This window comes from Drosophila takahashii, chromosome X (genome assembly GCF_030179915.1).
Source record: "Drosophila takahashii strain IR98-3 E-12201 chromosome X, DtakHiC1v2, whole genome shotgun sequence".
Classification (NCBI taxonomy): Eukaryota; Metazoa; Arthropoda; class Insecta; order Diptera; family Drosophilidae; genus Drosophila; species Drosophila takahashii.
Window position 1 is genome coordinate 1,322,675 of NC_091683.1, and position 144,179 is coordinate 1,466,853.

The following is a 144,179-nucleotide window of genomic DNA, read 5'->3' on the forward strand; positions in this document are numbered from 1 at the left end:
TGTCTAAGTATTCAAACTAAGCGAACTTTAATAAAAGATAAAATGGTTCCCGATAGTTCAAAATTAGATTTAAGACTAAACAATTTTAATTTATTTAAAAAGAATTGTATCCTAAGTTCGCTTAAATTTAAGTGCTTAGAATTCTAATCCGATGTCTACTAATAATACCCAGTTTAAAGGGAATATTACGTAGTCGCAATATCGAATGTTTTGAAATGTCCTGTTCTGTTTTTTTTTTTTAGCTCTGTTTGCTTTTTGTCTCTGTGGCCTGTGGACACGAAGAAGTTTTGTTTATCTGCCCGACACCGTCCTTTGTATTCCCCCCCACTTGCGCCTTAAAACAAATGGCAGCCCCGCCCCCCATTTTCCATTTTTCGCCCTTTTCTAACCGCTTAGTCCTGCGAGAGATGATATTCTCGGCTGGCTTCAACGCTTCCCTTTTGTTTCGCCGCCTTTTTTTCGATTTCCGTTTTGTGTTTGGCTGCCACAGAGCGAGAATCTCAGGGGGGCTTGGACATCCACCTAACCACCACCCACTTCCCCCTTTTCTCACCGGGGAGTCCCCCCTTTTTGCTGTCTCCAGGTACTTGGCAAACAAAGAATAGTGGGTGATCATCCTAAATCTTAAATCTCTTAAATTTTGACAAATCGAGGCCCACAGCTTTTTAAGGTAAAAAATCAAAATCTTGATTTTTGGTAAAAATTTGATTTTTTTATCGAGTTTTTGCTGTAATTTGGACAAAAATGGTCCCAAATCAAAAAGGCGCACTGTTTTGAGCAGCTTACAACCTTATAATTAATATAAGTGCACTTTGCGACTGATTTGAGAAGATTAATTTTTGACCCAATTTTCGCTTTTTTGATAAGGGGTACCATCATGATTTTTTGCAAAAAATGGCCAAAATTAAAAATTTCCAGGTTGAAATGTCAATCGATTGGGAAATTAATTACGAGCTTAACGAGGTATGACATTCTATATTTGGGGTATTATTTCCTTTGTTTTGGCAAAAAACTGATATTTTAGGGTGGAAAATATGGATTCGAATTTTAGACAAAACATTACCTTTTTTCAGCTTTTCAGTCGTATATATATATATAGAAAGGTGCTTATTTATTTTTCTGTAAAAAAAACTTGGGTTGTTTATGAACAATAGAGGTTCTTCTGTATCACTTGCTTTTTTTTAAATCGTTCTGCTCTGGCCTCTTTCAAGTTATGGTCTCTCCGAAAGTTATCATGATTTTCTTGTTTTCCTCTGACTAGTTTTTCCGCTTGCCACTTCTCGACATCCCCTGGCATCCGTTTTCCCTGCAGCAGCAGCCCCTTTTCTTTTTTTTCAGTTTCAGCATTCCTTTTTCAATTTCTCAGTGTGGTTTGTGGTTTCCTTTCGCTCGTTTCAGTCCATCCTGCTGGGACTCCTTTCTCGCCTTTTGTGACTCGGACTCCCTTTTCTTTTCTCTTCTTTTCCCTTCCCACCCCCCGCTGTGTTGTTGCCTATGCATAATTCTTTTATCTCAACCAGGCCGCTCGCTGAGCTTTCTCCGCAGCCCGTTCTCCGTTCTCCCTTGTCCTTTCTGCTGCACTTTTGCTGCTATTGATGGCTTGTTTACATTGTACCGCGCTCGCAACTCCCAGGCCATTTGTCTATAATTGACTAATCGACAGGGCAGGCGGGAAAAGGCGGGAAAAGGGCGGAAAAAGGCGGGAAGAGAAGCTCGGGATCCGCTGGGGATCCTAGTGGGAAGGATGCTAGTGTGAATGGCAAATGGTAAATGGTAGATGGCCAAAAGCAGTCGATGGAACTGCCCAAGGAACTGTGTCACTGGTTTAGTTGGAGTTTATGTGGTTACCACAGAGTACTTTAAGTTTAAGTTCCATCTATGTATATGTGGCTTTAAAAGGCACAAACCATTTCTGTATGTTTTATTTAATGCATTGGAAAAATTTGAGAAAATATCAGGTATTCATATCATTTTGACATGCATAAAGATTAAATATATCGTATCATTAAAGACGATTGTTTGCGAAATCAACTGGTTTTTCTGCACAACTACTGGCATTAGGTTAAATGCATTTAAAGCCGAAAAGCTACACGAGGCGGCTGCTTAGCTGGCCAAAAGTCAGGGCCGGTGGCAAAACTGAAACCAGCAGCAGCAAACCTGGCCAAAATTGTAGGACGGTGAAAGCGAATTGAATTAGCGCTGAATTCCGTTCTCAATTAAGCGTATAATTTCCATTGTGTGTGTATGCTTGTTTCGGCTGTGTGTGTGGCCATTTTGATATGACCAGTTGGCGCAAATATTGGCCAGGTGAATGTGAGGGTGTGGCTGTATGTGTGGCTGTGTGTGTGGCTGCATTTGTGTGGGTGAACTGGTCTCGCTGTGCGGTTAATTAGATTGCGAGCAATAATATTGCATGAGCCGGCAATCGGGCGACTTTGCTTCCCGTGGGCGCAAAGGGGGCGTGGCCGAAGAAAGGGGGAGTGGGAGTGGAGGGTAGAGTAGAAGTGCCCACCCACACACACAACACTCATACGCTGTGTACACTTACATGTAATTAGCATTTCCTGTTTGGTTTGCCAATCTTGCACGCACACAAGCACACACACATGCACACAGTTGCAACAAGGTAGCGAAAGGTGAAAGGGGCGTGGTCGGAGGGAGACGCACATAATTAGGCTGGCCAAAAATCAAACGCCATCTGCATTCAAATTCAAATTGAGATTGCTGCGCAAATTCGGTTGCATTCAGCGTTACAGCTACACTGTGCAAAAACCTATACGTTTAAGAATGTGGACAAAAGCGTTAAGTTTGTTTTTTTCTCGAAAATATTTATTCCTAGTTATACCCTTGTAGAGGGTATTATAATTTCAGTCAGATGTTTGCAACGCAGTGAAGGAGACGTTTCCGACCACATAAAGTATATATATTCTTGATCAGCATCACTAGACGAGTCGATCTAGCCATGTCCGTCTGTCCGTCTGTCCGTCTGTCCGACGGTCCGTCTGTCCGTCTGTCCGTTTCTATGCGAACTAGTCTCTCAGTTTTAAAGATATCGCGATGAAACTTTCCCGAAAGTCTTCTTTCTATTGCAGGTAGTACATATGTCGGAGCGAGCCGAATCGGACCACTATATCTTAAGGCTCCCATAGGAATATTCAAAGATATATAAGAAAATGCATTGTTACTTTGTAGGAAGTAGGCGTTTTAATTCTTGACTCTTTAAAAACAAAATTCAAAAATAGAAACGCTGAATCTGGAATCCCTGGAACTGCACCGAGTGAGCATTACTTTATCTGCAAGGGTATATAAGCTTCGGCTGGCCGAAGGTAGCTTCCTATCTTGTTTTTTTATGATAAAACTTTAAAATTCCTTTTTTGGTACTTCACCTGCCGTTTATTTAACTCGTTGTCTATTATTTGTAGCATATTTTTTTGCGAATTTTTCTTACAAAGAATTTTAATATTTGTATATTCTTTTTTTTCCCGCAGAAGGTCTCGCTGGACTTCACCTGGACTGAAAAGAGGATTCTCCATAGAAGCTAAAATGCTTTAATATATTTATAATTGTATAGATATGTAAGCAATAAAGCGAACATAAAATAATGAATTTGTAAATTACAGTTTTAGAGTCACTGGGAGCGCTTGCTTAAAATATTTAGTTTTAGAGTCACTGGGAACTCAATTGTAAAATATACAGTTTTAGAGCCACCAAGAAGCCGAATATTTACAGTTTTAGAGCGACTGAGAAACCGACCGCAATATTTACAGTTTCAGAGCCACTGGGAGCGCGAACCTGAAATTTTTACAGTTTTAGAGCCACTGAGGGACCGGCCGTAATATTTACAGTTTTAGAGCCACTGGGAGCGCGAGCACGAATTTTTACAGTTTGAGAGCCACTGACTACAGTTTTAGAGCTACTGAGGGGACGAGCAGAGGCACCGACTACAGTTTTAGAGCCACTGGCGCGGCAGGCATAATATTTACAGTTTTAGAGCCACTGGAACCAGGAACGCAATTTTTACAGTTTGAGAGCCACTGACTACAGTTTTAGAGCCACTGGGAGCAGTGTATATGCGAATACAGTTTTAGAGGCACTGCCATTACCAATGGCTTTAAAACTGTACCAACGTAGGTCGTCGCCAGTGGCTCTCAAACTGTATCCCGGCAAGACCCAGTGACTCTAAAACTGTGCCCGTATGAGTTCGTTCCCAGTGACTCTAAAACTGCACTCTATAATCCGCGTTCCAGTGGCTCTAAAACTGTACTCCGGCCCAAAAGTATGCAACCCTTTTCGTCAGCCCAAAAGTATGCTACCCTTTTCGTCAGCCCAAAAGTATGCTACAAAAATGGAAAAATTAAAAACGCCATTTTTTTAGTTACAAATTTATATGGATTCCAAAATTATTTTTTACAAAATTGGGACCAGTGAGGTTACGTTTTTCCCAGTGCAGTGCCGCTGCCGCACAATTGCTTTCCGTTTGAGTTATGAGTCAGGAGTCAGCTGCGGTGTATTTCGACCGGATTCCGCGGCCAAAAGATCGGAAGTGGAGTGGACAGGTCCGTAGGCACACCAGAGAGGCAAGAAATAACCTAAAAAACCTAAATAAAACCGAAAACGAAATAGAAAGCAACCGACAAATCAACCCAGCCGACGACTGACCGACCGCAGGAGCATGCATTTTATGCGGTTTTCGAGTTCCAACCATCAACCATCATCACCTGGGGCTCTCCTGTAATTGCAGATTTTAATTTTTAAGCCGCGCTCTTTATTCCCGGATTTATGCGCATGCATTATGCATGCAATGCATACGCCACGGAATGGCTTTGGGAATAGAGAATTTTAATTAGTTTGCCGCATTTCGCATTCGCATATTTCCACCTTTTTGCTGCGCATTTTCAATCAAAAGTGTTGAAAACCGCCTCATAACCATCGTCAGCATCATCATCATCGTCCTGCGTAGTCCATAAACGCCCACTTTCCGCCTCGTGTGTGCCATATAAATAAACATAATCGTGAGGAAGCGAGGCAAGGCCAAGAAAAGGGCGCTGGTAGGCAACTTAAATGCTGCGGAATTTTAATAGTTCACGTAAATGGTTTTTGTGGCGTTGGTAATGTTTATTAACCAACTTGGACGCCCGGGAACTTCGGCTTCGGGTGCCTTTCTCCGTTCTCCTTTCTCCGCTTCTGGTCCTCCAGTGGAGCGTGTTTAATGCTCACTTAAGTTGCGTTTATACAAATTTCCTCGCCTCTTCCCCAGGACTCCACTCCTTTTGTTCTTGGTCCGGTCCTTCCTGGTTATCCTTCGGCTCTTTCGGGCAGAAAGTTTTGTGTGGAGTGGCTTAAGGTATCCTTGGAGGAGAACTTGCCTTGCTCCTGCGTAAAGTGGATTCATTTGGCCCGGCTCTAAATGCTTTGTTGTTTACATTCCTGGAAGTTTTGAGTCTCACGTCTTTGGCACGGCGCTTCCCACTTCCGTTTCACCAGCTTTCATTCAGCTGGAAGGCGACTTCTTAAAGATGGAATCAGTTCAGCTTGTCCCCTAGAAGAAAGAGGTGTTTTTAGTGAACTGATTGAAGACAAAGTATCATTTCTTTTCAATAATAACTCTGTTGTTTTTTTTTTGGAAATTTTATTCTTCAATCACTTTGTTCTCATATCAATTGTGGTTTATTAGCTACGCAAAAAAAAACTAGGAAAGAAAATGGGGTTTCCTTCCCACGGGTTGTTGTTGTTGTTCTCCTTATCAGCTAGCAACTAACATTAATACACTGAAGTATGTATCTATATCTGTATCTGTATATGTTTTATGTATATGTATTTGTGTTTTTTTTATGCATAGTCGTACGCCTATCGAATAGTTTTAGTTTTAGGGCATAGAATGCCCAAACTGTACACGACTCTCCTTACTTTCCTTTCCTTAACTCCAACAACAATTTGACTAAGCTGCTATAAAAAATTAAAATGTAAAATAAAATAAAATAAAATAGAATACATAAGGAAATGTGTGCGTGGTGTATTTGTGTGCTTGTGTGTGTGACGTGTTTGTGTGTAGGTGTATGTACAAGTTAAAAATCATATTGAGTAATGGTTTATAGGTTTTTAGGGTTAAACACCATAAAAATATTGGGTTGAGCAGCTTCTCCTTTCTCCTTTCAATATCCCGCTAGTTTATCCGATTTTAATCGGCCTAATCCGCATATAGTTAGCTTTACTTTATCCTTAGGGCCTCGTCTTTTCTTCTTCTTCGTTAACAATTTTCCTATTTACAGTTTACAACTCAAACTTGTTCAATTTGCTTTGTTTTCTAGTTTAAGGTTTAGTTTTCTTTGCTTAGCATTAGTGATATTTTTCGCTTTCTTCGATTTTCCATTTTAGGGGGCCTTTTTAACTTGCCTATACAACAACAATAATATCGATTCTATCCAAAAAAAAATGTGAAAACAAAAATTCGCTTGAAATTCCCTCTTTCGATTTTTTCGTAATTCTTAATAAACATCATCAGTCTTGAACTTAGTTTAGGTTTCCTTTGCTTCGCTTTGCTACATGATTTCCCCCTCTTCTGTTGTGGGTCTCGTGTTTTTTGAAAAGTTGTGACCTTGTGTCTTTTTTTTCTTCCTTTGTGAATGGAAATACATAATTGGGATGTGGGATATGGGGGTTTGGGGACTTTGGGACTACTATCCAGGTTCGAAGGCACAATTTCAAAAGTGTTCTCTCCCCGACTCCGCGACTAACTAACACGCCTCTTCTATACACTAACCACACTCCAAGTAGACCCCGTTTCTGTCTTTGATTTCTTGGGAAATCTCTAAGTAATATCAGAGATATTACAAATCTTATAAAAAAGCATTATCAACTCATATACTCAAGTGAGTAGTTTTCTAAAACAATCAATCAAAAACAGCGCCTCCTTTTCGCATGGATTTTGGATGGGAACTCTGGACATACTAACTAAACTCAGAGAAACTTGGAATCAGAGGACGGGTTTTGGGTTCGGATTTGGATTCAGATTCGGCTTTAGGAGTCAGTTTCAGATTCACACAAAGAACTCCTCGTTGCCGAGGCTGCTGCCGGATGCTTCAACCAATTGCCAGGGCCAGGACCATCCGCCTCCTCCTCCTCCGCCCCCGAGGAGTGCGAATCACCGCTCCGTGGAGTGCGTGGTGGCCCCGCCGCCACTACTGCTGCCGCCCGATCCCGAACCCGAGTTGAGGCCCTGGCGACGGAAGAAGCCCAGGGTGTCCAGCGCCTTGATGGTGCGTCGGATCAGCTCGTCCTTGTACTTCCAGATGGTCTTGTCCTCCACCGAGTGCTCGCGGTACTCCTCGCAGCTCTTCTTCAGCGTCTTCACACAGTCCGCGCGGTAGTGCTGCAGCTGGGCGTCCTGCGTGTCCACCGGATAGGACTTGCAGACGCCGCCGAGGCAGCTCAGCGGGAAGTGATTGTGCAGGGTGAGCACGCGCTCAGGGTCGTGGAAGCACTTCACATACTGATTCGGCTTGGTGTAGTTCTTGGCCCGGTGGACGTGCTGCAGCATGTGCATGTACTTGGGGATGTCCTTGTGCCAGCCGTGCTCGTGCTGCTGGTCGTCCAGGAAGTACACGTTGCGGAAGTTGTAGCTGTGGAAGCCGTCGGGCTTGATCTTTCGCGACTCCGGCCGCACCTTGTCCATCAGCTCGGACCAGAGCACCGATCCGCCCTTGGGCATGATCACCTCGTCGATGTCGAGCAGGGCGATGTAGTCGTACAGGTAGAGATTCTTGTACAGGCAGTCGTTGTAGGGGATCACCTCGTTCTGCCGCTTGTGGTTCGTCTTCTTGGTCAGGTAGAGGTGCTGGAAGCCGGGCACATTCGGCTGACCGCCGGGCAGGGTCAGAGGGATCACTTGGACTTTGCCCTCTTGCTCGTAGTGATTGAGCACCTTGGTGATGTTGGGGTGGACCTATGAAGAGAAGAGAAGAGAAGAGTATTCGTTTATTAATCACTTGTTGGGGAAATCAATTTAAATTAGATCTTGAAAAATATCGACATTTCGATATTTGCGATATTTTTAAACATTAATCGTTTATCGGAAACATCGATCTTTTTTAACGTTTTATTATAAACAGAATTATAATAATTTGTTTAGATTTTACTTTGATTTTTCTTAAAAACATATTGTAAATATATCGAAAATATCGATATTTTTCAAGCTCTATTTTATTCAGGGAACGTAAATAACAGTTATTTGTGATTTTTATTTTAAAAAGACTACTGTGATATTTGGTTTTAAACGTCAAAAATAACGTTCTTTTTACTCTTGTCCACAAAGTATATGCATTTCAACAAATCTGGAAAGCAAATTAATTGTTATTTGTTCATGTCTATAAAGTGCATAAAAACCAGTTAAATTGTTGATTAAAACTTGTACAAATCTCAGTAGGCCTTTTAAAATAAAAATCACAAATAACTGTTATTTACGGTCCCTGATTTTATTTGTTATTTAAATGCGCGTTTAAGTATTAATTTGAATTTAATATTCATTTAATATATTAATTAATATAAATATATATTTATATAATATTTAATAATATTTGTATCTCACCTGCAGATTATAAAAGTAGATCTTGTCGGCCCCCAGGATGTTGAGCATCTCGATCCACTCGATAAGGCGCACACTCAGGTCGTCGTACAGAAAGTCCAGTCCCTTCACGCAGACGGCGAAGCCCTTCTTCTGGTCGTCGGGCGGTCGGTTGTAGATCACCCGCAGATTGTTCGTGGCCGTGTCGCACTCCTTCTCCACCATCGACACAGAGCTGGGCACCACTCCATGGAAGGGCTTGGGGATCTGGCAGGCAATCAGATACGGCTGGTAGATGCCCTGCTTGTAGTTGCCCCACTTGTTGTACCAGATGTACTTGTACTCGAACGTCTTCACGATGAACGGCTCCTTCTGGCCGTCGAACCAGAACTGGCAGTAGGTCTTCACCTTCGGCTCGATGCGGTCGATCATGCCCAGGATTCGCACAGTGGGCCCGAGGAGCGAGGTGCGCCGGATGTCGTAGTAGGCGCCGAACAGCTGGAACGTTCCGTTCGAGGTGCGCAGCGTCTGCCAGTAGATGTTGTTGAACTCCAGCTCGAAAATGGACGGGTACTTGGCGCAGGTGGAGGACTTTTGCTGCAGGAAGTTCTTGTTCTTGCTCCAGTAGGCGATCGGCAGCGAGGGAATGCGGGACTCCACGTCGCGGACCAACTGGTCATCGTCCATGGCTGAATAGTTAAAGGGGATTGAATAGTTATTATTAAATAAATATAATACTGGGATAGTCAAATTATGGTTTCAAGTTGGCCCCTCAATCTTTATTAAATAGTTTCGTCAGTTATACGATTGAATGATATGCCTTCTTCGAGCACATATTTAAGTAAAATGCTAGTGTAAATAAATAAAATACTGGTATAAAATAAATAAATAAAATGCGGATTTAAATAAATAAATAAAATGCTAATAAAAATGAAATAAATTAATTGAATAAATAAATAAAATGCGAAAAAAAATGCGGAAAAAAAATAAAATGCAATCCAATCAATTTATTTTCCTTTACTAAAAATACCAACTCACCTGTTCGATTGTCCACCAGTATCTCGCTGGGATCGAAGTGATCCGTGGTCGTGGACGTGGTCTCCGCGTACCGCATGTCCTTCTGCAGCAGGATGCGTCCATTTAAAGGCACCTGCTGGTACTCCTGCGGCACCAGGTTCGTGCCGTGCATCTTGAACAGCCCGATGATGACGAAGGACCAGACGCACAGCGAGAACAGGATCTTCAGGATCACCTTCGAGTGGGCCATGATGATGCGACTGTGGACTGTGTGTGACTTACTCTTTATGGCTGGGCTATTGCTATTTCTATTTCCTTTTGTTTAGCCAGAGGCGCTGCAATGAGAAATGAGAGATGGTGGGTGGTCGTTAGAAGGCGTTGCTCTTTGTCATCCCGCCCTTCCCATAATCATTCATTTTTAAATATGGCGGTCAGCCGGTCGGTCTGCTTCCGTTTTCCATTCCCTTTCCCCGCCCCTCGTTTTCCACTTTGGTCAGGCGCAAAATGTCAAGTTGAAAACTGCGTGTAATATTTTCTAGCCAGGGGCAAGAAATACCCTTCGGGGGGAGACCAGAGGGGGCTGCGGCGGTAGGTGAAGGGCCTTAGCCTAATGGAAAACAATCTAAAAGCGCCACAGCCACAGCACAACAGCTCAGATACAGTATACAGTGGGCATGAATGGAGGAAAAGTGCTTAAAATTAAGGAAATTCTTAAGAATATACTCGATATACCAAATATACTAGACATACTGGATACCGAATAATATAAAGTCTGTACTCTGTAGTATTAATTTCATACCACTTTCATTTAAAAATTATAAAGTTTACACTTTGTAGTTTCGAAAGTATTAATTTGATAATAATTTTTTTACGATAATTTTAAAAATCGATATTTTAGAATTAATGTACAAATAGTTTAGTTTCTATAATCACTTTTTTTCGACGTTTGAATATTTTTTTTGCCAGTTTTGCCACAACAATCGAATTGGCCAGTATTTTATATTTATTTTTAATCGAAACATCGACAGCAGCTCATTTCCTGTTGCAACCACTGTTTTCTTTGGTACAGAACAGCACAGCACAGCACAGTACAGTGACCACCCCCAGAAGGCGACACTGCAGGCGACAATCTGTTTGCCTATCTGCGCTTTGTATCTTTGCAATTGCGAGTTGTGCGTGCGACAAACGACAAAGGACAGGCGACTGGACATTCACCATTCGCCATTCAGCATTCAGCAGTTGGAACATTGTGTCTGGCCTTCTGGCAAGGCCTTCTAATATTTATGACATTGCATCTAGCTTCTTGCCACTCGAAATCCCTTTGGGTCAGAGAACCACACACACACACAAACACATCCATAAACTGTGTGTCTTCGCCTCGGGAGTGGGAGGATGTGGTCCACCCTAATTCCCCTACCGATTTAGATGCCCTTTGTTTTTGGCGTCGCTTTCAATTGCCTGTTTTTGTTCTATATACTTAATGCATTCACTACTCACTGTCTTGGGATTTTCCTAAACTTAAACTCGTTAATAAAATCAAAAACAACAGCTTTTCTTCCCACCTTTAGTAGCACTTACACAAAAAAAAATTCATATGGAATAGGGTCAATTCTACCTTCTTTCATATCATTATGATGTTTGATGATTTAAGCCATATAAAATACCAATTTTAGTATTTTTTAAACAAATAATGTAAAAGAGAATAAACATAATCTTTATTCATATAAAAATGATATTAAAAAACTAACAATCTGATCTTTTGACAATTTTTTTTCTGTGTACTCCTAAAGTAGTAGAATATTCACATCGTTTTTTCGGTATTTGTTCAAGTCTGCAGCACCGAGAGTCCCAAAAACTTGGTGCAACATTTTTGCAGCACTGGAAATCAGCTGCAGGGGTGTTTCATTCAAAAAAGATGCGAGTGGCAGAAAGAAGAGGCAGCATCAAGTTTTTACTCAAATGTTTTCCATTTCATTTGCATGCGCCGCAAACTTTTTGCAAACACCACACACACAGCCGAGTTACCGGGATACCGAGAGATACTATATACAAAGATGGAGGGAAACCAAATATGTTGCAACAAGCTTTCAACAAGCTGCCCCAAAGGCAAAGGGGGGCGAAAGGGGGGATGATGATGCTGCAGGGCCTGCGAAGAATGCTAAATCACCTGTGTTCCCTTCATCCTTTTGATTTTGGTTTTCCTCTTGCTTTTGCGCTTTAATCCCCAAAGTTTCGGGAATTCGGTCTGGAATTTTCAACTAGATTGAATAGTTCTTTATGGCTTCCAATCAGAGATCCCGAGTTCAAGGCCCTCTCTTCTCAGAGATGCAGAGGTATATTATGGAGTTTAGCCCCGGGGATCCATCATTTATCATTTAGCAAAGACGACGCTTTCACGTACCCATAAATCTCGGCAAAGTCTGAAAAACGATTTGGGTCAATTTGCCATTAAATACGCGTCATGCTTATGCGATTATTCCAAAAGGCAAGACTCAACATACAAAATACGAAGTACAAAATAGAACCCCACAAGTTGTTCTTGGATTTTTTTCTCGTTTGTGCCATGTAATTTGCTAGGCAAAACAGGTTCGATCTCTGGACAAGAATGTGTGTCGCACCCAGAGCGGGAATAAAGAATAAAGAACACAGCCATCGGCCACACAGAAAACAAATTTGATCAAAATAGGTTCATTTCTACCTTATTGAATATTTAATATCAATAAAAAGACGACTAATGTCAAATTTATGATTTATCACATCAACTTGATATTTTATCATTTCACAAAAGAAATAAATATACTTTTTTAAATATCAAATTTAGTATTTTTTTTAATTTTAAAAGATTAGATTAGCTTAAATAATCTTTATTCATATCAAAGTGATTATGAATAACTTGATCTTTCAAAAATGTTAAAGTAACCTGCACATATCAATCTGATCTTTTGTACATTTTCTTTCTGTGCATGGATAAATAAAGGCAACTGAAACTCGCTTCGAGCGTTAGAAATTTTAATGATGCCTCTAACTATTCGTATTTCGTGTTCGTATTCGGTATTCGGTATTCTGTATTCGGCTACCAAAATGGGTCAATGAGCCTCGATGACTCTGGCGATTGCCCAGAACCCATGGTTGCCTCTGTTGGATTGGATTGGATGGGATGGGATGGCATGGGATTGGATTGGCCTTAGACAGCGAGCATTGATCTCTGGTTCATTGATCCGTGTGATCCATGATCCGCGATCCGTAATCCCGAGTGGAACGAACGAACGGAAATGTGGCCAAGATTAAGAGTCTCTGTCTCTGGCAAAGAGCCAATTAATCTGTTCAAACTCAAGAGGCCGAAGATAGAGATCCTTTTATCCGTAATATATGAGCAACACACTTTGTCAAAGTGGGGAAAGATTTTTAGAGTTATAAAATAGAAATAAAGATGATTATCTAAATACTTATAGGTGTATATTTTGGGTGTAGAAAGAAATAAAGATGCTTATCTTAAAAGTATTTACCATCTATAAGAAACGATTAGAGAACCTCAGAGCTCCAAGGACATCCAGATAATAAACAATAAGCCTTTAAAAAATAATCCCCACCCCACAGATATTTCTTTCTGCAATTAGCAGGTTATAAATAATAAGCTACAACTCAGAACGACTTAGCTTGGTGCTTATGGAGGGGCTCTAGTAAAGTGAATCTCCCTCCCGACGCTGAAAAAAAAAACATCATAAACGTGGATCATATCTCATAGTGGATAGCCACTACTCTCCTGGAGTTGAGGAAACCTTCACGGGCACACGTAATATCTATAAATGCGCTGTCACATTCCAGTTACGATCGTTCATAACTCGTTTCGATTTTCGATTTGCGTTGGGCCCACTGATTTGATTGATTTATGCATGCGACGAAGACAAACTTAAACTTATGAGTTGCTCATTAGCATGCTATTTATAGGTGCGATGTGATGTGATGCCAGGTGCAAAGTCATGAATGAATCATCATCATCAGCATCATCATTATTGGCATTAAATGCAAAACGGGGGAATCAATGAACCCCCAGAAGCACTAAACTATTTATGTATCCGCTGTTAATGGGGTAATGGCATCAAGAAAAAAATCAAATAAAATGTGGAGTAGAGTGAAGTGGAATGAAGTGGAGTAGAAAGAATCTAAATGAAAGGCCAGGTCAAGTGGCACATTTGTATCTTTTTGCTGTTGGAGAAACAAAACTGTGAACCCAAAACTGAAAACTGAAAACTCGCACCCAAAAGTCGAAACACGAACGCATTTAAAATGCAGAAGGCAGACGCAAAGTGGCGCAAATGAACTTAAGTATCTTGCGTGAAGTGTTGAGCATCGAGCATTGAGTATCTCGCAGATACGCCGCAGCATATGTATCTTGGCATCGGTGCGAGTATCTCGTTTCCGCATCTTTAGCTGTATCCCACTACACTGATAGAAAGAAAGCGTAGTAATTTACTTAAAATATTTTCACGATGATTTTACTTTATTTAAAATGTGGAAACTTTAAATTTGAGAATTGTAATCTATCAAATGAGAATGATATCATATATTTTGTATTTAATTTAAATATATTATGATTTTATATTTTATACGAAATAAAATGGTTTTAATTCAATATGCAGAGTTTTGTTTTTACTTTTGGATTTTCTTATTTAATTTACCCATATTTTTAATTCAAAATGGAAATTATCTATTATTCTTCTCTGCGTATTTGTGGCTTTGGCTTCTGTTTCTGTGTGCCAGCGATTTTAATTCGCCTCACATCCTTTTATTTGCGTACGTGTGCGGCAACTTCTGTTGCCTCAGTCTCAGAGTCTCAGTGTCTCTGCCCCCGTGACTTCCTTGGTTTTCCCTGGATTTTCCTCCTTGCTTTTCCCCCACTTTTCCCCACCACGATTGATAGCAAAATGATTTCTCAATATGTCGCCTAAGTTGATTTTCCGTTTTTTGATGCCAAATGAAATTTGTTTTAGCTGAACAGCACATCCCCTGCATCTGAATCTGTATCTGTATCTGTGTATCCGTATCTGCCGGATACATTTCGCTCTTGGCGCTCAGAAAAAAAATTCAGCTTAAATAGAATTACAAATATTATATCGCACAGAACACAACCGGTGGTAAAAGTGTTTTAGATTTGCCAGCAACGTTTTTTGGCAATTATCGTTTGCCCAAAAGCCCAAAAGCTTCCACGTGCCTCGAATGCCATTAAAAATTCGGTAAATGAACATTTAATTTCAATTAACAGCGGCGGCAGGGCAACGAAAACAGTTGAAAAAGCAGATAGTAAATGTTTTAAACTAAATTTCGGCCATTGGGTTTGGGTTTCATTAACCCGTGTCGTCTGATTATTCGGATTATTTTTGGACCCACCATATAGACCATATATTTATGGCCATAAGTGCAACTTGGCAACTCGGCAAATGTATCTCATAAATTCAGCAACAACAAACCGCAAAGCAACAATAACAAATAACAAACAACAAGCACCATAATAACAATCATCGTCAACACAACAACTGCAGCAACAACAACAACGACGATAACTGCCTGCTGCAATTGTTGTCAGTGATTTAAAATTTATAACAATTAACAACAAACAATGCGGCAAATTGTCAAAAGACATGAAACAGGCGATGACCAATATGCAAATGGAAAATGGCCGAAAACGGGAAATGGAAAATGGGAAATGGCCTCGTGAAGAGTGCTGCAACATGGCGCAACATCACATCCCATCCAAAGTGGGCGGTTGCCACGCCCCCACCGTCCATCGCGAACAATCCGGAATGTTAATAATGCCAGCAAGAAGTTTTCATTACTTTTAGCACCTCAGTGGGTTAAATAAACAAAAGGGAAAACTAACCATGATTGATTTTAGCCAGCCACAATATATGATAATTATGGCCCTATGACACTGGCTCAGATTTCGATAGGATTTAATTTATAAAGGAAAAAACAAGACAAGCACCTCGACTGCTTGCACTGCTTGCATTCACTCACCATTATTTGCTCATAACTTTTAAATGAATGGTTCGTTTTAAGATTTTCTTCCAATAGGTATTATAATATACACAACAAACTGACATTACATTTTTTAAAAAATATGTATTTTAAAGAATTTTATATGATATATCAATCCAATCAATTTTTAGACAGTGTCATATGGCCATAGGCATTGACTTTGTGCATTTTGTAAATTATTTATTAATAATGCCTAAATAATTTGCTTTTAAAATCGCTTCCTCTTTTTTCTATTGAAGCTTAATTGAATAAATGAAGCTATGTTAGCTATGCTAATTACAAAATGAATTTAAAGCCATGTAAGTATATACATATTTAATCGTGAAATCACATAAATATTAAATACGTTATAATTTTATGTTTTCTTCTCGACCTTTAGTATTATCCCTGGTATCCATCTTAATTTGCTACTAAACTTTAACAGCGTCTGGAAGAACATTAAGCTGTCCAATCCATTTGGTGTTGGTACTGAGAAACTGATTGATGTCTTTAAGTACTCGCCAATGAGTTAAAATGGTGAATAATTATTGCAAATATATTAGGAGTTATTATCCACTTTAGCCAGATGATTTTATTACGTCGTTTGGTAAGAATTATTTGCCATGTTTAAACAGGAAATTGCAGGAGACGACTCAACTCATCATTCTTTTTGTTTTTTTCTCCACTTTAAACAATACTTGTCACGAGCGAGCGTCCCACCAATTTTATTTATATTCTACAGATAGCATATACCATATACAATATACAATAGTTGGTGACTTACGCGACTGACTGCCTGGTTTCGCAATCCGCTTACGTCATCCCAAGATAAAGACGGAGATAAAGACCGAGTGGAGTGTAGCATAGTGTAGAGGAGTCTAGTGTAGTGTAGTGCAGTGCAGTGTATTGGAGTGGAGTGCACGACAATGCCTTGACCCACAGCAACCCCGAGCTATCTGCATCTCGAACTCGTATCGGTTGTATCATCTCTATCTTCTTCTTTTTAGCGGGCACCTATTATGGCAATCGTAGGGGGTTATAGGGGGTCATAGCACCCCCCGCCCCCTCTCAAAAACATGGCCATGTGTGACAGGGCCAACGCAATTGAGAAACAATTTCGCAGAGGAGCAAATCAACGTTTAACCAGATGCGACAGACGACAGACACACAAAAAAAACTTTGACTGCACGTTGTCTATATAAATGCGACACGAAATGTTTAGCCCGAGCTTCAGTTGTTCAGTTGTTCGATGTTGCTGCCGTAGTTGCAATGATTGCTGCTGCTGCCGCTGCTCCATGCCACTGAAATCAGTGCTGCATGCTGCATGCTACATGCTACATGCACAGGGAACCCACTGCAAACCGTGTCCGAGCATCGCTTCGGGAGTCTCAGCCTCTCAGTCTCAGTGTTTAAATTTTAGTTTCTGTTTGTGTTGGCGTGTGCACTCCACTCCGTTTATCTGAAGGCAGTCACCAAATTGCACAGAGAGAAAATTGAGCAGGTTATGGTTCTTTAAAAAAAAATTAAAGAAAATCACTAACCACTAACCACACCATCGATATATTCGATATTTTGACAATATCAATTCGATAATACCGATTTTCCGTAAGGAAAACACAAATTAAATATTGATAAATAGCAAACTGTCGATATTTTTTCAAGCTCTAACTCTAATTACATTTTCTATTAATTTATCCCGTCACACCCTTTTCTTCGAGTGTACGTCAGCCGCTGTGGATTTTTGCGTGTTTGATTTTCTTGTCACGTTCCAGCTAACAACATAAGGAAGCAGTCAAATGCTAGGCAGTCTCTGTGCCTGTGCCCATCTTCCCTTCCATCTCAGTTCCCCGAGCGACAGTCAGTCACTGTAGATAGTACATATAGTTGGACACAGACTCGTCTTCAGATTCAGATTCAGACCTTAGACTGCTGGAGAGAAGTCGCCGCCGTAACAACTCTGTGAGTTGTCAACGGGAATTTGAATGGCACATGGGGATGGTGGATGCTGGATGGATGACTGATACAAGGAGTGACGGGATGGATGGGACATCTAGAAGTTCGTCTCGCTGTCACTCAGGCCGCTGCTGACTTTGATTGCAATGCGCCAAGGATGCCTCCGAATGCGAATACGAAAGCGAATCCTGGTGCATCCGCAATCCTGTCGCTTGTCGCTTGAACTAACATTGCTGAAATTCAGTTGAATCTCCGACTCTCCGTCTTCTCCTTCTTCCCAAAAGCTAGCAACCTAATGTGGCGGCAATAAGTCAATAGATTCCGCTGCAAGGTGCTAAGCTGATAGATGGGAAGGGGTAAAGGGAAGATATATGCCAGTGACAAGGAGACGGAAGCCAGGTAACAACGCTGCAGGTATAACGTTGCCTATTGACGTGAGACAATTACGTGAGCAAATTGCAAAATATTTGCCTGGGTAAATGCGACATGTGAGACATGCGATCGATGATGGGCACAGGCGCACAGATAAGTAGTGACTTGGAGATTAAATCAATTAATTGCAAGGGGAGTAAAAATAAATATATACAGAAAAATATGCAGTTTCTCAAAATCAACGGTATAGAAGGCAAAGCTAATAAGCCATAAAATATACAGAAATTACGTTAACTACAGAAGGAAGCTAGGAACTGGGAACTCGGAACGCAATTACTCCTCGTTTCAATATAATACGACGACGTGACACAATTACGTGAGTGGGTTACGACGTAGCGACGTAGCCGGAATTTGAACCGATTCGAAAATCGCATGGAAAACAGAGAGACTGAGTGAGAGAAAAAGAGAGAAGACAGAAGCTTTCCCGGAAGGCATTACAATGGTCGTGCTATCTACGGCCGGACAACTATACGGACAAATATACGGACAACTATACGTATACGTACCTTTTTATGGCACTACGATGAGGGGATAACGGGACAACGGGACGAAACGTAAGCAAACAGTGCCGGCGAAAAGCAAACAACGGAAAGTGAGAAGTGCCACAAAAACGGCAGCAAATGGCTGCCACTCGCAGTTGCAATAGCAGCACACAGAAACAAATTTGACAAAAGATAAAATTAATATGTGCAGGTTAATTTAACATATTTTAAACATCAAAATAAAATGAATAAAGATTAAGTTTACCTTTCTTTACAACATTTGCTCAAAAAATACTACATTTGGTATTTTAAAAACGCAGTTTTATAACGTTTATGAAATGATAAAATATCAAGTTGATATGTTTGTATCATCAATTTGACAGTAATTATATCGGCTTTTTATTAATATGAAATAAGGTGGAAATTACCCTGTTTCATATCGAATTTTCTTTCTGTGCACCAACACGGGCACAAGCACACCCATGGCCAAAGCAATAGCAATGGAAATGGCAATGACAACAACGGCGGGCGACAAACAAAAGGCAACCGGCAAAAGTCGCCGAAAAAGGCAGGGGCGTTGGCAAAGGGGCGTGGCAGGAAGGGCCAGGGGGATAAATAAACGTAACAAACTTGGTGGATGGTCAAGGATACACAGTGGAATGGATGTCCTGTTTTTGAATAGGAAGTGATTTCAAAATTCTTCTTATATTTAGTCGATTACTAATATATTATCTTAATTTTTAAGAATATTACTTTTAAGGCATTACTTTTATCTTGAAATAGATCTGAATTTAAGGGTAAATTCGGTTAGAGGCAGTGGCGAATCCAGGATTTGGTTTTTGAGATGGGGATTTCAGAACAGATTTTTTGTTGCATACTTTTACTTTTTACATACTTACTGACTAAGAGATTTTTCGATTTAGATTTCATTTAATAATTAATTTTTCATTTAATTAATATGAATTTCCCAAAGTGTTGGCCCTTCTGTAGGCCATACTCTCGGTTCTCTCGGTTCCGTGAGGTTGGTTTTGGTCTCCATTTGATGGCGGCTCTTTGGTTTCGTTTGGTTTGGTTTTCTGTGTTCTGTTTTCTCCTTTTCTTGTTCTGGTCATAGGATGGTATTTTTTCTTTTCGCCCTTTTGTTGCCGCTTTGAAAGGCAAAGGCAAAGCGAACACTGGTAACCAGTAACCAGCAACCAGTAACCACCGCCTGGTGAAAACCACCTTGTGACCGAGCCAACTGCCTCAATTTGCATATGGAATTTATGCTTTTGATGGCGATGGCGCTGGCGACGCCGGCCAAAGTCAACTGCATGTTAATGAAAGCCGAATGCATAAGTAAGCCCAGCCCAGCCCCCCCTTTTCCATTTTCACCCGTTTCCATTTTCCACCCAGCATCCAAGGAAGGCCCCCAACCACCCCACATCACCCTCCTCTTATCGCGGACTTTTTCATGCCGCCGTGCATTTTTGAAAAGCGAAAAGTTCAAGGATTGCTTGCTGCTTCTGTTGCTGCTGCAGAGACGTCGTCGTGCGCTTAGATTCTGTGCAGATTTCGGTGCCCCGCAGTGGCCAGGTAACCCCAAAAGGCAACAATCAGCACAGTACAGCAGCAACATGAACACAGCAGCGGCAGCACATAAACAGCAACATGGCGCCAAAAGCTGAACTACATAAAACATAAAGCTGGGCAAAGGAACCATTGGGCTTTCGGGAACAGCGAACTATTATTCAACCACAAAAATAAGCAAAATTAATAATTATTATAACCAATCCAGGAGGAAGAATTCTTTTACAATCACATATGTTGTAAAAAATGTAATAGGCAGGTGAAAGAAACGCAATATTGGGCAATTAAGGACCTTACTTTCAGAAAATTATATTTTTGTAAATTTTTTATTACATTTTCCTCCATATATTTTTGCCAGAAATGAACAAAAAATAAAGTTGGCAGATTTAAATGCAAATCGATTGGGAATTTTATTACGAGTTCAACGATGTATCACATTTCATATGTTGACTATTATTTTCTTTGTTTCGGCCAAAATACTCATTTGTTTTAGTGAAAAATCAGGATTTGAGTTTTTTTGCCAAAACAGGATTTGCTATAATTTGGCCAAAAATTGTCCAATATCGATGATACGTACTGTTTTCAACAACTAACAATCCAATAAATAAGTCTCTTTTACTTTTTGACTGATTTAGAAAAATTATTTTGCCGACGAATTTTTTCATTTTTTGGTAAGGGGTTACATAATTATTTTTTACGAAAAATGGTCAAAAAATAAAATATACAGGTTTAAATGCAAATCGATTGGAAATTTGATAACGAGTTCAACGAGGTATGACATTTCATATTTGGATCATTACTTCTCTTGATTTGGCCAAAATACTGAGTTTTTAGGTGAAAAATCTGAATTTTGTTTTTTTGTAAATATACAAATTTTTCTTTTGCTGTAACTTGGTAAATCGAAGATGCTTACTGCAATGCGTTGTCTACTCACAAACACACCTTTAGTACAAGAGTCATGCCCATATAAGGAATACAGTTGTTAAACATTGTGTTAGGAACGCAACACAAAGAAGACCTTTATTGAAGTTTTCTCAAGGCTCATGGTTCTGCCTGAAAAATGCCAAGGAACTACTAACTTTTGCGCTGTTAATCCGCCAGAAATGCCAAAGTTGAACCCATCGATTCTTTAAACAGTCTTTAAAATGTAGAACACATTTTGAGATGACCATACTGACATTTCTTGGGATTCAATCGGGGGCTTAGGGGGTCTCTGTCCAATCGAGATCAACGTTGAGACCCACACAAAAGACTGGTAAAAAGATCAAAGACCCAAGACCTCCCCCTCAATATGTTGCCTTTCACTTGCAACCTGCAACTTTTCTTGCTTTTTTGTTTCGTTTTTTTTTTCGCAGTGTCAACTTTAAAATGTAACGGGCTCTTCTGGTGGGGAAGCCATTCGTCACTTGGCGCTCGGCGTTCGGCTCGCTGCACGACAAACATCCAATTAAGCTATAAAAATCTTAATTTAATTATTTGCCACACGAACAAAGAGCCGCAGAATGGATGATGGAGATTGGGGTTTGCAGTTGAAGAGTTGGCTTTTAGAAGATGCAATAGATGGGGGGAGTTTGCGTTCGAAAAGCCACAGCCATTGCCATTCACATCCAGCATACAGCATTCACATCCCCATTCGCATTCGCATTTGCAGTTTGGAAAACGAGTGCAGCGGCGGCGAGATGACGACAACGATTTATGGTGGCCGGTTTTTCTTCATTTGGGCGCTGCTCCGAGCACTGAGCTCTGAGCACTGAGCAAAAGCAAAAAAGCACAGAAATCAAATAGTAAAAAGCAAAAAGCAAGAGCACGAGCAGCCAAGCAAGCGAGCAAACGAGCAACAAGGCAGCATGCATTTTTCATGAATTAGTTCACATATAAAAGTCAAATGCAGACCCAGAGTTGGAAAACGGGCCAAAAACTAAGGGGGCGGGGCACCCAAAAAGGGGGCGGCGGGCGAATGGCGAACAACTGGAGTTGGCCGGAGGCGCATAAACAGATTTTGTGGCCGTTGTACACACACTTCGAGAAAAAAAGGCTACAACGCACTACACAACCCAGAACCAGTCAACATAAAAAAAATAGAGAGGGAATTGAAAGGAGTTTTTCGAAGCCGACTTACAGTAACGGACATACTAAGAATATCCTCATACAAAAAAACACAAACATTGCAGAATAAAATTTAAAGTAAATTCTAGTTTTCTTCAGATATAAAATCTCAAAATGTAGACTAGCGTAAAAATGCAATATTAGTTTGTATTTTCCAATTATTTCCGAGTTTCGGTTTTATTTTTAGATTTATATGTCAAGCCAATTCCGCTACCGCTTCAACTTCCCGTTTAAAATAGGCCTCATTTTATAGATTTATATTAAATTAGATATCCAAATTTTTCGAGTATTTTTTTAATATTTTCTAGAAAATATATTAAATGATGAATGAGTGTATCGTCAAGGACTCAAAGTCAGTGGAATTCGGCAAACTTTCAGGGCAGAGATAATGGGCAGGCGATAATGCGAATTGCCCGGGGGCGAAAAGTGTGGAGAATATTCTTTTTTTTTTTTGGATAAAAGGTCTAAGCCGTAGCGAAATCGAAATCAAAGCCAACTGCCTGAGTGACCCAAAAAACAAGAAAAAAAACAGGAAATCAACCTGGATCTCTTGTTGGGTTCCAAAAACCGAAAAGCTCAGTCAGCAGGATAAAGCGAAAACGTTTAATGTGAGCTTGTTGTTTGCCGTTGTTGGTTGTTTCTTGTTGTTGGTTGTTTGTTCGTTTGTTTTTTAGCCTGTTGTTGTTGTTGTTGGCATGCCCGTTGGCCATTTCATGGAGCCACCAGCCACTTGATACAAAAACAACAACAACAACAGAACTCTGAACTGAAAATGAGGAAAAGTGGGTAAACTGGGGTGGCTGAATTTCAGGATTTCGTTTGATTCTAGGGAAATGGAAGGGGGGAATGAGTACAAGTGCACGGTGAACGGAACATTGAGCAAGTTAAAATATAATAAATAGGCTTAAACACACCAACATATGCCTGAGTTTGCTTTACTTTTTTCATGGCAAACACAACAACCCAGCAAAAGAGGAAGCTGAAACACATTTAAATCTTCAAAATGACTGGCTACGAAATACCGAAATGTGAAATATTATTCTGAAGAGCCATTTGGGCGAAAAAAATGTACCAGTTTGAGTAAAGTTATAATAATAATTATAAATGTTTCTTTTTTTAAGTTAGGACCATTATAAAACAACTGTGCTTTATAATAATATTCGTTAAGACAACTCAGATGAGTGGGATTGTTAAAAAACCTTGGACCTATTTCATATTTATCTTGGAGTTCGGAGAACTGTGTATCTCTACTTCTTACTGATGATGATAAGATAACTACTACAAGGTTGTTCTAAGTAAATGCAACAATTTTGTCGCCTGGTCAAGTGGAATAATTTGGGGCATCTACACGATTTCTGTCAACGACACATCTTCTCGATTTTTCCTTGGGGGTTCATCCCCGTTCTCCCCGTTCTCCCCGTTCACCCAACACCCAACTCAATTTCAATTTCAGTCTGCAGTCTGCAGCCAATTGGGCCGGGAAAAGCACTCACCTGATGGACGCCTCTAAGCCACGAAGGCGGATGAATTCTGGGGCAACTGGCCGGCTGCTGTGTCGCTGCTTCTTGCTTGGCGCTCTGTTCTGTTCGTTCGTTCGGCTATTGTGGTGCTGTGGTGCTGCAAGAAACAAGAAACAAAAAGCACAATGTTCGTTGAGTGGCTCGCTGCTCGGTGGAAATTCAAAAAGGACTTAAAGGCAAGAGGAAACACTCGAAGCAAGAGCCAAAAGGTCACAGACTTGGCTTGAGGTTTACCTCTAAGCTTATTAATTCTATTTGCTCCGTGTCTCGAGTGGAGAGACCGAAAAAAAAAATAAGTGTATATGAAATTGAAAATATAGTGCCCCTTAGCAGCATCGACAATCGCATACACTTGGAAAAATTAGGAACGGAAAAATAATAAAAATCATATTCAAGAAGAAACGTTCCTAAAATCAAGATGAAATGCTTTAAAGTTAGTTTTTCAAGAAGAAGGTTCATAAAATTAAGATGAAATGCTCTCAATATACTTTTTCAAAAAGAAATATTCTTAAAATCAAGATGAAATGCTCTCAACAATATGTTTTTTAGGCGAAAGTGGTTTTTGAGAATTTGAGATTAAATTGATCTTGAATAACTTTTTAAATATAGAGAGCTTCGTACTGAGAACAGCTGTTTTCCTAGGTGTATGCGAAGGGGGAAACATAAAGGGCCAAAAGGGCAGAGGCTCAGGCGTGAAAAGTCCCCAGATATGCACACGATATATACATAAATATACACATACTATATATGCGGGAATGTGCGGTTCAAGGCTTTTCCTCCACTACCTTCTGTTGTTTGTTGGCCCACTTTCGAGGGTGGCGGCGGCAAAAGTGAAAGTGAATTATTTAAAACAATTGCAATTGGCGTTGATAAAAAGTGCACACCCGGGTCGCAGTCGCAGCGTTGCGTTATGTTGCTGTTGTGTTTTTGCTGCTGGAAAAGTGCCTTATCGCCCCAAATCCCCAGATATTGCAGGCACGCCCCTCAAGGTCGAAAGTTGGAATTTCGGTTAACTAGCAGATGGGAGCTGAAGATACCATACAATACATCTTATGGGATGGTTATTACTCCCACCTAAAACTAACCCGTTGCTTATACAACAATTATTATCGCCACCAATATTGAGACAATGAGAAATATATTACATTTTTTACTCAGAAATTAATCGATTTAATCAAAAAAGACCGATAAATTCGATTCATTTAAAAATTTGGTATTTTTAAACATGTTATCTCTGGTTATTTTGAGAGTTTAGCCAGCCCAAAAATCCCTTAAACCCATCAATTTGTGGGTTTAGCCATGGCACAACCACTGATTTATTCGGCCAGATGGAACTTAATTGAAAGATTCCTGCTGGCTGGTTGACTGGCTGCTCGGTCTCTCTCACAGTTTTCAGTCTCCCAGTTTTCAGTTCTCAGCTGGCTGTCCGCTTTGATTAATGATTGTCGACAAGTGCAACAACGGCCAGGCCACGCCCCCTCTTTTTTTTTTTGGCCCACTGTCCAGTGGCCCTGCGAAGAGAGCCAAAACAAAACAAAATGTCAGTCAGCTGGGATGTCAGCTGGGATGTCAAGAAGAAGAGCAGAAGGAGAAGAGCAGCTTAGCTGGATTGCAGATTGCTCATACGCAGCGTGGTCCCCTTGAGCCAAAATGAAGTTGCTTGCGGTGGCTGCTGCTGCTGCTGTTGCTAGTTGCCAGTAGTTTTGAACAGTTGACAGGAAGCGATGCAGAGGCAGAGGAGAGGCAGCATCATGATTTATGTCGTTTTATTTAATTTTAATTGAAAAACTTGCACACGACGAGGACAAACAGCCGAAAAAGCAACCCCAACCCAGGCAAATATAATTAAAATGGCATTTGTTCCCCCTTTTTTGGCCACCTATTTCTTTGGCAGCAGCAATCTGCAGCTACCAGTTACCAGCAACCAGAGCTCCTGGAAATGGAAATGGAAGTGGCAATGGAAATGCAAATAAATAACAAGACAAAGGCTCAAATGCAAATAGAATGACTTTATTAAATGGTCGGAGGATAGAAAGAAAGGCTCACAATTGTTTATAAACTTCACAGTTCACAGTTGGCAAATAAGAAAGGCACGAGGCAAGAATATATAGCATATTAAAACCAGTCGAGTCAGGAGGGGGGACGACTTTATAGAGGGGGTCACGACGAGAATGAAAAGCCGTGTCTAACAAGCCACGCGACCTTTTCTTTCTGATTTTTCTTCATGTTTCTTTTTTTTTGTATTTTGTATTATGACAAATGCAAATGACACACTCGAAAAAGGGGCTTGCTGGTAGAGCGGAAAATATGAACTGTGGACGAGAGTGGGCGCAGTCTATAAACAAGACATTACAACGGCAATAATACAACAACCAAACAGACACAGGAGAACCAGTCAAAAGCCGCACAGTGGCACCAAATCACAAAATAGCAAGTGACCAACTAACGAAGGAAGATAAAACAAGAGTTACTAAGCAAATCGACTGCTTGCACTGCTTGCATTCACTCACCATTATTTACTCATAACTTTTTAATGAATTACCCGATTTTAAAATGTTCTTCTACATTTCGATGGGGTTTAATAAACACAATATAATTGCATTTACACATTTACAAATTCTCCTCTGGGGAACATTTCTGGGAAATACTGGGCAAAAGAAAACTCAAGGGATTTCCTCCAGGCTGCTCGTTCTCCAGTTCTCCGCATTTCTTGGCACATTCCCCACGGTGCGGCAGTTGCAGAAAAAAAGGAAAATATATATATATATATTTATATATATTTAAGGGGCAGGGAGTTGGCAACCAGAAAAACTGCCGCCAACGCCATAAATCATGCGGCCAGCAGCAGCAACAACAAAAGCAACAACCACGACTGACAACCAGCAACAGAAATGTAACAAAAAAGTATAAACATAAAAAAAAGGGAAATTAAATAACAATAACAAGGTTATTCTGCGAGTGTTGCTGGCGTTGCTGCGATAACGCTCTTGCTTTTGCTTTTGCCTTGCTTTTGCTTTGCTTTTGCTGTTGCTTTTGGTGCTGCCAACTAAGTGCAGCCGGGCAACATGGAAAACATTTCGAGTGTGCAGCAAATTGAGTGTTTTTATTGCATTAACATAAATAAATTAGAATGCCGGGGAATGGTCTTTGGTCTTTGGCATGTTGCTGCTGACTCACAACAGCGCGTGTTTCCAGCCAGATCGGGCAGATATACGTATATATATAATATATGTATAGCACAGTATATATGGTACACCGACTTGTTGCTACTGCCTTTTTCGAGGGGTGTAATATTTCTGGCAGCAAATTCAGGTTCAGCACGTTTGCATCGCAGCCACTTATGTTGCTGCCAGAGCAAAGAGTGTCCAATGGCAACGACATCTGAATCTGAGTCTTAGTTTGGGGCTGAGGAAAGGAAAATCACGTTGCCACGTGCCACAGACAAATAAGAATTTCATAACTCTATGTGGGCAGTGAATTTTAGCAAGAAAAACATCAATGGGTTTGGTTATCGATTTTATCGAATTTTCCTCTTCAAAAAAATGAAATTAATTACTTGTTAAAATACCAAGTATAAATGCACGCATAATTTAAATTACAAACGTTAATGCACACCGAAAATCATCAAGGATTTGCTTATCGATAGTCAAATAAAAATTTCGCAGGAAAAACATGGATATTATCGATATTTTCATCATCGAACAAATCATAAGAAATTCACAATTCTATCCATGATTTAATAGACTTATCAACAGTAATGTAGTAATGACAGCTGCTGCTGTCAGGTCATTCAGTATTGCCTGATCCTTGAAAAACACACCAGCCTTGTGGCAACACTGGCCGCAAAATTGCTGGGACAGCAACATCGCAACATCCACATCCACATCCACCGCCTGCCTGTTGGCACAAATGACAAAACAAAGCTTTAAGCTGTTATTCCTTTTAGCCAGTGTCAATAAAACGAAATTAAGAACTTTAAATGGCGAGGCGAAAGACAATTTAATCAAGCCAACAACTGCAAATGAATGCCCAGAGCAGAGCAGCAGCATTTGCATTTGCATTTGCATGCAACCGCAGCAACAGGAGACGCAACAGCAGCAGCAGTAGAAACAATCAAAAAGTTTTTAAAACAAATTAAAACTTGACGACAAGAACAGGAAGGGAAAAGGAGAGGAAAGGCAAGGAAAGCATGGTTTTCTTTAAATTTATTATGCGGTCAATTGCAAGATGTCCGAAAAACGAGTGACCGAGACAGGGATAGAAAAAGCTGCAGCTTCATTAGCCGTCCGGCAAAAAACACAAAAGTTAGCACAAGAAACTTTAGCTTCGTCTTTCTAACGCTTAACTGTTTACTTAATTTGTTTCAGCTATTAATAAAACGCAAACTATTCAAGGTATTTACTGGCCAAACAAAAGTTATAGTCTTTATTTAGCAGTTACGACGGCATTTACGTAGGCTTTTACCTTAAAATAGAAGGTAAATTTATAGTTTCATATAATATAGATATTAGTTACTATTATAGATATTGAAGACTTCACAATATACTTTATGATTTATTTTGTAATTAAATTGACAGACAATGATTATTTTATTTGTGAAAAGCATTTAAAAAAGAGCAATAAATACAAATATTTAATTTAATTTTAATTAAAAATGCAATTGTTATGTGGCATAGCAATTAATCCCTGTTTTTAGCCACTTATAGCTCGAAGTTATGGTAAACTTGTGCGAGTTTTCTCAATTTAAATAAACACTTTCAATGCTCATTCAATAGTTTTTGCTCTTGGAAAATTCACAGTTCACAGTTAATCGTAAATTGCAATTGAATGGCAGACGATGGCCACGCCCCCTTCTGCCCTTCTGCCCTCAGAGAAACGCAATCAAACGCGATGAAAACTTGCAACAAACACACAAAAAGCGGCGAAAAGTTTTTGGGAAAGGGGAAGGGAAGGGAAAATGCTCTCAGCTGCAATTGCAAACAAACTTAAATCGAATTCATGACAAATGATGCGCGAATTTTTCATTCGCCTTTGAGGAACTACAACGGAAAATTCGGAAAATACTGATCAAGAGTGTGCTGAAAAAAGGGGGCGTGGCAGTTGAGATGGAAAGATGATGAGGATGATGGCCTGAGAAATCAGCATTGAAAAATCAGCACCCAAAATAATCCATGGGAAGTCAAGGTTATGTTGCCTAGGTTCAATTACCCCTCTTTTTTTTGTACCTTTCCTCACTTCTTCTCTTGTCTTCTTCTTTTCCGTTTTTTGCGTCTTGCCTTGCCTCTTTTATTATGGCCTTTTTTCACTGTCTGCTGCGCTGGTCAAAAAGGTTAAAGCCAAATTAGAAAACAAAGTCTTATGCTTGAGTGCGCAGTCAAGGGTGCTTCTTCTTTAGCTTCTTCCTCCTCTTTTTCGGCCAGACTGACCATGATGATGGCAAGTTCGCCTGCCTGGTCACACTCGAGATGTAATTAGAGTGCAGCCGAATGCATCCACTGCGAAGCAGGAAGAATGTGGGGGAAGACCACAACAAACCATTTGGTGGGCGTCTGTCAGTCAGTTTAGTAAAGCTCTAATACTTGGAATTCATACCGAAATTAAATAACTAGTAAAAGAGGGAGTTTGCGAGGGAAAATGTTAACTCAAGAGAGCTAGCAAAAGCCAAACCAAACAAATGAATGAATGGCAAATTCATGAGTTGCCCTCGACCACTGGACATTTGGATGAGATTTGTCATAAATACCAAAATCCCCATAAGCTAGAAAAAGATGAAATGGAGAAAAAGTTTACATTTATGTCGTCGTGAGTGAGTTGTGTTGTTTTCTGTTCACTTTTGGTCTTATAATCTGTCACAGTTTAGGTTGCAATTAATCAATCGATCGATGAATCGATCGATCGTGTAGCTCCGGTCGGTCATCGGTCTGAGAAAGTCTTTCGCCCTCTCTAAATCATCGATCAGCGCGGTCTTTTGTCCCGCCAACGGGTTTCTCACCGACTTTTACATTGTAAACACTCTTCATTTGGCATTTGGCGGACGGCGGACTGCGAAAGCGTTGACCAAAATTGACACCAGCATCGCAGCATTCGACGACTTTCGCCTCGAAATTCGAACCCCACAACCCGCAAATTCGCAAAGTTCAATCGCCTTTGGGCGACGCAATGATTGCAGCAGATGGCAAGGCAATCAAAAGATGGCAAAAACTAGGCTCGCATTTCACATTCCAGATTTTTGTGATGGATAAGTGCATTTCATAAGCCATAAATTGCAATTTTACTTTGACGAAACTTTGCTTTGCTTTGGGCCCCCGGGGATATTGAGGTATGAATATTTAACCGAGTTTTGAGTTTGCCTCTGCCTCCTCCCGAGAATTTGCAGCATGAGCTTATGTTTGTAGTCTCAGATGGGGTACACTGAGGATTTGCAGGATTTACATGAAAAATACTCGTTTAACCCAGCTAAGATTATAGACAGACTTCATTTATAATCAGTCGATAGAGCATGAGACTTTAAGTCTTAGGTTCATGCCCCACGTTGGGCGCCATTTCTTTAGGACACCTATGTAACATTGTTTTGGTTTTTCTTCTTTTTCTGTTTATATTTTTTTGCCCAGTGCAGGCAGCAGCAGATTATGGTTTATGTCTCCGGCAGATGTGTTGTTAACTGTGTTTCGTGCGCTTGCATTTGTAGAGCAGAGTTTCCGCAACTTTATGTTGCTTTCACCATTATTTTTTTTCCATCCCGATGAAGAATATTCTAAGGTTGCTCTCTCGCATTTCTCGGCAGGTTGGGAAATTGATCCTGCTGCAGAAGGGTAGCAGCGAGAGCGAAGCTCCTCAAGCTATTGGCCCCGGATGAGCTCTATCCAAAAAGTTGGCCCGGCAAACTTTTGGACTTCTCGGGCGGGCAAGTGTGCAAGTGTACAATGGGCATCATTTGCAGCAGGGAGGACTACGGACTACAACTACTTGCCAATCAAGTGGCCAATGTCTCGAATTCGAATGTAACCAACCACTCAACCAGGCAGTGCCAAGTTTGTCTAACGAATCACTCAAAGTTTCTCGTTGCCCAGCCCTCGTCGATTGCACTTGAAAGTTTTCCAGTGAACTCGGCGCCCTCTGAGTACCTGATACATTTGAGTATGGATGATGGTCAATCTATGTGCAGTAGCAGTAGTAGTAAAAGAATATTTACGCAGCAAGGGATTCGAACTTGGAACCTTGTTAACTGAAATATACACATTTTTTTGTTGAAAGTGTATTGCACATCTGTGATAATTTTCACTATTACTATAAAACGGAAAGCTTAAATCTAGACAAATAAAACCCGAAATTCGGAAATAATCAAATAATCAAGTTAGTCCATCGAATCATTGAAATTTCTCGTTGTCGTTGGGTAACCAACCCCCGATTTGCACTTCAATTATTCACCATGAACTCTGCGCACCTGAGACACCTGAGTAGGGTCACTACTGGATGGCCAATGGCCAATCTGTCTACTCTTTTTTTGACGGTTTGCCGGCGCGATCGGTTACCTGAAATCGCCACGCATCGCTTGACAAGTTCAAGTTTAATGGAAGCAGAGGCAGAAGCCGAAGCCAAAGCAAGAGCAACGCAGCGATTCACGCGCTGTAAAAGTCGCCAGCAAAACGCGCCGCAACGCGCCAAACGGCATTTGTTAGAAAACCACTGACTTTGGCAACGTGTCAAGCCGGTTTTCGGTTTCACATGGCCACCGGTCAGCATTTTTGCAGCACGCGTCCCACTCCAAAGCACACAGACTGAGACACAGATACAGATACAGCTACAGATACCGAGAGTATTTGAAAAAAGATACACACATGCAAAGAGTGAGAGAAAAAAGAAAAGAAAGAAAATCCGGTCCGGCCACGCTCAATAAAAATGTTAATTTCAACTGTAACAAGTTCAACAACAGCAGCAGCAGCAGCAAAAGCAACATAAACAAGAGCAACAAATTGCAATTTCACCTTGTTGCAGCGGCCAACATTCAACTAATTGAATGAGTCAAAGGAGGAGGAAGCCCAAAGCCCGAATTCCAATCCGAATTCTTTAACTCCCAGAAGAAAGTTGGAGAATCAATCAATCTCAATAGGTAATAGATGATAAATAAATAATAGCTATACCTCATTTGTCTTGGTTCATTGAACTAACACCAAAAATCCCATCTAGGAAATCTTTTAAAACTAGCGAAGAAATGGATTAAAAGACTTTAGGATAGCTCACCTATTTATCTTAATAAAACCCAAAAGCACAAACTTCAATTCGAAACCAAAAACAAGATAAGAGTTCAGTGATCGTTGTTCCTTGTAAAGATAATAGTCGAGCGATATCAGCCATGAATTTGGGTTAGTTAAACGATAAAAATATATCTTAAAATTACCTGAGTTCAATGGACGATACCTTAAATCTACCTACATTTTCTTTAAACATTTTATGGAAACTTCAAGGGGTAATTTCACATACAGCTGCCATAAATCAACACGTGAAATATCTAAGATTTAGGCTTGTTGCGAAGCAGTTGAAAGTTTATCTATCTGTGGAAACAATCTGACCCTGAGGCTCATTTTCGACTATGCAAATGGGTCATGTTATCTCAGATCAGATCGGTGGAATGGAAAATGAAAATTATGGAAAAATACGAGTTGCCTTTTTAGGTGCAGTTTGCAATTAGACGCGTCTTTTATTATTTATTTTTTCATGTGAATATTTCTATATATGGACTGCAAATCCCCAACCCGGACTCTTTCAATTATCTAGTTCAACCGGCCATTTCCGCCTCCCATTGAAACTCAAACTCCGAACTCCGAAACAGCGAGAGTAAACAATAATCATAAATAATCATAAATAATAAAAATAATAATGGTTACGGTGGTTTCTTCCTCTGTCTTCTCTATCTCTATCGAGGCATTCATCTTCTTTGCTGCGTTTTATTGAAAAAATAAATAAACATCGTAACAGTTTATGTATCATCATCATCATCATTGATTATGCTCTTTCCGTATGTGTAGCATTTTCATAATCAATCAATTGATTGGTTGGTCAAGAAGAAGAGAGAAAGAAAGAGGGGGGAATCGAAATCTCTGGCTAATCTGGGTTATAGTCTTTGGGTTACAGTTATATATGGTAGATAATGGAGAGAATAGTTCCATTCTCTTTTCTTTCGAAAAGTCTCGAAGCGGGTTTATCCCCGGTTCTATCGAACCTGAACTGCCTACGAAATTACAAACGAATCGAATCCCATTACGTATTCATCTGATATGCAGCAGAAATAAAATAAAATAAAATGAAATAAAATTCCCCAAAGTTACTCGGTGACTCAGTTTCATTTTCGATGAGGAATTTACGCTGCTCATCAGCTATATGAGCTATATATAGTATAAAGCAGCAGCCGCCTCATCCGCGGAATTAGCATATCATTAACGTTGAACCAATCTCCTCCTCCTCCTTCTTTTTTGCCCAGCAATTACCACAAATCCAAAATGTGTTAATTTATATTCGATTAATTGTTGAATTCGACAATAAAATATGTCGCACATTGATTTCGATTTGGATTTCCGCAAAACGCAAAGGTCGAGCAACTTTCACGGCGACAATTCTAAAATTGAATCGCTCGGAATGCCGTTCGCGTTGTTTATTGGCTTTATTTTCGGATTGATTATATCTTTTTTTTCAATTGGCGCGTAATTAGCTTGGGTACACGCACTGCTTTGAGGTTGAATTCCGATTGGAAGTGGAGTTGAATCGCCTTGAGACACGCCCTCCTCATGATTTATTGCCGCCGTGTGCTGGGGACACATTGAGACACCCAAGTGGCTAAAAGAGTGAGGCGTGCCCTCACAGCAGGTGCCAAAATGGCAAAATAAAACACGAAAATTCCGAGGGACACTGATTTTCCCACTCCCAAATGTCCAAATCTCCAAATCTCGAATTCCCATACCAACACCACAAACCGAAAAAACCAAATGATGATGGGATGGCCAGCCGGAAATATCCCACAGACATCAAATTTGTGGGCTTCATCATCATCGTCGTCGTCGTGTCCAGGCAACAAATTGTTGACACAACAAAAACCAAACCGAAACTCCAAAACAAACAGCAAACAACACGAAATTAAACAAAACAAAACAAATCGCCGAAAGTGAAGGTGTTGCTCACTCGACCAAACACAACTAAAAATGTATATGATAATGGCATATAATGAAGCGTTTATGCAAATCAGCGTCAGCATTTCGCATTTCACACAACATTTCAATTTCACCTCCTCTCCTCCCTCGACGTTTTGTAAAGCCTGGTTCCTCAGTGGAAATAAGACATTAAATTTATGGCCACGCAAGGTTGAATCATTGCGAAATTGAAGGGTGAATAGGTTGAATTGTTTTGGAATATAGAATATAATTTAATATTTTATTGTTCTATATTTTGACATAAAACTTTGGCTTTTAATAAAATACAAAAACGATTGAAAGACACCATTTCACAGCCATTTCCTTTCCACAAAAGAATCATTTAGAGTTGAAAGAGAATGCAAGAATCAATCATTGCAAAATTAAAGAGAGAAATGGTTGAATCGTTTTGGAATATAGAATATAATTTATTATTTTATTGTTCTATGTTTTTACATAAAACTTTGGTTTTTAGTAAAATACAAAAGCGATTGATCCAACAAAATAACCCTTAAGAGTTGAAAGAGAATGCAAAAATCAATTCAACTTGTTTAAATTAAGAAAAATTAAAAATTAATTAAAAAACAAATCCCAAAAATTGCCCAATAAAAAGAACAATCGCCTACCATAAATATTTCCAAGAAGTGAAAGAAATGTTTGAATAAAATCGCAGAAATTGGTGGCTGATGATGATGGTGATGGCTGGGAATTATTGCCCACAAAACTTGACTGTCATTCCAGGGCGATCGTTCGTTCCTCCAAGTCATCATCTTCATCTCCAGGTGTCGTCTTTCATCACCGAGTGCTCACTGTGTGTGTGCTTCCATATTATGTCACTTAAATCAGAGACAACTGCTGATTTATGCAACTAATCCAAACTGCTTGAGATTTCTGCCATTGCGTAGTATATCGAGCACTTTCAACATTGCTTCTCTGCTGTCCGCACTTCAATTTCAACTTTTGATTGCACTGCATTAAATTGATTTCTGCTGCTTTTTGATGGCATCTTCATCTTGGTCGTCGGTCGTCTTCATCATCGTATTAGGATTTTTGCTTTGTTGTTTCTATTGCTGTTGCTGTTATTAGCGCGCATGATTGGCATTTCTGCTTCTTCCGTTTGATTTCTTTCCACTGCTCATCAGTTTATTTATTTACTTTGATTACTTCACATGGAGAAAGAAAAGCAAAGCACAAATAGATGCCAACTGCAGTGTTGTCCCCGATGGAAATTGATTTGAGCCATTTGGCCAACTTCCGATTTTCAGCATTACGCAATTACCCCGTAAAAAAAAGTGACTTGCCATTAAAGTAGTTGCCAAAATCTTTTCGCTTTCGCTTGGCTTAGAAACATACATGCATTGTATATAAACATATGGCTGGGAAAATATCTCGGGAGACATTCACTTTTCTTGCCACATTTCGTGGTAAATTGAGGCAATATTTCGGCACATGCCACGGCGATCGGTGAACGAAAAATCCAAATAAAAATGGCAAAGAGCGTGGGCCGCAGATTGCCAAGCGGCAAACACACGTCGCCATTGTGTTTCAATCAACCCATTGGCTTCCCACTCAATTTCATTGTTATCCTTTCAATTGCGGCGCCTTAATTAAGGATGCTTTTTGGGGAAATTTTGTAGCCGATTTCCACTCGATTTCCAATTTGATTGCTATTAAATTTTAATGAACGTGTACAATATTTGCAGCTCAATTGCTTGGACTTATGAGCAAAAAGTGAAATGGCCGCTAGGTGGAGCCAGTAGCTTTGACAACTGCATAAATCCACCATGTTCTCATTAGAACAAATTATAAATTACATGTAAAATTATTTATAGAATAAATTACATACTTCCATCTATTCCTTTTGTTAAATAAAACTTCAAAATAAGCCTGTTCCCATCGCAACAATCAACTATATCCATCCAATTAGATTGAAATCTGAACATGGTTAATACACACGATACGATACGAAAAACGCCTTGGGGAAAATTCTGCGCTTTTCTTTTTCCCTCGATTCCAACTGAGTATTATTATCTGTTCGCTAGCCATATAATTTAACACTTTTCATTCACAGTCCGCGAGAATAAAAAAAAATAAAGGAAAATTCTTTTCATTCCCAGTTTTTTGTTTGTTTTTTTTTCAAGAGTTGTTTTTTGTTTGCCGTTTCAGGTGTTGTTGCTGTTCTTTTTTTTTTAGTTGTTGTTGGGCGGAAGTGGCTCGTTGGCAGAGGCGCGCTTTGTATTTCGCAAATGTGCGCGGCCTTTTCAATAGTATTTTTCACACTTGTGAAAATTAAAACTTAACTGAACATTTTGCTGTTGTTGTTGTTGCTGCTTTGGCCGCTGGGTATTTTGTTGTAGTTTTTGTTGCTGCTGCTGCTTCTGTTGTCGCTGGAGCTTTTTATTGTTTTAATTACACGCGTTTTTCCGCGCATTGTTTCAATGACCGTCACGCGCCACAAGCCTTTTTCCCCTTTTCCTCTCTCCTTCGTCGTTTTTCCCCTTTTCCGACCTGCACACCGCACAAATTGTTGTTGCCGCCGTTTGTTTGCAAAATGAAGTGGTCATATCTGCACCTCCTCCTCGCAATCCGACCCCCTTTGCCCCATCGGGGCATTAATGATAATTTCAAAATGACATAAACGCAACTCCCAGAGCATCTCGCCAGGGAACTAGGGATGGCCTCACGACGATCACGGGGTAATCGAATTAATCGGGAAGAATCGAAACACCATAATCGAAGCAAAGGATTAAAGCAAGAACATATAGATGATTGATAGAAGATTCCATAACTATATTTATAGAATTCTCAATGTATAGACGCCACACTTATACTTATTTTTTGTATGATGTATTTTTTAATTATTTTTAATGTTTTCTACCTTGAGTAAAATATTTTCAAATCAAATCATGTATATGTTTTATATTAAATACTATGTTTTGTATTTAATTTAAATATGTAGTATGAATTTTAAAATTAATTTTATTTTCCATCTCTGACACTCGATGTCGGCATTATAATCAATGAACTGGCGGGCCGCAGTCCAGTTTGCAGTTCGCAATCCGCGATTCACAGTTCGAGTTCGGGCAACCCCAAGATAAATGAAATAAATGAATGGCCGGCCGGCCACCCCTTTCCCTCTTCTTTCTCTTTCCCCCACCCCATTTGGTCGTGCATTTTAATGCCTTAATGAAAAATGCATTTTTAATTATTTTTTGTTCATTTACAGGCAACTTTTTCACTGGCCGCCAAGCCAACGAGTTGAATTGGCCATTGGCCGACGTTTGTTGGCTTATGCGTCGTATGCGTAATTTATTGTGCTTAATTTTCATTTCGACGTTGACAAGTTTAAGTTGGCATTTTGCAAAGCGTAATAACCAACTGTTAATGCGATCTGAAGATCTTCCCCTTCCCTTTTCCCACCACTTTTCTTCGAGTGCATGGGAGATACATAGATGCAGGTGGAAACCGTTAGTTTCAGATCAAGTTTCCCTGGCAGCAGCAGCAGCAGAAATAACAACAACTGTCCCAATGGGAAGGAAAAGCAAGCAACGTCGAGGACAAATATCGTATTTCATCATTTGTTTAAGCCCAGCCATTGATTTGCTCAGGTAGCAAAAGCAAGCATACACAGCGAGAAAAGGAGCATAAAATTATGAAATATCAATTAGTAACAATGTTTGAGTCGGCAGAGTGAGAAATGAAAGGAAATGTGGTATTCAAAGAGTATGCAACTCAACGTTTTTTCTGAAAACACCTCTCACAAATAAATCTTGGATCCGCCAGTGACTATTTCCTAATAAGAAATTACTTTTATGTACCAAATTTCGGAGACTTAACCCTACGCTTAGTTTTTTAGTGTAGCACCTAAGGCGAAAGCAAGAGCAAGGCTTGTCATTCATTAGGATAGCATGTCATTCATTAGCTCATAGCCAACCCTTTCGGATTCAGTCACTGCACCCAGTTACCTACCAGTTACAATTTAAGGGGGGAACTCTGGCGACAATGACAACAAAATACGGCGGAAGCAACGCGACGACGTGGATGTCATCGGGTTTCAGACCAATTTGCTTTTGCCTCACTTAAGACCTTAAGGTGCGAGCGAGAGGGCAAAGGGAGTAGGGAAGAAGACGGCAATAGAGAACGGAATATGCTGAATTATTATTGGCTTTGATATCGAAACGTGGGAAGAAATTTAAAGCTATAGCTGTGACATAAAAGAATTTAGTTCAATATTGCTGCAGAAAATAATAATTTAGATTCGATTTCAAGGCATTTAAGCTATTAAATCACCTTCTTGTTCTTCTTTGGTAACTATTTATTTTCCAACACTTCTATTAATTATTATAAAACTATAGGTACAACATCTTTTTGGACTGACTCTTTGCTTGTGAGTGACTGTTGCCCAATTGCAGCGTGATTGAAATTACCTCTAATGCTGAGTGCATGCAATTGTGACATTGTCGTGTCAATGAAACGTATCGAATCGAATCGAAATGATAATGATAAGTAACTTGCAACATCGCAAGTTGTTCAACCAACCAACCAACCAACCGAACGAAACTGATGTCACCAGTTTTTCATGTCGGCCAAACAAACAAACAGTGGGAGAAAATGAAAATGGAAATGAAAATGAAAGTTTCAATTACAAATTGTCCACACTACTGGGTCGTCGGCTGAATTTTGTTTTGGGGGCCACCGCAGGGAAAAGCGAAAAGCTGGCGAGACACTTAATTACTGGTTTTTCCGCTTTACCAAATGCGACATGATTTTATTTTGAAGGTGAATGACGCCGCCGATTGTGCGACTTTCAGTCAACAATTTGGAAGGCGAGACTATGGGTAGGTAGTCTCGATATTTAATACTTTTTCATTGAAAATATCGATATTATCGAAACAAAAATATCGAAAATATCGATAATTTTCAAGATCTATGGAGGGAGCTTATTTGATCCAATATTTCCAGATATAATAATGAAATCGAATTCAAATTTAGTTGACTAAGTTTCTTTACCTAAGTTCAAGTACTTGTAAATTAACTTGTAGAAAAACGAAAAAAACGAAGATGCCAAGTGGTTAATTTCGGCCTCTTGAATACATTTTTCTGATCAGAAAACTGTGGGTTTAGGCCAAGAGACTCCTCCATTCCTACCATTTCAGCGGATTGGCGGCAATTAGCCCGACTGACCAAGCCAAACAAAGGCCGTTCCGTATTCAAAGCAAACAATTTGCCCAACTCATTGTGGGAATCAATCGGCTGTTTAGATTCAAGGCCGTTTGCCTAATGGGCAGCGGCATCGCATCGGCATCGGCAGCCAAATTAAAATCGCAAAAACACACAGAGCAATGGCAATAAAGCGGGGAATAAAAACAAAACTAGTAAGTAAGCAGCTTATGGTTAACAACATTTTGTTGACATTTTCGCAGGGGGAACTTGGAACCCCGAGTTGCAAAAGGCCAAACATGACTGGCATTCGAGATGCGAATCTTGTGTCTTGTGGGTTGGTTTCCCTATTTTCGGGATTGGATTGCACTGACATTCTTTGAGACGCTAATGACAATCGCAAATGTCTTACCCCCATAACATTCCTGTCATCATCATCATTCCCATCTCCAATATTTGCCCTGAATGAGACACTAAAGTGAATTATTAGTTGTGCAAATAATTGCACAGTTGGCTTTGCACAATGTCGCTCCCTCGACAAGCAACGAGGAGGATGAGGATGGATTCTGCCGTCAGCTTGTGGCAATATTTGGTCAGCGTAATGGCAGGAGAGTGGAAACACCGGGGTAAATAGTTTGGGGGGAAATGGTTGGGATTTCTGAGGTTCCTACTAGGTTCCTCTGGGCAGCCGGATGATCCGCATGAAACTAAACAAACATCCGCATTTCCATTGGAATCATTAAAGGTGCTGCTGCTAGCAATTAAATCAAAAGATTTAGCATTGGGGTCACCAACTTGAAGGTGGTAAATTGGTTGGGGTCACTAATGCATCATGCATTCCCCATTAAGAGCTACATTGTACTTGAGTCATCGGAGTTCAAATAAAAAAAAAGAAAAAAAAGGAAAAGCATTTTGGTCACCAATTTGAAGGTGGTAAATTGGTGACCCCAACCCTGCATTTACTATAAAGTGCTACTACATTGTACTTGAATCATCGGAGTTCTAATAAAAAAGAAAAAAGGAAAAGAGGGGAGACTGCAGTGTGATGATGGTGATGATTAAGATGGCAGTGATGATTATGAGGTCGGCACATTCCAAAGCCCTGTCCAGTTCCCCCTTTTTTTACAACCCCTTTTTTTTAGCCCCCTCATGACGTTGCAGTCAGCATGGGGCTATTCTAACCAGTTCATCTGTCTATTAAAGCGAGGCATCTATTTGCATTTACTTCCCTTTTGCAGCCTATACCATACTACACCCCCTGCTTTTGCACTCTTTTTCCATTTTTCAACTCAGCGGGCGGTGGTCGAGTTGCAGACATTCATTTTGGTTTATAGGTAAAGCCCCAGCCCCCTGAAACCCACTCCCCCTCTTGAAACCCCTCCGATATCCAGACCCAACTGAGCCGGAAAGCAATTTAGTTTAGGGGGATATACCACCCACCATCCAAGCCTTTTATAAATGCATTTCACACTCTATTTTGCACTCACCATTTAAATTGTGGACATTGAATATATGGGGCCCAGTCTGCAGCTCCCGTTTTAACTGCAAAACAAAAAAAAGAAAGAAGGAGGAATGGTTAGTCAGAGTTATGGATATTGATGTGTCTATAAGTGGATGTGATGCAGTTTCTTCAAGCCAGCAAAAATGTGATGACTTCAATATATATGGCTCATAAACTTTAAGAGATAGTATAAGGTGAAGAATGGCATTATTCACTACAATAACTCAGAGGTAGAGCTGAAAATCGATTAATTTCGTTTAAATTCTGAAAAATATCGATTAAATCGCTTTTGAAATCGAATTGTTAGCAGCTCTACTCACATTTCATGTTCATGATCTACAACTTGTCACCCGATTTTCTTATAAAATAGTTGACCCGTCTTCTTTCTATTTGTATGCATATCACGTTGCTCTAACTAAAAACAGGTGCCAAAAAGCTGAGGTGGTGCCAAGAATGCGAATGAGCAGAGCATCTCCCCTTTTTGCCAGAGAATAAAACTCCAACTCATTATTTTACATTTCTTTTTTGGTTCATGACCCAGAAAAACGGAGAATGATCTTTTTTCCCGGGACAATGTATAAGTATCTTGGTCGCGGTTCCATCGCTCGTCGCTGGTCGTGAAACGTGGAAACGTGAAATGTACGTGCGGTCATCTGTCATGATTCTCAGTCGTCAGTCACTTGGCCTACAAAATCGGGGGAATCTCTATATATATATATATATATATATATCTATGGGGGCTTGGAAGAGAAGGAGGGGTTACTGCGGTTGGTTCTGTGGTCTACAGACCAACTCAAACTCCAAAACCAAAACCAAGTCCATTGTCTATGTGCGTGCGCTTTGCTTAAATGTCAATTATTTCACGCTTATTAGATTTTTGATGGCCTTCATCACGAGACGTCGACGAGATGATGGCGATGATGATGATGATGATGCGAGAAAGCAGCCGAAAAAAGGAGAGTCGCCATAGCCACAGCTCTATATATAGTATGTATACTCCACACAAACAACTGCCAACGTAAAAATAAAAGTAATGCCCAGCTCTTTTTTTTATGGTCTTTTAATGCGACCTTAACGCGTGTGTGTGACAAAGATCTGGCATCAAAAAGAGAGAGATAGAGCCAAGAGCGAGTGAAAGAGACAGCCTTTTCTATGAGAGAGACAGTTTTCTTCGCCCGTCTAGACTTTTTAAATCGGATCAAGTGGGTCAGTTGTTGATCATCATCAGCAGGTGCGTGAGAATCTGAATCTCTCTGCCAGAAATAACCGATCATCCCACAAAGGAAAGCACCAATGATCTTCAGTCAAGATCAAGATCAATATGGAATGAAGATCAAATTATGAAATATTATCATTTGTATGGTAATCCTCTCTTGTGCATTTAAATGATGTAATAAAGTTGTCAGTTAATAATAATTAAAATCGTGAGAACTCCTACCTACTTCACCCATAAAACATCGCTTTCTCAAAGACTCGGGAGCTCAGGGTGATAAAAAAGAGGTGAAGAAAGGCCACTTATTTTAACGATCGAAATGAACAATCATTAAAAATGATTCAGTTGATGGTTAGAATAAATAAGGAAATTATTTTGGGTATTTAAAAAGTATGCAACCAACCATTTATTGCCCCACAACTAATTCCTGAATCCGCCACTGGTTTCTAGCAAGGTTATTGGATATCCTCTTCGATATAGAGATGGTAAAATAAACACAGCTACCTCTTCGTCTAATTTCTTTTTCTACTGCTCAATTTCCCGCTTTCAGCTTAGACAATTTTCAAACCTTTTTCCGCAGATACAGATACAATAAAGAAATTTTCAACAATAAACTAAAACGAGCAGCTCTCTGAACGGACAGCAGCAGAGCAGGGGCTATATAACTTTGTTCCGCCAACGTAACGACATTTTGTACGACCCCATTTCCAAAGTCGTAATAATTTCATGAAAAACGCAGCAAAGTCGACTGCATTTTGGTTTTCACTTGAAGGAAAAGGGGAAGGGGGCGGGTCAAAAAAATAGAGGGGGGTAATGTGCCAGTAAAAGGTATTTTAACGCTGGAATGCCTCCTTTTCCTCCCCTTTTTCCCCCGCTGCAAATGTCGGAAAATGAGTCGGAGGAGTTTTCCTCTTCGGCTGCTTTGTCATGAAAAATAACTTCGCTTCGTTGAAATGACAGTCACGATTTTGTATTTTTCGCTCTTTTTCCTTCGTTTTTTGTGTCTTCTTTTCTTTTTTTTTTTTGGTAACTCCTCTTGGCCACGTTGTCTGGTTTTTTTTTTATGATTTCCATTCTTCATTTCTTGTTTTTTTTTCTTCTGTTTTTTGGACAGTGTAGCAGACTAAATGAAAGATGATGAATTTATTAAATTCCCCTGTCTCTGTGAAATATGAGTAAAGGTGGGGAGAAAAATTGGGTTGGAAATTACGTTGCCTAGCAAACGTTGGCCCAAAAATGTCAACGAAGTGGCAGGAGGTAAACTCTATCGAGTTCTTTTCTCTTAATTCCCTTGATTCTGATTTTGATTTTTTTTTCAAATAATATTTTTCCTTGCATTTTGTAATATTTGCGTTTAATCACGTTTTTTTCTTTAATTACTTTCATTAAATTCTACCGCACATTTTACCCTTTGGCAACATAATATATTTACATTTTGCTGCATTTAACCCGCAGTCATTATTTAATTGCATTAAAAACAGTTGAAGCATTGTTTGGTTTTATTTCCATTCAGTTTGTTTACTTGAACTTTCATTTTTGTATTTCATTTGAATTCATAAAAAGTATTTTTAATTTCATTTACAATATACGTGGTTTGTTCAATAAATTATTTATAATATTTTTTTCTTCTTATTAAATTTAAGAGGGAATTCTTGACATATTAAATGAATGTGTTCGCTTTCAGTTGGATTTTTTAAATATTTAATTAATCATTAATTATGTTTCTCCGTTTTCAAATTGTTTATATATTTTTGTGCGTGTTTCAGTTCATAAGCTTAGCATTTCTCAAACGAAATGTGACCATTTTTATGTATTTTTATTTTCTTGATCCTTACTTTCAGCCGCACACTAAACAAAGCCAAATAAGAATGGAAAACTTTGTTCCGTTTCCGTTCGTATTTCCCCTTGTTCCTTGCGCGAAAATTCTTAACAAACAATTTTTCTTTGCTTGCCCCGGGAAAGTCGGGAAAGTCGGGAAACTCTTGGTAAACTGCGGCGGCTAATAAAGAATGTAAATGGAGCAAATTGCTTGGCCGAAAGGTGAAATTTCATAAATTTCGTGAAAGGGAAACGAATGGAATGGCCGCGGGGCGGAGGAAAACAGTGTGGAAAAGCGCGGAAAAGCACGTGAAGAAAACTCATTGGGCGGCGGAACGGAACTTTATTCGAACAAAACTTGGCCAACAATCGTAAAAATTGCGCTGTCATTAATCTGAAGATTTTTTTGGGGACCTCAGTTTTGCCTGCCTACGGAGCGGTGTTATAAAAGCGTTTAGACCTAATTGTTTGACGTTACTTTTTGGTTGCTCCTTTTTATTTTTCTTTTTGGTTAGAATGACAAAATAAAATAAATGAAGACCTTTTAGGTATGCAAGTTCCTTTAAGGAGAACAATTCATCAACCCTTTCTACTTGACAAAAATTCATTTGATTTTTAAATTCAATGTAAACAAGAGAGTAATGCAGTTGTCAAAGCTACTGGCTCCATCTAGCGATCACTTCATTTTTTGGTCAAAACTTTTTAATGGATTGTCCGATTTTAACTTTTGGAAATCTCAAATTCAAGTAATATAAAATATGCCAACCCTTATGAAATCCCTAAATTCGATTAAATATAAAATATCCCACAGTATTCCCAAATTCGACCTCATTTTTCTGTTCATTTTTTGTTTGGCATCGTTAAAGGTTATTGCTTTTGTTGAAATTGCTAGGTGCAACGATTTGTTTCCATTGGTCTGAATAAGTTTTTACCTCACATTTTTTTTGGCCTAAATTCAAAATCAGACGACTTGAAACCGAAGAAACACTCGACTCGAGTCGCCGGCTGCTGCTGTGAAACGTTTTTTAATGACCGAAATATTAAAATAAAAGGTGATACCTCACCGCCATTTGCCCACCTTTTCCCTTTTTCCGCTTCGAATAATTTGAATGCCGTTCGTGCGGCGGCCTTTTGTTTATGGTCAAATATAAATTTTTCGCTGCTCCCCTTTTTATTTTTTTCCCCTGTTTTTTTAGGGGCGGTCTTATGACACTTTTCATTTGGCCCCCGGCGGCGTTTGCTTTTCTTTAATGAAAAATTAAATTAATGAACGCACATTTGTGGAGCTCCTCATTTTCTTTCCTTTTTTGCCTTTGCAAAAGTTCTGGCAGGCAAATTAATTTGGCAATTGCAATAAAACTTTTCGCAGCAGCACAAGCAGAGCAGATTTTGCCCATTATTCTCGGCTAAAAAGATGGCTCTTAGCTGGATGGCTAACTAGTATAACCGTGTCCTCCTGCTTATAACCAAAGCCATTAAGTAAATTGGTCGAAAGTTTGCTCCTCCTTCTGCGCCGCCTTTCGTTAAGGGTTAAGTTTTGGAGTGGGAGAGGTGTTGGGTTACCTAATACCCGTCTAATTGGCTGCCAGGAGATCCGATTTCCCGGATGAGAAACTTTAAGCCACTCAGCCCCTCAAGAAGAACGAAAGCGGATTGTTGCAATGGGCAATAATTGCACTTTGACACGACCCTCAGACCCCTTAAAAACTCTTCTTCTTCTGGCTGCTAAAAATCCACCCCGGGTATGAAAATGAAAAGACAATGGACAATGGTCCATCCCATCCAGGCTGCACCCCTCTTTTCCTTCACACTAATAAATCCTTGTCACAATATCCCTTTGTTTTGCCATCTTTTTTCACTTGAGCTGCGCAGGGGGAGCATCATCATCCTTTTTGAATTTACAGCGCAATAATTCAAAACACATTCGCTGACTGACAGACGGAAGGCAGAGAGATGGAAAGGGATGGCTACATGGCTAGAGAGATGATGATTAAGGTCCTGTCGGCACGCAAAATCAGCAGAGCACCACAAACAATATGCCAGATGCCCATCGTTCCTCATCGCCATTATCCTCCCATCCCATCATCATCATCCGATTCGAGCGCCATATGAGTCAGATTAATCAGAATAATCGAGGAATCAGAATAAAGGGAAAGCAAACTATTTACTGAGGATCAAGAGGGGTCTTAATTAATATTTACCGATGCGATAAATAAGGAACCACTTGAGAGAAGAGAGATCGTGAGATTAATAGTTCTGGAAAATTTTTATTTCTAACATCATAAAGCTCAAGGGTGATCAGGATTCACAGAAAGTTGTAAGCTGTAAGTTGTTCTATAAGGTATTTTAAAATGTTAACTACAAATTCCAGCAGAACTGAAAATGAAGCTTTATCAGAGAGAGCTAGCTTGCTAGCAAAAAAGAAAGAAAAGAAAATCCTGGGAGCAGGGCTAATAAATTTTAACAGTTATTTATGCTAACAAACATTGCTGAATAATTCAGAATGGAATGAGGAATGAAGAACGTAAGGCGAGGAGATGACAGTTGGAAATTTAACAATATAAACGCCACATTTCAGTCGACTTGACTTGGAATGGGAATGGGGATGCAGGATGCAAGTGAATTTCGCTCACTTGCACTCGGTTCAAAAGTGCCACTCTATCTCCTAAACGTACCCCCTTCTTTTCTACTATCCCCTTCCCTTCCCCTTTCTCATTCACAAGAACGAGCACTTTTGGGATACTTGAACTTTTTGTGTTGCTGCTCTGATTTTCCCTCATCCAGTGTGCTTGTCTCTTGTATCTTTAAGTGCACAAAAAAAAAGGATATATATTTATATATATGTAGATATATGTAGCCCTGTGAGTACTTAAGGCTTTCTGTGATGATACTTGTGTGCTTAATTCCATTTTCATTTTCATTTGCAGACAACGCAGAGGACAACAGAAGAAGCGGCAGCGAGGATGTTTTGTTTGAGTTTTCAAAGGCAGGCGGCTCGGCTTTTCTCACACAGTTGTGGCAGACATTACTCCCCATTACGATACCCAGCCATTTGCACTTTTCCGCTTTTCCACCGCGTGGCCCCGGGAAATGGGTCAATGAAATTTAATTGGCAAGAAAATAGGATGCTGCGGTGCATTACAGAGTGTGTATACTGTAAACTGCTGTGATCGCAACGTTTTCATGGCAATAGATAGGCTAAATCAAAATTGTGAGATAATTATTTCGAAAAGCGTGGGAAATATAGTTTTATCGTTGCGAAAAAACAATACCAACAATTTATAAAGACTGTGCCCATAATTAAACTAGCTTACACACTCATGTATCTTGTAGCTTTGTATTTAATATATGATTCCATGAAATTGGAATCCAATTCGATTATAATTCTTATAAATGGACTTTATTTTTCTTGAGAAATTGAATAAAAAGGGGACTACTATTAATTTCGGAATTTTCCCAGCCGTGAATAATTTTCCATATTCATTTTCCACATTCACTTTTGAGCCCAAAGTTCTGTCCCCACTTCTAGCATCATTATATCCCCCGCCCTCGTAAATCACAGCTAGGTGTGAAATTAAAAATAGTTTCTTCTGACATCTAAATGCGATTGTCAGTCATCTTCACGCCCCTTAAACTCCCCGACTTATCGCAGGCGTGGGCGCCATCGAAAATGAATTTATGACATATACACACACATCATTCAATTTGGATTCGGATTGGGGGGACTCACATTCCGATGCGTGCTTTCGGGCATTCATTAGGCGGAGTGGGGTGCCAGATGTGGGCGCAGTCCAATGGTCTTCCATATTCTTAGGTCCTTGGATATTTAAACTATTATTAAAATTAGTAAAATTATTTTTCAGATTTTCTGAAAGTCTAAATTCTATTTGGCTGTGTTTATTAATACCCATCGAAATGTAAAAGAAAAATAAAAAATCAGATGATTCATCGAAAAGTTATGAGCAAATAAAGGTGACTGAATGCAAGCAGTGCAAGCAGTCGATTTACTGCTGGCATTCCTTTAGCTTAATAACGGGTATCTTTTTATATTAAAAGATCAAATTGATATTTTCTTTAGGCACCACCGGAATCTTTCCTCTACACTGAAGCACACCTGGAAGCTGAGTATCTGTGTATCCATCAGATATATGTGAGTCATAAGTGCCGCCACTTCCGCCTGCGAGGGTTCAAGAAACTCCGAAAAAAAACCCGCCTGAGATTTGTGATTTAAGATTTGAGGTTGATGCCTGGGGCGGGGGCATTGAAAGCGCTTTAAGTTTTTTATCTCCCAGCTCCGCACTTGGGATCTTGGATTTGTACTTTACCTCCTACTTTGCTGGGGTCGCTACGATCGCTCTTTGAACTCGGATTACGTCTCTGATTGCTTCTCCCTTGGATTCTTGCCGGTGGTTTTTATGATCTGTTCTTAAGGTTTTCATGGCTTACTTTTTGTTATTTCTTGTTTACATTTCTCTTACATTTACATTACTTATAAACTTTAAATAATCCCTAAAGATTTGTGTGTGTTGTTCCCCTTCTTTTAAAACTAACTTTCAGTCATATTTTTCAAATTATTTTTGTCTTTAAATCAGGGAACGAAAATAACTGTTATTGTAAATTTTTCATACAAAAAAATCACGCACTTAGAAGGGTCCTAAAAATTTTTTAAATACACCACAATTTTTATTAGCCATTGTAGTTTACAAATCCGTAATGATTTTTATTTTTTGATTTTTATAATAAAACTCAAAAAATAACTGTTATTTTTTGATTTTTATGAATAACAGTTATTCCCTTGACATTTTTGAAAAAATGAAATAATTAAAAAAAAACAATACCCGTGCTTTTTATAACTTACTAAAAATTTGTTAAAAAAGGCAACCGCGCATATTTTATACCTATATTTTTTTAAAATTCTGTTTACCCACAAAATCGCCATAAATCAAGTTTGAGTTTTATTTTGATCACGACGAATAACTGTTATTTGTCAACTTTTATTATAAAACTCAAAAAATAACAGTTATTCTTTGAGTTTTACTTTACAAATCAGAAAATAACTGTTAAAGTGTGATTTTTAAAATAAAACTTATAACAGTTACGTTCCCTGCTTTAAATCGAAAGTTAAAATTTATATTACACTTAACTCCTTTTAACTACACATAATTTCTCAGTTTATCTATTTTTGCTTTTATTCTTTCCGAATTACACACATTTTCCCAGTGACTGTGAGCTTCGTTCCTGACCTTATATAGACATCATAGCTTGACTTGTCCAACTTCACGTTCTCGCATGATGTCACCTGTTCTGTTGCGACCTCCTCCTTCAGTTTTATAACTCTCCCCAGCTTATTCATCGATCATTCATCTATTCATCGGGGTGATGGCAAATAAAAAACTATTTACAACAAACGAATCGGGGGAATTAAAATTAAAATTGTGAACAGCAGCAACTCTCCGCGTTCGATAATTGACTTGGGCTTAACGCAATTAACAATGGCCGGGAAATAAAAAAATCAACGCTGAAAAAAGCTGACAAAATATATGTATGTACGAAAATAATGAATAATCTCCGGCAGAAACTTTGGGCTGCGTGGGGAGTTGAACTGTTGGATTGTTGGATTGCTGGATTCAATAACCGACACGGCCATAAATATAAACATGAATATAAATAGCCGGCACAAATAAATATGAGTAATCTGCGATGGTAGATGGTCGATGGCAGTTGGTAATCCTCTGAAGGTTCACTCTGGCGGAAAGCGCTCAAACTAACCATGAAAATTATCAAATAATCGGCCTGCCCGCCCACTTCCGGGTTTTTCGACCAGATGTGCTTGCTGGCTGCTCATCATCGTTATCTTTAAATATATATATTTTTAAATATATGTATGATCGCCCTGGTCGCGATCGGTCAGCAAGTGGATGGATATGGCCGCAGGTTGGCATAATCACCCAGCACATTTCGCGGATGAGCGACCCCCAGAAATTATGCACAGCAATTAGGTAAAGCGTTGGAAAAACGAACAGTTAGACCAGTTGGTACCCTTTAGTTTTATAATGGAATTATCGATAACTCTGTTAAAAATTTATATTTTTAAGGAGGATCTTTGTGATTAAAAGAGTGGTGGCCAGCAGAAACGCTGGCAGCGCAGCGGCAGGGAAATTTTTTATCCCATGGATCCTGCGTGAAGCCTCTGCTGGCCACCACTGGATTATTTATTATAATACTTGGGTATCGAATAAAACTATTGTAAGCAATATACCCTATGGAATGCAGGGTATCACAAAAGGCTTATTAATTAGCTGATGAGCACCCGCTGAGGTCGTGACTTGGCCAACAACAGCTTCAAACTGAAAACGAATCTTGTATCGTTTGTTTTCTGTTTTTTGTCCAGGTGACGTTTACGTTTTGTTTACAAATAGAATAAAATTTAAGCAGTCTTCCGAATTCTGGGTGATCGAATCACAAACTCCCCGTCCCTCGATGGCTGCCATCCTGCTGTACGGAATTTGCCTGGTCCTATCCATTCTGCTGCTGCTCGTAGGCGTTGCCTTCGGACCACTGAAGCGGCTAATCCTCCGGAGAGGCCCCGTCCAGTTGGCTTTGGTGCCGGCGGCGCCATCTAGCGGAAATGGCGGGCAAAGTGGCGTAGAAAGAAGAGCCTCCTCCTTCTACGATCCCTTGGAGCAATCGTCGTGGCACAAATCGATTCGTGAGCACATTCGCCACTTGGCCCGCTACGTCCATGTGCCACCCGATTTGGATGAGGCGGGGATGCCCGAGGAGCTGCATCGCCACATGCAGGTTTTGGCCATGCTGCAGGATCTCTTCCGGACGGGTCATTTGCAAAGGACCTCCGTCGTTTCGGTTTCCGCCTCTGCGCCGAATCTTAATCATGACCAGAGTCGTTGAGGGGGAGGGAAAGAATAATACTATTCGAGTCCATGTGATCCCCAATTAAATTCGGTGCTTAAACCCAAGTCATCAAGGAGTAATCATTTCCTTTTAGGCCTTCCTAATAGAGTTTTAATTGCTTCGAATGTTTTACTGTTTCCCCACGAAAGGAAAGGAAGTGGTAATGATTAAGGTGGGAACTTATTACAAGGATATCGCATGACAAGCCCTCATCAAGTAGAACAAAAGGATACATTTTTATTTAGTGTCGAAGAGAGATTAGAGTATCGATATTTTCGATAATTATCGAAAAAAACATTAATTAATAAATTATTAATTTTAATAGAACTTCTTTAGGCTTCAATCTTTGTACTTACAATAGGTATCGATTATAATTTTAACAGCAATTGTAAACAATAAAAATATCGATAGTATCGATTGTTTTACCAAATCAAAATCTGATAATCAGTGTTGGCTTCCTTGCCATAAAATATTCTTTGATTTCATTTGAAATGTAAACCGAAACTGGCAAAAATAACCCAAACACCCTGAAAAACAACACAAGCTAATGGGGAGGCACACCGGCAAAGTCCCCACGCCGTTCAAGGACCAAGGACTCGCCAGGGAGCGGCTGCTCAAGGACCCAGAGTCGCAAGGAGGAAACAGGAGGATTGACATGTAACTGTTTGTCACACAAAATTAGCGTCGGGCGTCGAGTGCCGAGTGTCGGCAACATCATTTATCAATGTATCAATTGTAAGGCGACAGGCGACAATAAAAACAAAGCCACTCCAGTTGGCAAAAGTAGGGGAAAAGTGATGGGTTGGGCAAAAGGGAAAAGGGCAAGGGTAAGGGTAAGGGCAAAGGGAAATTGGGAAAAGGGAAAGGGGAAAACAGAAGGCGAGCTGATAGCTGATAGCTAATAGGGAAAAAAGTCTGCCAAGACGAGGGTTGACAATTGGCAATTGGAATCGGAATCGGATTCGAAGACATGTTCCATGTTGACGTGGAATTTTCCAGATTTTCCGCAACGCGTGAGTGAGGATAATTAGCTGGGGATTTGACGGGGGTTAGATTTGAACATAGATTTAAAAGTTCTTTGATTTATAAATGCATTACTTGAATAATAATCAAAGTTAGCACAGGAAAAATACTAGAATATGTACCAAAATATATGCAACTTTTATTTTTTTTAAATGGTGCCTAGGATTCACACAATAAAATTTACAACTGAAAGTGCAGTGCTAAATGTTAAATGCTAACTGCCCACAATTCATTTGCAGAGCCCCATAAATCTGTCATAAGCAAGCAAAGTCGACCAAAGTCAAGTGATCACTCTGTCAGTCAGTTCTACCCTCAGCTCTAAGGCCATCTCGTCCACATCCACCTCATTGAACTGACATTTCAATGACATTTTATCATACTTTACTCTAGTGTTTGGTTTTTTGTTTCTTGTTTTCCAATATTACTTCTCTCGCGCACGTGGTGCTCTGCATACTTGAAGAGCTGTTCGCTGGGGTCACTATTTATATTATATATTATATATACCATCCTCCAACATAACCATCGTTAATATTATCTTCGCACAGCCATCATTATTGTTATCTTCACCCACATTGAAATGCAGTTTCGTTTCGTTTTTCGATTTTCGTTTCACGTTTTTCGACACGCTCAAAGTTTATTAAACGATGCCCTTGGCTCATTGACTGAATGACTGAATGGGTGAATGAGTGGACGAGGGGATTTCAATGTTTGGCTTTCAATTTGGCTTCGATCAAGCAGGGCTGTGAGTAAATATTTATTTATCCAGCGTTTGGCAACCGAAGGTCGTTTCTTGGCCCTGGCTCGAAATGGACTTGCCTAGCATCTAAACCCCCCAATTTGTCGCATTTCGTGCACACACTTTAATTAATATGAACATTTTCAATATAAATTTTAATCGTTTAAAATATAAATATTTTCCAACAGCTTAAATTGTTTTCATTTGGTCTGGTATGTTAGCTTTTTCAGCAGTATTGAAACTCATGCACACATCTTTAATTGAATTTCCTCTCATAAATCTGGTTTATCAATCGCACTTTCCACTTATCGATAGACAATCGATCGATAAAACAATTGTTTCGCCTCAAAATTTCAACACTCATCGATGGCGACACCCGGTTGAACGAGGCTAAACAAAAACGAAACAAATCTCGTAAAACTCCACTTGACACTTGTCTCCATCGAGTGTCGTTCTTGCCGTCTCTTTCTGTTTGCCTCGCGCCCTCTCTCTCTCTCCCCCATTCGAGTCCCATTCCCATGGTGCGTTTGACGTTTGCTGCTGACATGTCAGCAAAATTTTAACTGGCAATTTGCAGCAGAGCTCGCGAGCTCCTGTGCTGCCTCCTCCGTTACCCTCCTCCTTTTTCCTAGTTTTCCCCGACTTTTCCCCTTGTTTGGTTTCTCTCGCAGTTTCCCTCGCATTTTCCAGCCCCATTCTCGCACGTAGCAAAGTCCAGACAGACAGACAGTTGGACTTCCCCTCCCTCCTCGACACTTTTCCATGTCTGTCTCCATCTTTTCCTGCCTGCAACAAACACGGCACAATATGTTGCTATGTCGGGATGTGTGTGAATGTCTGGGTGTCTGAATGTCTGGATGTCTGGGATATGCCTATACGAGGAGTGTATAGCCCTTCTTCTATAGCCCCCACTTGAGTTTTGTCAGCTTTTGTTCATTGGGTGCGACTGTTGTTCTACACCCACCACTCCACACCCACAGCTCTTTTGGTAAGGGTGTCAAAATAATTTGGGTTGTCATTTGTTTGGCCCCTGCCTCTACTGCTGTTCCTATTTGCCGCCCCCAAGGTAAAATTGTGAGAACCTTTGGTCAGCGAAAATGGAGGGGGTTCTAGAAAATAAAAGAAGGGGTGGAAAAATATAAAAAGCTTATATGAAAAAAAGGGATCAAAAGGTCAAGGGGTCAGAGGGTTTCATAAAACAATATTAATTTTGGGTTTTTATATCCGAAATGGTTATAGCCTATAGGTAAATCAAAAATAAAGTAATGGTCCCAGGTTCAAAACCACCCACAGTATAGAATTTGTTCACATAAAAATATACGATACTATAAAAAAACATACTATAATTGCTTTTCCCCTTCTATAAATTTGGTATTCCATCCGAAACATGTATTTTTTGTGATTTCTAACTGAAAAAAATACCTTCTTGAGCTGCCTTCTACTTCCAGGAGCTAAAACAATCGTTTTGATTTATTAGATCATCACCATACCAGGCACACACGATTGTTGTGCCGCCCCAAGGGATTCGATTCAGCCTTTTTGTTTGGCTTGAATTTATTTAGCCTTGCGTTCGATAGTTCCTTCATAAATCATTGCCTTTTTCCGTACGTTCGTTCATATATGGAACAAAAACAATCTCTGATTGATGGAGAACTTTGAACAGAGAGAACAGGAGGAGCAAAACAGGAGCATGAATCGCCCAAGTGTCACTTTCCACCCACAAAAAAAGGAGGAGTTAGGGAAAATCCCTAAGCCAAAAGGCTCACTCCCTCACTAAACGCCAACAAAACCCCTCTCATCATCATCATTTCGCCTTTGTTTGTTTGCTAATAGCTTGTTAGCCATTTCAAAAACAATTTTCTTACTTACACATTCCAGCGACGGCACAATGGCATATAAACAACAACATTAGACAGCAACATGTGTAGCCCATAACTTGCCACTGCCCTGCCCCTTTTTCCTCTTTCCCCCGCCCACTGGCCCACTGACGCCCCTTTAGCATGTCCTTTTTCCTGCTCTGTCATATTTCAAGGCAAAGAACAAAAACGAAAAGCACAGAAAAACAGAAAAAGCGAGGGAGCCAGGAAAAGAATGGATGGAAAATAGTGAGGGAAAAGGAAAAGTGGGGGAAAATCGGGGACACACTCACACACACAGGCACATATCGACAGCTCCTGCCATAAATTTAACAGGTAACAAGCGACACCCCAATCCTCAGAATGAACCAAAGCCAAAACTTCTGCGGACTCCAAAAAAAAGTGCTGGCCGAATGTCATTCATACGCCATGTGGCACTGGCAACTCGGAAAAGAAAGCAGGTGAAAGAGATTTTGATCGATCGTTTACTATCCTTCCAAGATAGGATAAATTCATTAGATGATGACTGATGCAGGAAAGACAAAAAGTTATAATTTGATTATGTTTCTAAAATAACTTATTTATTATGAATGGCTTTCGCTCTGCCGCTCACGTAAAATGTAGAACCTTCTTTTTTTAAAGATCCGGCTCGAAGGATCATAACTTATGATTCATAAGGATCAACGAATTGATCTTGTGAATATATAGCTTAGATTATTTGTAAGTTTTCTCTTTTCCATTTGAATTTCGAATAAATTCTCTTTAATTTTATATTCTTAAAAGCGTTGTCCAATTAAACATTATTTATTATTATATTATTTATTCCCAGCAACGCTTTCCTGCCTGGTAAATGATACCCCTGCTCAACGCTAAACATAATCTGCCTGAAATCCCATCCCACCCAGTTCCTTTCCTTTGGCTAACTTCAATTTTTGCCAGCTTGTTGCTAATATATCATGACAAACGAAGGGTTGTTCATCCTCCTCCTTCTTCCACTTCAGATTTTGTTTTTTGTTGTTTTATTTTTTTACTTTTTGTTGCTGTTGTGGCTGGAAAAGCCAAGCCAGGCTGTTACATTTCCCCCGTCGTTTTGTTTTCTGCACAAACTTTGTCGCAAGTTGTGCCTGTGCCTTTGTCGCCTTTTGTTTCGCCTCTTTCAACCCTTTTTTTCCCCACCCGAAACACAAACACATCCGGTGCTGAAATGCTGAAATACTGAAGCACTTCCCCCCGCATGTGTTAATGGCAAATTAAAATTCACTTAAAAACATTCCACTTTAGTTTCTAATTTGAAATTTCATTCCGAGACTACTGCACTTCCCATTTGGCTGGCTAGCTGGCCCTCGTTTTTTATTCAAATGCCAAAAATCCTCGTTAAGAATTTATGATCCGAGCCACAAAAGCCGCAGACACCGCTCATGCAATTTGCATCCTGTGGGTGCTCCACCCAGAAATGGTTTAACGGGCTTTTCGGGGGGGTTGGGTGTTAAGGGGTTTTTACAGAGCGGGTTGTCAATAATAAATAAGCAATGCGGTAGGCAAAAGGCTCAAAGTCCAAGAACGCACTCTCGAATACTCTTAACATAACATATTAAATTTAAATAAGTGTTCACATAAGTTGGTAAACTTCTAGCACTGAGATCGATAATAATAAAAAATAATATTCAAATCATTATTTTTTATATTTTCGATATCTTTACAACATTGATTCAATAATAATTCAATTAAATATCGAAAAATATCAAAATATCGATATTGTTTCAAGTTCTACCTGAAATCCCAATAATTTCCACATCATGTAAAAACGGCTTTACCCATTTTTTTTCCCACCCATCGTGAGGGTATGCAAAGTAATGCAAAAAATTCCCAGAGTCCGTGTCTGGCTCTTAATATTTCCTTGTCCTCTGGGGGGCGTCTTAAAAGCTTCTGTTCTGTTTGGTTCGGTTCTGTTCAGTTCCGCCTCCACTCCGGGCACTTTCTTTTACCACCTCAGCTATCCACGTGCAGGGAAAACGAACCAAAAAGGAAAACCCCTTTAGCCCGGAGAAGGAGTCTTGCTCAATTGAAATCAATTAAAAATCAATCAACTCAAATGTAGTGAAAAACAATTTTTAATTGAAAAGCAGGAGCTGAAAGTGGACGAAGGTGGAGGTGAGTTCCGGAATCCGGGTTCCTGAATTCCGGACTGGACCTGGCGGCACCTGAGTGCTGAGTGCTCAATCCCAAAGTTCAAGTGGCTTCCACTTCCACTTTTGCAAAGAGAATAAGGACACACACACATGGACATGAAGAGCTGGAGAGCAGAGTGCATGAATATTTTATGAAGATAAATAAGGATAAAAACTTCAAACGACCACGAAAAGTGGTCGCTGCTTGAAAATGGACCAGTGGGTTGAAATGCGGACCACTGGGCGTATGAGCAATGAGCAATGGGATTTGGCATTTGGCATTCGGCATTTGCATTGCCAACCAATTGAAACAGAAATCAAACCAGCACTTTGATTGCCAATGCGCAAAACTTTTCACCATATGGCTCAAAAAATAGTGGTTAAAAGTGTGGGTGGTGGGTGCCAATGGGGCGGCAAAGTGGGTGGTGGCTTTCTTATATGTGGAGCATGGACAACCGCTAATGTTGTCTGCGGCCAAGTTGGAGCAAGAATAAGTTTTACCCGATACCCTTTTGTGGGGCGTTTGGTTTCTAGGGGTATATGTGCATCTTAGAAAATAGAAAATATTTTATATTTATTTATATGCTCTTCTCAACCGTTTATGCTTACTAATATAATAATAATAATAATAACATCAAAATAAAGGGTACTAAAGTAGTCGACTTCCTTCAATCGCGTCTCCCTTTAATGAACTTTGGACATCGGCTGCATTATGAGCCGAATGCTCCAAACAAACAAACAACAAACAAACTGCAAACGGAAAAAAGCCAAACTCATTTCAAAGCTATTAGGCGAAGTAGGAAAAACCACCGACACAAATACTACACAAAAGCACAGAAAAAGAACTATCAGAAGAAGCAGAACAAGGATTATATACGTGGAGAACTGAAATGGGAGTGGAAAATGACAGTGATGCCAGTCTAGCAAATTAAATTAAACTTTAAGTCTTTTAATCTGGATTAATCTTTATATTTTATTACCCATTTTCTTTTTCATCTTAGAGTTTGTTTTCTAATCAAAGTGAATTAAAACGATTTTATCGATTACTGCCTTACCACGATATTATCTATATGCCATCACCTATAGGTGATGAAAATGTTAATGCTATCGACATTTATCGATTAATTCGATAAGTAAGTTTTCATCACGCTGGCATCTCTATCGCTGCTGCAATGATTCCCTTTTGGCAGGCCTCGTGAAAACATTCTTTTCGTGGTTTCGACCCCCATCCCTTATCACGTCCCACTTACATTTTGTGGAAAAGGCGTTCATGCGCTGGAAAATCGCTACCCTCAACCCACGCCTCTCCTTTGTTTGACCCAAAGGCCGCCGACAGGGGGAGCCACTCAATGTAATGAAGGTCATTACAAATGTACTTTGAGCCGTACAAAAAGTGCGTAACTAAGGGCAAGAACAAAAACGTGAGGGGCAGCAGGCGCAACTCTCTCCATCGAACGCATTTTCCTAATACCCCGTCCGCCGCCTTTCCCTTTTCCCCTTCCCCTTTCTCATCCCCTTTCCATTTCCCGATTTTGTAGGCAGCTTTGGGTCATTAGGTGACGCCTGTCCATGAGCACAAAACGTAATTAGTCGACGACGACGACGACGATGACAGCGAAACACAGAAACATGTAAAGTGGAGCGCTCCACTGACCCAACGAACGATCCATGGCCCACTTTTTGGTCCCCTCTCTCCGACCATCACTTTTCTTGGCCATTGATGAGAGCCAAAGTCTTGGCAAAAAGTTGGTAATTAGGATGTTTGTGCTGATGACAGACAGCTGAAAAAGGCTAAAGGATGAGAAGGACTAGAACAGGATCTCCATCTCCGATTCCCAACGGGTTTAAGAGGGTCACGGTGACATTTTTAAATTAAGTTGACATCTTAAGTTGAACTTGTTTAATTAGATTTTATCATTATAATCAAGTCAACAGTGAGGCAACTCGAAACGGCTCCCGGCTCCCTTTGCCTTTTGCCCGGTGTCCTTGAACTCGAAACTAGAGATTTTCTCCCTCCGAAAAGGGGAAAGGCGAAAGGTGAAAGGGCGAGCCTAATTAGAATTTGCATTCGCGTTGCGTTGCAAATGCTAAACAGAATCCCCCGTTCAAAGGTCTTTTAAGCAGAGATTTAAGGGAGATATTTCTTCTTCTCCCTGGGTAATTTGATTTGATATCACAACGATGATGAGGATTCCCATCTCCCCTTCCTTTTCTCAATGGGATCTACTTTATCTCCATTGCTACGCCTTCAGAGCCAATCAATTTCTGAATGCAACAATGTGAGTTAAGCGCATTTCGTAGCCTCAGCCTCAGCTTCAAGTTGAAGTTGCACATTTGCAACAGTAAATCGCATTGATTGTGTGGCTGCCTTCTTTCCTTTTGGGCATCAGCATCAAAGTGTTAACAATGAAATCGAAGCTGAAGCTGAAGGAACGCCTTCTGCGAGAATCCTTTGCCTTGAATGAGGAAACGAGGAATAAGGACTTGGCTTTCTCCCTCTCAATGCGAAAATGTGGCAGATGCCGAAAGGAAACTCAAACGGAATCCTTTTCCAATTCCGCTGATGAAATGACATATTTTGCTCACACAAAGACGCTCGCTGCTGAACATTGTGTGTCTAGTCTAGTGATAATAATACATATTTTTAAATGAATAAATCAGAAATTAATTTGACCCAAAACAAACATTTTTACAACAATGTCTATCTAACAAAAGAGGTTTGTGGTATTTATTGTTCTTTCCAACAATTATAGTTTAATGAACTACTTGAGGTAAGATTTACATTTTTTTTATACTAATCCTTTGACTTTAAAAAAGGTTTCTTTACATTTTTATAAAAATGTCTCTTAAAAATGTGAAGCTTTTTAAGATTTAGTATTAATTAATGATATCGGTTTTTTATAATGTGAAAAAAGGGAAAATTAATTGCTCTTTCAATTTTCAGTGTAATTTTCAAAATTTCTCTTTAAAATGTTCAGATTGAGGTATTTTTAATATAATATAGATTTTTTTCTCTGTGATTTCTCTGTGCAGGCTCTCAGCATCCTGATGCGCTTCAATTACTTAAGCAGTCAATGCCACACAGCAAAGCAACATGGTAACAGCAACAGCAACATCGCAACATCGGCAGGGAACATTGAACGCTGAAGTGGCGACGACGTCGGAAAGCGACTGGTGTACTTATTTTTAAACGTATTAAGGAAGCGGCGTGCTAAGGAGTTGCCAGCAACAAAAACATTAAATGGCAACAACGAAGAGTGAAGAGTGAGGAGTTGCAGTTGCAATGGCAATTGCATTGAATTAATGATGCACGTGCAACGCAAAAAAAGGGGGGAACAAAAAGAGGGTTGCAAATGTCTGATATCGACATTCAGTTGACTGCACTGCACTGTCTGTCTGTCTGGGGTTTTCTCTTTGTTTTCATGCGGTTTTATTTGCATTTCAGGCGATTTAAACGTGCCTTAGATTTGTAACATATTTTATATCATATTATTCAAAAAGTTCTCATTACTATGCTTATGAAAAATTGAAATGAAAAATTAATTGCCTTAACTATTTTTGATATTTCTGAAGATATCGTAAATATCGAAATTATCAAAATAAAATTATAATTATGAGCCATAAATATTTAAAAAAAAAATACCTTTATCTGTATAATATTTTTGGTCGAAAGTCAACCGTTCTTAAACTTGGCAAATCTTCTAAGCTTCTTTGAAGAAGGACATTACCACACGGCCCTTTTAACTCTTTGTTGGCCATAAATTATGCAAAATTCTTCTAGTTTTTTTGCGGCTGCTTCGCGAGAAGTGTCAAAGCTTAAAATTTCCCTGAGCAGTTTAGGAAGGAGGAGATTCAAACCCCTCTTTGTCGCCACCCCTGGTGACACAATAATTTTGCAGTTCAAGTTTGGATTTCCCGCACTTCGCTTTACTTTTTGACAGCCATAAATTTTCGTCCGGCATGAGAATTCGACAGCCCAACCGAAAGAAGAAGAAAGAAGGACACCAAAATTTGCCCATTTTCGCAGTCGGACTGCAAAATGTTGGGGAATCTGTTTTAGCGGAATGAAAACTTCCCGAGGACTTGCACTTGCAGTTGCAACTTTTCGGCAAAGTCCGATCTTTTCGGGAAAACCCCCTCGCCCCCACCACCACCTGTTTGTTTTATCCCGTTATGTGTGTAGTCAAAACAAACAAAAAGTTTCCACTTGAAGTTCCCCTATTTCAAGTTCCTTCACCCTTTATTTATCCTATTTTCCCGGATTTCTCTTTCGTTTGAGGCAGCAAAGTGGTATGAAAAACAAAATGTTTTTTATTCAAGTTTTTATTTAAGTTGACATTTGAGAAGCAAAAAAAGGAGGGCTTTTCCCAAGTAGCGCATTTATGAAATCTATTTAATATTAACGACAGATTTATTTAAAATATAAATTTAAAGCCCATCATTAATTGGATTCCTCTCACTGCCTTTCCAATCAAATCGCATAAAAGAAATCGAATTTAGCTTGGCAAACGTTGAAAAGTTTACCTCCATCGCAAATCCATCAATTAACTACGTTTCCTGGAGCCCTTTATTATTCTCCCTACAGGATATGAAGAGGAAAAATCGGAAAAACAGGCTGCGCATTGTAATCAAAGGCACTGCAAACCCATCAAGACAATTTTTAATGACGCCACGAACAGACGGAACAAGATCCACGTTTGCATTTAGCCCGAAAACCCTTCCCCGCCCTCCTACTTCCCTGGAAAACATCGCCCCCCGTTGTCTGCTCCCCTGATTTTCCAAATCCCTCTGTTCCTTTAAGGGGGTGCCTGATGAATAGCACAGCCTGCATACAGAGAAAGAAAAGAAATCGAAAGAAATTTGTATACCCACAGAACAGAAATATTTTCAAAATATTTAATTCAAATAAAGTAAAATTTATATTTCTGAATATATCGAAAATATCAAAATTAAGTTGTTGAAATACTTTCAAAATATTTTATTCGCATGAGAAATTCATTGCCCTAACTAAAATTGATATTTCCGAAGACATCGAAAATATCGAAATAAAAAGTTATCAAAATATCGAAATTATCGAAATAAAATTTTAACAGATTTTTCCACGTGTACTTGTCAGGATTTTCACAACGCAACAAATGCAAATTGTTGTCATTCAGGGATATCCTCCTGAATTGAACGGGGGGTGGTAATCCTCCTTTTTCAACCAACAAGGACGCATGATTTTTGCGGTGTTTTTGTGTATATTAATGCGGCTGGCAAAGTAGCTTTTAATTAGCATGTTGTCTGCGGCTGCAATTATCCCCCCACCCCTCTTTTGCAACACGCCCCTGGATTTGTCGTAGTCCCCCACTTGTTTTTGGGGCTTCTCAATGGGTTTTCCAGGTGGCAGGAAGATAGTTTGAGGTTCGAGGCTCATCGTGAGTCAAGGGTTTTCCCCTTTTTCCCGGGAAAATGAAGGGCGGCGCTTAAAGTGGCTTAGGCTCCCGCAGAATGACTGCAAATAAGCTGCGATACACAGAGGTTGTATACGATAATACCTTCACACAGATACAGATACTTTGCCATCCTCCAAACTTTTGAGGGGATTAGGTGATTCGGTTTTGGTTTTGGGGGAAAGCAGACGAAGAGGTTCTCAATGGGGATTTGGATTTGCCCACAAAATCTCTGCGGTTTTGCTTACAAATTCCATAATGATTCAATGACGCTTGAGTAAGACGAAGGCATTAAGTGGGAAATGGCAGGCAGGAGGCATGTTACCTCTAATTACATTACATTCGAATGAAATTAAACGGAAGTCTAAGTAAACCAAAACAATGGGATTAAATTGAAATACCGCATAGATATTCAAGTAACTACAAAAGTTGACTACATTTTATACCCTTATTTATCATAAATATAATATTAGTCTCAAGGGTCCTGTTTTGTGTGTAGTACATGCTAAATCAGTCGACATAGTTTTTTCCCACTTCCATCTACATTAATGCTTCCATTCAATTATCACCAAGAACTTTTATGGCTACCGATCTCGTTGTTCTCCTATAGCATCTATAACTCTGCAGTTATTACCCCCCTACTACCATTTTTCCAGCTCTCTTCCCTTTGGTTGATTGAAGTTTGAGGTTTCACGCTAATTAGATGGCACGCAGGCGCATGACACAAAATGCTGCTGATGATGGCGGGAAAAAGAGCTGGAAAAATGGGGGGAAAAAGCAGTAAGCAAGTATGTATATATGTATGTAGTATATATACAAGGGAGCTGCAATTGCGGCTATGATTATTAGGCATAAAGTGTTGAGGTTGCTTGCTGCTTGTTTCTGTTGTTTTTGTTGACTTGGCCCAGGCCTAAGTAACACGATTTTTCTTCATTATTATTTCTTGGCACGCGATCTGACAAGTTTCAGTGCACAGAAAGAAAAAATACTAACAAAATAGTCTCTATAAAATACTACCTAAATAGTATCTAAAAAAAAATAACAAAATAGTATCTAAAACAGAATAGTATCCAAGTATAGTATCTAACCAATTACTAGAATATTAAAATATTGGTAAAACAATTTTACGATGTAGGTTTAGGAGTTATGCTTTATGCATGTTTAGAAGAATATATATTACAAATCTTCTAAAGTATTTTTCTGAATTTATAAGACATACATATTTTTTTTTTCTGTGCATCTACACAGGCATAGATGCTTTTGTTTTTGCCGGACTTTGAGACTTTGAGCTAGTCAAGCAAGCTGTCGCCATCGCCTTCGGATGTCGTGTTATGCGATTTACATCGAGTGTTGTTTTCTGGGGAGAGCTTTCCACTCGACTACCCCACCACCCAACCCACTACCCCACCTTTCGATGTATAACAATGTGTGTATATATAGATTTAGAAATTATAGTTGATGGCTTACTTGCAATTAGCGACGTATGTATGTTGCTGCCGATGTTACTGCCTGATATGCCGCCTTCGATTATACTGTCGATCTGCAAAGCAAACAAACAAATGGAGAAACAAACATTTATTGCCGGTCGAGGAGCTCAATTATCGTTAATTAATCCCCATTCATCGTAAAAAGGTCGCCATCAAGCGAAGCGATGAATCAATGTTGCACCACTTATCGATCGTATATACTACTAATACTAACCAGTAGCTGGTTTAAAGCTAATAGTTTTCTCTAAAAACTCAATGATAATCATCAGTGACTCAAACCGCAAATGGTAGGGTAAATATTACTCATAGTAATCATCATCATCGTTTGGAGAGTACATATTTGGAGATAACAGAAGCTAAATAGCGCTTTTAAACATAATAATCGGGAGATAACACCTGTGATAAGTGTAAACTTTAATGGGGCAAAGACAAACTTTAAAAATGTGACTTTCGCTTAGAACTTGAGAATATATCGACATTTCGATAGTTTTCGATATTTACTGTTCTATTAAAAACAACATGTTATCGAAACTATATAGCCAAAATATTTATAATTTTATCATCTTATAATCTTATCAGCACTCGATTATTTTCTTAGTTGATATCATACTTTGAAACAACTATTATCTATTTTATCGATTTATAATTTCTTTTTTACAAAATCTGGTAATTACCCCAAAAGGCCCATGAAGAACACCTGCGCTTTGCGATAAGACCACTTTTATAACTACCTTTAACGATGTAGCAACTTGCACTACTTATCAGGAAGCCGAGCGAGCAGCAGATATGGATTAGATTAGATATCTAAGTTAATTTCCTTATCTTCTTTTGCCTGCGACGCTTGGATTTTTCCACAAGGCTACAGGAACTAGGAACTTACGCAGATTAGATCACGTATAATAACCGAATATAACCCAAAAAATACAGCTAGTTAATTTCTAATTTTTCGGTTAGAGATTCCCACGAATTCACCCTCGATTATTTTATTTTTGGGCTAAGACAGGACAGACAAGCCCGCAATCTTATCTTTCGCCCATTTACGATTACTGGCCTTATCACGTGAAATGTGGAAAAATCGCCGAGGCAAAAAAGAAAATAAATAAATATGGGAATGGAAAAAATCAAAAATCTCAAGCGCAAAACAAAATGCGCGGCCCCAAAAAAAAATATATATATAAAAAAAGTGAAGAGGGAGGAGTGGGCAGCAGACATTACATTTTCTGCTCCAAATACGCTTTTCACAATTTTCGCACACACACACACTAGGGAGAGACTTTTCATTTTACTTTTGAAACGAGTCGTACGCGCAATGTTTGCATACGTATGTTTGTAGGTGGGTGGGTATGTATGTATGTGTAGGTTGGCCCAGTCAGTCATTCAGTCAAGTGAGCCACTGTTTTTTTTTTCGCTTATTATGTTTAAAAAAGTGAAAATTGCATTTTGCTCTTTGCTTTTTTTCATATGCTGTTTTTGTTTGCCTTTTGTGTTTCTAATGCAGCTGCAAAATTAATTCCAAAATTTTATGGCGCTGTGGGTGATAGAGGGTTAAGTTTGTGTGCTTTCACAGCTGGCAGCATTTGTCCAGGAAAATATGGAAGAAATGAGAATTTTAAAGGCCTTTCGATTTATAAATTTTAAGATTTTTTTTTGTAACTTATAGAAAACTAATTTCTAACATTCAAAACCAATCCGATTGACTTGAATTTCAAAACAAAATCGCCTTTCTAATTACTAAAACTTCAATAAAATCCATATCCACTTCCACTCCATTTCAATATCCTGCAAATTTGAAATCAGTTCCATTCCATTTAATTCGCCTATTTCCGCATCCTCATTTCATTCCATTTCAATTCCATGCAATTGAACTCATTATCATCTCTTTTAAGAGCAATACCACATCATACAGAGAGTATTTTAAAAATTCGGATACGAAAAATGAAAGTTTTGCGTTAATTTCAAATGTTTATTAACGCGATTATCCAGCATTAAATGTTCGTTTGAATTGCCCGCGTTGTTGTTGGCGGTTGATGGTTGTTGGTTTTGCGGTTGGCATTTGAAAATGTATTTTCAGTGTTGTCGATTATTTGGAAAACGGTTGAAAGCGATGACATCTAATCAATTTGCGACGTGCGTCCCCGCTTTTCCCCGTTTTCCCCCGCCTTTTCCCATGGTTCGCTGCGTTTGCTTGACGGCTGCAGTTTTAATTAAGTGTTTAATTAATGATGAGGCTCTCAAAATGGAAAATGGAAAAGGGGTGGAGGGCGGAGAAAAGGGGTGTGGGTGCCCAGGCAATTGAAACTGAACTGCAATTGCCATTAAAAGAGGCAAATGACATTGGATTGGGTAGCGAACGCAATTAAAACATGCGAGAAGTTTGTGCTTTAATTTCAAGAAAACAATGCAAAAGGGTGGTAAATTTTGTATATACACAGAAATAAAAATTCGATATGAAATAGGGTCAATTCTATCTTATTTAATTCCAATAAAAAGGCGATATGGTTTAATCATGTCATATAAAATACCAAATGTAGTAAACATATTCGTTATGCATATCAACAAGATATGAAATTGACCAGCACATATCGATTAGATATTTAGTCAATTTTTGTTCTGTGTATAAAGTACATGTTTTCTTTTGAAAAGACTTTTGCAACCTATTATATTAATGTGTAATATTAAGTTTCATATTAATTGGGCAACCATTTGGCACAGTATTACATTTTTACTGCACTACATATAGGAAATATATCATTTCATATAGCTGTTTTATAAATGTACGTATATAAATACACTCTGGTCTGCTAATTGGACATGTGTATATAATAAAACAAATCTTGGGCATAGAAATCATCATCAGTATTAGCCCCTATATTACGATTATGCTTTCCCTTTCCCGAAACTCAATAAACGGAGCCGGCAGTGAATCAGTTCACTTATGCAATTACACTTACACACGCACCCCTACGAATTTTCCCCGAGGGAAGGGTCTAGGGTCTAAAAACACAGTTTTTCGGCAGGGAAATCGACGAAAAAAAAAAGAATGAAACGCAATCGCAGGCTGTTTATCTTTAGTCCTTCCGTTATGAGGGTCGCTCGGGGAAAAACGGTGGGGGAAAGTGAGGAGGAAAATGGTCCTGACCTTGCCACGGGGTCCCCGCTGACCACCCCACCCACCCAAACATTTTCAGGCATTTTTCATTTGCATTTTCAATAATAATTCGTTGGCCATGACTTTGCAAGGGTTTTTTTTTTTGTTTTCTTTGTTAGTCCCTCTCGTCCCTCCGCTCATTGCCAAACATTTATTTATTATATAGCCTTCGTAATCGTTTACGGCAGACGCAACAAGAGCAAAGAAATTATTCAATAGTGCAAAAATTTGGGCGGTAGTCGGTGGGCGGTGGGCGTGTCCATGCAAATGGAAATGGGAATTGTTATAAATTGTCTTGGAAAAGGTTTGAGGAGGTTATTTGCTGTCGCATTTCCATTTTTCGGGTTTCTTTGCTTGGCAAAAAAGAAGAAAGACAAGTATCTTAGAGATATTGTATCGTGTAAGCGATTTGCTCGAAGGACCAAGGAAAGAAAAGACAAGACGCTACCCAAACTCATGATGTAAATGTTATGGCAAAGACGACTTAAACTTGCCTTTGGCTATTTGTAATACAGTCTTCGCCTTAGATGGGCTATAGTTTTTACCCCTCCCCATCCCGATGATTGGGGTCAAATTAGAACGGTTCCAGAGTGGGCAGCCTGGCAGCCAGTCAATCAGCTTCAGCTACAGCTTCAGGTTTTCAGTGCAAGTTTAGGGAGCCCACATCGAGAACCAGTTCGAAAAACGGAAACCCAACCTGATGGATGCCAATATATATACTCCCAAGTCCGGGAAACCAGTTTTTCCGGGGGCGTGGCGGCGCCCGCCGCAAACAAATGACCAATGCGCCAACCAAGCGATTTCCAAGGCGATTTATCATGGCCAGAACTCCAAATACAGAATCCACATTCCTCCTCCTCCTTTCCCAATTTTTGTATCGCAAATCGCAGGGAAATCTGCCAAAAGTCTCAATCTGTTAAATCCCGAGTCCCATCTGATTTCAGTCCGACGACAATCGTTGACAAAAGTGTCCAAATGCAAATTATTCATAAGCAGAGCAAATAAACAGCTTGGTTTTGCACGACAAAAAATCCGAAAATTAATGTTAAGGCGTGCCTACACTGGGAAAATCTACGTTTGATAAGATTAAACATTTTTTGAGAATCTTTAAAATTTATTTAAAATGCGTTATTTATATTTTTAGAAATAAAAAAGACAACATTTGTTCTATTCCTCTTTGATTTGCTAGTTTTTAGCCTGTCGGCATTTTGATATTTTTCAAACATTTGTGTTTTTCGGAAAAATCGATATATTTTTTTTACGAATTATTGTAAACATAATTATAATAATTTGTGGATTTTAATCCCTCTAACATATCATCGAAAAGACGATGAGCCATATTTGTTTTCTCTGCAGCAGAATTGCGTTCCAATGTCCCCTGTTGACCATAGCTAAACCAAAAGCCAAAAACCGAAAACCAAAACCAAGAGACCCAACCGCAGCAGACAGACCAATCTGAGTGGGAGTCTGAATCAGATTCAGAATCAGAATCTGAATCCGAATCCAAGTCCCAATCCCTCCACTTGACGCCTGCGGTTTAACCCCTTTTCCCCGCTGATATAAGCTGCTTAACTGTTTGTGCTGCACAAATATGTTAAGCGGCGGCGGATTGAGAGGGGGCGTGGCTATATATGAAGGGGGAAAAATCCCAGGTGAAAACGTCAGAAGTGGCAAATATGGGGGAGTGCAAAAAAAAAGGGGACTACTTTGAAAGGAGTTTTTTTGGTTAGACAGTTTACAAATAATGGGATTCCGAATACAAGTATTAGTTTACCAAGGATATGCGGGAGTACAAATATTTTTTCATAGCTACACATAGATTCAATTTAAAAAATTTCTATGGATGAATTGCAATTAAAATTTTATATTTCTTTCAATTGATTTTTTTTGTTTTCCAACTAAATCATCCAGCGAATCGAAGATCGTTTTTCCACTTTGGCGGCTTTCCCTTTTTTGGCTGGCCTCCAAAATGGAAATTGCAAACTCCAACGAAATTGCATTTGCGGGAAACCGAAGCCTTTGCCGCGACCTATCTCCGTTTTCCCCCTCAGAAAATAAAGGTGGGAGGGCTTGTCACTTTTGACATTTCTCGCCGGGCCTTTTAACGCTGAACGCTGTAAACTTCCCAAAAAAAACTAAAAACCCAACAAAAAAAAAAACTCAAAACTTGCGCCAAAATCGAGGAGAGGGATCGGTTTTGGTTTGGTTGGGCAATAAATCTGCCGTCTTTGTCTTCCAGCAGCTGTCTGTACAAAGGAGCCAAGGATAAAAAAAAATAACGGGGGTCAGAGTGGGAAAATGGGAATGGGAATAACTGCGCCTGTTGCGGTCGCAATTTTCTGTTTACATTTTGCATTTTGGCCAAAATTCAAACTGACAACTGGAGGCAGCCTCCAATTGTGACTGCAAATTAAACGTTTTCTGGGATTGGCAGCTGAAGATATTGGTGCCCCCTTCACCCACGCCACTGTTATTTGCATTGAAAAGTAAAAGTTTCTCAATATTGTTCGGTTCGCTCTTTTATGACTGCAAAACCTATATAGCAAAAGCTATCTATCATAGCGGAGCACTCGAGATGAAGATGGAAATGAAAATGAAGTTGCCTTGTGCAACTTTCCCCCTTCTAGCCCCCTAAAAAAAAAAGAAGAAAAAACAATGAGCGATATGGCGAGCAGATAAACGAAACGAAAAGAAGCGAAATGAAACGAAGTCATCGCGGCTTTCGTGCCTGAAAAATTAGAGCTCAGGCTTGAGATGAATTTCCACATATAGCCAAAAATATAATATAAATTCGTATAAATTATGGCAAATGAGTAAAAGTCGGACGACTGCAAGATACCCAGCAATCTTTGTTTGCACCGATAAGTATCGTTTGTGAAGAGATAACACCTGGCAGTTTATTAGCTGCTACCAAGAAAAAGATAACACCGCAGTAAGTGATTCTTGTTATAACCTATCTAGGATTTGCTCTTCATTACTTTCAGACTCTTCTTATTAGGGCTTAAAACTTATCGATATTTTCGATATTTTGACAATATCGATGTTTTCAAGGAAAACCCCAAATTAACTATCGCGAAATAGCAACCTGTCGATATATTTTCAAGCTATACCTCTTATACCTCCTGCTAAAAGGTTTTTAAAATTTCCATACATTCGGTTGGGGCTGGAAGATTGGTTTATGGGTCGCTGACCATTGGCCCCTGGGGCATGTACATATATACCTTTATATATAAACATGTGGCAATTAAGTCAAAGGGGCAAATAGCAAGTAAAAGCAGACTTAGGCCGCACTCTTAACTTGGCAAACGAGCAAACACATTCGGATCATGTTCGGCCAGATTTGCACATATCGGTTGGTTGACTCGGGTCAGGGCTGTCTAATTGAGCAATTGTCTATGTTTTGGTCCAACTGGAAACTGAAAACAGAAAACTATAAACTGAAAACTGAAAACCAACTGGAAACGTGCCATGCAAATTGGCGAGCGTCATGCGAGTTGCACAGCCACGGCTCAATAAGATCGATCTCGAAAGGAGATCCCACTCTGATAATGACTTTGCACTGCACTTGAGCTCATCTGATGATCTCTTCGAGTCTTTAATCTCCACAAGATGCACAACAAACGAGGAAGATTGTAAGAGTTGGATAGAGACTTGGAGATCCCCTTGGGATGATTTCAAAAACTCAAAAAGAAACTTACAAGGTTTAAGGAAATTCAAAGGATTTAGCTCTTCCATTTGATTTCGTTAGGGGGCTCAGACTAGTTCGCATAGATACGAACAAACGGACATACGGACAAACGGACATAAGGAATTTTAATTAATTAAAATAAAAAATAAAAACAAACCGGAAATTCGTAAATATCAAATTGTCAAAATTCTTACGCGTAGGAATACTACCATTTATGGATTTTCCTATTACCGATCCTCAATATTTACGGTTAAATGCGAAACTTGTTGCATAAGTCTTATGAACGAACCCACACTCAACGCCAGCGAGACGACTATGACACGACAATTTTATCGATCGTCGGATGGGAACCTCCGCTGGAATCAACTGGGATCCACCCGCAGTTTCACTTTGTTTGTTTGTTTGTTTGTAGGGGAGATAGATACGAACGAAAATCATGAAATTTTATAACCGTCCATCGATGGCAATGCAATTTTCACTGGAAGCGAAAATGCGGCGAGCAGACGACCGACCTACATGGGTGCGGTATTTGAGAAGAAGAGGGGCCTCTGTATTTTTTTTTTCTTCGTTTCTTTTTTCCAAAGAAGCTACAATCGAGCCAAAAGAAGCGAACACAAAGAGCGCTTCAAACGGTCGCGCCTCAATGCACAAAGGCCGTACCCTCACCCTCCTCCGCCACATTTTGGTTGCAGTGTAATAAGTCTACCATAGTCCTCCTCTTCGACTGCCGCGAATTTAGCTCCGCGCTTTGTCAATATAATCTGCTTTTGCTTTCGATACTCTTTTGAGCTTTTTTTCACCGCAAGGGGTGCATTTGGATTCCAACTTTGCAGTTGAAAAAAATATCAAAATCAATTTGATATTTGAAGTTTGAGCGGAATATAGTTTAGTTTAACTCTGAAATCTAAAAATAGTAAAATAAATTTAATAATATATCTGAAGTTTATAAAACATATATAAATAATATGAAAATTTTTGAAAAATCCATTGATAAATCCCCGCCAACTCGGGTGAAAAGAACAAGGAAATGTGATATTTTAAAAGTGTGCAACTGCAAATTCTATCGGTTTTTGGCGGTAATTTTCTGTCGTATTTTCACATGTAGTATTCAAAAATGTATTCTACTTCAAGTTTTACAAATTACATTAATCCTTTCGGAAAATTATAGAGTATTTCAAGTTTTGAGTTGGGAAACCTCTACTTTGGTTGCGCCCACTTCCTCTCTCAGGCTGCATTCACTATTCCCCGGGGTAAAACATGAACCAAAAGAGGAGGCATTTTCAGGCGATGACAAATTTCGAGCCAGTCGAAAACAAAGCAGAAAAAGCGAGAGCAAAAAAGTAAAGACAAAATAAGGCGGCGAAACATCAGCTTCATCGGCATATCGTCATCGTCATCGACGGAGGGGTCGACGAAAGTATGCGCAATAATCGAAAAACGTCGATGAGCTTAGTGGGTTTCCCCCTGCACCTCACCATCCCCCAAAAATTCAGAATATACAGAGGGGACAGCAGCCTCTCGCTCTCGCTGCCTGGGAAATTGAAAGCAACTATGGTCGAAAAAAGAAAAGGAGAAAAAAAAAAGAAAATATTTTGAATATTTCCACGTGCATTTGCATAAACGGGGGAAAAGCCGGGGGTGGACTTTTAAGCGTTGACAAGCCCTGGGCTCCCTGCACTTCAAGCTAAACTGAAGCCCAAAATGCAGAGATGCAGAGCTGCAGCAGCAAAAAGCTTTTTGGCAATTTGCCCTCAATTCGCCTTCTTTTTTTCGTCAAGTGGAAGCCCAGTCCCATTTTACATTTTCCGCAAGGCAGACAGCTTTAAAAGGTGCAGTATTCGCGCCCTTAGAAAAAAATAAGGAAAAGGAAGTAAAATATTAAATATAATAAGCGGGGGAATCCAAAAAAAAGGGAACTACCACTGTGGAACGAAATTAAGTAGAATGAAAATATTCAAGAATTACTAAAAAATTAAAAAGAATTTGGTCTGTAGAATTTTCTAATATTTGGTTCTTCTATTTTGTTTAGTCTTACCACCAAACACTGAAAATGTGCCACTATTTCAGTTGCAACATCGTCCTCGTTCCATTTCCACAACCACAAAACCCACTGCAGCTATGCCAGAACTAAATGGAATGGAACACGAAAAGATGCCGACACTTGGGTCAGCAGAACTCTTCACCCCCTTCGAAACCCCCTCCAAACCCCCTTCTAAACCCCTTCCCTTCCACCTCTTTCAAACCGCAGGAGCAGAGCAGCTCGTTTTTCTTATGTTTTTCAGTTTAGTCTCAGTTACCGGTTGTTCAATGTGAGAGATACAAAGGAGATGATGCTCCAAACAAACCTGCCGCGAGAGTACCAAAGTAAACCAAACCAGAGAAACGGGAAGAGACAGCAGAAGAGAGTCGAGTGCCAAAGAGATTCTTCTAGATCTGCTGGAAATCTTCTACACATATGCTCACGAAAGTTTGGGGTGTTTGTAAGGGAAGTAAGTTGTTGAGGAATACGAAATACATATAGGGAAATAAGATAAACAACTTATAAAGAAATTCTTTGAGTTACAAAAGAAACAGTTTTAAAAAAAACATCCTTTATCCTATTTTACAGGGTATTTTCCTACTACATTAGATCCTGCCTTCTTTTTCACATCACCATCGTCGTTGTGTTTTTCTCCTGCTGATGATGTGCTGCTGGCCTGGCCCATGTGGCAATGTGGCAAGAAATGTGGCATGTGGCTGGAGCCCCTTGTTTATGTGTCTACTGTATGCTGTGTATATGTACGTATGTATGGCCACATATTGCATGTTGCCAGCAGCTCTCCTCAATTGGCAACAAACACTGTTGCACTGTTTGTGTGGATGTGTTCATGTGTGCGTTAGCATGTAGCATTTCTACGGTGAAATGTCTGCGCGTGTGGCACGCATGAGAAGATTTCTTTCTGGCTCCATTTCGGGACTATCGCATGACCCTGAAATGCAATCGCATTCGCAATCGCAGCTCTCTCTTTCTATCTATCTATAATTTTATATCGCTCAGAGGATGTTTCTCCCATCAATCTTAAGATTAATTGCTTCATTTTATGACCTTAAATGCAGGTTATTAAAAATAACAAATATTACACATTTTTTGCAACGTCAGTACAAAAATATAATGTTAATATTATGTAGATATGTTGTAGATATTATGTAGATATCATGTAGATATCATGTAGATATTATGTAGATACTATGTAGATATTATTTAAATATATTTTCCTCCCCATGATCTTGTTCTTCAGAAGCTGTGACACACAAGCTCCCCGACGACTTGATGATCATCAAATGGAGACGGTTAATCATCATTGGGGGTTTTTTTTGTCTTTGTACGAAAGAAGAAACATGCGTTGCCCGTTGTTGTCGGCTCCTCCTCATCTTCCTCCTCGTCTTGAAATCCCCCCTTCCTACTCCACGCCACAGTGTTTGGCTGTAAGTTATTCCTACAACAGCAGGAATTTGTTTAAGGCATACACATAACACCAAAAGGCAACAACAACAACAAATGGCAAACAACTTGAAACCGGTTGCCTTTGCAAATTTTTTCCTCATCGCATCAACTCTTCATTTTCCTCCTTCGCATCCCCCTCCTACCCCTCCATTCTATGGCTGCCCCTTTTCCCTTATCCAGCTATTTTCAACTGTGGTTTCAACTTGAATCAATCATTGAATCGGACACTTAATCAATATTTATAAAATGGATATTGAATTCCTTTATTCCAGCTTTTCAATTCTTTTGCAGAATTGCTATTTTCAACTGTGGTTTCAACTTGATTACAGATTACTGAACACATATATGGGCTTAAAGTTGCTTCCGCCTCGAATGTGGAAAAGTGGGAGGCGAAGTTACCACGCCCACTGCGGCAAGCCACAACCTCATCGTCTTCATCTTCGCCTTCTCAAATCCGCTGGTTGACCACCTTTTGGCCTCGTGAGTTGTAATCAACTTGTTGCCAAGTGAACTTGGTTGATAGTGAGAAGAATAATAAGGAAAGGATTAGGGTTGTACAAACCGAGCTTAAAAGGATAAACTATATCATTGGATATTTCCATTACAGATTAAATACAATTTAAAACCCATAAACGCAATCTTTAATTTCTCTTAATCATCACTTAACTTGTAATAAAGTTCCACTAAGCAATGATCATAAATTCATAGTAAATTACAAGCCCGTAATATCTTTATATACCTTATGGGAGACCACCCGCTAAATTTTCCCACCCACAAAACAACGGCACACGGTGACCATCATTACCATTAGCATTATCAACATTACCGCACCTCAAATCTGAGTACGAATACGAATACGAATCCAAATCCCAGGCCATCAGTAAAATCCATTCCGAGGGTTACACGCGGTGCAATCTAAATGCCAAACAAGAAATCAAGGCAAAAACGAACAGAATGAATAAAAGCCAGCGGAAAAAACAAGAGTCAAATGCAAAGAATAAACAAAAACGGGGAAGTGTAAGGGTAACCCCCTTCATCGCCATCCTCATTCCCCGGAAAACTCGCTGGTTAAACAACAATTGCAGGGCAAAAAGCATCTGAGCACACAACACATGTGCCACCAAATTATTCACACCTCCTCCACAAGTTCTCCACCTCGAAGTTCTCTCCGCAACTCAACCACGCCCACTCGAGACGCACACCCCCTATAATTTTCCCTCCCCACCTTGGTTTTTTTTGGTCCCATCACCAACTCCAATTTCAACTCTGAACACTGAACACCGCATTATTATTTTAATTACACACAAAAAAAAAATACGAAAAAAATTTAACAACAACCACACATGCACAAACATAAAACGTCAACAGATCGGGTCAAAATACTAGGAATGCATCGTACTAGAGGTTTTAGGAAACATTTTAATCATCCGAAGAACGGAACATTGCTTAAAATTCGAGAATGCGGTTATTATCTTATCTGTAATAACTCACTGAATTAGTAAGCTAATTAAATGAATCCGAAAATATGTATTTATTATATTTAAATATTTATTTTATAAAGTGTATAACTTAAATGTTATACATTTTAATTAAATTCAATTTTGAATTTAATGTTTTTGGATTTTATAATTTTCCTTCGTAAACCTAATTTTCTCACCGCTGCTGTATATGGCAGCTATATATGTAAATATCTGTGCATGAACACGACTTTGGAGTTTTTGGACTCGGACTCTGCTGAGAGGCCAAGTTGGCAAAGTGCACTCGAGAAAAGGGCGACACAAAAGCGCCCCCAAAAACGATGGAGTTTTCAACGAGGGGATGCAAAAAAAAAAGGGGTAAAAGGGGGCTGTTACCCTTGCAAGGAGCCAAATGCAACAGCACACGTGTTGCACAGATGTGCGGCAACAACATAAGTTGCCAAGTGGCAAACAATTACTCCGCAAGTTTTTTTTTTGGTGGAAAATCGTGGGGATGATGCGTTTTAAAGTAGGGAAAACAGAGGGGGTTGTATCGTTCTCGTTCCAATGAAAACTTTTTTACAACATGACGATGGGTTTAATACCCACTTTTCCTGAAAGATTTATGAAAACACCCGAAAAATACCTTATATAAAATTGTATCAATTGGGTTAATATATATAATATTAATATAAATCTTACATTTTTAGTTATAGAGCCTCTAGACTCTCAAGACGACCAAAGACAACGTTTCAAGGTCTCCGACTTGAGCTTCGACACTAATTCCCATAGCCACAGATACAGATACAGATTCATATCCAAAGTTAAGCTGAGATACGAGTACCGAGACAAGGAGACAACGAACGAACAAATCTGGCTTGGCAACCGCAGAAAATCTCAAGATATGTGTTACCAAGATTCGAGAGATTTTGGTTGGTGGCAGAAAGAAATAAAGCATTTTCCTTTCGCTCGCTGATTTATTGTAAACTGCGCCTATTATTATACTGCCCCCTCCGCCGCTTTTCACCTCACCTCTCCGCCTTTTTTCCTCTTTTTCGGATGCTTCATTTTCATGGCATTTTATTGTCTGTACTTTACTTTTTTCAGTTTTTTCTGTCTTGCCTCAATTGTCTGGCATTGCATGGTTTTATTTCTTATTTCCCCCTTTTTAGCCCCTCGACAGCCTCTTGGCTTCAAATAATTTTATATTTAGCCGCCGTTTCTGCCTGCTTCTTCTCCGACTTCGTCAAGAAAAGCGGCAAACAAGAAGCCTAAAAAAATCAGAAACGGCGAAAATTAACCAGAGGCAAGCATTTCGTGTGGCACGATGTGAGAAGTGCCGGGGATCCGCTTCAGTTTTATATATAGAATTGCAACAATGCGAACACGGCACCTCGAACAGAAGAACCATGCGGCCAAAGAGGCGAATACTTTGAGAACTATCGACAATAGTTCAGATCGGCCGATAGTTCCGATAGCCCAGTAATTTCCTCGATAATTTTATTGGCAAAAGCATATATATTAACCAAAATCGAAGTTTTCAGCACTTAGTGCTCCCCCAATCTCCCCATTATTTCTTTTAATTTAAATGTATTGTTTATCGATAAATAAAAGAAAGGTAAGAACAAATGCAAAATTAGCCCAAAACACATAAATAAGTTGCTTTGTGATATAAATGAAACAAAAATAAAGAGACAATAGCCTAAACGCATTTATTAAAACTATTTAAACTGATGTTCAAAAAGAAAAGAACACCCATTAATCGATTACCCACTGAAACAAATAGCGATATTAACGTCTTATGGTTAAATTAACATCTGGTTAATTAGCACTTTGTTTGTGAATTTGGTGAATTGCAATATATGAACATCAAACTGCGACAAATTAAAACAATTCACGGGTTGCCCAATTAATCAAGCTGCGAGAAGATATACATTCAGATGCGGATTCCGATTCCAATTCCCTTTCATTCGGCTGAGACGTGAATGCGATTTCATTATTTCATTAGTCGAATCTGGAAACCTTAACGAGGGGAAAGTGCAAATTTCGCGATGCCCCGGGAGGAACAGTAAGTTACTTGCTCTCTCCGCTGGCAAATAAAAACATTATCCACACACGCGCCCGCCGCCGATCGACTAATTAAACAGAAAACAAAAAAACAAACTTTGATGTATTTTTGATTTGATTATTTTCCAGCCCTACGCTTCTCGATGCCAAATTTGTATTGATGTCTTTGTAAGGGCGAAAAAATTGCCAGCAGATTTATTGGATTTTTTCTTTTGATATTCAATGTGAGTTGTTAACGGCGGCAGCTGTTGTTAATGAGCTCCAAGCTCCACTGTACCCCGTGTGTACTCCACTGTAGCCCAAATTGTATTCGAACATCTCTCATTTCAGCTCCAAAAGTTCGTGACTTTTTTTTGGGCGGCAAATGGAGGGATTCATGTCATATCCGCATAATGAATTTGCATTTTAGCTACAATTTCGCAGATCCGCGTAATTTGAGGCGATTTACTTGCAACACATAGAGGAAAAAAAAGAAGGGAGTGAGTGAATTGGAAAGCGCCAAAAAAAATTGGGCTTGCACACTCATCCAATTTGATGGATTTGATAACTTTACATATCATTTGTTTGCTATTAATCAGCACGTAATTTTTTGCAACTTGAACCATATATCATATATCATAGTCAAGAGATCTGATGATCAGTATTGAAAATATAGGGAATGATATTATTTCTATAACCTCGGGTTAAGTTAAAGTTAAACTTTAAAACTAGTTTACTATCGTTATTAATGAAAGTAAATACAAATATTGAGATCATTTCAACTAATCTAATAATATTCGTAGGCAATTACGCTTGATCAAATATTTATATTAATTTACTAATACCAGTTTTAATGACAATTTTCAGTACTCAGATGCGGAAGATGTGTGTGCCGAAGAAGATGGCCAAAAACAGCAAAAAGATGGAAAACCAGTCATGGCAATGGGTAAATAAAAAATCGATTAGAGCAATGGTAATACCCCCGAAGCAAATAACACTCAAAACGAGGAAAACCAATAAACGGGGAAAACGGGGAAGCAAAGAAAAGTTAATGGAGGTGGTATGGGATCATCATCATCATCATCATAAGAGGTGTTCGACCAAAGTTCTAATCAAAATATTGTAAAATACGAAGGGGAAAAGAAACCAAAGCCAAGAAGAAGAAGATGCAGAGTGAAAGGACAGTCAAAGAGCAAAAAAAAACAAAACATAGCCAAAAAAAAGAGAAAAAAAACTAACAACTAAATTTGTGAAACCGTTATTATCATGTCGTGTTTCGCCCCATCTCCCTCTCTCTCCCCCTATCTCTATATCTGTCTCTGTCTTTTGACCAGCTCGATTATGAAAGATACATTTTGTATCTGTATTTTTGTGCTTTTTTTGGTAGCTGTGTTTTAGCCATTTGTGTTTGCATCAAAAACCATCGTTTTACCATTTTGTACTTTTTACACATTTTTTCTTGCTCTTTCTTGTTCGGCGATTCGATTCGTTTGCATTAATCCAATTTGTTGTTGCCGCTGGCGTTTTGTTGTTATTCAGTGAGTAGGTGTAAGTGTGTAGGTGTGTCTGTATCTATGTGCGGGTGCTAATTCAATTAACGGCATTAAACAAGGCGCCTCACTGCTATCGATATTTCAGCACAATTGCCTATCGAGGGATTTACTATTTCCAAAGTACCACCGAATATTTAATAGTTCTTAGGGTATTAAAAAAAGTTGAATACTAAACTATAGATTTTTTAAACATTTACGGAAATTCAACTTGAATAAGACTTCAAATTTTGTTATTAAAAGTTTTGTTATCGACATTTCATGATAATTACCTATCGAAGGCTTCACAATTTTTTATGTGCATTAATACTTAAATGAAAAACTGGTCATACTATAGGGACAAAAACATATTTGTATTGTATAACTTCTGGATCAAATCTCGCGACTTTAACTTATATTTATTATTTATTTCCCCATTAAATTAGTGCCCCTCTGCTAAGTGTTAAGTGCTCGCTGGGCAGCTAAAAAATGAAATGAATGAGTATGTAGGCCTAGTCGAGGGTTCAAAATCGCGAAACTGTAACAAACTGGCCAGAAACGAGAGCGAAAGGTAGAAGGAAAACTCGACCAACGCAAAGGTGCAATGCCAACCGCATTTTATGTGCTAGTATTTCTCATATTTTTTCCATTTCGCCCCAGGCATGTTTACAAACTTAAAGTACACAAAAAAGACTTGTGTATGCCCCACTCATTTTCCGAGCTTTTTCATCATCTCTTCCCCTTTATAGCTCATTATGTCAGCCGTTTTTATGGTCAACCCGACACCTCAACTATTGGAAATTACTTTTTCCATATTTTTTAACGAAACCTCTTCTTCTAAATCACCCAACAAATAGATCAGTGGAGCAACCAGCAGGGGAAAAGTAGAGAACTGAAGTGAAGATGACAAGAAGCTATTTTCTATGTTCTACGACTTTCGATTTTACACTTGGAAGGGTAAAACGGCAAAAAACAAAAAAAAAAGAGAGAGCAAGTGTGAAATGCGATCAGAAGTAGAGTAAATAAAGGCGTGTGTGTAGGCCAGTGTACTACATCTATAACCCTCTCAGGGGTCTGAAAATAGAGCGGAGTCATAAGAAAATTTCCCTACATCTCAATAACCGATTTACAAATTAATAAACTTATTTTTTTGTCATTTTGTTAGGAAACTTTTTTGTAAATTTTTATTGCTTGAAAGACTCATACAATTTTCTTTTAGATTTTGTGTGAATATTTTTGGATCCACAGAACATTAAATCTCTAGTTTTTGATAGCGATTAATATTTCCGATTATTTCGATAATTTGCAAAATTCCTCTCATTCGTTATTTTTTACTCTTCTTTAGAATTACTGGAAATTCCTGTCACTTGGCGGTAAAAAAAAACTATTAAACACTTGGAAAAGGTTGCGGCTGCGCCGTCTCGCTCGCACCCACGCTCCTGCGAGAGCATTTCACTCACCTTCTCCTTTTTGCCAGTTTTCCAGAGAGAGAGGGCTGCCGATGATCCTCCTCTCTTTTTCCAGTGCGTGTGCGCAACAACTACACGAATACTGGATACTGGAAGTCGAAGCCTCTTCCTTTTCTTCTCTCTTGATGCTGCTTCTTCTTTAGTTGTTGTTTCTCTCGGGGATCCGGTTTTTTTTTTGTTAATTTCTTTCAACTTGTTTTTCTTATTTCTCCTTTCTTATTTGCCTCTCATCTCCAATCTTGTTGTTGTATTTTCCAAAAATATATAAAACAGCACACTTGCACACAGGAAAAAAATGTAATAATTTTGGTAGAAAAAACGGCACTGGAATTATTCTCTTGTGGAATTTTTGGTTGTTGTTGTTGAGTTATTCGATTGATCGGCGAGATAAAAAAATAATAATACACATTCACCAACACACGCGCGCGTTTTTGAAAGAGCGAGGGAGAGAGAAAGAGCGCGCGATAGTAAACACGTGAGAAAAGAGAAGCCTTTTTATTTATTTTTTCACTATTTTTTGTCCTTTGCGTTTGACTAATTTGCCAAAAAGAAACTCTAGCATTTTCGCGGTCAACCGGTTTATCGCTCCTCCTTTTTTCGTTCTTCAAATTACAACTGTCGTTCGCTTTAAATAAACCTAAGGCATTTTAAAACTATTTTTCTCGTAATATCTTTACTTCTTTCGTTCCGAAAATGGGTTTTTGGGGAATTTGTTTACAGCAGCTCCCTGGTGCTCAGAAATTTCCAACTTTTCGCGGCGGAGCTGGAAATCCAACTGTTGTTTCGATTCGCGGCAATAGCCACGGCAAATCGCCAGAAAACCGCTTTCAAACCGCAGCATCGAACCGTAACATGTTCGACAGAACAGAAATGTAAAGATATATTTTGTTAAATTTAATTTCATATAGGTACAACAAAAAATCCATAAAAAAAAGGAAAAATATGAGCTTTAATCAATATTTTTAAATATTTTGTGATTTATGGTGCGCTTTTTAATAATCCTTTTTTATTAAACATGTATAATTTATATTCAGATGGCTAATATATTGTCTGTCAGTTCAATAGTATTCGATTTATTGTGTTGAACTTTTGTTTTCAAAAAATTCCAAAAATTTATTGATAATATTTTAATGTTAATAATTAAAAGATGTTTCTTTAAATTCACGTTACAGGTTTTCTTGCGTTGCAAGCGAGCAGTGCGCAACCATGGCCAACCCGTTCGGACAAAAACAAGTCCAATTGCCGGCGAAATGTTGCAGGGAACATGTTTGAGAAAAACACACAATGGTGTTGTTCCCGCCACATTTGGCTAGAAAATGTAGAAAATCATAATTGGAAATGTATTTTTATAAACATTTAAGCCCAATTAAAAGACTTAATTGAAGTTAACTTTTTTTACAATAAGTCGAAGTGGAATGGATATACCTGTTCAAAAATAGATTACAATTTTTTAAAAATTAGAAATAACATCTTATCCGTAATTTTAGTTTAAACGCGAATGAAAAAATAATTAATACGACTGAAGTTATTACCCAATAAACCAATAAATGCAAAATCAATGAACTATTTACAAATTTAATTCGCTTTAAAAAATGCCGTCAAATAGCTAGATGTTCGAAGGCCAAAGTGGCATCACTGGTCCCTGACCCGTTCAAGCGGTTTGTTGTTGCTCGCCCTCGCGCGATGTTCGACACAGCCTGCTGCGCATGCGCAACGGCCGCCGGTTTGAAGCGCAACAGTTTGATAATTGTTTGGTGCTTCGGATCGAACAAGTTCGCCGCTGTAGGAATCTATGTTAAGTTAACATTTACTTTTCGGCCAAATCAATTATTTATTGGCCAAAGCCAAATACACAAAATACAAATCGAAAACAAATAGTTCGCTCTAAGTGTGCATATATAAAATGAATAAATGTGTTTACCTACATATTTGTGAAAAATGGCTTGAGCAAACGGGTGTGCGAGTGGGATGGCGCATAGTTTGAGTGCGTAGTGAGCAGGTAAAAAAGTTCGATGGCATTATTTTTGCTTTTTATACACATGTACATTGTACAAAGAGTATTTAAATTATTAACAAGTTTTATTACTTTTATATTTTATGCCAGCTTTTAAAGAAAATAAGTCCATTTCCATCGGAGAATTCTAATAAAAAAAAATATTTTAACCTTAGGTTAAGGACTGATTTCTCATCAGCCTGTTAAACTAAAAGTTGGTTCTTAACGAATATTAACATTTCCATCCGATTTTTATTTTTCATGTGAGTAAGTTATATTTATTTGTTTGTACGTTTATCTTTTTTCCCATATACATATAAGTCAGAGTATCCAATATTCCGCTTGGCTTTTATTTGAATTTCTTCGCCTTTTGCACTTGACTTTGAGCCACTACTACGTGTACTCGTTGCTATTAATGTTGCGTAATTAAATGCGCAATGCATCCCAATTGGCATTTCAATTTGAATGCGGCTAAAACGTAACTACAGCACTGCTATTTTCTGGCCTTCGAGGGAAGACCCCCCTCAACCTCAACACCCAATTCCCCCGCCACCGCCAAGGTCAAGGTCACTGGCCAAACATCAAAAATGTTCAGCTCAGTTTCGTTTTGCGTCTAGCGTTCTTTATTTTATTTTCGTTTGACCTGCAGTTTACTTGAGGCTCTTCAAGTGTATGTGTGTTTTTTGGGTGTTATCGAATATCATGTTTATAAATTCGGTTCATAATTAACTTTCTTTAGTCATTTCGGTACCAAATGTTCTTCTTGCCATATGCCTTTTTTGCCCCATCCCCGTTATAACGTATCTTTCTACCACTTTCTAACCAAGTAAGACGACCCAAAGAACCTTCGGCTTCCTTGTGTTTATTATTTTTCCTACTTGTTTTGGTCGTCATGCTACACTCACCACCTTAGTTATGAAAAGCAAAAGAAAAAACTGGTCCAAAAAAAGTATATATCAGTGGCGTAGAAAATGGGGATAGGTTATAGGTGTTAAGCCCCCTTGCCACAATCCCTTTAAGGTGAAATTCCTATGCAAAATAAGGTCAAAAAAGGTAAGCCATAAAAAATTGATTTTGAAAACCCCTCCTCCACCAATTATTGGCTACGCCACTGGATGCATATGTCAGCAAGCCAGCCACAACGGAAATAAAATAATAAAAATGTATAGAGAAAAATTAAATATGTATATTTATAAAAAAAAAAACACCTTTAAATAACAATTGTATAATATTAAGCAGTGCTTTTCCATGAGAAACCATCGCCATGAGGCAAATTATAAACGAACCCTTTACTTTAGAAGAATATATTTTTAAAAGATCAATGAAAGTGCAACAGCGACACAAAGAAAAATCGACGAGTGTCCAATGCAAGATTTTGTGACTTTATGGGCTAAGCTGCCCTGTTGTAGAACAACTTTAATTAGGATTAAAACCTGGCTTGGATCTCATTTCTATTTACCCGTGAGCAAATCACGTTAATCACCGAAGCGTAGGAAAGGAAAAGCGCTACTCGAAGGGGAAAAAATAGAGTGTCTGTCTGGTCATTGTTTGGACTTTTGCTTTCGGCGCCAAAGAAAAATGAAAAGCCGCCACCAACAAACATAGAGAATGGGTTCTCTGTTTTTTGGCAAGGTGATTTTTAGGTTTTTAGGAAGATCACTAAACTACCAATTACCTTTATGATGCTGTCTCTCCATCCCTCCCACCTTATTAATACCTATCTGCACTTTTGCACAAGCCTTTCCATTGACAGTTATAATTACTTTAATGATGATTTCAGCTTCAGTTGACTTGCGGTGGGAAAACGAGGAGAAGTCGAGTCGAGAGAGGAAAATCGTGTGGAAATTCAAGGGATTGCCTTTGTTTGTGAGCGCTTAAAATGCAATTATGCATTTGCAGGACGAAAGGCAGGCAGCACAAGCACAGGACTTTCGCCAGGGCGGGTTGCAAAATAAATTTAATTGCAATGCGTTGGCAAATCGAATTAAACAGTGTAAAAGGAACAACAACAAGTGGCACACCCAAAACAACAAAAAAAAAACCAAACAAAAAAAGCAGAAAAAACAAAAGAGACATTTCAGAAAACACCAAGCTCTTTTCCCCTGCGGCAACAACGCCATCCAATTGAATATATTAATGCAAATTAACCCATTAATGTCTGCCAATTTCAGGCAGCAGCAAAGGGGCTTAATCCGAAAAGAGGTGGAAGAAACAAACTGACAATTATCCCAAGGGAATTCGCGCTGAGGAAATTAAAGCTGTCCCGGGTACAGCATACAAATATAGTTTTATTCAATTTCAGACAGCAAAAAATTAATTTTCAGGGATTAAGTGACGGTTAAGCTCGGTTTAAATTTTCAAAACCTCGTTTTTTCAAAGTGTTCTAATTATAAATTATTTTTTGCAAGCCTTTAGATCGAAAGTTAACGCGCTTTTCTCTCCACCCAAAAACCCTTGGCATTATGCCTACAATTATTCAATTAAAAAATTCCCCGCCCACTTTGCGCCGCCGCCACCCACAACTTTTGGCCAAGAAAATTCAGAGTGCGAGTGGCTGACAACAATGTTGGCAGCTGCATGGAAAACTTGGAAAACTTTTTAAGTGACTTCTAATAGCGAATTATGATGCAGCAGCCAGCGAAGAAGGAGAGAGGATGAGACACACAAGGGTTAACGGGGGGCCAAGAAGGCGGCCAATTTTCAATGCACTGTGGGTGGTGAGGTGGTGCGAAAGGGGGTGGAAAATAAAGGAGCTGCGGCGAAAAGTTCACGCTTAAAACTTGACAACGATAACTTCATTGAGGAATGGAAACTGCGGGGCGCTTTGAAGGGGGGAAGAAAAGTGAGGGATATGGAAGCCACACACATGCCTGAGAAGGAGGTGGAAGAGGGTTGGGGGGTTGCACTTGCCTAAGACCGGAAGTGAGAGAGAAATTTTAACAAAGTTAGTTAGTTTCTTCCTTCCTTCCTGGCTTCCTTCCTGCTCTTCCTGATTTTCAAATGCACTTAAGGAAAAAACAATCAGTTTATAAAAAATATACAGAAAAGATAAAAATTGTATAATTAATAATAGAATAGAATACATAATAGAATTTCTATCATAGTTCGCACTTACGAATAATATCCGAATTTTGGTATTTATTTTAGATTTTTATGCTTAATCGCTTTCATTTCCGTTTGAACTTCCACAAAAAAATGTCCCTACTTTTATTAGTAATGGCATATTAAGTTCAAGGGAAATTTTTTTCTAAATTAAGTAATTCCATTTGGATTTTCCTCGTGGTAAACAAGTTTCGATGAGTGGATGTGTGGCTTTATATAATGACAAAGTGCACTCTGACGTTATCATCATCATCAGTGGAACGCATGTCGCAGCCCCTTCCCAACCCCTTCCATACTCCTTCCCTACCCCTTCCTTGCCCCTCCTTACACACCCCTGATTTCAGAGACCTCAAAAAGTTGCTCGTTTTAATGAATTATGCGTACATTGATAATAATTTCCTGGTTCTGGCTCCCTTCGCCAACAAGTTATGGCTTTTTTGGCCATACGACAACCTGAAGAGCAACTAGGAACCCGCCCACTTTTCTCAGTTTTCCCACTCCTACGCCCACCTGAAAACCTTGAGGGGCGAGAGGGCGTAGTTGCGTGTTGCTGTCTGCACTAATATAAAAGTTTCGTGCACTTTTAATAAGGCTGCGTTTATGACGACAGCGGCGGCGGAAAAACAACAAGAATGAAAAACTGCAAGGATTCGGCGAAGAATGGGCGGAAAATTCTGTGGGCGGGTGTGTTGGAATTCCGCTTTTCTTTTTGCATCAACTGCATATGACGACAAGTGTCAGAAAGTCGACAGCAGCGAGAAAAACTTTTCGGGGGCAAAAAAAAGGAAAAGAAAAAGAACAAAAGTTCCAGAGAATCCAAAAGAAAGTGGCTAAAAAATAGGAAGAAAGCGAAATTAAGGCAGTGATGAAAATTAAGTATACCGAATATTATAGTTACTAAAATAAATCAAAATTATTTCAAGAAAATTAACTAAATTTAATTTAAGAAAATATAATTTGAAGTATTTTCAATCACTTGTAAAATGTTCATAGCACATTTTGTAAACTTTTCCCATCTCAATCCCCATCTTTTTCGGGGATGAACATAATTTTTGGTTGGAAATTGCTGCCCCATTTTCCAATTTTCCTGCTGCTGCTGCCTTTGCAGGAAAGCCACACCACACACTCCTCTTCTAATTGAGTTGTTTGCTCTGGTTGTTGCATTTAATCGCATTAAATTTGCCTCAAAGGCCGAGTGGACAGTGGAGGAGGTCCCTCTGTACAGTGGAGCCTGCTGCCTGTGGACGGATGTGGTTGACACACACACACATACATGGAGTACGGAACACGGAATGCCAATGCCACTTAAAGCCAAGCCCGAAGTGGAGTCAGTCAATGGTATTTTAATAGAGCCTAATGGGCATTTTAATTGCCGGGCAAGGCCGCAAAATGTGTGATGGGTGGGTGGGTGGTTGGCCCTCTGGGGGGAAAGGAGAAGGCTATAAAAGTGAGACAGAGAGAGTGAGACAACGACAACGACAAAGACGAGAAGCACAAGCTTTATCTTTATGAATATCGCGACACTTTATGAAGGCCCCCGAAACGACATCAGCGATAAAAACAGTGAAACGTGTCCAGTAGAGAAAGAAAAAAACAGGAGAAAATGGTGCGGGCGTGTCACGTATCCGACAGATACGACAGAAAGGCAGGCAGACCGAGATATATAGCTACATGACTGGGTTCCCCATATATTCAACTCCATTCGTAGATCCAATCCATCCGAGAGTCGTCTCATTTTGGTAATCTGGGTCGCATGCCTTTCGTTTTGTCACCTCTTTTGTCCGATCTTCTGTGTTCCCCGTTCTTGTTCTCGTTCTCAATCTCCATCTCAATCTTAATTGATTGGATTGAGTGACCGAACGGACCGACCGCTAGGCGATTAGCAAAAGGTTTTTGACACACTTAACATGCGGTGATTGATGGTTCTGCCGCTCGGTAATGCTTGCTAAAAGTCTATAAATGGCCATAATCCGGAAACCGAGCGAAAGCTGCGATTCAATGTATTTCATACACTCCTTTTGCCCCGCCCCACTTTGTTATACAACTTTGGGGATGTCATCATCGTCACCTTTAACTGCAACTGCAACTGAAAACTGCAACCGAAAAGCGGCAGAGGCAACCAACGCAAGCTGCCTCATGATCAGCGGTCACTATTGCCCAACAACTAAAGGCAGTGGAGTCGAAAAATAACAGGGGGTGCAATTATAATTATAGAAACAATAACACATTATTAATCAACTTTCCATAAATGTTACATAAAAATTTTAAAACTGAACTGGAGCTTAAGAATTCGCGTTGTTTAAAAAAGTTTTTGATAAAAACCTCGAGTGCCTGGGAGATAAAGTTATGCAAGCAGTAAATCGACTGCTTGCACTGCTTGCATTCACTCACCATTATTTGCTCATAACTTTTTAATGAATGGTCAGATTACAAAATTTTCTTCTACATTTAAATAGGTATTTATAAACACAACTAAATGACATTTACACTTTTACAGTTTTTATAATAATATAAAATACTAATTCTTATAATAGAAAATTACATGAAATATATTCTGTAATATTTACTAGCCTTTCTATACATATATCCCCCGTGCTTCTTTTTTTGGCCACCTCTGGCACTCGAAACTGGCACTTTAAAAAAAAAACACCGCCTTACGGTAGCCATCGGTAGCAAAGTGCCGAGTGGCAAGTATGGGTTAAGTAAGTGGGACTCGGCGAGGCTGAAGATGATAATGAGGATCCCATCCCAGAGTCGAAAGGTGATTACGATGGTGATGCAACCTGTTTCCTGATTTCGCCATTGCGCCTCCGAATTCCCTCCTTCTAACAATGTTTTTTGTTTTTTGCCTAATTATAGATATTCGCCTGTTCAGGTGACAAGAAGATTTGTCTTTTTTTTCTACCCTTTTTCCCTGATTACATATGCCATTGGCTTCTTCTTCATTTTGGCTCCGAAATGGAAAATGACAAAAGCTCTTTTCGGGGGGATGAAGATGAAAACGAAAATGAAGAAGAAGTGAGTGCAACTTTGGAGTTCACTTTTGTCGTGGAGTGTTAATGGGAAATTGAAAACCCATTTGCTGATTAATTTCTCAAAAAAAAAACCAAAAAAAAAAACACAAAACCAAAACGAAGCAGTAGCAGAAGAAAAACATTTACGTAAATGAACTTTTCCTTCTGTTTGAATGCTGCTGTTGTTGTTGTTGCTGCTCTCGCTGCAAAAGTTTTCCATTTTCCGTTTTCAGTTTTCAACCGAGTTCGTTGTTTGTTTGCTGTTTGTCGCTTCGCTTTTGTCGCTTTGCTTGACAAAAAAAACAACAAAAAACACAAAAAAAAAAGAAAAGTTGGTAAAATGTTTTTGCATTCGTTTGCTAGTTTTCTAGTTTTATTTATGCCCTCCATTCATCCTGTCACCTCTGTTTCACGGCAAGGATATTACCAGAGCTTACGGTTCCTAAAGCCGCGATGGGATTACGGGTATTACCGAAGAGCCTTCTATTCTGATCCATTTTGGGGAAGTGGCTTTGTTTGAAAAATGTTCTAAGTTAAAACATATATTCTGTAAATATTCTTTCTTTCACTTTTATCCTAGAGGATCCATTCTTTCGACCCTAATTTACTTATTACTTTTAACTAGGGTGTTAAATTAAAGTTCATTCTTTTTCTTTAAATAATTAAATATAGTGATGAAGATAAAATATATTTTGTTGTTTATAAAGTAGTTTGAAGTCATTTAAATTCCATTTTAAATAAAGTAAATAGATTTGCAAAGTCAAATCAATTGTAATATTAACGCAATATTTACATTCATTTAATTGCCTCAAAAGAGCATTTCAAAATCGTCTGGCGAACTCTTGGCAACCCTTTGCTTTTCGCTCTCGGGGGACACTAAACTTTTCTGTCTGCCTAATCAACTGTCGAAATCGGTGGAGGACCACCCCCATTCCATCCTGCCCTCCTGGAATGCATTATTCAGGAGGACTTGCAGTTGGGAATTTGGAATCCAGGAGGCCGCTCACAGAAACGCATGATTCCCACGGATTTGGGTGTACTACAGTCCGCCTGACTGTCAATCTTTTCATTTGTCCGCCAGTCTGCCCGTTTGTCCGTATCTTTGTCCGTATGCCTCTGTCTTCGGCTCTACTTGCGCCTTGCACCTTTTCTGTGACAGCGATGTCTTTGAAAACTTGGATTTGTTTTTACCCAAATGTGGAATGTGGAGAAGTAACGAAAAAAAGAAGAAGTAGAAGAAAAAACAAGGATATAGCAACAAATTCGGGAACTTGTACTGTGAATCGTTCGCATATCTGCGAAATGTCCCCATCGCCGTGCTGCTCTCATCCTCATCCTCTGTATGCAAAATGCAAAAGTTTAGCCAGTAAATCTTTGCAAGTGGCACATAAACTTTGCCAAAGAAACTTTTTTCGCTCCAAAGTTCCCCCTCAGTGCAGAGATCTAGAAAAAAATGATACAGTGCCAAGAAGTGAAGTGAAGGGGATAAAGGAAGGCGGCAGCAGGGCAAAAGGAAGGCAGAGTGCCAAGGAAAGTTTCACAGAAGGCAAAGAGCATTGCCAAAAGCGGCTCATAGGCCACGAATTGTGATTTATGACCTGGCAATGATGTGGAGCAGAGAAGGGGAGGTGGATGCGTAATGCGTACCTCAGGTTATCCAGGAGACTCTTCTTTAGTCCATCTTATCAGCGTTTGTTAAACACTTCTGGACAGCACGGATTTCCGCTTCCTAATGAGATATAATGGAGTTTACTTATCTGTAAGTAACTTTCTTGATTTCAAACTTCAAAATCGATTAAGAAACGTTTGGAAAGTTGCCATTGATATTGTTTCAGATACCTTAGTCAGTGGCGGGGATCCAACATTTCGTTGCTAAGGGGTTTTCAGAACCAAATTGTTGTGTCATACTTTTTGAATACCAACGTTTCTACTTTACACCGAGTGAGTGAAAAAGCGAATGATTTTTGTATAAACGTCTATGGATATGAATGATGTAAAGACATAAGAAAATATTTAAACATTATTATTAGGTGGGGACACCTTATAGTAATTTATTAATCATTTGTGATAATCTGTAATAATGCGAAACGAAGGGAAGGGAAATCAACCTTCCGAATTGAGCAATCCATTTGCTCATCGAAGGCAATTGGAATTGCAGCCGAAATTGCGATGGTCTTGCCTTAACCCCTTCTTGGCCCCTTAACCCCATCGCAACCCCTCCTGTCAACTGTTGGCAGCTGCAGTTTTGGTGGCACCTTTCGGGGCCCCGAAAATCGGTGTTGTAATTAAGCCAGAGAGTTAAGAGCTTCAGAGCCTCAAGTGGCGACCCGAAGCGCCCGAGTCATCGGTTGCGCCACCACCTCCGCACCACTTTGCACCACTGGCACCTCCAACCACCAACCACCAAGGTCTGTTGGCTGTATGGCTGGATGGCGGCTGTCTGTCATTAAGTCGCCCTGTCAGACCCTCGACAAATGAATGAAATGAATGCCTAACGAGTGACAAGCGGCAATCGAAAAAGAGTACAAATCTTGCAGTGATGCGCAAATGAAGATGGGAAAAATCACAGCCGAGATACCTATGGTTTTTTATAATTTATCATACCGAAATTGTTTTATTATAGTATTTTAAAAATATTATTAGTTTTGGGTTATCCTTTTTTTATGAGAATTTAGTCAAAAAACAAAAATTAAATTGCTATAAAATTAAATTAAAGACAGTTTGGGTCTTGTAAAAAGGATTTTTATCTAGCCAATGAAGTTTGGCAACTCTACTCAGAAAAAAATAAAATTTTAATCCTTTTTCTAGTAGTATTTAAAAAAATTAAAATAAAATCAAAAATTAAATTGCGATACAATTAAATAAAAGATACATCAAAAACCCTATTATCTAGCCAAAAAAAGAGCCAATTTGGCAACTCTGGTCGTAGGGCCCCAAAAATGCATGGGTTTCCATTGGGTTTCAATCTCAATCTCAAATAGGTGACCCCGACACGACACCCAATTGCAACAGAAACATATCATCTTCAGTGCCATCATCATTAAGGTCTACGCACAATCGGTGGTCGGTGGATAAAACTGAAAAGGGGGGCTTAGGCTTATCGCCGCTTGCCCATCAGCAGCGGTTTGGACTAATTGTCGAATCCGATTTCAGTGTGCAGCTCAGCTCTTCTCTTTTTTTTTGGTCAAGGAAAGGGGGAACATGGGGTGTTAATGTCAGGCCCGATTAGGTCGCGGTCAAAATAATTTCGGAAGAGGGGAGCGCTCAGGGGGTTAAACACTGATTGGGGTCTGCTAGTTTGAAGCTTCTTTGTTTGATTAATCTTTCTGTCTGTCAATTTGTCAGTTGTCGTTCGACAATTGGGAAATTAAATCAATTTACGCTATTTATTGTAAGCAATATATATTTAAAACTAAAAGATTAAATAAAGAATAAATTAAAAAAAACATTTAGCGGCATGCAACTATTTGGATTATTGGAACTTTATAAAAGTAATTTAAATTACTAATTTATTAATATAATTACTTAAACTAAAATTATTACATAATTATTATTAATTAGTAGGACGTTAATCCAAAATCTGTATAAAGTTTAAATTTGTTCATTTTTTTAAATTAAAAAATACACCACAAAAAATATTTTCAAACCTAATATTTACAAGTGAAATGCACACCATTATTTATTTCCTTTCAGTTGCACCATTAACCCCTGTTTGCTTTTCTTTCACCTTTTCCTTGTCCCAAAATGAAGCATAAATCGCTTTAGCGCTTTCGCATAATTTTCAATATCGCGCCAATAAAAAAATCTGCCAAGAGGGATGATGAAAGGGGGGCAGGGGCGATGGTAAGGGGGGACAGAAATTACATTGAAAATTGGAAAAAATAACTCTTGCTCCTTTTCGCCCTTCACACACACACACTCCACTCACTACAGAGATTGCCATTAGCACCTTGCTTACGTGCCACGCCCCCACATATTCTCCAGCCCCCCTTTTTTCCAGGTGCAAGATTTATGTGCCATGTGTTGAGGGTTTTTTTTTTTGGGTGTTTGCCTCGTGTGAGGGGTTGGGTTTTAGGGCCTGGCAATATGCTAAAAATGTGCTTTTGCATTGCAATTTTTTCCCGCTTTTCCCCCAACCGATTTTCTGTTCTGCTGCATGGCTTATGATCATATTTTCCCCGTTGCCATTTTTTTTTTCTGTTGTTGCTAAAAGCAATCAAAACTTTTTCATTTACAGACTCTGAGGGCAAAAGCAGCAAGCCAGCCGGCATTCATTTACCATCTATATATTTTTTTTAACATTTTCTCGATGCTTCAAGAGAGTCAAGGTGAAAATGGATTGACATGAACGAAGGTGGCAACTAAATCATTTTAAGTCTTAGGAAATTGATTGAAAAAATTACGAAAGAATTGCAGATAAAAGAAGGGAGGCTGGAAAAAATGCAATCTCCAAGGGCTGAACAGTGCGACCCTGCTAAAAATTTAAAGGTATTTAAGAATCGATATTTAAACCTTTGTGAGAATAAGAATCGATATTTAAACCTTTGTGAAACACAAAAATCCCAGAGACTCCCATAGTTTATCTTCAATATTTCCCGATTTTAAGTTGACAATCCACCTATCGAACAAAGACTGCTTCTTTCAATCAAAGTTGTTCAATGATTCCTCCACGACTTCCCTTTTTTTTTTGGGAAACTTGGCAACTTGTCTGGCTATCCATTCCGAATATTTCAAACCCCCCCGAACCTCGTGCCACGAAAAAATGCTTTGTTTTGTTTTTGCACTTTTGGATAGCACACTTTTTGCGATACATAAACGTGGCTGCAATTTATGCGCCCAGGCCGACGGTTGTGCAACCGCAGAGCACCACCCCCATCCTCTATAAAGGTGACCCCTCCCCGCCCTTCGCAATCCCCCTCACAATCGCCACCCTTGTAGTAAAACTGCAGCAGCAAAGCGCGGACTGCCAAACCAACTTCAAACTCGCAATATAAACACATAAATCCTGGCCACTGATACACACAGATTCCGTAGGAAGAGGAGACTACCAATATTTCCGGGGGGGTTGGTTAAGGGGGGAATTTGTCTGTCCAACTTTTGCGTACCGGCAACAAACAACAACAAAAACTTGGTTAGACGCCTCAGCTCTACGACAGTGGCGCCAATAAAATCAGCATTGCAAATAGTAACTCCTATTTAATTCTAGATTTTTTTTAGACAATGTTAACTTAAGCTTAAAATATTAAAAAAACAAAATCATTTGAAAATGATGAATAAATAGTAATGAAAAAATATTAAATAGAATATTTTTTTATAAAAAAGAGATACTTATTTATAAAAAAAAATATTCTCTTTTTTATTAATATTTTAAGTTTATTTTTCTTATGTATAAAAATACTATTTATAAGTCAAATATAAATCTCTTAATATTGGATCATTACTATTTATAAATCCTCTTTGATTCCATTCTTTTTTTTAATATTTTAAAGCTAAAAATGTGTTATTGAAATTATATAAACGATTTTGTCGCTATGCCAATGGTAAAAAAGTTATATTGTTTCTGCTGCGTTTACGTTCTCTCCCTCTTCCCTTCCCTCTTTATTTACCGAAAGTGGCCGTTCAACAAAAATATTATTGGGGCGTCGTCCCCTGCCCAATGTAAAAAAAAGTTACACCTTTTGGCCATTTTTGGCTGCAAGTTTAGAGGGGCGGAAACAAAAGTTGAATTATTGCAAACATGGGAGGGGTAAGAGGGGTGAGAAGAGAGGGACAAAAGGGGTCAAAAGGGACTGCTGCACATGCATTATGGATTCCCCGAAACGGCTGCGATGAACAGACAACAAGCTGTTTGCACTTGGAAGGCTTAAGGTCGCCGCCAGAGAAAAACAAAAAAAAGGGTAAATGCAGTTACAATTCCCCCATAGGGAAAGCGGGCAGCGAAAGGGGGGCGCACCTACACCCATGATTGAGTGCAAATAAATCCAGTTGCTAATGCTGAATGATGTATGATGAGCCCTCATGGAGTGGAGTAGCCAAGTCGATTTCAGTTCATGAAACTCCTTTGCCAAAGTTTTCAAGGGAAGTGATCACTGGGTTAAAACTCAACTTTGAGATAAATGGTTTCGTAGGAGGAAAACTTAGAGCTTGGAAAATATCGATTTTTTCACAATATTTTATCGATAATATCGATTTTTGTAAGAAATAGATTGTAAATTTGTTTATAATTAAACATCAGAAAAACATCGTTCTTTAAAGAATATCGTAAATATCGAAAATATCGAAATGTCGATAGTATATTTTTATAGCCTAAGACCAAACCCATTGTTTTTATGATGTAACCTTATTCCATTAAGGCTTTGTATTTTAGAAAAATGAAGTAATAATTGTTCAATACATCAGATCACTTAATCTCTTTCGATCGCCAATCTTTTTAAAGTAATCCGTAGGCCCAAAGATCATCAAACTCAGGGTTAATTATAAGGTCTCTCTTCCACACTCTAACTAAGCTCTCGTCTCGTCTAGTCTGCCCTGTGGCCCACTTTTGATGGCGCGACTTCCATTAGCCAGGTTTCGCCAGGGGTCAGGTTTTCCCCACTCCGTTTCCCTCCTCTATTCCCCTTTGGGAAGAGCTGCAGCCAAGAGACATAATAACTATATCGATGTGCATTTGGCGACTCGTCCACGAGAGCCCAACCAAACCGTCTGTCGGTGGCAGCACTAAATCAATGTTGGGATTGTGCATCGCTCGACGGGGGAATGGGAATGGGATTCGGTTTGGTTTGGGTTTGGGTTTCCCAAAAGGGGCAAAAGGGGCAAGGCACAAGGCACTTTTCCCGGGAGCCAGAGGCCAAAGCCGGGGGGCGAATTTCGCAATGCAACACCCAACCGAAAACCAAACGAAAATGTAATTGACGCGCTCTGCTTAGGAGGCATTGGTTGTTAGCAGTGTTGGGAAATATTCGTAGCCCATTTTGATTTAAAAATATAAAAAATTAAACAATGAATAACAAAATAAGATTGCCGTTAAACTGTATAAGTAACAAGAAAGAACAATTAAAATATGATATGATACATATACATTTTTAGTTAGAAGTGTGGGAAAGTATCCAAATAATGTTACCTAAGTTTAGGTACTTATGATAATTTAATACTAATTTTTAATCGGATTTTTATCTATACTTATATTCTATAAGAAACCCAATAAAATTGAGTTCTTAGGAGTCTTAGGAAATATTAAAATAGTATTTGTTGGTACTATTATTTTATCCCTACTAGGTACACAAAATGAGTACCAATATTTGCCAACACAGATTTTTAGGTGTAGGTGGGATTGGATATTTCATGGAGAATAACTCACCCCATCATCAGTTTAAATGTTGATTGTCGGTTTTGCGGCTTCGCTTTTTGGTCCGCCTGCAATGATGCTGCAGTATATGGCAATGTTGCAGTGTCGCTATGTTGCTATGTTGCATTGTTGCAAGGTTGCAGGTTGCAAATGGTTAAAGTGTCGCGGGTGCTGCTGGCAATTGAAAAGGTCGTGACCGGTTAAAATCCCGACCAAAAACAACAGCTGAAGCGGTAACAAGTGGGGCGTTTTGAGTTGCCTGATTGGACGACTGTGAAACCATAAAAGGCACTCTGATTTTGCAGGACGATGATGCTTACGCCGATTTTAGCTGAGAGCAATAAAAGTTATATAAGTAATTTGTAAAATAAAGAAAAATTAATATCACAAGGGGTTTTGAAATAGCTTATGAAGATGTCTAAAAGTATGCCATAAAAAAATGCATTTATCATCCGGATTCAAAATAAATTCACAGATTAATTGCATACTTCTAGTCACACTTATAGGGGATTGGAAAAAACCCTAGTGATTTTGGATAGATTAAAATATAATTATTAATATTTCGTCTTGAAGTTTTGTGCTTTGAGTTTGCTGACTGGAATACGATGCTGAGTGACGTTGCTGACGCCGATTTTAGCTGAAATCAAGAAAAGTAATATAAGTAATTTGTAACATATAGAACTATTAATAAAATAAATTTATGAAGCTGATGCAATGATTATCCGGATTAAAAATAAATATTGCAGAATGATGCTTACGCCGACTTGAACTGAAAGCAAGAAAAGTGGAATGTGTTACAAAATTATATTTTTAATTTATAAAAATAAATATCATATAGGCATTTTAAATAATTTATGAAGGTGTCTAAAAGTATGCTGTAAAAAATTCCTTTCTTACTTTTAAACACCTTATGCAATTAGACGACATCGAACTCCATCTGGATCATGGAAAAAGGGTCCTTGTTTCGGGGTCATCAGGGTGCCAGGTCATTCTGCGCTCCCCTAATTGATGGGCCTTCCAGCAGTCGAAACGGAAATAGGGAAAACAACCCTTCGATAGGAAAGGATCTCCAACCAACCATCCAGTGCCATTCCCTTTGCTTTTAGGGCTTATTTAATGCTTCAGTGCTGATGATGATGCACTGCCCCAGAACAAAAAAAAGGAGAAAAGGAAGCGGTGAAGGAGAAGTAGAAGTAGAAGTAGAAAAGGCGAGCGAGCGGAGCAAAGGGTCACGTACTTAAAAATGCACATAATTAAAATTTATGAGCTGGTATTAAATAAAGACATAACCCACGAACCGAACCTCCCCTCGATTTGCCGCCACAGGGGAGCGAATGCAGAACAATCAAATTAAATACCTGTAAAGCGAACGGAATGGAATGGCATGGGCGGGGGCCAGGTCACTGAGCAGGGGTCTTGAACCGAACCACACCGAACTGAACTCAAATGAAATGAAATTGTAATGGCAATTCGCCGGCGAAAAAAATAAAACAAAATTAAAAGGAAAAGAAAGGAAACGAAACGAAAAAGACGAGGAGGACAGAAACCTGAAACGCTGCTGTGAATAGAAAAGAAATAACTAATTTAACACTGTCACAATGGGTGTGTATAGAAAGTTTAAAGCAAGTTTTTAGGATTTATCAAACTACAAATTCTTTATAATTTTTTAAATGCTAAGCAATTATTTTTCCTTTACTTCTTTAAAGCCCCGTCTTCCTCGAAACACACTTATAATTTCAATTTTAACACTTGGGCCCACTGTACGCACTGTCATCTTGACCATCCTCTCATCTTGACTCTCAGCCACCTCCAATTTTCCAGGACATGGCTGCACGCCGCACAAGGTCAAAGTAATTACAAGTAAACAAAGTTAGGGGAACGCCAAGCCAAGGCTCTTGTTGTCCTCCGCCGCCTGTCTGTCTGTCTGTCGGAGGATGGCAAGAAAAGTACAGAAGAAAAAAAGTACAGAAGTAGCGAAGGAGAAGGAGAAGAAAAACAGTTTGACCAAGGAAAACTCTGAACCAAATGGATGTGGACGGGAAACCTTATTAAGACGTGTATTAAGTGTCGGACAGCTGACAGCCGGAAAGGAAAAAAAAAGAAAGAGCGGAGAGCAGAGGAAAGGTGAGGAAAGAGGATGTGATGGACTAAAACACCTATTTTGCGCCATGCCGAGACTGCGACTGCTCCCTGAGACTGGCCAACCATTGTTGCTCCATCAGATGCCTGCCGCGCCGCAGTTCTGTGATAGAATTAACCAATAAGCGGAGTATTCGGTGGTCCTCATCCTTCTGCAGACGATATGCCCTTGCTTGCTCGTCATTTAGAGAAATTCGTTGATGATCAGTCGTTGGCCTCTGCACCATTTCTCCGGTTGATTCGGGTACGAATAGCAATAGCAATGCCTGTCGATTAAATTCCTCCTTGATCTTTGCCTCAGTCTTCTTCTCGGGTGCCTCCTAGGTATATTTTAAATATATATACTTTTATTCACATCATTTTCCGTATACTTACCTCACTTTCCTTGACAAAGAAGCTCTTGAACCACTGCATTACGCTCTCCACCATTGAGGAGCCTTTGGGATCGCTGGTGGTCCCCTCCTTAATTTTTCTACCCAAAGTTGCATTGAATAAATCGATGAAAAAGTGTAGAAGGTATATAGTATCTCCGATTTTCCCCGCCACCAACTCGGACACATCAATGAGGGGTTGGTAACCCAACTTTTTGAGGGACCTTCGCAGCACCCGGTAATTTTGCAGCCAGCCCAACTTGTCGTATTGCAGCGCGTCCAGGTCAATGGATCCGGGACATAGAGCCTCCAGCAGGCGACACCACACGATTCCACTGCGCAGATGCTTCAGAGAATCAAAGTCGCTTCCGATCAGGGCATTCACCCAGTTTAACAGGACGCTGGGGTTTGTGGGCAGGTGTCTCGACTTCAGCGTTTGATATATTACTAGGGAGAAACAAAAACACAAGGTTTAGAATGGGGAATTATAATATATACAAAGAAGAATCGACGTGTGCCCAATGCAAGACAGCCGTGTGACCGCAGGCTAGCTTAGTATAATAATTATAATATATATAGAGTATAGATTATATATTATGCTTGTGCTTCTATCCTACCTTACTTACTTTCTTGTTTTTCCATTGTTAATTTTTTCACAGGAGTTTTTGAAACATATATTTGTGTTTACTTTATGCGATTCTATACGAACCGACTTGAAGTCGGAGGAAAAATAAAATACCAGGCCTGCTTTAAAGCAAGGTCGAAGCACTTAATGATTTAAGTTCCATCAAGGAATGAAAAATGTAAAGGACTTGCAATAAAAAGGAAAAGGCATGGAAAAATCCGTGATCAATCGAAGAGCATTTCCCATTTTCCACCCAATTTCCCCGCTGCCTGTTGTTGTTGTCGTCTGTCATAAATAACTCGAGCTTTAAGCATTATAAACCGCATCTGCATTGGGACAATTCCGTCTGAGACCCACCATTGCATTTCATTGCATTTTTAAGCCTGCGAAATCACTTAAATTTCCTACCTCCTTTTTTGGTTAATTTTTTATGGCTTTCGCTGTTCGTTGGCTCTCGGCAAAAATAAACTTGGAATAAATTTATGCATACGAGTGAGTTTTGCAGTTGCCACTGCCGCAAGTTGAGCCATTTCCATTGCCAGAGAAATGGAGAAAGAAGCGGGAGTAGGTGGCAAAACGGCAAAAAAAATAAAAAGTGAAAAAAGAAGAGGAAAACGGCAAACAATGAAATGCATTGAAAATTGAAAATCAATGAACTGTTATAATAACTTGCCGCAGAGTCAGAAGCGAGCATCCCATACATATCTATCTGCTGCACATTCCTATATACCTATATGTATATATAGATATTCATATGTGGTGCTGCAAAGGCACTGAATGCATTACCAGCCAAAGGCAGGCTTTAACCGCACAAATTGCACTGGAAAAAATCAAAAGCTTCTTAAAATAAATAGAGGACTGCAAAAAACACCGTATTTTCGATGTTTTAATAAAAATTTCTAAAAAATAGCAAAAGGCAACATTTAATTGTGATTCTCCATTGCATTTTCTGGCATTCTATCGGAAGAATCGAAAAAACCATCGATTGTTTTGCAACTCCAGGATGAAGCAAAAATGCAAGAGTGGAAGAATTGGACTGATCATCAAAAGCGTGCTATCAAAAATATCGATTAACTATCGATTGATTCGTAGCTCTACTTTAAACCCAAAATTCAATATTTTTTTAAAGCTCCCTCTATTTTCGCTCTCTGTAAAACATCCTTCCCTTGAAAACCCCGTGGACTTCAGGTCCTGCGCTCGAGCAACTCGTGCGTGCGGTTCGGTTCTCTCTCTTCATTAAACATATGTAACGCGCTGGGTTAACAATTGGTGAGGAAGGCAGTAGGTGGAAGGATGTGGATGTGGATGAGGACGACCAGGAGCAGGAGGAGTTGGAGGAGGATCTGGGACAACGTCAACTTCGAGTCGGATGCAGCGATTAAAAATTAAATGCCTTCGTATTAACAAACAAGCCGTCTGCCATTGCCGACATTCGTCGTTTCCCTTTTTTTTTGTTTTTCGGGGCAGGAACCAAAAACCAAAAAAAAAAAGGGGAGAAAACAAAAATGAAAATGTGGAAAAAAACTGAGCAGCCACACGACGGACAATGGATGGGCGGTGGGCGATGGAGTTGGAAAATCATTCTGCGACGCAAAAGTGGAGCTGGGAAATCCTTTGGTGCATGTAAAATGCATGAATCGCTGGGCGCCACGTGTGAAATTTATGCACATATGCTGACAGCATTTAAGGGGAAGGACGACAGGGCAGGGCGAGCAGCTTGAGTGGTTCTTCCACCTACGCAGCTTCTCGGTTTCGTTTGCTTTCTTTTGGTTTTTGAACCGAAGTTCTGGCCAAGATTTTTCTACTCAAGTATGTGCATTTTTTGTCTTTTTTTTTGACCATTTCGTTTTTTATTTAAATGGTAAAAAAAGGTTTACATACGTTGATATGTTTCGCTGCCTTAAAGAGCAACCTATTTATTTTTTTCAAACTAGCGCCACCTATTGGGCAAAACTTTGATTGCTCATGACTTTTAAATTGATTCTAACTTTTAAACGAATAATCCGATTTAAAAAAATGTTTCTGTGATATTAATAAGCAAAACAAGATCATGTTTACACTTTTACAAAAACTTTAAAAATGTGGATGTAATAATATTCCAGTTTAACTCGCACTTTGACGATGTTTTAAGGCTTGTCATTTACTTTTTTGCCAAGACTTTAGTCAAGATTCTCACTCCAGCAATTAATTAGCCATCCGTCATCCGATCACCCTGACACCCAAAGGGCCATCGAACGATGACTGGACTTTCTGGTTCTCATTAGTTCGATCCTCCACATCCACGTCCACATCCACACAAACTACGAGACTCATTGACAGCCTCGATTCACAGTTGGTGGAACGCAAACAAACAGCCACAAAAGCCAAATAATAATGAATAATTAAGCAGTCGAGGACAGATGACTATGTGGGTCAATAGAAAATGTGGCCAGCATTCAGCATTTTCCCTGTCCATCGTCCGTCTGTTTTGCTTTTTGCTTTTTTCGAGCCACTTTGAGGATGGATGGATAGATGGATGTTGTCATCATCGTTTCCACTTAACAAGCATTTCATTAGCCTAATTCCGATGGCTCCTCGTATCTTGATTGTTTGGACAGTGGAGCACAAGGAGCTGTATTCAGTATTCCGTATTCCCTGAATCCCTGAATCCCCATTTTCCATCCCCACACTGATTGATGTTTGCTGTCGCACGCGGCGTATAGGCGATATTAGTGTATCCTCTTTGGTGTGGGGCCGCAAATGAGATAAATGCAATTTGGACATAATTTATGCGTTGATTGAAAGTGGAAAGGGCAGAAGATATTGAATTTTCCTTGTCATAAGAGGTGAATAATATTTTATATTATACATATTTTCAGTTGTCCTTTTAGTTTTCCATCCACTTAACTTTTATGGTGATTTCGCAATTGAAAATTGTTAGTCAATCGAGAAGTGGTAACCAGTGAGACCCGATTGCCGATTGCCTCAACTCTCACTGGGGACTTTTGGCTTTTCATCTGGCTCAATTAGCGGTAGCGATTTGCCCATCCAACAGTCGTCGGCTAATTGGCTTCTCTCGATTGGGTGTACTCGATATTGCCTTATAGTAATACTCTTTCACTTGTTTGAATGGATAACTCTCAGTCGAGTTTGAAAAATATCGATATTTTGACAAAATCGATGTTTTCAAGGAAACACTCAAATAAAATATAGGAAAATTTTATCAAGCTCTAACTCTCAAGTGCATTTATACATTCAAGTACAGCTTACATTTTAAGTTCTTTAAATGTCGAGAATATTACACTTGATTTTTTTGGGTGACTTTTATAGATTAGTCTAGATTAAAGAGCTTAAAAATGATCTAAAAATAATTTCTATAAATATATGCAAGGGCACTTAAAACTTCGGCTTGTCGGAAACGCGTTTCTTTTCTCCCTATTGCCAATTGCAATCGTTTGAATCAATCACGAACGATTGCCTGGAATCAGGTTTAGAAGTGGGCGGTGGTGGTTTTACCTCCTAGCACCTGAGCACCTGAAATCCCAGGTGGGAAAGCTGCCTCCGGAGGATTCTTTGCATTCTGCTTTGCATTTCCTGTGGCAATGTCTGCGGTCAGCTGCTGTCCCTCCTGCATACAAATGTCCTTCTTCCTTTCAGTCCCCCTCTTCTTTTTCCGGCTGCTGCAGCTGGCTCGTTTCCTTGTTCGCGCAAATAAAATGCAAACAGTGCTTGTTTCATTTGCGTAATAAAATATTTATACAGGTATTTAGTTGGCCACGAAGCAGCAGCGAAAAATTAAGCCAGGCACCGCGAAAAAAAAGGTTGGAAAAATAAAAGGCAAAGAGAGGTGAAAATGGGGGAGCAGTTGGCTCCCAAAAATTTAAGCCAGGTTCCTTTAATGAGCCCCCACGCAAAAAAAAAACATGAAAAACAATAGAGAAAGGAGAACAAAAAACGTCTAGACGTCATTTCTCAGTGGGGTTCTCCACTGGGTTCTCCTTTTCTCCAACCCAACATGTTAGATAAATCTGCTCGCGTATTTTTCGCAGCGATTTGCCATAGCTCATACAGAGAGATAGATGGAGAAACAAAGAGAAACTGAGAGACTGGGAGAAAGAGAGCCAGAGAAATTGCCTTCATTTATCATGTGGTGGGGCAGCTAACCGCATACCCTGTAAAATCGAACAGGAAGCAGGGAGGTATGCTAGAAACAATATTAGGAAGAGAGAACCGAATGTTAAAATAGTGTACTGTGTGTGTGGCGGCAAAGAATGGGCAGATCTGCCTTAGTTTTGGAGGGCTAGAATTCAGGATAAAATCCTACAGAATACTGGAACTGTAGTGACAGAGATTGGGCATAGCTATCTTCTATTTAATGGTCTATAACTCGGAATAAAAATTAATGGGTATCCCCAAGTCGACTTCCTGCCATCTGGCAGCAAAGACAATTGGCAGCTGACACTCTGTGGTTGATTGGCTGCGGCTGACCACAGAAATTTGTGCACTGGCACTCCAAACGGAACTTGTGCGACACGACACACATTTGCTATTATTTACCATTAGTTATTTGCAGGATACGTACATACATATTTAAGTTTGGGTGGGATCGCCTTTCGAGTTCAAGTGTGAAGCCTAAAAAATTAATCAAAATGCCAGAGTGGCCCATTAACTAGATATGAAAGTTTAATGAAATTTAAGAGCAAAGTTTTCCGAAATGAAATATTCATTGAGCCCCAAGTATTTCGAGAGAACATAATCCGCTTTAATTCAATTTCATCAAGTATAATTTATTGTAAATCGTTTGTAAGCTGTGCATCAATTAACTTGATTTTATTTATGTATTGTCTACGTTAAGCCATAACTTTTGTTTCACTTAATCCTTTTGAAACTTTAATTTTAATTAATAACCCTATTTAAAGTATAATTTTCCTGATATTCGTAGGCCATTTACCTATTATTATCACTAGACAACGGGTTATATGCAAAACAGATAAAATTCTGAATTTTCAAGAAAAATGTATCCTTTATTAGAGATTTTCAAGAACAATTTATCCTTAATAAGAGATCGCTATAAATCGAATACGTTAAGAATACGTTTTTGCATATAATCTTATGTCTAATTATCACCATATCGATTTTGCTTCGACAATTTCCGCCTTTTCGACTTCACTCTTTTTATGCAACTTCCCTCCTGAATCCTCATCCTATCCTCTCGCCATTTTTCCAATTTTTCCCCACAAATTTTCCCTTTTTAAGTTGCTCACGTTGCGGTTGCAACTGCGACGTGCTTTATCGCAGTCAGACGCTAATTAATCTGCAACGCCGGCTCATTGCATTGTTGTGGCTGGGCTGCTGCATCTTCGTGACCTACGCTTAACCATCTTTAGCCCCTGGAATCCCCCGAAATCCCAAACCTATTTTGACACGATTTTTTCTGCCCAGCGAAACGGAAATTCTTTGGCCAAAGCAAAGAGTTTTTTACATAATTTGATGTGCGCTTTTAAAGTAAACAAATAAAAAAGGCCGCAAAATCCTAACTAACCGTGGCACACAAAAAGCGCATTTTAATGTGCGGTCAAACAGTCAGGCAATGTCTAAATTCGAAATGTCAGCGTTGTCAGCGGCGAACAACGAATACTGAACACTGAAAAACAACAAACAAACAAACACACACACAACAAACAACCACATCTGTTGTTGACAACAATTAGAGTTGCTCACACAAATAATACATAATAATAATTACGAAAAGCTTTCAGCTACTTTGTCATTCGCCGCATTTGGGCATTTTCCTATGAAAACTGACTACTGAATACAGAATTTCTGAATGATTTTTAGCTCTGTGGCCAAAACTGAATCCGAATCGCCGTGACCCGAGACCCAGGGACCCCAAAACTGAACCCCTAACCCCGGCGGCCAAGTAAAGAAGGCCTTGCAGCATCATGAGTAGGCTTAAAATATAAATCTGCAATATCTAAAGGGCTCAAAGTCAACAACAGGAATACCTATAGATATAGCCAACACAGAAAAAAATGGAGTAGTGAAAATAAATATCTGCATATCTAATTCGATGATTTCTATTACATATTTAAATTTAATTTAATATTTAATTTAATGATATTATTTGGAAAAAAGGGTGAAAATATAATTTACAATGCTCGTCAAATTTACTTTAAATGTTTTACCTTATTAAAAAAGAGAAATTCATGTTAAAACCAAAGCTTCAATTTACTACAATTGTTAAACTTAATATTTTCATATTTTGAATTAATAAAAACAGCAATAGATGAATTTGACATCTTTGTATTTACTACGTTAATTTTATCAGTGAACAAATCATGACTGGTCAAAGGTATTTACTATTTAGTATTTACCTTGACCCACCATTTAATGAGGATTCTGTTTTAAGTGGCCGCAACTTCTAATTGGCTTAGATGAGGCTGCAAATTCCGTTAGAAAAGCAGAGGCCATAAGGCCATAGGACACAAGATAAAATTTTGACTTTATTTTATTTTATTTAATTGATTTCTTTTACAATTGATTTAATACTCCATTTATTTATTGTTTAATTAAATATTTAACTCATTATATTTCTAAACATTTTTCAAAAAATAATTTAATTTTTAATATAAATTCATCTTTTGATATATAAATTAAATTTTAGTTAAAGTGTCATATGGCCATAATTCAGAGATTCTGCTGGCCTTGAAAATTATCAAAGTGCCAAGTGTTTAAAGGCGACAACAAAAAATAATTCAATAGAATGCTATTAATTAAAATTAAAAATAAATGAAAGGAAATCCAATTTAAAGCGCCCATAAGAAACCCCAAAACTGTTTCAAATTGAGAGCCATGTATGCATAACACTAAAGAGGGAGAATTCCAGAGAAATAAACCACATTTCGCATTCGAAAGTTGCGACAAAGTTAAAGCTTCAAGGGACGAAAGATATTCTAGCTAAACCCGAAAAATTGTCAACGCGAATTACTGGCACATTTTCGACAAATAGGGAAAATGGTGTGGTGCAAAAAAAAAAGGAAGAGAAAATAATAAAAAAAATGGGAGCATTGATAGTAATTGCGAGCAGCATGCACAATTGCAGCTTCTCGCTGGCAGCTTACGAGAAACGAGACGCGTAATAAATCCATAATCCGAGGCGACAATTTGAATCATTGCGCTGTAAATGCGTTGCGCTTTCCGTGGGTGGTGCTAGGGTGGCTCTGGGGTGGTGCTATGTAGGTTCAGGGGTCACAGCTGCAGGCATTCGAGCAGCAAAGACAAGACAAGACAGTTGCAGGGCTGCCACTCCTTTGCTTTCCTCTCCTTTCCTTTCCTTGCTGGCCTTTGTTTTATTGCATTTCACTTTGTCTGGCTTTGGCTGGAAAGCTCGACGCCAAACCCATTTTCCTCCTCTTGCTCCTTCTTCACCCCTTGGAAAATTGCATTTAATGCTCCTTCGTCGCTGGGAAAACCCAACCCTCTGTGTGTTTGTCTTTGCCTTAGCAGTTAAAATAATCATAATAAAAACAAAATCCAAGCGCACAAGCACGAGCTGAAATCCCCAAGAAGAAATGTCAACATTTGCCAGCCAAGTGCACTTGCTGCAGCTTCAGCTTCAGTTTTAGCTTCAGTTTCGGTTTGAGAGGAAGACTGTGGAGGGCTGGAAGACTGTCTCCCAGGACTCGTCTGTCGGCTTAGTTGCCAGTTATCTTGATCACAGCTAAACAATCGATTCAATTTGAACTTAATGGAGTCCTGGCGAAAGAGAGAGGGCCCACAGGTCAGTCAGAATGGAGATGTGTGAGTGCAAACTACTCAAGGATTAAAGTCAAGGGAGCAGGGTCGTCGATAATTGCAGACAAGCTTTGATTTTTATACACTACCTACCAACCTACACTGTTGTGAGAATTAAACTTGGCAAACGAAAGAAGTAATTAATTAATTAATCGTTATTATCGATATTTTTAGACTTCGGTATATATCGAAAGCATCGATATTTTTCTGACGTTTTATTATAATCATATTTATAATATTTTGTTTAGATTTATCCTTTCTCCCCTTAAAAACATCGATAGTATGTACACAATTTTATGAATATATCGAAAATATCGATAAGTTTCAAGCGCTGATTCCCAATTTAAACAGAAACCGACATACTAATGATCCAATATCATGTATCATGTTCCTCTGGGGGCAACTCATTCGATCTCGGCCTGCGGAGATTGACGGGACAACGCTAATGAGCTGCCTTGGGCTTAATCCAATATGCACTGGATTATTGGGAGCCACATTTACATATCCAATGGCACCCGTGTGCCTCGTGTGCGTGCGCCTAGCCTCGTGTGCGTGGCCGCATTTAATTAATGCAGCTACAAATTTGTTGCAACAATTTGGCAAACACATTTCCTCCTGCTGTTTGGCCAGCATATTTCCTCTGTCCATATAAGCGGGGGCCAGCAGGCCAACGACTGATTGACATATCGTGCAAATGGCCATTGAACCCCCGACCGACCAAAGGTAATCACACCATCGATATGACTTATTCAGGACCCAGAACCCAGAGCCCAGTAGCCAGTAACCAGTGCGGAGTACCCAGGACCCCCCACACACACACACACAATGTTCCGTTCCGGCATTAGCCATGGCCGTATAATTAGCACAATTTCGGGCCAGCGGAGAAAACCCCCTGCACAGAACGAAAAAAGCTTATGAACAGCCACTAAATCTCTTAAATAATCAATACCGCTGGGATACAGTAAAGTTTTAAAAATATCGGCATTATCGATATTTTCGATATATATCGCCAACATGGATATTTATTATTAAAAAATTAAAAAACATCGATATATAGACTCAATATTGTTAATATATCGAAAATATCGATATTTCTCAAGCTCTAGGATACAATCGATATAAGAATATAAACAAAAACTTCTTAAAATATTAGAAATTATCATAAAGACAAATATAAAATAAATATGAATTAAGACAGGCGTATACTTACCATTTATCAGCCATTTGTGGGTTCCATAACCTTGGATTAACCATCACTTATCCACAAGATATTAAAAAATACACTTCGAAAGCGATTTTCTGCCAGTGTATCTGGCCTGGGGACTCGCTCGAGTATTTCCATATGACATGTTCGTTCGCCTCTCGTCCGGATCCGGAACATAAATGTTCCGTCTTGTCCTGGAAAGGCGAAAAGGGGAGAAACGAGTGAGAGAGGTGGTCGTGTGCCTTTATGGATTATGGATTGTGTATTGAGTATTGGGGCAAGTGTCAGGAGCGGGGCACCTATTTGTCCTTGGACGATGTGAGTCTTTGACATGACGAGGGGCCTCTTTTCCGTTGGTTAGCTTTGGCTGAGAATACGGGCTCTTTAAGTTGAGTGATTACCAGCTAGGAGAATCCATGGTGTCTTAAGGGTGCATTTCCTTCGGAATTTAGTGCCTAAAATGAACATTTAATCGACTTTAGTAATGGATTCTTCAATTAATTTCAGTACAAATTGGATATAAAATCAGTTCAACTATATAAAGGTAACTAATTTCGCATTTTCCCAATCACTGCCGTAACACGCACACGCACATACATATTATAGAAAATTGAATAAATAGGAATACTATAAAAAAATTATAAATTCCTTGGCAAACACTGTATAAAAAAATCAACCTGCAGTTCTTTGCCTGCGTTGACCTTTGAAATCCCCATGAGAGATCAGCCGGGACTTAAGCCGAGTCGGAATTCTAGCGTACCTTTCATCATGCCTCAACAGCTTTAAGGACCAAAGGAGCGTAAGTTAAAGCTCTTGGAAAACCTCTTACCAAACGCTCCTTCGTCGCACACATCTTCTGGATTTCTTTTCACCTCTGTGTGCGTGTGTCTGTGTGCTAACCAAAATCAAGCCGCAGCCGACTATTTTGCATACGCAAATAAAAGTAAATAAATTGAAATTCGTCAGTGCCTCGTTGCCGTCTTCTCCTTCTCCCTATATTCCCCATATACATGCATATATTTTCCCTGTGCATACAACACGCATGTAAATCGACGCTTTACAACACAAATGCCACCTGTAGTTTGGGGTAGTTGGCAGCTTAAAGGTAAATTTGCTTTTCTATCTTCTTTTTTTTTGGGGCAGATTGGAGGGGCTTATTGGCTGCACGGAGGTGTATGCAACGTTCGAAAGTCAGTGCTTATATGGGCATCCACACCTAAATGGAATTAAATGTCGGTTATTTATGGAGACATGAGCCAAATTAAATACTTTTCTTGAGATTATGTGTAGAGCTCGTCGTATTCGCTGCCCAAAAGTCTGCTACACAGTAGGATTTACTAATCTTAAAAAAATCAATGACTTTAATCAAGTATAACCTCAACTAAATATTTATTTTGATAATTGATAATTTGATAAAATATGATATATAGATAGAACATCAGAAAAACGTCGTTGGTTGAAAAATATCGAAAATATCGATTATTTTTCATTCTCTACTTTAAAGGCTTAAAAACCTTCTTTCTTTTTTCTTTTATATTTAAGATAATCTTCCCAAGCTTTTTCCTTTTATAGAGTAACCCATAGTGGGAGTGTTCTTGCATTTTTTTTTATTTATAGCGAAGTGCCGTGGACTTTTTGGCAATTGTTATCCATGTGCGGCGTGTGATTCCCCTCCCTTTTCACTCAGCATATTTACAGATTTTCCGTTTCGTTTTATTGGCAATTCCATTGTTAAACATCGAGCTCATCCGCAAATCCCCTTACCCGTGTTCTTTCTATCCCCTCTATTTTTTAGATCGTGTGCCAAATCGATTTCGTTTTCCCCTATTCCATTTCTCTATTTTTCCTCTAATGAGTGGCCACCATAAAAATCGTTAAAGTGTTTAATCAATGGCCCTGCAGCCCCTTGGCACAATGGAATGAAATTAAGTGCCATAAATCAATGGCAAAATATAGAGAAAAGCTCACTTTTATGGCTTGTACGGGGAAAAACCACCTGGTCGTCCTCCTTGACCTTTTAATGTCAAGTCACCAGAATATTTTGCAAATGGAAAATCTACTCCGGCGATCAAAAGGCTCTAAGAAAGGAGCTCAGGGAGAAATTAGAAGGTACGAAAATAGTAACAGCAAAATACATTAAGCACATAAAAGCCAATTGAATGGAAGTGAAGTGGCCAAGAACAGCAACAAAAGGAATTGGAATTCACTGCCAGGGGAATTGGTATCCACCTGCCTCTGCCTTCATTTCGAGACCCCCTCATTTGGCCACCCAAAACAGTCACAATAAAATGCCAACTGCCAATAAATGTCAATAAATCAAACAATTGAGCGCGGCCAAGTTTTGTGACGGCGTGCGCCAAATAAGTCCAACGTCCAAATTTCCCATGTCCCCTTGTCCAATGTCCAATGTCCCATGTCCATGTCCATGTCCACGTCCAATGTGGCCCCGAACAAAAAGCTCCAATGGTGAACCGAGCCGAGCAGAGCAGAGCTGAGTGAGCCAGCGAAGCAGACAAAGAACATCAAGTACAACGACTGCGTCTGAGAAATCGGGGCATTCACAATGTTGCATGTTCTTCGATTTTAAAATCAGAGCCGTTGAGCTGGTTGTAAAGTAAGGAAGGAAAAAGCTTAGGAAGATTATCTGAAATATTAAAGAAAAAAAATAAAGAAGTGAAGATTAACATTGTTCAAGACATATATCTTCAATGCTGTTGAATTTTCAAGCCTCGGAAGTAAAGCCTGAAAAATAATCGATATTTTTCAAACAACGAAGTTTTTTAAGAATTAAAAAATAATAAGTGAGGCTTAGCATTGTTCAAAAATGATTTCTCCAATGATGCTGAATTTTCAATCCTTGCAAGTAAGCCTGGAAAGTAATCGATATTTTCGATATTTTTCTAAGAACGACGTTTTTTTGAAGATTTATTATAAATATAATAATGAGTCAAAATCTGCCAAGTGGGCCACCCCTGTTCCGAAGGTCCGATTTTCATCGAACTTTTTTACTTTTCCGGTTCACAACGAAAATATAAGAACTTCATTTGAACGGTTTTGCGAAATTTTGAGTTTTACCGGAGTTATAGGGGTCAAAACATGGCATTTTTGACACTTTTTCGAAAAAGTTGCACTCAGTCAAAAATTCATAACTTCGGAACGGTAAGAGATATCTTTATGATGTTTTCACTAATCGCTCAAGAATTATTATGGCTTTCCATAAAAAAATTTAAAAAAAAATTAAAAATTTTTTTTCTTAAAAATAAATCAACATTTTTTTTTAGTTTTTATTTTTTTCAGTGTTCTTCACCAGCTATAGAGTTTAAAACCATTTGAAAATGAAGTTTGATTCATTACGAAAAAGATCAAAAAAAAAAAAAGAGGGGCCCGGACAAAGGTTTTTCGCAATATCGATTTGAAGAAGGGCGCACAGCGGATTCCCATACAAAACGACAAAAAGTGCGTCATTGACAGCTGCAGTCGGCTGACGCTACGCGCGCAACGGCATGTGTTGACCAGCCAATTTTCACGAGCAAGCCGTTTTTGTATGGAAAACCGCTGTGCGCCCTTCTTCAAATCGATATTGCGAAAAACCTTTGTCCGGGCCCCTCTTTTTTTTTTTTTTATCTTTTTCGTAATGAATCAAACTTCATTTTCAAATGGTTTTAAACTCTATAGCTGGTGAAGAACACTGAAAAAAATAAAAACTAAAAAAAAATGTTGATTTATTTTTAAGAAAAAAAATTTTTAATTTTTTTTTAAATTTTTTTATGGAAAGCCATAATAATTCTTGAGCGATTAGTGAAAACATCATAAAGATATCTCTTACCGTTCCGAAGTTATGAATTTTTGACTGAGTGCAACTTTTTCGAAAAAGTGTCAAAAATGCCATGTTTTGACCCCTATAACTCCGGTAAAACTCAAAATTTCGCAAAACCGTTCAAATGAAGTTCTTATATTTTCGTTGTGAACCGGAAAAGTAAAAAAGTTCGATGAAAATCGGACCTTCGGAACAGGGGTGGCCCACTTGGCAGATTTTGACTCTAATAATTGTAATTTTTCCTTGAAGCACAGAGAGAATTAAGCAAGTAATTTATTTAGAAAATGGGATAGAAAATTAGAAAATGGGATAAATTTTTCCAAAATTTGTACTGGAAATTTAAATACTTAAATATTATTTTATTTGATTAATTCTCTCCATAAATAAAAGGCACCTCAATATTGTTAGGGCTAAACACTCATAAGGTTATATATTTATTTCTTGGCTCCGCAAGAGCAACGTTAAAATTTACATGTACAACATGTACAAGAGGAGAAGACTTGACTGCAGATTTTGGCATCCGATTGACATCTGAACGATGGACAATGGATGATTTGGGTGATGCTCGAACGAATGGTTGGGTTGGGCTGGGTTGTGGTTATCTGCTAGGTGAAAAAATACCGAAAATAACTAAAAGGGGCTGTGTGATGATGCCCTATTTGATTTTTGATATGGGTTACAGGTTACGTCTTCTTCTAATTACAGGGTATATATCGATTTGACAGTGGATCCCTGCTTGACCATGGTGTCCTTGTGCAGCTGATACTGCAGCGAATAGGCGCTATCCATGTGCAGGCCCTCGCGCAACTTGCGTCCAATCTCGAGGACAGCCTCCTCCTTCCCGCCGTCGGCGGTCCACACAGAGATCTTGTTATTCTTGCCGCGAATATTCACCACGACGCCGCACAGTTCGACCGAATTCTCACAGGCCTCGCCGATCAGGCAGAGCATCGAGTCCATCCAAAAGTTATCGAGATCCGTCTTGGCGGTCTTGCTCAAACTGATGACCCAACGGCCGCCACGGCAATTGGCCTCGTCCTCCCACATCGGTCGAATTCCCTTCTTAAACAGGCAATAGTCACTGCCAATTTTCAGATCCGATGGCGGCTTTATGTGGGTCACGAGAGACCAAAAGTTCTCCACGGTTTCGAAGCTCGTCACCTCGTGCAGCATTTCCTCCCAGGTCTTGGTGCGATCGTTCTCCAGATACCACAGCGTCCAGCGGTTGTTCAAAGGATGTTGCGGTCCCTCATCGGGCTCTTCGGTCTCCTGACTATCGATGGTATCCTCCTCCGCCTCGATGGTCACAAGATTGTCATTCCCCTCGCTGAGATCGCTGGCTGGTGGCTCATTGTGCTCCTCCTGTGGCACTTCAACTGCATCCTTCTGGACATCCTGAGGTGCCTGAGGTTCCAGAGGTTGAGAAACGGCCTTTGCATAAATCTCGGGCTCCAGCATCTTATCGAGAATTTTCTGCTCCGATAGCTTCTTCTGGATCTTCTTCTCAATCTGCTTTTGGTCTGGATAAGTGTTCTGATAGATCTTGGGCTCTAGCATCCTGTCAAGCAGCTTTTGCTCCGATAGCTTCTTCTGGATTTTTAGCTCCAAGAGCTTTTGCTCTGGCGTCAACTTATCCTGCCCATTGTTCTTCTTCTCCGGCACATTCTTCTTGTCTTGAACATTCTTCTTGTCTTGAACATTCTTCTTTTCCGGTAGACTTTTCTGCTTATCCTGCACTTTCTTTTGCTCGGGAAGGACCTTCTCTTTGGGTTTCTCCTGCACTTTCTTTTGCTCGGGAAGGACCTTCTCTTTGGGTTTCTCCTGCACCTTCTTTGTCGCCACCTCCTTTGTCTGATTCTTTTTTAGATTCAATGAAGAGGAATCCTTGCTCACCTGGCTAGGATTACGAGGAGGCGGCACAGTCTTCTGATTCTTCTTGCCCTTCTTGTTCTTGTTCTTCCCCTGCTTTGGGGTATCTTGAGTCGCTGGAGTCACTGCCTTCTTGGGGGCATTCTTCCCCGGTTCCTGGTTCTTCGCCGGTTGAGTTTGGGCCACCACTGCAGCGGTGGTGGTTTGTTGAGAAGATGAAGCTGCCACCTTCTGGAGGGACGACGAGGAATCATCGTTGGTGCTGCCGCTGCTGCTCTTGAACATCGATTTCGGATTGGCAAAGTTCTTCATCTTGTAAAAATTGTTGGGAAACATGGCGGCTTGGGGAAGATCTGCAGGGTTAGAGATGGCGAGTTTGGGAATGGTGGTTAGCAATGCGGCACTACTTACTTCTACTCTAATCTAGTGTTTCCGGTTTTTTTTTTTTTACTAAAAACCTGCACTGTGCTTGTGTTGTGTTCCTGGCATAAGCAAACCTTATAAGACAGCTCGTAAAACTCACTTGAAAAGAAAACTCAACGACGACTATATAGTGAGAAATATGTAGATTAAATTTACTCCGAAACATTTTATTCCGAAATTTCCGAATTTAGGTTTTTTTTTTAGAATTCTATGTGCAACTAACTATTATGTCCATTTTTACGGATTTTTGGATCCTTAAAATCGGAATAAATTTTCTCTAAAACTCTGAATTATTTCCGAATTTCGGATTTTTTTTTTAGAATTTTTACATTTTTTTGCTCTAAATAAATTACATAATATTATTATACTAAATATTTAAGACCCAATATCAATGTCTTTATCAGGTACATTTTCCCTTTACTAATAAGACAATCACGCGAAAACTCTTCCCCTTTTCTTCACATGACTCATTCGAACGTGAGTTGGAAATTTTCGGAAATTTAGAGGGGCAAAAAATAAAAACTGACCAAGAGGAACGTGGCGTGCAGAAGCTGCCAACTTTAGAAACAAATATTTACACACCCTTTGGACTTTCGAATGATTCAAGTTGGTCCAACAGCCGGAAGCCTGAAAAAACTTGAGTGTAGGGTAACACATCACGCATTTCTTATTAGCGTTTGGCACTCGGAAAGAGAGTTTTCTTCGTGGAAAACTTATTACGGTTACGGACTAACCGGAAGCAAAAAGCAAAAATTGGTTCCTAAAAAAAAGGAAAATCCAGCAAATTATAAGCAACTATATTTCTACCTATGAATATTTTCAGGAGCCGAAGCAAAGCTCGAACTAATGGCAACATTTGTTGTTTGCTCTCGTGTCGAATGTTATTTGGGCCAAAAGGGAAAGAGCAAACTTTCATTTGGCTTTGGCTGTCATAAGTTTAAGTGGGGCCAAAAGAGGGAGAGCATTCGATTCCAATCGAATGAATGAATGAAAAATATCACAGTCAGGAATCGAAATCAAAAATGGGCAAATATTTGAACGGACCTGAGAACCTTTGACAGGCTCTCACTTTTGGCCAAGGAATTTATGGCCAATTTCTTTGACCCGATTTTGGCTTAATGGAAAATCTGTGTCTTGGCCTCGGACACGATTTCCAGTTGCAGATCCAAATCCCACCCCCCATTTAACACTTGGCGCGACAGGATGGGGATTATATGTACATCTATATATACGATATGGGGGATTCGCGCTATAACAAATGCTAAACGAAGAAAAGAACGAATGATTGTGCCAGATTTGCCTTTTTAAAAGGCGCTCAGGGATCTCATCCTCCGCATTTTACAAATGCTCTTTTAACTCAAATGACACAGTCCAGGGGGAGGAAAAAAAGGAAGGCAAGGGCAAAAGTAAAACAGAAACAGTACAAAGCACAAAAGAGCACGGGAAAAAGAGGGTCTACATATTTTTTGATACTTTTTGTAAAAATATTCAATTATTAATATTCAATATTTTGTAGATAATATCGATGTTTTACAGGAAAAAAGGAAAATCGAAAACCAAATATTTCTATGTTTAAAATAGAACGTTAGAAAGAAAAATCTATGATTACGATAAACAGGAATGTTTGAAATATGTCGACAAAAATCGATACGGTCTATATTTTTTATGACCTGTTCAAAATTGATTTAAAATATTTTTATTAGTATTAAATCTAAATTTCTGCAAATTTCTGCCAGTGCGCTCAATGCCCCTCTTAGTTCTTGGCTGAGAAAAACGCATTGCAATTTTTTACTTCGCCCGACACTCCTGCCATCAACCAATTTGATGTAAATATTGTATTAGACGGCGAACAGAGTGTTGAGTAAATTTATTGGCGGCACATAAATCGAGAGGACTCGCCTTCAACGGGTTGTCGTCGTCGTCCATTGAAAAATTAAATGTTCCAAAGGTGAATAAATATACGCACTCCTAAAATGGCATTCATTCTCGGTTGTTGAAGGTTTTCCCCCTCCTACTATTCCTGTGCACTTTCTGTGACCTATGACCTGTGAGCTTTCGTCGCTGAAATGTTGAAATGTTCATTTGAACATTTGGCTGCCCCCGAAAAACTGATGAAAATGCAAAAATGTTGTTCCCAGCTAGCTTTTCTCGTTTTTCCCTTACCCGTCGGCTGCTGCTATGCCAATTTTAATTAACAAAAAACATGACCAGCTCCCTGTTGCGTTGTGTGTGTGTTTTGTTTTGTTTAGCTCTGTGTTTTGTTTTGTTTTGTTATGTTTTGTTTGACTAGTTTGGACTTTGTTCCTCTCTATTCTTGCATTTCGGTTGAACAAGATGGGTAGTGGTGAAAAAGGGGGCTTTTACCCCGCACAATCCTACCATCCACTCAATTGCTTTGGCCAAACTTTGTGCATACTTTCGGGGATTCCCTGTAAAGCGGCGGCAGCCAATGAAATTCAAGCTGAGATCGTTAGAAACGATCTGAGACAAGAGGTGGTTACTAAATGCCGAAAGAAACTGAATTGAATTTAAATATTTTGGTTTTTTCTTGTATTTGTATCTTTTGATATCTCTGCCAAACTGTATGTACTGTACTCACTCAACGCACTGCACTTTTTCGCATATATCGCTTAAGAGAATTAAATTTATTGGGCACCAAAGAAAAACTTAAAAGTTGTTGTACAAAATTTGAATCAAACACAATTTTTGTCTGAGTACGAAATCGTTCCAAACTGTTGATTATTTCTAAGCTTACTACGGAAACGGCAATGATAAAATTTAATGAAAAGCTGTTTAAGGTAAGTAATCGACTTTAGGATTAGCGGTTTACAGAAAATCTGACAAATATTTTATAAAATATAGTTTTAAATTAGTTTTAAATATGAAAATATTAAATTTCAAAATGTTTTTAGTTTTAAATTGAAATTCTTTTTTAGTCATTAAAAACTAATTTATTTTAACAAATTTTGTGTCTAATATTTTCTACCTTGAATCAAATATTTTTACATTTAATCAAATATTTTGTTTTTTATTTTTAATTATTTTAAATACAGATATTTATTTTGAATATTCCATTTTTTCCCTATACCTTTTTACTGGGAACTCAAAGGTCGAGTTTCAACTTGATCCTACCATTTCGACTGCATTTTTGGTGACAGTTGTGTGACGCGGCGCCATTGCCTGTCGTTTCCGGTTCCGGTTTCGCTTCCGCCTGGCTTCTGTTCTCCTTGCTTTTTTATTATCTATTCGCTGCCCTCCTTGCTCCTTTGTTTTCCATTTGAACTTCGCCCCGAATCGGATGCTCAAATATTTTCCTTAATCCCAATTCCTGGATTAGTTGTGTGTTAAAGCGTTTAATTAAAAAATGCTTGCTCTTGTTTTTGTCCTATCCGCTCGCTCGCATAATTTGCATGCCAGCAACAAACGGTGTTTTGTTTGCTCATATCATTAATTCGCCATTTGGCCAAATAATAATGAATATTTTCATCTTGTGTCTCGCTTTTTGCCCTGTTTTCAGTGCGTGTTTTTTGCCCATATTTATATTTGTTCATGTCTGCACATTCACAGTCACATTCACATTTGAATGTTTTGCGTTGTGTTCTTGTGCAATGCAATTAATTAGAAGTGGATAAATGGTGCATGAGTGCACGAGTGTGTGCAGTGTTTCAGAGCGCAAATTAAATTAAATTCTATGTGCATTTTTCGCTTTGAAAAAGTCACTCGAAGCTGAAATGCAAACAAGGCATTTCGAATTCATTGAGCATTATGAAAATGCATAAACTGAAATTGAACCATAAACGCAGGCGGCGGCGGCGGAATTATCAATTAAAAATGCTAAATCATGTCAAATATTTAAAGAGTTGTTAACAAAACGCATGATGCAAAAAAAATAGGAAATATAGAGAGCAGTAAGGGCGTGGCATTCCGCCCACTGGCAGACCGTCCAACGGTTCGTGGCCAACTGAAGCCAGCTTTTGGCCAGAATTTCTTACAACCTGCTCCTTTCGAACAACAGAAATGCAAACCTAACAGTGGCAACCCAAGAAATTTAACAGTGGAAATGGAAGCAAGAAAAGCTGTTGAAGTGGCAATTTTTATACCCGTTACTCGTAGAGTAAAAATATTGTAAAAGTGTAAACGCTATTTGATTGCGTTTATTAATACAGATCGAAATGTAAAATAAATTTTTTAAATCGGACCATTCTTTAAAAAGTTATGGGTAAATAATGGTGAGTGTATGCAAGCAGTGCTTACATAGCTTCATATCCCTCCCTTTTCTCTATTGCTTTAACTAAAAACCCGACCGAGAATGACGCATTTACGCGTTTGCGTCACATGACCAGCCCCCACAAAAGTCCCAAAGCAAACAGTAATGTTTTTTTTATTATTATTATTTAAAAAAAAAAACAAATGAATGGATTTTCTTCTATTCTAGTCAAATAGCTCCACTTTTGGCCAACTTGTTTGCCCAACTGCGTGCAATTGGCTCACCAAAACTTGCGTCACGCAGCTGAACGTTTGATTGATATAAAATATACTACCTTCGATTAAAGAAAAAGAACACATATCAACGCTTTGCATATCTTAAAAAAAAATATTCCTAACATATTACATAGGAACATTAAAAATTCTACTTAAATAGAAAACACAAAAAATATATTTGGTTTTATAAAGATCGCAGCCAATTTACCTATATCATGATTTTAAAATATGATCGTATGATCTTAAAAAAAAAAAGTTCTATCCCAGAAAAATAATTAGGCACATTAAAAATTATACAAATAAACAAGCAGTTGGTTTGAAAAGATCGCAACTTGAACTACATATCAAAAATTGAAGGGGGACTTCTATAGAATAAATAAACAAATTTCCAACAGATGGCGATATTTACCATTACTTGTTGGCTCAAAAAAAGGTCGCAAACAACTTAAGCCAACAAAATTTCGGAAAGCTAACGAGTTCATAATGTAACATACATCAGCTACAGCTATATTATCTAATTAAGATCTACCCACTGCCTCCTTGAGCTGCAGTTCATCCCGCTGGCGGCGCCGCTCCAGGGTGTCCGCCAATTGCTGATCGCTGGGCAGGAAGCCCAGTCTGCGGTACCGCTCCTCCACTCTCGCCTGCAGCTGGGGCTGAAACCTCCAGATGCTGGCGTCCACAATGGGATCGATCAGCAGGGACTTGGTGTCGGGCTCCCGGTAATGCTGCATTTGCGCGTACTCAATGGGCACCGATTTGGCCGCACATGCGTACTCCTCGGTGTGAAAGAAGGTGAAGTGGTTGTGCAGTCCAACCGCGTATCGTGTGTCATGCAGGCACTTGGCTGCCGCTCCGCGATTGCAATGCTCACGCACCCGTTCCACATGCTGCAGCATGTAGAAGGAGCTGGAGAGATTCCTGTACACCTTTGGCCTTTCAGGATATCTCGGATAGTAGACATTGCGGAAACAGAAGCTCACCCACTCCTTGCAGTCCGCGGCCGTGCGACTCTCGTAATCGGGCACAATCCTCGCCAGCTTCACCAATTCCGGCCAGGTGGTGTGATTTCCAAGGGGCATTATAACCTCATCGATATCAAAGACACCCACATAATCGTACTTGTACATATTGCGATAGAAACAATCGTTGTAGGGTATCATTTCGTTCAGAATTCGATTGAAACCATCCGCGGCCATGGCATAGTGTTGAAAATGCGGCCGGGCATGCGGCTCCCCGCGGCCCAAAGACATTGGACGCAGCTCCACAAAGCCAGGACTGGTGACCAGATAATCCTTTACAACCCTCGTCATATTCGGATGCATTTGGGCGTCGTAGAGAACGACCTTGTGAGCACCCAGCAGTCGCATCAGTTCCAGCCACTCGATCAAACGCCAGGATTTATCTTCATACGGGAAATCCATTGCCTTTACACACACCACAAATTTGGGATCCACTGCGGTGCTGTTTCCTGAATTTCCTTGTTCCTCCTTTGTGGTTTCATCAATTTCGTAAACAACTCTCAGCAGATTCCTGGCCATATCGCATTTTTTGGCCACCAGCGAAACCATCTTGGGCACCTTCCACTTCATCTCTCCCTCCGGCAAAGGGCAGCTCATAAAAGTCGGATAGTAGCGTCGAGGGGCGTGACCAAAGGGCCACATTACCCGGTGCTCCGAAACGGGAACAATCACCGGCTCGGCCCTGTTATCAAACCAAAATTGGCAAAAGATTTCCGGGTACTTGTAGGAATCGTCCAGGTGCTGATTAACCATGGCCAAGAGACGAACCAGTGGCGCCTCGTCCACCGTCTCGCGAATATCGTAGTAGGCTGCAAAGAGGTAATATGTGAGATTGGCATTGATGGCCCTCTGCCAGTAGGTGTTGTGAAAGTCGATGTTCATCAGATCGGGTGCAGGTCCACAGGTAACCGGGGCCAGATGCTGCTTTTCCCTGGCCAACAGCTCTTCCAGCGGAAACGAGGGCAACTCCTCGCGAATCCATTCCAAACGCTTCTCCAAAGAGGGCACTAAAACGGAAATTATGCCACTTAGTCACTTGCTTATTTATTCCCAAACCGCACTCTTTTACTTTTAATCATCTTTTGAGCTAGTGTTCTGAGGTAAAATTTAAATGTATGTTTTTTTTTATAGAGATGACAAATGATATCCTTAATTTTCAGTACAAACTTTGTTCAGCATACTTCTGAAAACCATATTTCTAAATATGATTTCATCCAAAAGGGTTAATATTCAATTCAGGAATTTAGATCCTTTCTATGCGCTTCTCAAAAATATTACATAGTAAATGCACATTGAAATCATAAAAAATTCGTGTTTATTTAAAACACATTAATAAAATAGTCTTAACTTTATAAAACATTTAAAAAAAAAGTAACCGCAGAAATTTTAACTAAAAAAAAATTGTAAAAAAAAGAAAGAAAAACAAAAAATCACTACAAAAGGATACTCATAAAAAACGAGGCTTCACTCTTACTTTCCCTTCGATCCACTAGCAGCTCATCAAATATATCCACTTGCAAGCGCCTCTGGAACCGAGAGACGCCATCGTAACTGTGAAAATACAGGCCCACAAGGAAGAGAAGCTTCAGGAAGATAATCACGAATAAGACGCGGAACAGGCGCGTGTAGCTCGAAGACATTTCGGATCTCGACTGATCCGGAACTGGCCATCATATTCTAGATATCAGAGCCCAGGTTTAAGAGCCGAATATAGAACCTGCGGCAACAAAGTCTGTCTGTTGTTCTGCACTTGTGCCGAAATATTTGATAAGCTGTTTTCTTTCTTTATGCGTCGACTTGGAGCGGTGACCTTATGGCGGATGGAAGCATGTAAAATAAAGTCTAAAGAAATTGCGAAATAATTTTTGGTTGTTAACAAACAAACAAAACACAAACCAACCACCTGTCACCTTAAAAATAATCGAAATGAGGAATTCAGTTTGGTTTCTTCATATCCAACTTTAATTGCTACAAGTTTTTCCATACAATTTAAGAGATGTCTTGGATAGAACAGATAAAGCCCCCGAAAACGAAAACAGGCGACAGGCAGAAACAGAAACGCAAACCAAAACCGAAACGCAGACAGCAACTGAAACTCGAGCAGACACACAAAGCCAGCCGAGCGGAATCAGGCGCAAGTTCTAAGAATAACAAACAAGAAGCGGGGGGGCAGGCAGCAAGGCGACTCACGTGTGGCATCGTTGCAAGGATCCGCAGAAAGTTGCCGCAAGGTGTGCAACAGACACCGGGAATGAAAGCCCAAGACCAAAAACCCCAACCCCAGCCCAAACCCAAATACGAGTACAACTAAGCGGCCAAGTACTGAGTGCACACGAAAACGCACCTGGGCGCAAATGAATGATGATGATGTTGCCACAACAGCCGCAGGCGAGAGCAGCAGCGGCAACTTCTTTCGCAGAGTCCTGAACAGTGTCGTAAAATGGCAGAGACGAAGAATAAAACTTTTATAGCCCTTCTATGCGCTTCTCAAAAATATTAAATGGTAAATGTAGAAAACTGTAATTATCAAAAATTAACACATTATTATTAATGTGTTAACTTCATAGCATCCAAAGTATGAGATACAAAATGCGACCTTCTAGGCGCTTCTCAAAAATCTTTAATGGTAAATACATCAATATTAAAAATTAACACATTCCTTCTATGCGCTTTTCATTGTAATCATATAAATGCGGCCTTCTATGCGCTTCTCAAAAATCTTAAATGGCCAATGTGCAGAGTAACAATTTATTCAGTTTTTATATTCAAAATCAACCATTTATTCTTCTCTAGGAAACACACATCTAGCCCACTGTATTTGCTACAAGTTGTGCTCTTCTTGGCTCATATGTGGCAACCTTTCGCTTAAGCAAATTGCCAGCCTGAGCAGGGCACGCCTCCACTTTGCCGCCGCCCGCCACGCCCAGAAGCTCCTGCTTTTGTCTTCAGCTTGCGGCCAGCGAAAGTCGACTGCAACGACTCCGCGCACTCGTGTCTCCGCCCTGTTGCATTTCACTTAGAATGCTTTTAACCAAAACATTAAGCAGCTGGTGTCACATTATATCAGCGAGGCGGAGGCGAAGCTTAGTTGGCCCGGGAGTATAGAGCATAGCCGCAGCAACATGCAACGAGCAACCAACAACCAGTAACCAGCAACAGCAGAGAAATTTATGGCCCGAATTAGCCCCGCCCGAAAGGGAAGCTGGAAAAGCCCACCCTCAACATCAGAAATGCTGTGGCTGACTGAAAACAAGCCACTCAGAAGGCCCAAGTTGACTGGTAAGATGATGTGGAGAATGTGGATGTGGCCCCACTAATGAGCTGAATTATTTGAGCTGATTTTTGGATATGAAATATCCCCAAAATCCACACATTTATGCATTCTCAAAAAGTTTGGGTACTCCTGAAAACCAAATATCAATTTACCTAATCTGCTCTCTCAGCGCTCTCCAACAATTAATAACTATTTGTCCAAACATGTTACAAGTTTCCATTTATTACTCTGCTTTAAGTACTTTGAACTCCCATGTGATTAGCGTTGCGATACACAAATCTCAATTACTTAGAATGCCAACACAATGACTTCTCCACATGTTTATATATGTGGCAATGCATTAGGATCTGGGAAAATAAACAAGGGCATAGGCACAACTCAATCTAACTGCACTAATTGAAAACCGTAAATGGAAATAATGAGGAAATTTAACAGGGCCAAGGCAGAAGTAATCCTGATGGCTTTGGAACAAACAGTACAGCAGTACGTCTGCCAGTCAGTCAATCAATCAATCATTCGACCTGAAAGGTTCAAATATTCCATTGCAATGTGCAGTTGTTGGTCAAACTGATGACCTGGCCCTACCAGCTGCACCTTCATTTGCCCTATTTGTTTATTAAAATTAAATTTTGCATAATAAACTATACGAAAAATTGCCTTGTTTTTGCTTTTACTGTCTGCCGGCAGGCAATAATTTACTTTTACTTAGAGCAAGAGCAGTTCGGATTTGAATAATTGATGAAATCGTCCATGAAAAGGCATCGGCCATTCGTGCACTTTAAGCTGATTTACTCGGGCATCGAATTAAAATGCCCGCACACACAGCACCGAGTGCATTGACTGGCAAAGGCAAAGGCAAAGAGGCAACCAAACCGACGACTCGCACTCCATAAATCACTGTGGTCCTCCCCAGACAGGCAGGATGGCACAAGCGAGCGAGCCGAGAGGACAGGACACACACGGGAGTCCAAATCGGAGTACGAGGAGCTTAGCCAGCGAGTCAGTAAGGCCAAGGCCACCTGCGGAGTGGGCCAGCTACTTAAAGGACTGGGAATTTAAGAAATGGCTAGTGTACACTGCAACAATTTCAATTCAAAGAAGAATCTGCGTGTGACCAATGCAAAATAGGCGTGTGACTTGCTTATGGGTTGAGCAAGGATTAGAAACTTCTTAATTTAATTTTTTTGTAACTTATAATTAGAATATAAAGCTTAAGTAGACGCTTTATCTTCTTTAGCCTCAAACGCTATACATTAAATTAGGCGCTTCCTGCCAGACACACACCTAAGCTGTTATTTATGTTGATTAATCTATTTATATGCCTCAAGTGCAGGACCTTTAAGTCGAGTTCACCAGACTGAAAGAGTCCCTTGTGGCCCGGGATCGCCTGGATGCCACCTAGCCCACTTTATTTTGCACTAATTTATCTGGTTTGTGGTTCATAACTCAGGCCTCAATCTTTTGTTCAAAGCAAAGGAGTCGCAGTTCAGGACTTTAGGTCGAATTCTGGATAACGGACAAAACGGACAAGGGACAAGGGACAGCGGACATGGGACAGTGGAATCTGTGCGTTAGTGTTGTCTAGCTGCAGCATCATCAGCATGATTAATTGATGAAAATCCTTTTTGCCATGCAGGATAATAAATTACAATACCAGGCCAAGCGGACGGACGGACAAACGGACAGACGGACGGCGGACAGGTGGCATGGTAGCCAAAAGTAGGGGGAATCACAGACGTGTAGCATGTGTTGCAAATGGCTAACACAGACAACTTTGATTTAGCACGCAGAGGGGAGGTACAGAACAGAGCACCACCACCTAAAGCGGGCTTGCATATGCATGAGCTTGTGCCTCCCCCTCTTCTGCATTGAATTAAACTCCACGGCGAGAATGAGTTCCGTTGCCGTATCCGTTTCCACCGGTATCCACATCCACCATTCCCTTGGCCAGAACGACGACGACGATGACGCGCTGCCTGTTTCCCAAATTAGCTTAATTTCATTTAAAAGGATACAGTGCTACAAGCGGCAGAGTTGTGGAGCAAGCAGGAGGCACAGGTGTGTGGCAGCGGGAGAGCTAACGAAGAGGAAAGTTAACTGGTTCCGTATGGAATCTGAAATATTTAACTAGTTGGCAGCAGCCAGGAAAGCTGTGCACTGGTTAGTGCAGGATGGGATATGCAGGACGGCTTTCATTGAACCTTTGAGTAGTTGCCGCCTGCTGCTGCAAAGCCTGATAAATTCAAGCCTTTCTATGCGATTCTCATTATTTTAAGGAACCATACGTTGACTTTACACTTTACAATTTTTATAATTAGGTTTTAAATATTAACCTATGATCGATTTCTGATCTGGGAAAGAGCATCTGACGACCTGTTTGTTCCTTCCACGTTCTCGATTTTTGACGGGCTCTTTCTCGTTCGTGTTTCAGGCGTATGTGTGTGTGTGTGTTTATAATTCATTAGTTTGCTAAATGTATTTCCTAGCTTAATTGGGTAGTAAAGCACACGGACTAAGCTCATAAAGCAGCCAGCAAGGCAAACACCCAGCTTTCCTTCCCCAGCGAGTCCTTCACGATGTCTGATTAAGGCAGAGTCGGAAAGAAAAGCAGCTGGGCGTAGCAGCTGCAGATCCATTCACTGGGGTTCATTTTCATGGGTGGGCGGTGGATGTGGGTGTGTGTATATATGCGGTTGCCACAAATTGCTAACCGGATTGGGAAAGGAGCACAGAGTTCCGGTCAGCTCATTTGTTTGGCTTCAAAAGCAGCTCATCCGCCGAACGAAACGCTTGAGTGCAACGTGGCGTATGGTGAATATTTGAATTTACCACCCTCCTCAACCCACTGAATGATGATTATGATTGTCCATTATTGCAACTCTCTTCTGTTCTGTGTTCTCCGTTCGCATTTAAGCTATTAGCGTGCTAATCTGCCCTTTCCACAAGCAATTAACGTCTCATATCAATTTCTTCATATTTGTTTACTCTTTTTTCACAGCTTTTTAATTTTCCTTCTTGAAAGTATGCAATACTATCATCAATTACTTTCTGTACAGATATCTTGGCATACTTTAAGGATTTTCATTCGACTATTAGAAATATCTTCTTATCAATCGTAGACTTAATCATCTTAGAAATGTCGTATCTCATTTCCCTTGGTACTTGAAAAGCCATATTTTCCATCAATTTTCATTCAAGATCTGGAATCGCCAAAACGTATCGTCCAATGTTACGTCGCCAGTTGTCTGAACTTTGGCCAGTTTGTTCGTTATGCGAACCGGTTTATCATGTTCATGCGCTATTATGATAGTCAAAGTTGAATTGCCCAAGCAGCATTGAAGCAAGTGAGTAATTAAAATTAGTCTAGTTGAGTCCAAGATCGTACGAAGAATCTTCTCTCTTCCGCTCTTCATTTTTTTCTTGGGATTGGGATTGAGAAAGCGTGGGTTTCAACACACACAAGATCATATCGTTAAGTGCACTCAATGTGGAATTATTAAGAAACCGAAACAAAAACGAAAAGCCATTGCCTAAACAATAAAAAAAGAGAAACATAAACAAAAAAGTCACCTGAAACCGACGACAATTGGCAAACTGAGCCAAGACAAAATACAAAATTCCGCAAAGGCAACAATCGATCGGGGAGGAACTGCTAAATAATAATAAATCCCAATACCCCGATCACCGACGCTTTGTTCTTAATTTCCAAGCAGCTTGTTGTTGCCGTGCGGTGACAGATTGCCGACTCAACTGGAAATGCAATCGTATATGCAAAGTTTTCAACTATCCGATACCTGGCAGTCTGGTTATGTGAGTTCATTGAATAATATAAAGTAAATTAAAGTAAAATTAAATGGTAAGGATGTAGAAGAAGTATGGTTATAAAAAAAAATATATTTTTTTAATAAAATATTTTTTGATAATATTTTCTAGGGTAATCTTAGAACCCATAGACCATATTTGATCTCACACCGTTGTGTTTGCAGAACTAAATGTCTAAATAAACCAGGGGCTTTCGACTGAACTCGGTAAACAATATACCGCGCGCTCTCTTCAACAATACCGGGTAAAATCCAAAAGAAACAAAGACCGCCGGCAATTGAGATAGGAAGTACATAAATATTAGCCATATGTCGATAAGATATAAGAAACTGCCGTGTATATCGGGGGCGGCAAATTATTTCGGCAAATTTACAATTCGGCGACAGCGTCTACGATTTCCATGATTCTCAATTCTCTATTCGACCTCCATGATAATGGGTACCAGTCGACCAGAGGGATCGGCCGACCGCCTGCTGAGTAATCATTCACGTTTATCTACGTTTAGCAATTGCCGGAAAAAGAATGAAACGCCGGAAAAAACTTTGTACTTTGTCCACACAGTGTGCGGCCCGAAGTGTGAATGATGTCACTGTCGTTTGATTGAACAAAGCCGAAACGCAATCGCACAGTGGGCCAATGAGCAATGGGCATTCAAGAGATGCAACTCAATAGAATAATTCACTGTGCGTAAGCAACTAATATATAGAGCTTAACTCAGTTACTTGGTGACTCTTTGCCAAGAATTACGTAAATATTTATAGATTGGTTAATCACCTCGAAATGCAAGGAAATATATAGATGTTTGAAATATGATTATTCAGAAGAGCCAACCAAGTTTAATTTCGATAAGATAGTCGATATCGCGCTTCGGAAAAGATTATCTACAGTGAAATAAATAAAATAAAAGAGCTAAAATAATTAATATATTTATATATATAATTATTTATGCATTTACTTAAAACATTTTAATTAAATAAGAAAAAAATCGTATATTTAAATCAAACTATTCTTCTTTTTTTTGTGTATCCATGGTAAGCAAAACATGAGGTGACCCCGATCTTTTTTAAAAGCTAATAAATATATCCATATTAAAATCAAAAATTTGTCTTATTTGTATATTTACATTATTCATTATTTAAATGAAAATCCTTATACTACAATAAAAGTTGAACTATTTATTTTATTTTATAAGGTGACCCCGATTTCTTTTTTCTTGTTATTTCTCAACCACTTTTAAACCACTGTGCGGCTTCTGTTGGCTTCGCTTTGCCCTGGAGCTTCGTGTCCGGGAGAAGTCGCTTTCATTCAGTCACGGGCACCACTCAACCACAGTCGGATCTCTACAGACGGATCACACCACCACCACCACCTCGACTTTCCCATCCACAACACCGCCACTGCCACCGCCACTATGAACAAGTACGGAATGTTGGCCATCTGCCTGCTGGCCGCTTTGGGCGCCCTGCTCCTGGAAGTTAGGGCCACTCCGGCGGCCACCACCCCCAAGTTGGATCCCAGCCAGCTGGGCGGACTTTCGGCCCAGTTCTTGCCAGCCGAGTATCGCAATACGAACGTCAGCGTGGGTGAGTTTTGAGTTTTTTATGGCAGTGACATAACCACTAACTATATTTACACCCTTTTGGAGTTAGATGCAATAAAATGGTTTAGTTTTTCATTGGCAAAACAAATGCATTCCTGATAACAAGAGCATAAGTATTGCATTTATTTTATGACAGTGATCAATTCATTTTTCGTTATCAGTTTATCATCATAAAATCGTAATTTCTCTTTGACTTTGATGTTTTTATGTCAGTACTGCAGGAATTTTTGCTTTATAAGCAAATTTTTTTTGGTAATCATTATTTGTTTATTTACTTTATTCTACAAAAAGCTGATATATATAAATATTTCTATTTTTACCACTGTTATTATCTGAATCTTTAATTAAAATTGCCTTATTGTGTACTGATACTGAAGAAACTATATCTTTAGAATAAAATATTTAGTTCTTTATGTTTCAAGGTTGCTATTAATGCCAAATTATCGATATTTTCGATACTTTCACAATATCGATTCGATAATTTAGATGTTTTCAAGGGAAAACACATATTAAATACCGAGAAATAGCAAACTGTCGATATTCTTTTAAGCTCTAAGATTAACCCCTACTACCAACCAATACATTTTCACCCACTAACGATTATACGAACCACGCTTCTTCTAGAGGACATCAAGCGGATGTATCGCGAGAAGTGCAAGAAGGTAAACGGAGCGGACAACGCGACCTTCTACGATGAGATCGAGAAGGCGGCGACCAAGATGAGTGCCTGCATCAGCGGAGTGGCCAATCTGACGGCGCTGCAGGAGGAGATGGAGCTGGCGAGGCCGAATGGTGACCTGGACAACGTGTTCCACAAGTACTGCCTGAAGGCCCCCGAGGCGGAGGCGTGCGTGAAGGAGTTCAATGCCAAGGCCCAGCATTGTTTGACCGCCGAGGAGAAGCGTCACCAGGAGACGGTGCAAAGAATTGGAGCCGCGCTCCTGGGATTCGCCTGTTCTCGCGGTGGCGATCAAATTGCCCTCTTCATCGCCGAACAGGGACCCGAATGCCTGGAGGCCAACAAGGAGGCAATTAGCAATTGCTTGAACCAGTCCTTCCATCAGTACATCCCCAAGGACGGCCAGGTTCCCGATCTGATGAGTAGCCCCGAGCTCCTCTTCTCGCCCACCCACTGTGTGGATTTGCAGCGCTTCGAGTCCTGCGTCATCCATCATTTGGAGCAGTGCACCGAGATCACGCCGGCGAATATTGTTCAGTCCGTCTTCCGGTTTGTTAAGAACGAAACGGACTGCCAGGCCTGGATGAATGCCCGTGCCAATGAGAAGCCCATTCTGATGGCCGCCGCCAACAACTCGAGCAATAATACCGCCAGTGGACTCACCTACTCCCTGGCTGCCCCTCTTTTGGGCGCCACTTTGCTCCTGATGCGCCCCTGAACAAACTGTGGGCGAAAGAGCTAGAGCTTGAAAATTATAGATATTTTCGATATTTTAATTCGATAATATCGATTTTTAAGGGAAAACTCTTAATCTCTTTTGAAGTTTTCTTTCCTCTTTTTTTTATTGCGATAACGAACGCCCCACTGTATATTACTTAATTTTTTTTTTGTGTAGAGAGTAGGTATTGTACCGGTACCATATAATTTAATGTCTCCTAAGGAATTGCTCATAATAAACAAGATTACGATGAACGAAAGAACACACCACCCCGAAATGGAATGTCCGAACGAGCATATCAGTGTTGACCAGCCCGGAATGGGAAGGTAATATTTTTATGATACGAAGATAAAGTTGGAAAAACAGGTTGGAAACGAGAAACTTGTATAAGAACCTTAGTCATAATGAGATATATATATTTATGGTATGGTTTCCAATATTTAAAAGGGAAGTAAAATCGGCTGATAAGATTATATGCAAATATTTGCGAAATATTATATTATATGTAAAATTTGAAAGGAAAGTAAAAAAAAATTGATAAGATTATATGCAACACACTTGCGAAAATTCGCAACAGTCAAACAAAAGTGACTCAGAAGACACAATTTCCTGGGACTTTGATCAATGACTGTCTAGCAGATAAGGTCGAAGCTCCTGGCCTTGTCTCTTTTTCTTTTTAATAACTACATCATAAACCTCCAGCCATAGATCGTGGCATACTCGTGGGCTAACTGAGGTTTAATTCAAGCAGTACTAAAATTCCCCTTAAAAAAAAAACAGCACACTAAAACTAACTCTGATACGGGGTGATAAGAACAAAAATAACAAGAAGAAAACAGCAACATAAACGGCGGGCTTATCATGAGTAATGGACTGGGTTTACCTGGCGAAATTGGGCAATTCTACGGCCACTGTATCTGGAATATTTTTCACAGGTTCACGTTCTGCCTACGACCATGAGTATAGTATCTGCAATGCCATCGTTGCCTTAATTGCTTTCGCACTGGATAGCCGAATTCGTACGTCAAATAGTATTGCCAAATATTTTTGATAAGCTTCGATTGGGGCGGGCTATAAAGAACTCAATATATATATATATATATATATATATATATAGAGCGGAAGAGGGACATATATCTCGCTACATTTCTACAGAAATCATAATTGAATTTGTAAAATAATCATGAAATATTAAAGGGTGATTGATTGCAAAGTTCTATAAAGAAAATATCATAATGATTTCCCTATTTAGGGCAATTATGGGTGACATAAAATGTTTTCTCCAAATCAAATAAGAAAAAACAACTAGACATCAATGAAAGGGTGGGTGGGCTATTCCCGGAATGAGGTTCCCATGTGAGCTTCTCGAAGAAGGGTGTAGAAAAACTATCTAACTGGTCGGGGCGAGTGACGCTAATGTGACGATTCCCACTCCAAACTCCATTCCGCCGGCGATAAGTTGCGTGTTTTCCATTCAACAATCAATCATTGCCAATTCCGTGTGCTTATCATAGCAGCGGAACAACTACTTTCTAAACTGTTGCTATATTTAGCGTATAGAATATCTCCTGCAGTTCCAATGAGATCTAGGGGTTACAATAGATTTTTTTTTTAAACATACTGAGTATATTTACCACAAGATACAAATATAATAAATAGAAAAAAAAATGGTATAATTAATTTATAATCGGTTCTTCGATTGTCAAGTGCCCGGTACCTTGGCTTATTTTGATTAAAAATAGTTTAATTAACAAAAGATTAGAAGTAATAGATTTTTAAATCAGTGGTGGCTCTGCGACTGTGTCCGATAGATCTTGAAAATCGATATTTTCGATATTTTGACATTATCGATTCGATCATTTTGATTTTTTGAATGGAAAACACATATGAAGTATCGAGAAATAAGCTCTACCGGCCACCACTGCTTTAAATCATATTATTCCGACTCAATTATACGGGAAACTATCTAAAAATCTAAGAACCAATTAGAAGAAACTACATAACAAACCTTAAAATTAAATTCTAAGAAACGGGCGGCTGCGGCGGAGCTAGTGGAAATTGCGGAAGAGGCTGTTGCTCCAGCTCATCGCCCTCCTGGTCGAGTGACTCCAGCTCGAGCTGCTCCTCGGGATCGCCGATTTGGGCCTGCACCAGCACATCGTCCAGATGGAGCCACACCTGCTCCACTGCTGAACGCAGTTCGGTGGCAAATTTCCACACGCTGCGATCCTCGACGAGATCGGTGAGGTTATACTGCTTATCCGGCTCCCGATAGTGCTGCATCTGGGCCACCGATGTGTCCACAGTGCGGGGATTACAGCCGCCGGGCAGCCATTTCAGCGTAAAGTGATTGTGCAGCGTCAACGAGAGACGAGCGTTGTGAAAGCACTTGGTGGCTCTACCAGGTAAAGAGTAGTTTTTAAACCTTTGAGTGTGTTGCAGTACGAAGAGCTCCCCGGCAATGGCCTGCTCCTCGTGATTACTCATCTCGGAAGCGACCTTTGTAAAGTACGTATTGATGAAGCACAGGGCGGGAAAGCGTCCAGCACATTTGCCACCCTTCTTCACTTCCATTTCGTGAGCCCTCTGCACCAACTGATCCCAATTGCGATTCTCACCCAGCGGCATTATCACCTCATCCACATCCACATTCACCAGATAATCGTGACGATATAGATTCCTGTAGAAGCAATCGTTGTAGGGTATCAGCTCGTTCAATCGCTTCTCCTGCTTTCGCTGCTGAAGCAGCATATGCTGGTAGTGCCTCAAACGGGGTATTCCATTGGCCAGGGTCAGTGGTCTCAGCTCCAGATATCCCGTTCGCTGATAATAATCGAGTACCCTTTGAACCGCCGGATGCACATCGTACATATAGGCGTAGATCCTGGAGGCCCCCAAAATCCTCTGCAGTTCGAACCACTCAATCAGTCGCTCCGATAGATCGACATAGGGAAAGTCGAAGCCCTTGAGGCAAACTCCAAAGTTTAAGGGGGAAGTCTCGGTTAGATTTTGATGACCCTTGGTGATATTTTGAGGGGTCACCACTGCCGCTGCCTGATTAACATTTACTCTCAACGAATTACTCGCCTTATCGCAGATCCTCGACACGAGTGACACCGTTTGGGGCAGCGATTCCACAGCGCCTGGCGGCAATTCTCTGGGTATCGGACAACTTAGCAGGTGGGGATAGTTTAGATACCGCTTGCTGCCCCACGCCTTCACCCAAACGCTCAGGAACTCAGTGACGGCCACGAAAACGGGCTCCCGCATTCCCTCGTACCACAATTGGCAGTGGGTGGGTGGAAATTTATCGCCAATCTGATTGGCAGTCACCAAAATCCTCACCGTGGGCAACTTCAATGCCTTCCTTCTGTCGAAATAGGCGGCATACAGGCGAAAGGTCACATTTGAGTTGACAAACGTCTGCCAGTAGGTGTTGTGCAGCTGAAGATCCAGGGGATCGGGATAGGGGGCGCAGGTTGCATTCTTTTGGTATACCATCGGCTTGGCCCAATGGTACCAGAACCCATAGTCCACCTCTGGCAGTTCTTGTTCCAACTGCCGCACTAGCTCCTCTTTTATGGGCTCTTCCAGGTGATGGACCGGTGGTGGGGTCACCTTTGCCACAAACAAATCTCCTCCTAATCCATTCGTCGTCGGCTTCAGTTCATCCGTTCGCTGCAGGGCACTTAGAAGTAGGAGGATCGCGAAGAGGGACGCCGTCACCAGAATTGTGAGGCGTACGAAGCCACCTCTTGTTGACATTATGCTCGAATGCTTACTGAGCTCTGGGAATGGGAATGGGAATGGATTCCCGCCACCTGGGAACGCAATCTAATCAAAACGAGAGTGATGATAACCACCGTCCTCATGCTGAATTATCTATGAACTGCGAGTAGAGCAGAGCAGAGCAGCCGGGCTTTATCAATTAACCGAATTTAGTTGGCCCAATCCGATCGCATAATGCGTATACAACTGAATTTGTTTTCGTTTCTTCGATTTCGATTTGGAGCATTGTAAAATGCCGTGTTTATCGGGATATGGTGACGCTTTTGGGTAAAGCAACCACGATAAAAATTACATTAAAAAGTTTTGGAAACACAATTGAAGATATAAGTTATGTGTATTTAGGGGCGTGGGTGTGTAAATATACGAATATTATTCATAGCCGTTAGAAAAAGAATCAACAATTTTATATCTTTTTTATTATAGTTTAAAAAGCGTATATGCTATTTCGTGTTGGTTATTTATATCTATCGATATGTTGTAAAATTGTTCAAATCGGATTATTTATAAAGAAGTTATGGGAAAGTAATAAATGGGTTGTGCAAGCAGTGCTTAGTTGTAATAACCCATTTGATTTTTTAAAACTGTGGTTTTAAACTATTTGTAAGTAAAACGTTTTAATGACTTAATCGACTAAATCCTTATATATTTATTTGTAAAATTATCCCTATAATAGTTAAGCCCAACTTGAAACATAAAGAGCTGTTAAAGTATAATCAAGGATACTCTATACATGTACTTTACTCTTTTTACTATCTCACCTAATCCTCATTCCAGGTACCAGGAACCCGAACCAATGACATTTCATATTTGGGAGGGCACTAGCACTAGCTCATGTCTAGGGATTCTGCTAATGAAACGCTCAAATATGCATGAGGTGAGTGGGTTGCAGAGGAGAAAGAGAGAAAAGGAGAAAAACTTGTGAAAGCTTAATTTCTGTGTAAATTGTTTTCGCCAAACTATGCAACAATAATTCCGGCTTCTTTTTTTACCTCCCCCGAGCATCGTAAATGCTTTTGTTTGCTATTATTTTTGTATTCCCTACTATTATTTGAACTTTTTGCGTTTCCTTGCGCTGCTGCTGCTGCTGATGCTGCTGTTATTTTTACAAGTAATTTAAAAATAATTTTATGAGGGGATGATGATGTTGCCGCAGGGCTTTTGGCCGGGTGCGAAGTTTGCTTTATTGACATTGTCACCCCGGTTGAGCTCAGCGCTCGTGACAATGAACCATCCTCCACAGCACCTGGAAACGAGGATGACTATGGACTATGGACTACGAACGACAGGATAATAAAATTGTGAAACAACTTTTTAATGAGAAACACTTTTTGCACATTGCAGTGGCCAGAGGGATTCCCGGTTGGTAGTTGGTAAATTGTTGCCCCCAAAGAACGATGATGATGATAATAATATGATGGCCACCATAATGATGATGAAGATGGAAGGCTTGCTGATGGCAGGATAATTCACCTGTTGCCATGTAGCCGCCCCTGCATTTCGCGATCGATTCTCTCTCAACTTTTTCACCACTCTATCGGGTTGGTCGTCTACAATTAACAATGAACATTTTACGCCGCACTACTACGGCAAAAACTGCAAACTTTCCGCCGTAATTGCCCAGAAAAGTAACACAAATGAAACGCATTGACGCTTAATTACTTTTGCTAAATGGCACGAGCCCGGCAGCCATCCTACAGAGCTCCTCCTTCTCCTCCCGCAAAAGTCCTTTACGAATGGGCGAGGTAAACAGAAGGATGGTCTGAAGGTGGAGCTCCATTTGGCATGCGGGTGTGTTTGGCTTTGGTTTCCCCTGCTTTCCTCGGCAATGCTTTGAATTTTACCAGAGTTCTGGCAATTTACGAGGTGGCTCTCACTTGCTGACTGACATCGTCGGGAATTGTTCTTGCCGAGGATGATGTTCCGACTTTTAATCAATTAACCATTATTTCATTTTAAATATATTCGTAAGATTTTATCCATTAAAATGAGAGATCCCTTTAAGAAATCGCTATTATCGAAAGGATTTTGTGTAAAATACCGAAGATATCGAAAGGATATATTTTACATTATCGAAGATATCGAAGGGATATTGCGCAAATATGGAAGATATCGAAAGGATATTGTGAAAATATTGAAGATATCGAAAAAAATCGAATATTTTAAAAGGATATTGAGAAAATATCGAATATATCGAAAGGATTTTGTGAAAATATCAAAGATATGGATAACCAATTGTACATCTCCATTCCACAGGGTATCTCTATATTCTGTAGCCAAAAAGTATTACGCTGATTGCAATCGTGTAGCCGTGTGCAGCCGTAGTGAACATGTGAGGCCTGCCTTTAGGGTGCTGCGAGTCGGCACGATTTGACTTTTGTCGACGTCACAATTTGGAGAAGTTTACCCACTTCTGGCGCCGCACGAAAACTTGGCCCAAAAAGTTGCCCTGCCACTTGGCAAATGCAAGTTTTTGATTAAAAGCCACCACCGCCTCCTCCTCATCGTGCTCCCAGTTTACCAGTTCCAGCAGCTAGCCAGGAAAGTTTTATGCCAGGACTGAGAGAGAGAGCCGGAGAAATTGTTAATTGAATGCATTTGGGGTCCTTGCAATGTTTGCCTGTGCGTGATATGGGGCACTTTGCCAAGAGGCAGCAGCAGCAGCAGCAAATGAAGGAGCCAGCTGTTTGGAAAGGAGGAACGGAGCAGCTGCTTCAATGAGTGAAATGCTTAAAAGCTGCACAAATGCTTTACCAACACTTGGCATCGACACCATGGCCTGTTCAACACTGACTGAGAAAGAGAGTCCAGTTGGTCAAAGGTGAAGCGATGTTCACTTAGAGTAGATGGAGTGTATAATTCATTAGTTCGTTATGCCATCAGTGTTGGTTAATTAGAATTATTTAAGAATTTTAAGCCAAACAGTGTTGGTCAACGCTATATTTTTTAATAATCCTTTTTCCGCATTTTTCTAAACCCTTTCCTTTTTGCAAGGATTAATAATTACGACTTTTTAATTGATTTATGTATAGTTTCAATTGCAAAGTGTTGAACAACGCAGTGCAGCAATAACAAAAGTGTTGTAAAGGGCGCTCTAAAGCGCCCCTGATTGCAAAATTTATGAGGCAACCGAACATCATCCCCATCCCCCTCAATCTCCGACGTATTCAGGTGGATAAGTGGTTGGGTGGGTGAATGGTGGCATTAAAAATTCATTGGCCAGCTCGTTTATTGTAGTTCCTTGGCAGGGCTTTGGTTTACTTTCGTTTAGGCGAGCTCGCCTGGGAGAGGGCCTGTTGCAGCTGCAAGGATTCCACTCCATTTCAGGAGACACACACTTTTCATTAGCTCAAAGGAAGGGAGCAGCTCACAGCTCACAGCTCAGGTGGGTTGCAAGGGAAAGCCCTTAAAGTTAAGCGCATAAGAGCGGAGCAAAAGTTGCCTTAAAGACTCGGCTGCCAGTCAATAATGATAGAGGAGAATGGAGGGATGGGAAATGCCTGTGTGCGTTTGGAAATGGAAAAATGGATGCGGATGCGAATCGGTGCTGTGGCCACGCCCACTCAGTGTCTGGCCCCGAAAAGCCCGAAAAGAAAAGCACAAGCAGGAGCAAAAGCAGCTCCAGATTTTCTATAAAAGCCGAGGCTAACGAGATTTGATGAATTGCAAGTCTTTGTGAATGAAGCTACAAGAAAGCTGCAGCATGAATAGCCCCTAGGCACCGCCTCCCAATCCTCCGCCTCCTTGCGCTTTTCCATCTAAGCCAGGTCCGCATAAAAAAAACCCATTAAGTGGTTTAAAGCAGTGAAAAAGCGCACACAACAAGCAGCAGCAGCAGCAGGAGCAACACAGCAAAAGAAAAATGCAGTTGACATGAAAGCCAGCCAAAAAGGGGGATGAATAGTGGATGGTTGGACAGGCAAGAGAGCTGGAAAAGGAGCCGAAGGAGAAGGAGCAACAATGCTCACCCAGAAGATGAGATAAGGAACAAAGCAGCTTGACGAATTACTTGGCAGCTGTTCGTAGTGAAAACCCCGGGAAAATCGGGGCGAGAGGCGAAAGGCGGTGGCAAAAGGCGAGGCGCAAGAAATTTAATTTGACCAACATTTTGATGTATCAAGTTCAGTCGGAGCCGAAGATTTATGACTTGCTGACAGAGCAGCAAAAGCGGAGCAGGAGCACCAGAATTGGTATGTCATGTCGGCAGCAGAGAGCGGAGAGAGGAGGAGCAAGTGCATCCAGGGATTATGGGATCATTTGCAGCTCAGAGTTTTGTTTCCAAGCAAAAACAAAGACGATTTGCTTGCAACTTTGGCAGGTCTCTAAAAATAAAAGCTTTAATAGCTTTGGCAGCTTTAATTAAATAATATTATATCATGCTTTTAATATAAGGCTTTAAAACTTTAAATATTTATTAAAAGTATTGATATTTTCACATTATCAAGTCGATAATATCGATATTTTCATCGAAAATAATTATTATAATTATGCTTATGAAAAACATCGATATTTATCGAAAATAGAAATCGAAAATATCGAAATAACAATATTTTTATATTTAGATGATCATGCCTTATATTTAATCTCTTATTTCAGCTCACAAATATTAGAGATCTCGAAAAGCTTTACTGATCAAGTTAAAACTCCAAAAGCTTAAAGTCGCAAAGCTCCAGAGGCAAAGAAAAATGAAAGTAAGCTGACGACTATTGAGTGCATTTCCCATTTCCACTTGCCTCACGTAATGAGCCCACTGGAAATGAGGAAAACAAGGCCTTGACATCGAAGCCAGTTTGACTTGTGGCGATAATTGCCACCTGTGATTGTGATTCCAACTGTGACGCGGACAGTGACTGTGACTACACAAGAAGAAAAACTAATGATGAAACATCTACTATAGTTTTATCACCTATAAAGGTTTATAAAACAGGAACGTAGATAAGTTTTTTATTTCAATAAAAAAAGGAATATTTAATAAATGTTTTGTTGATCGAAAAATTTCGATAAAAAATAATGATTATTTTTGAGTAACATTTTTTCGATTTAAAATATAGCTCAAAGTAGGATTACTTAAGACATTTTAATATAATTTTGTTTTAAAACCCTGAATTTCCTGAATACCCGTATATCTTTCTTAAAGGTTATGGTCTATTAAAAGTAAATAATATCACATATTTACTTTACAAACTTCAAAAGTCAGTTGACAACTTCAGTTTAGTGTCAGAGTTCAAAAGGTTTTTTCGGCCCCTACCGACTTCCCGTAAAACTGTAGAATTGTCGACTGGCGAGCACGAGGCTGAGATTAGAATCCCCTTGAGATGGCTCGACTGACGGCTTTGAGCATGGCGGTGTTGCTCCACTCCGTGCTGGGCGTTTCGTACTACTACTACTTCCGCGAATCGCCCGGCTCCGCTGCTCCTCTCCTGGGCGCCTGGCTCTTCTCGGCCTGCGTGGTTGCCCTGCTGCAGGCGATAAGGATATTTCCCAGTGCCCTTCCCGCCGCCGATCACGGGCGGTTCAGACATTATCGAGGCAATAACAATCAGGCGGCATCCTCCTGGGCAGCGCTCCTCCTGGAAACGGGCATTTGCTGCCTGGTTCTCGATGTCACCCTGACCAAGTTGTGGCATCGCATCGAGTCCCTTTGCCAGTGCGCCATTGTGGGCGTCCTTCAAGCTTTGGCGGTGGAGGAGCAAACCTTCCTGGCCTGCGAGTACTGGTCCTTGGCCCTGACCACCGGCCTGATCGGCGCCTGTCTCCTGTGGCTCACCCTCTGGGCCACCGCGCTGCCCCGGAAGCTCCATTGCGGCCTGCTCGACTGCCGGCGCTCCCTGCATCGCCACTGCTCCTCGCTGATCTTCGGGCCGCTCGAGCCGGGAACTCCTATTCCGACACAGGTGCAGGAAAGCGCCCAGAGCTTCGCCAACTGACCATCCATCCACCGCCAAAAACCAAATTATCAGTTCAACTTAAGAGTCAATACCTAAATTTATGGGTTAAGTAATGCTAAAAGTGTTTTAATGGGCACAGTGGGGCGAAAAGGTTCAAAAAACCATGAAATATAATTTACTACAAAAAAGTAAGCTGCTTTCGATTTTTTGTTTTTAAAAATAACTTTTTCAATAACTTGGCTTTCCATTTACCTCTTAAAATGTGTGGCTTTGTTCTCTAAAAGCCTACACTTCTATCATTTTATTATCACTTGAAGAAAAAGGTGACCCAAAAATACATTTATGGGTCCCATAACTAGAACTTTTAGATTCGCATAAGAAATTGTGATCTAGTTCTCTTCAAATCTGCATTTCTTTACGTAAGTTGGTAATTTATTGGGTCTTCATCTTCCAAATGGTGACCCAAAATTATATTTTTAGGTCCATAATTTGGCCGATTAGATTCCAATTTAAACCTCCTAAAGTTGTTTAATGCATATCCACTAATTTGCTTTAAGGGCTTTGTTAAACTCTTTGAAAATTATAATAAAATAATCAAAAGGTGACCCAAAAATATAGTTTTTTTTTTTTTTAATTGGGCAAATTGATTTTTATAAATTTTTGTTTAAAAATTGTAATAAAATAATCAAAGCCACTGTCTGTCCACTTGATCGATCCAATAAAACCAACTGGAAACTGAAAACTGACAACTTGCGACTGGTGACTGGTGACTGGAAAAACGGTGATGTCCCCTCGGAAAAGATGTGGAAACTCGTTTAACCATATCCATGGCCAAATGGCAATGCGGAAGAGGACGGGACGCTGCCTCCGATCCGAAATCCAAAAGCGACACGCCCCCAAACAACCGATACCGTTTTGGATTCGGATTCGGAAGACGGAACCCAGCGGATCGAAATAAAGCAAGGTAAGTCGATCGAAAACGAAACCAAAGCTGCGATGATGTGCGATCGATGGCTGTAAACTTGAACTTGAAGCGTGGCCAAAAGCGATGGGCATGGCAACTAGCAGGCAGCAGCTTGCAACTAGCCAGCAGCAACATGCAACATGCAAGACACCGACACACGCAACAATGCCGCTGAAATGCTTCCAGAGAAGTGCCAGCCAAATGTTGTTTGCTATTTGTTGTTTGTTGATGCTGGCGTGTTTTACACTGCAGCCAGTTGCCAATGGCCACCAATTGCGGAAAATTGGCCGTCGAGCGATATAAAAGCCAAGCCTGGCAGTGCAGCCGTGTTAATCAAAGCGCGTCGCTCGCTGGGAAAAGTGCAAGTGTTTTCCACGCTCCCAAAAAATCGAACTAAAATCGCAGGCGAAAATCAGGCGAGGTGAAATACGCAATTCTTTTTTTCTTCTGTGTTTATAAAAAATAAACAGAAAAACTCTGAATTTGATAAGTGAAAAATATAAAGCCAATACTTCTTTAAATCGATAAAATCGATAATAAATCGATTATAAATAAGTAAATAAAAATAAATTAATTGGGTAAACAATTACGTTGATAAATAAATAAAATCCAGAAATTTATAACAAGTGTATATGTTAAAAAAATGTTTATGTTATTAAAACATTAAAAGTTTCAAAAAGAACCTCTACTTAATCATAAGTTGAGCAAATATTTTTTAAGTTTGTTAATTTTTTAATTATAAATTTTTTTTGTTATTTTAACATAGGCGTTACGTATCATATTATTATATATTTGAATATTTACATTTCTGATGCAAATATGCTCTTGACCAGTACATTTAAATTTCAAAAAAGGAATCTATATTTAATTATAATTTTAGAAAAATCTTTTTTTAACCTGTTAATTTTCGTATTATTTTATAGATGCTGTGCCACATCCACTGCCACCTGTTTCTGCTGCAGCTCCTTGTCATGGGTATGCCCTTCCTGCAGGGATCCCCCGTTTCAAGTCCGGAAATATCCAACAAGGGTTCCAAGTCCTCAAATAGCGTGCAGCAGGTGCAACAGCAACAGCAGCAGCAGCAGGAGGCCCACCTTAATTCGCTGAGTGCCTATGCTAGTGGCTACGACATGACCCAGCAAAATCAACTACAAAATCAGCTACAGAACCAAGTGCTTTCCTCTACGGATCCTGCGTTCAAGCCCTCGTACAAGATGCCCGAAATGGAGACCAATTTCACGCCAATGCAAACGGCCGGAACTCCGAGTGTGGCCAGTTTGCCCTCGACTCCAATGCTCATGCAATACCTGCCGGCCCAGACGATCCAGGATGGTTCGGGGAATACCGTCCAGTACCTTCAGTTGATCCCCACCCGACCGATTATAGTGCCCATCTCGCCATATCTTTCGGCTGCAGCAGCGGCGGCTGGATCTACGGCCATTTCCGCCGGCGGACAACCGGACTTTGGTGGACGGACAGCTGCTGTTTTGAGTGCTCTGCCGCCGAATTACGGAGCACCCCTCCAGGGATATGCCACTAGTGTGGGGGGTTCGCCCATCAATCCAACTGCCGCCTTTCGCAATAGCTATCGTATCAACCGTGAGGCCAAGGACAAGCACTTCCCGCCCTCATTTTCACTGAATCTCAACGAATATCTGCCGGCCTCCTCGATGGGATTGAGCCACGACACCTCCGCCAATGGGCCCCATTTGTACCTGAGGGCCAGACCTTAGGATAGATTATAAGCTACCGCCAAAGTCTTTTAGCCTTTAGAACTGTTATTTTTTTGTTTGTTCTTAACCGTACCAAAAGTCCCGAATAAAACGTAATACAGAGAGTAATCAAATAAAACAAACGCGAATTCTTCAGAGGGTGGAGAAAAAGACTAAAGAACAAGGGTTTATGTGTTGGATAGGCACATTTGTGAGGTTCATGTCTTGGATATGGACATTTTCCAATTAAAACCATTTTCTTTTACTTTATACAACCCAAAAAGCGTTTAACATAGCGTTTTTCATACTTAAATGACTCTTTTTCTAGACTTCACAATCTTGCAATTAATAAATCATCTAATATTACAACTATTCACTATGGCTATACAAATTATTTTTCTCAGAATCCAACAGCCAAGTCTATTATAATGCAAACCCTAAACATCCTATGGCTTATATATGGCAAAACCCTAAACCCATTTTGCTTTCCATTTAATTTACATAACTCCACTTTAGCTGAGTCACGGGTGTCGTTCGTTCTTCAGCGGGCTTCCACCTTTCGTTTTCACACACAGCCGAACAGCCAAAGCAACCGTAGATGACCCAACCTAACGAGTCCCAAATAAACCCAAATGGAATCTAGACTGTTTATTTTTGCACAGCACAACAAAAATGGGGGACAGCAACAGTGAGCAAACAAAAACACACCTCAGATGGAGGAGTGCTGTCTTCTGTTTTCCACCTTTGGCGAGCTGGAAGCCCAGAAAAACGAAGGTCGTCTTGGACAGAATGCAGGGCCATTGTTTTTGTTTCTCTTTCATTTTGCGTGAAAGTGACCAGACCAAAGAGCCCATTTCACGCCCGACCGGAACACAGACGGTTTGTATTTGTCTACACATTGTACCCATATTTATGCCACAAAAACCTTGAAGTTGCGTCAGATCTTGCTAGCTAGCTAGCCAGCCAACCAGCCATTTCATCTGTCTACTCTTAATTGTCACAATTTGACAAATTCATTTGGCATTAACTGGCTCAAATCGGAATAGAGCTTTCATTGCCTCAATTCCGAGTCATCGTTTCGTTGGTGGGGGTAAGTAAAGGGGCTGAGCCCAAAGCATCTTTCACTTGCCGCATTAAGTGGAGCAAATGCCCAGCGGCCTTTGATCTTTTCGCGGCCTAGCATTGGCTATTGTATATTCTTTCTTTTCATTTTGTAAAATATATATTTAAAATTATTTGAATCATGTGACAAGATACCAGCCGATAGCTCAAAAATCTGTTATACTTCATCGAACATGTTATACTTCATGAAACTGAAGAATTCGATTATAATTATAGATTTTTAAAACAATTATACGGAAAGAATTTTGTAAAACATTTAGTTCAATTTCAAATGTTAAATTTTGTAAAAAATGCGAATAGTACTACATAAATCTAAAGAGTTAACAAAAATATTGTAGCTCTATGCTCTAGCGATAAAAATATAATTTCCAATGCAATTCATCAAACCCATTTCAGTTAGGGTATTGAACGCAATTCGAGGGGCATTCCATGCCGCACTGAGTGCCACAATTCACTTTCAATCACCGACCATTCCACATGTCGTCGATGCACTGACGATGACGATGATATATCCACGATGATGATGTGGATGTGGATCTGGAGAGGACGCCCCGTGGCGGTGAATCCCTTGTAATGGGATTTAGATGATGGGGCCTTTGGATTCGGAATCGGATGGCCACTTGCCGCAGAGTTTTGGGCTGCGGAAATGAGCGGTTATCGATGCTCGGACTTTGAGTTTGAAGTTTAAATTCGTAGCTCTAACGCTCGAACTCGATTAATGGTCGTGTTTTCCTGCAGATACACATAGTTTCATAGTTTCGAAGGGGTGTGCGCTTCACTTGTCCGACCGACGTTGTTATAACACTTTAAAGCGCGTAAATTAGCCTTTGTTGTTGTTTCTGTTTCTGGGCGGTGCTCGCTTTGTTGTTGCTGATTGAGTTTGAAATGATTTCAATTTGAGTCGCTGGGTTGCCGAGCTGGCTGGCTATTTACTTTCCTTTTCAATTAATTGCCGCAGCTCTAAACGGATCCAATCCGCCTTTGTGTTCCATCCTTCGCTCATCTGCATCTCTAGGTGGCCAATGGCCAATGAATGCCGTCCATTTGGTTCCGATATTTGAGATTCGAGACCGGAGACCAAAGACCTGAGAGAATTAGGCGGCACAAACTATAAAACGTTGTGTCAGAGCTTCGCGCCATTGCAGTCGCCTCAGCGCTCGTCACTCGCTCGGTTCGGTTTTAGTCTTTGGTCTTTTGGTAGTTTGCTCTTTCGTGTTAGTCCCCATTTTTCGGCTGTTTCAGTTTCAGTTTATTTCTATTTTTTTTGGTGTAACCAAGTGTAATCCGTGCGAACTGGTGAATGTTGTCTGTGCTGGTTGTTCCCTCGAAGGAGTGATCATCGTCATTTAGTCGGATCAAGGCGGTCAAGCAGCCTCATCATCATCATCATCTCATCTTTGGCGCAAGTTATTATCATCATCATCAGCGGAGGCGACCATAAACGGGATACTGTAATATCATGGTGCGTATGTG

General features: G+C 39.7%; 9 protein-coding genes across 15 annotated transcripts in view; 4 read left to right on the forward strand and 5 right to left on the reverse strand.

Moving 5' to 3' along the window:
- Window positions 1-5,989: 5,989 nt before the first annotated feature.
- Window positions 5,990-95,726, reverse strand: LOC108063845 (uncharacterized). Of its 4 annotated transcripts, XM_070218499.1 has the most exons (8): window positions 80,640-80,724; window positions 79,954-80,239; window positions 63,122-63,194; window positions 40,483-40,537; window positions 23,628-23,751; window positions 9,599-9,912; window positions 8,585-9,249; window positions 5,990-7,942 (listed from the first exon to the last, which is right to left on the reverse strand). In XM_070218499.1, the coding sequence occupies exons 6-8, from the start codon at window positions 9,825-9,827 to the stop codon at window positions 7,142-7,144; spliced, it is 1,695 nt and encodes a 564-aa protein (XP_070074600.1). In that variant the 5' UTR covers window positions 9,828-9,912; window positions 23,628-23,751; window positions 40,483-40,537; window positions 63,122-63,194; window positions 79,954-80,239; window positions 80,640-80,724; the 3' UTR covers window positions 5,990-7,141. The 4 variants fall into 4 exon arrangements, with proteins under 4 accessions (XP_070074600.1, XP_070074601.1, XP_070074603.1 ...); XM_070218500.1 differs by lacking the exons at window positions 79,954-80,239; window positions 80,640-80,724 and adding an exon at window positions 95,429-95,726; XM_070218502.1 differs by lacking the exons at window positions 63,122-63,194; window positions 79,954-80,239; window positions 80,640-80,724 and adding an exon at window positions 95,429-95,726.
- A 1,609-nt stretch (window positions 95,727-97,335) lies between these two features.
- Window positions 97,336-98,686, reverse strand: LOC108054944 (uncharacterized). The gene is made up of 3 exons (XM_017138065.3): window positions 98,553-98,686; window positions 97,931-98,373; window positions 97,336-97,875 (listed from the first exon to the last, which is right to left on the reverse strand). The coding sequence occupies exons 1-3, from the start codon at window positions 98,566-98,568 to the stop codon at window positions 97,573-97,575; spliced, it is 762 nt and encodes a 253-aa protein (XP_016993554.2). The 5' UTR covers window positions 98,569-98,686; the 3' UTR covers window positions 97,336-97,572.
- Window positions 98,687-111,746: 13,060 nt separating this feature from the next.
- Window positions 111,747-116,388, reverse strand: eIF4E7 (eukaryotic translation initiation factor 4E7). 3 transcript variants are annotated; one of them, XM_070218856.1, is made up of 2 exons: window positions 116,237-116,388; window positions 111,747-113,567 (listed from the first exon to the last, which is right to left on the reverse strand). In XM_070218856.1, the coding sequence occupies exon 2, from the start codon at window positions 113,548-113,550 to the stop codon at window positions 112,045-112,047; it is 1,506 nt and encodes a 501-aa protein (XP_070074957.1). In that variant the 5' UTR covers window positions 113,551-113,567; window positions 116,237-116,388; the 3' UTR covers window positions 111,747-112,044. The 3 variants fall into 3 exon arrangements, with proteins under 3 accessions (XP_070074957.1, XP_016993546.2, XP_070074958.1); XM_017138057.3 differs by lacking the exon at window positions 116,237-116,388 and adding an exon at window positions 113,626-113,765; XM_070218857.1 differs by lacking the exon at window positions 116,237-116,388 and adding an exon at window positions 113,626-113,641 and having other exon boundaries at window positions 111,747-113,555.
- A 2,041-nt stretch (window positions 116,389-118,429) lies between these two features.
- On the reverse strand, window positions 118,430-120,822 carry LOC108054937 (uncharacterized). Of its 2 annotated transcripts, none has more exons than XM_017138056.2 (2): window positions 120,616-120,822; window positions 118,430-120,148 (listed from the first exon to the last, which is right to left on the reverse strand). In XM_017138056.2, exons 1-2 carry the CDS (start codon window positions 120,779-120,781, stop codon window positions 118,638-118,640), a joined length of 1,677 nt encoding a protein of 558 aa, XP_016993545.2. In that variant the 5' UTR covers window positions 120,782-120,822; the 3' UTR covers window positions 118,430-118,637. The 2 variants fall into 2 exon arrangements, with proteins under 2 accessions (XP_016993545.2, XP_070075361.1); XM_070219260.1 differs by lacking the exon at window positions 120,616-120,822 and adding an exon at window positions 120,211-120,235.
- Window positions 120,823-127,532: 6,710 nt separating this feature from the next.
- Window positions 127,533-129,498, forward strand: LOC108054942 (27 kDa hemolymph protein). The gene is made up of 2 exons (XM_017138063.3): window positions 127,533-127,820; window positions 128,462-129,498. Exons 1-2 carry the CDS (start codon window positions 127,649-127,651, stop codon window positions 129,232-129,234), a joined length of 945 nt encoding a protein of 314 aa, XP_016993552.1. The 5' UTR covers window positions 127,533-127,648; the 3' UTR covers window positions 129,235-129,498.
- Window positions 129,499-131,154: 1,656 nt separating this feature from the next.
- LOC108054935 (uncharacterized) lies at window positions 131,155-132,999 on the reverse strand. Its single transcript, XM_017138054.3, has one exon. It carries the CDS (start codon window positions 132,997-132,999, stop codon window positions 131,257-131,259), a length of 1,743 nt encoding a protein of 580 aa, XP_016993543.2. The 3' UTR covers window positions 131,155-131,256.
- A 5,222-nt stretch (window positions 133,000-138,221) lies between these two features.
- LOC108054945 (uncharacterized) lies at window positions 138,222-139,029 on the forward strand. Its single transcript, XM_017138067.3, has one exon. It carries the CDS (start codon window positions 138,336-138,338, stop codon window positions 138,945-138,947), a length of 612 nt encoding a protein of 203 aa, XP_016993556.2. The 5' UTR covers window positions 138,222-138,335; the 3' UTR covers window positions 138,948-139,029.
- Window positions 139,030-140,211: 1,182 nt separating this feature from the next.
- Window positions 140,212-141,695, forward strand: LOC108054943 (uncharacterized). The gene is made up of 2 exons (XM_017138064.3): window positions 140,212-140,293; window positions 140,796-141,695. Exon 2 carries the CDS (start codon window positions 140,796-140,798, stop codon window positions 141,603-141,605), a length of 810 nt encoding a protein of 269 aa, XP_016993553.2. The 5' UTR covers window positions 140,212-140,293; the 3' UTR covers window positions 141,606-141,695.
- A 2,210-nt stretch (window positions 141,696-143,905) lies between these two features.
- The window catches only part of LOC108054941 (uncharacterized), a 5,273-nt gene continuing 4,999 nt past the window's right edge, over window positions 143,906-144,179 (forward strand). Inside the window, exon 1 of the mRNA XM_017138062.2 lies at window positions 143,906-144,168. Coding sequence (XP_016993551.2) covers window positions 144,166-144,168 — 3 coding nt within the window. The 5' untranslated portion in view covers window positions 143,906-144,165. The remainder of the gene's footprint in view (window positions 144,169-144,179) is intronic.

Coding starts and splice junctions, on each gene's coding strand:
- LOC108063845 (XM_070218502.1), bottom strand. CDS start 9,827: ATGGCCCACTCGAAGGTGATCCTGAAGATCCTGTTCTCGCTGTGCGTC. Junction 9,250..9,598: donor ACTGGTGGACAATCGAACAG/GTGAGTTGGTAT, acceptor TTAACTATTCAG/CCATGGACGATGACCAGTTG. Junction 7,943..8,584: donor TCTACTTTTATAATCTGCAG/GTGAGATACAAA, acceptor TTCTCTTCATAG/GTCCACCCCAACATCACCAA.
- LOC108054944 (XM_017138065.3), bottom strand. Junction 97,876..97,930: donor TCTTTGTCAAGGAAAGTGAG/GTAAGTATACGG, acceptor AAATATACCTAG/GAGGCACCCGAGAAGAAGAC.
- eIF4E7 (XM_070218856.1), bottom strand. CDS start 113,550: ATGTTTCCCAACAATTTTTACAAGATGAAGAACTTTGCCAATCCGAAA.
- LOC108054937 (XM_017138056.2), bottom strand. CDS start 120,781: ATGTCTTCGAGCTACACGCGCCTGTTCCGCGTCTTATTCGTGATTATC. Junction 120,149..120,615: donor GCTAGTGGATCGAAGGGAAA/GTAAGAGTGAAG, acceptor TTTCCGTTTTAG/TGCCCTCTTTGGAGAAGCGT.
- LOC108054942 (XM_017138063.3), top strand. CDS start 127,649: ATGAACAAGTACGGAATGTTGGCCATCTGCCTGCTGGCCGCTTTGGGC. Junction 127,821..128,461: donor CAATACGAACGTCAGCGTGG/GTGAGTTTTGAG, acceptor CGCTTCTTCTAG/AGGACATCAAGCGGATGTAT.
- LOC108054935 (XM_017138054.3), bottom strand. CDS start 132,999: ATGTCAACAAGAGGTGGCTTCGTACGCCTCACAATTCTGGTGACGGCG.
- LOC108054945 (XM_017138067.3), top strand. CDS start 138,336: ATGGCTCGACTGACGGCTTTGAGCATGGCGGTGTTGCTCCACTCCGTG.
- LOC108054943 (XM_017138064.3), top strand. CDS start 140,796: ATGCTGTGCCACATCCACTGCCACCTGTTTCTGCTGCAGCTCCTTGTC.